General features: G+C 46.6%; 2 protein-coding genes and 1 non-coding gene across 7 annotated transcripts; 1 reads left to right on the forward strand and 2 right to left on the reverse strand.

Moving 5' to 3' along the window:
* Positions 1 to 52: 52 nt before the first annotated feature.
* Positions 53 to 190, reverse strand: LOC114809315. Its single transcript, XR_003757102.1, has one exon. It is a non-coding gene; the product is annotated as a small nucleolar RNA SNORA7 (small nucleolar RNA).
* A 37,854-nt stretch (positions 191 to 38,044) lies between these two features.
* On the forward strand, positions 38,045 to 86,644 carry MORC2 (MORC family CW-type zinc finger 2). Of its 5 annotated transcripts, none has more exons than XM_029054134.2 (26): positions 38,045 to 39,000; positions 44,057 to 44,110; positions 50,512 to 50,546; positions 57,219 to 57,287; positions 58,640 to 58,730; positions 68,721 to 68,829; positions 70,155 to 70,314; positions 70,417 to 70,528; positions 71,713 to 71,838; positions 72,444 to 72,523; positions 73,372 to 73,451; positions 74,979 to 75,064; positions 76,795 to 76,935; positions 78,812 to 78,966; positions 79,411 to 79,539; positions 80,206 to 80,311; positions 80,605 to 80,737; positions 80,959 to 81,033; positions 81,115 to 81,513; positions 82,371 to 82,511; positions 82,821 to 82,875; positions 83,336 to 83,477; positions 83,709 to 83,903; positions 83,998 to 84,091; positions 85,046 to 85,234; positions 85,750 to 86,644. In XM_029054134.2, exons 1-26 carry the CDS (start codon positions 38,933 to 38,935, stop codon positions 85,816 to 85,818), a joined length of 3,093 nt encoding a protein of 1,030 aa, XP_028909967.1. In that variant the 5' UTR covers positions 38,045 to 38,932; the 3' UTR covers positions 85,819 to 86,644. The 5 variants fall into 5 exon arrangements, with proteins under 5 accessions (XP_028909967.1, XP_039766489.1, XP_039766485.1 ...); XM_039910551.1 differs by lacking the exon at positions 38,045 to 39,000 and adding an exon at positions 51,016 to 51,158; XM_039910553.1 differs by lacking the exon at positions 38,045 to 39,000 and adding an exon at positions 51,019 to 51,158.
* Positions 86,645 to 91,806: 5,162 nt separating this feature from the next.
* Positions 91,807 to 93,409, reverse strand: LOC114809086 (apelin receptor-like). The gene is made up of 2 exons (XM_029057975.1): positions 93,078 to 93,409; positions 91,807 to 93,026 (listed from the first exon to the last, which is right to left on the reverse strand). The coding sequence occupies exons 1-2, from the start codon at positions 93,308 to 93,310 to the stop codon at positions 92,105 to 92,107; spliced, it is 1,155 nt and encodes a 384-aa protein (XP_028913808.1). The 5' UTR covers positions 93,311 to 93,409; the 3' UTR covers positions 91,807 to 92,104.
* Between the last annotated feature and the right edge of the window lie 50,038 nt (positions 93,410 to 143,447).

Consider the following 143,447-nt stretch of genomic DNA (forward strand, 5'->3'; position numbering starts at 1 on the left):
TCCGCCCTCGACTTTCCCCCATGCCGCTGCTGCCCAGCACAGGTGAGTTTTGACTTGCAGCAGATTGCCTTCCACTTGCTAGCCTCTGCCCAAGCTAGGAATGGAATAGGTATGCCTCTGCTTGACTCTCGCTCCAATAGCCAAGACTGGTAGAGTACTAGAAATTCTCCAGGTGCGATCCTGAGGGGGTGAAGAGCTTCTGGAAATGTCCAAATGTCTCTTTGCATGGAATTCTAGCCTTCCCTCTCCCGATCGATAGATTCCACATGCTCTTGGCGCCTTAAATTATTTCCCAGGAAATGAAGAATATGACCATTACTGTCAACATTATTAGCAGCAGCAGTATTGACTGATTCCTTATTTTGTGCAGAGCAATGTTCTAGGTAAGTTCTGTGAGTTCTCTGTCCTCCTACATCTCTAAATTTAATGGAAGGGACAGTTCATGCACTTTTAATCTAATTATATGTTCAAGCTTTGGTAAAAGTGCCAGAAACATAAAATCTAAGTCTGACAACCTTTACGTAAAAAAACTAGTAAACTATAATCAGTGATAAATAGGGTGTCAACCCAACCAATTCCCCAGAGGAATAAAGGACTCTTTTTCAAAGAATCCCTAAGTCTCTGCCATGAGGTACTTGGGATATAATTTTGCACCCATTCATCTCCTAAAATATCTTATAATAATAATAATAATAACAACAGTGGCATGTGGTAAGTGCTACTATGAGCCAAGCACCATACTAAACACTGGGATAGGTACAATGGAATCAGATCAGACACAGCCCCTGTCACAAGGGGTTCACGGTCTAATGAGAGGGAGAACAGGTATTTAATCCCCATTTTACAGGTGAAGTAAAGTGATTTGCCCAAGGTCACCCAGCAGGCAAGCAGCAGAGCTAAGATTAAAACTCAGGTCCTCTGATTCTCAGGCTTGTGTTCTTTCCTCTAGGCCATGCTGCTTCCCTTCATTTAGGACACGAAGAAATGGTAATCTGTGAAAAGAAGTGTGTTTAAAGTCAAATTTTCCAGGTGTCCAATCATAGTAGAAAGGTTTTTTTTTGTTTTGTGTTCTGGTTTTTTTTGTTGTTTTTCCAAGAAGTTCACCAGGTCTGTACCACAAAACTCGTGGGTGTAACTTTACCTCAGAGTTTAAGAGACAACCTGTGCTATATGTAAGTCATCAGACACAAACAGCACTACAACTAAATGCAAAGCATATTTATTCCTCCTCCTCAGTTCCAACAGACCGCAGCTCTCCCCACCTTCAACATCCCTCTAAAACCCAGCCTCATCCACCAACCTTTCTTCCCCAGTGAACTCCCAACCCCCGAGGCAGGTCAACCCCTGGCCACCTCCAGCATTCACATAGTTATTTATACCCACCCTCAGCACTAATATTTATATTTATGATAGACTGTTCAATTTATTTTTTGCTGATGACCTGATTTTTCAATATCTTTATGTCTGACTTCCCAATTAGAATGCAAAGCTCCTTGTGGGCAAGGAATTTTGTGTCTCTCCAGTTGCTGTGTGCTCTCCAAAGTGTGCAGTACAGTGTGTTGTGCCCAGTGGACTCTTAATAAATACCTATACTCCTATTATTACTATTAGTTCAACTACTATCAATACTACTATTAATGTCAATCTGTTCACTTTACCTCAATCTTGCCTATCTCGCCACCAAACTCTCGCTCACGTCCTGCCTCTGGCCTGCAACGCCCTCCCTCCTCATATCAAACAGACTATCGTTCTCCCCACTTCTCTTCTAAGAGGTCTTTCCCATCTAGGTCCTCATTTCCACTCCTCCCACTCTCTTCTGTATTACCTTTATACTTGAATTTGCTTCCTTTAAAATTGTATTAAATCCCTTTGGATTTGCTCCCTCAGCCCCACACTACTTATGTACATATCAATACATATATAAATAATATACATAAATATACATACATATATAAATGATATAATTTATTTAATATCTGTTTCCCTCTCTAGACTAAACTCACTCTGGGCAGGGAATGTATCTACCAACTTTATGTTGTACTCTTCCAAGCTTCGAATAGTGCTCTGCACACAATAAGTGCTCAGTAAATACCACTGACTGATTGATTGATCGAGAGTCTGGATCCCTGCTTGACTTTCCCTCGTTGCCTGAGGATGATGTTTGGAAGGACAACATTTCAGGAGTGATGATTTGTCACGGACATCTCAGGAATTGTATATAAGCCAGTGAACTTGGGGATGTGGGTGTGTTATTTATGCTTTTGTGCTTTTTTCTAATCCTATGTTGAGATTTGCTTCAGCCTCCTGTAGGGGCTCTGGACAAAAGTATTAACTTGGTAAATTTTGTGGTGGTGATGATGATGACAAAAGTGCCAGGAAGGATTTCAGTAGTGCCTTGAAGGAAGGGATATGAAAGGGGGAAGGATATTCCTGACAGGAAAATTGGAGTCCTGAAAGACTCAGAGGTGAGAGAATTGTGGGTGGGGAAGTAAGTGAAGATTAGGGGAGAATTGAGGTGGTTTATTTGAGTAGAAGAGAGAACACAAATTTGGTGGCCGGGGAGAGGGGGAAGAGTTAGGTGAGAGGGAACCAGCTGGTGGAGAGTCCAGATGCCCATAGTTAAGAGCTTTAATTTGATCTGAGCTGCAGGTTTTGGATGAGGGACGTGACCAAATTAGGTTGATTCTGCTGGGTGTCGAATAGGCTGAAGTCAAGAAAGACCAGGAAGGAAGCTGTTCCAGCAATCCAGACATGAGGTGATAAGGGCTGTATGAGTCTAAGTCTGTGTCTGTATGAGTCCAGAGGAAAAGGTTGTATATCTGAAATAGTACTGATGAAAAATCAGGAGGGCTTGGTGATAGATTGCATGTGGGCTACAGAAGAGAGAGAGGGGTCAAAGGTGATTATGGCCCAGAGGGAAGTGGTGACAGGAAAGTTTAGGAGGTCGGGGTTTTAGGAGAAAAAATTTCAAGTTTCAGTTTCGACATGTTAAACTTGAGGTACTGGTGGACAGGGTGAAAATGCCCTGGAAAGAGAAAGAAAATTTAGCCTGGAGAGATGCCAGTGCTGGAACGAATATTGATTGACTTTGAATCCCCTTTCCCGGAATCTAGGAATTCCCACCCAGGTTGAGGGCCAGGAGCCTAGGCGCTGCTCTCCTCTCCCCTGAGACTACTGATCAAAGCAATCAGGGGTGGCAGCAGAAAAATATATTGTGGGGGGCACAGAAGGGAATTTCTGGATCAGTGAGTTTTGTCTCTCGTTTCTCTGAATAGGGAATAAATCGTCTATTTCACGTTAACATTACCATCCTAATTTCTAACAGCCTCTAAAGTTAATACTACAGTCACGAGGGACTAGGTTAACAGGAGGGGGAAGGCCAACTACTTGCCTGAAGGGTGGGGTGGGATGAAAAGGGGAAGGAGATCCTTGCTCTCCCTACCTCCCCTTTTCTGTTATTGCCCTTCAGACAGGACCCAGTAGGGATGCTGGCTTCCGAGTTTCAACAGCCTCAGAGAAGAGCAGCTTCTACCCACTGACTCATCCACTTCTGCAGCTGTTGGACTTTCTCCTCCACTGAATCAAGAGATAGTGAGAAAGGGACTTCATTCTCTGCTCATTTAGTACCAAATATGGCCGTCTGGAGCAGGACCCTGTAAAGCAGGAACACGGGTCTCCTCCACCACCGCTTGGAGGAGCTCTGTTCCCGGGCATGGCAGTGGGGGAGGGAGGGACAGAATTCCACTTTTTCTCCCTCTGCTCCGGAAGAAATCGAGCTGGGAGTGGAAGGCACTGATTGCCCCAGGAAGGCAGTGCAATGTAACTGAGAGATCAGGCCCTAGAGATCCTGCACGAATGAACCCCTTAGCTTTGCCAGGTGGTCTAAGGTCAGGTCCTAATTGTGATACCCTAACTTTTGCTGGGCCAACGGGTGAGTCACCAAATATCCTGCACCCCCACCTGGGAGAGGGGGACTTTGCTCATGCTGATCATTGTTTCTGTGTGATAACAGGAGGGAAAACTCCAGCCTCAAAACCCAGTGAAGGAAGTTTTGTTAATCATGGAGGGAAAAGAATCACTGGGACAGTTTCCAGGCCATCCTACTTGGAAATAGGGGAAGAGTCCAGAAGATAATCAAATTTTCTTCTCGTTTAAGGACATTATGAAACCCCAGGAGCAGATCTTAGTCCCCCTAGTCCCATACATTCCTGTCTTTACCTCTAGCAGTCTTGGTTTACTAGTATGCTCCTTGAGTTGTACTGTTCCCCTTCCCTAAATCTCAGCTCCCCCACTCTATTGAAAACTCCTGCTGTCTGGATCAGGTGACAGCCAGATCTCTCTCATGTAATCTTGCTCTCTCTGTGTCTCTCTCCTTTCTCCAGATCCCATTCTTCTTCCAGTACTGTTGCAATTCAAAGAAAGAGTAAAAATTCAGTTTTTTGTGGCCGTAGTCAGATCCACGATACAAGCAAGCCTGGACCTAGTGACACTCACATTTACTCCCTTTAACTAGAATTGACTGGGGAGGTGCCTAGCCATGATCCCCACCACTCTTTACATAGTCTTGCCCTCCCCCCCAACCCACCCCATCCATCTCCCCATAGAGAAGCAGCATGGCTCAGTGGAAAGAGCCCGGGCTTGGGAGTCAGAGGTCATGGGTTCGAATCCCTGCTCTGCCACTTGTCAGCTGTGTGACTGTGGGCAAGTCACTTAACTTCTCTTTGCCTCAGTTACCTCATCTGTAAAATGGGGTTTAACTGTGAGCCTCACGTGGGACAACCTGATTACCCTGTACCTACCCCAGCGCTTAGAACAGTGTTCTGCACATAGTAAGCCCTTAGCAAATACCAACATTATTATTCCTTCTCCATGCTGCATCCATGATATAGCAAAAAGGTGGGGGAGGAAAAGGGGAAAGTTAGACTCAAGTTTACAACCAACTTTCCATTTTGAGCCCTATTTTTGAGCCTTTGGCTTTGCCAAAGAAAACTCCTATGTGCCCGAGAACTGTCATGCTTAGCTTTGGCCCAGAGAGAGATTTTTTTTGGAAAGTTGGAGGGAAATTACCCAAACTGTTTTTGAGTTATAGGGCTGTGAAAAAGTAAGCGTCTACCTTTTTAGGGGAAAGTCAGGACTTTATTTGGCTTTAAAGCATCCCTTGGATTTCATATTGGATTTCAACTTGTCGGGGTTTAGAGTAAAAGGGCGCTTGTAGAAGCAACTGTGACTCAGGCTCCCAGGTCCATGGTGGTCAGCATCTTCTGAAGTCAGGAGAGGGTATTCAACTCCCCTGTCTTATTTTGGAACCCTGGGAAATGAAAACTGGAATCCTGTGCCTGCCTATTCCTTATAACGGCAAACATTTTAGGCCTGTTTCACAGAATGCTTCTTTAATAAGCCTGCCTGAAAAGCCTTTCTAATCAAATGCCAACTTCATCCCCACCAGCTTGGCTGATGAAAGAGTTAATGAAGTGCCAGGGAGTCTAGGTTGTAAGCCAGGGGCTTCAGAGAAACTGGTTGTGTGTCAGTGTCTGTGTAGGAGATGTTGTTTACAACCTTAGTTATTGCATCACTAATTCCAACATGAAATGCAAACATGTTCACATTCTTGATTAATGACAAAATTAGAGTTATGATGACATCATGAAAGTTCAATAAAACTTTTTTTCACCCTCTGCTCTCCCTCAATAAAATCTTGTTTAATTAAAGTCATTAAGTGGTTTTTTAAAAAATTTTCCCTCATAAAAACAACTGCAAGAAAACACTGGAGGCTGGGCTTTCTTTTTTAAAAGGAAACACATGATCATTTGGAACTTTTCCTTTCTGGGTATTTGTGATTATTAACAGGCATCTATTTATATTTATTTAATGTTACCACTGGAAATTAAACTCTGAAATGTTTAGGCTTAATTTGGCTTGGAAAGGGGATTGTAGACACCAACCAATAAATACTGATTGCCACTCTTTCCAGGCTTGAGCACAAAGGCCCCTAGCAGAAGCAGAGGGAGCCTGCAGGGCTTTCCACATCTTCCCAGCCCAGTTTCTGGCCACTGGTGGGCACCCTAGCTTTCATTTTTTGTAGCAGTGTGGCCTAGTAAATAGATCACGGGCCTGGGAGTCAAAAGGACCTGGGTTCTAATCTCATCTCCACTTTCATTCAATCATTCATTCACTGGCTTTTATTAAATGCTTATTTTGTGCAGAGCGCTCTACTGAGCGCTTGAGAGAGTACAATACAACAATAAACAGACACATTCCCTGCCCACAGTGAGCTTAGAGTCTAGAAGTGGGGAGACAGACATTAATAAATTATATACATAAGTGCTGTGGGCCTGGGAGGGGCGATGAACAAAGGGAGAAAGTCAGGACCACACAGAAGGGAGTGGGAGAAGAGGAAAGGGAGGCTTTGTGAGGGAAGGCCTCTTGGAGGAGATGTGCCTTCAATAAGGCTTTGAAGATGGGGAGAGTCATTGTCTGTCAGATTTGAGGAGGGAGGATGTTCCAGGCCAGAGGCAGGACGTGAATGAGCGGTCAGTGGCAAGATAGATGGGATCATGGTACAGTGAGGTTAGCGTTAGATGAGTGAAATGTGTGGGTTGGGTTGTAGTAGGAGAGTAGTGAGTGAGATAGGAGGGGGCCAGGTGATCGAGTGCCTTAAAGCCAATGGTGAGGAGTTTTTGTTTAATGCAGAGGTGAATGGGCAACCACTGGAATTACTTGAGGAGTAGGGAGACATGTTCTGAGTATTTTTGTAGAAAAATGATCCAGGAAGCAGAGTGAAGTATAGACTGAAGTGGGGAGAGACAGGAAGCTGCAAGGTCACCAAGGAGGCCATTGCAGTAATCCAGGAGGGATAGGATGAGTGATTGTATTAATATGGTAGCAGTTTGTATTGTAGCAGTTTGGATGGAGAGGAAAAGGTAGATTTTAGCAATGTTTTGAAGGTAGAACCGTTAGAATTTAATGATGGATTGACTATGTGGGCTAAATGAAAGAGAGGAGTCAAAGATAATGCCATGGTGAAGGACTTGTAGAAGGATGGTAGTGCTGACTGCAGTGATGGAAAAATCAGGGGGAGCACAGGGCTTGGATGGGTCGATAAGGAGCTCCGTTTTGGACATGTTAAACTTGCGGCAATGAGAGGTCACCCAAGCAGAGATATCTTGAAGGCAGGAGGAAATGTGAGACTGCAGAGAAGGAGAGAGATCAGAGTTGGAGATGCAGATTTGGGTATCATCTGCATAGAGGTGGTAGTTGAAGTCATAGCAGCGAATGAGTTCTCCACAGGAGTGGGTATAGATGGAGAGTAGAAGGGGACCCAGAACTAAACCTTGAGGACCCCCACAGTTAGGGGGTGGGAGACAGAGAAGGAGCCCATGAAGGAGACTGGGAAGGGGCAGGGGAGATTTTAGGGAGATCACACCTGATAGTGTCAATTTTCTTAATAAAGTAGGTGGTCAAGTCACTGGGGGCAAGGGATGAGGGAGGCTGAGGGACAGGCGGTTGAGAAGGGAGTTAAATGCCTGGAACAACTGGTGAGGGTGATGGGCATGGATGTCAATAAGGCTGGAGAAGTAATTTTGCCAGGCAGAGGAGAGTGCAGAGTTAAAGCACACAACGATAAACTTGGACAAAGTTGGACTGATATCTAGGTTTTCGCCAGCAGCGCTCTGTCACTCGTACACAAACGCAAAGGAGGTGATCTGTAGAGGTGATCCAGAGCTGTGGGTTAGTGGTATGAGTTCAGTGAAGGGAGAGGGGAGTGAGTGAGTTGAGTTCATTAGAGAGGGTGGTGTTGAGAAAGTCAAATTGGTCATCAAGGGAAGGTAGTTGGGGTATGGAGGCAAAGTGGGGCAAGATGAGTTTAGAAATTTGAATGGGGTCAAAAAAACAGGCATCTCTGTAGGGAAAGAGTGCAGATTTACGGGGAGGAGGTGTGTGTAAGAGAAAGCAGGTGAGGAGGCTGTGGTCAGACAGAGGGATTTCATAGTTGGTGAGGGTAGAGATTGTGCAGTGGCTATTACTATTCCCAAATCCCTATTCAATCGTATTTATTGAGCACGTACTGTGTGCAGTATACTATACTAAGCGCTTGGGAGAGTACAACACAACAATAAACTGACATATTCCCTGCCCATAATGAGTTTACAGTCTAGAGGGAGTGACAGACATTAATATAAATTAATAAATTACAGATGTGTACATAAGTTCTGTGGAGTTGGGGGGTGATGAATAAAGGAAGGAAAAGCATGTGCAGAGACTGCACTAGGTGAGGAGGTGATGCCAGTAAGGAGTGGGAGGAGGAAGGCATAAAAGGTTTCAGGTGTTGCTTTTCGGGGTAGTCAGTAAGAGAGGACACAGCCCGTCCCAAGGAGGTGAGAGGCGGGAATGGGGGACAGGGAGGTGTCCGGTGCGGGGGGCTTCCCCGGGCCGCCAACGGCTCCCGCAGACCCCTGGGAGCGGGTGGGAGGCAGGGCAGCCGGCGGGGTTCAGGAACGCGTCAACCCGTGGAAGGGGCGGCGGTGAGCACGGCCGTCGTCGCCCTAGAAAAGCCCAGGCCGCCATCTTGAGGCCCAGAGCCTGGGACTGTTCTCCTTCGGGGCCCGGGAGGAGCCCCCCGTATGGATCCCAAAAGGACCGCGGGACCTGTCGATGGAGTCTCCTGTCAGCAACGGTCCGAAGGACTGCAGGCGGAGGAAGGGATTGTGGCGTTAGTGGCTTGTGCGGGGCCGCGGCCTTGACGTTCAAGCCGAGGCCCGAGCAAGGAGGTGGGGAGGGGTGCAGGTCCTGCACACTGGGAACTGCGTTGTGCAGTTTTCTAGAGTGACCCCTGGCTCCATACCCCTTTTGAGGCTTCTTGGGTCTGAGGAATGTTCCAGGAAATTAAGTGCCCCGCTGAATAATCATGTAGAAGGTCCAGGGGGCTTATTCATTCAGTCGTATTTATTGAGTGCTTACTATGTGCAGGGCACTGTACTAAGTGCTTGGAATGTACATCTGAATGTAATGTCAGAGGTCGTGGGTTCTAATCCCGGCTCCGCCACTTGTCAGCTGTGTGACTGGGGGCAAGTCGCTTAACTTCTCTGGGCCTCAGTGACCTCATCTGGAAAATGGGGATTAAGACTGTGAGCCTCAGGTGGGACAACCTGATGACCCTGTATCTACCCCAGCACTTAGAACAGTGCTCTGCACATAGTAAGCACTTAACAAATACCAACATTATTACTAGATAGTGGCCACTCTCCAGCCTCTCAGATCTTGCTGCCTCTGTGCCAGGGCTTGGGAGGGGTGGGGAAGCAGTGAGCTGAAAGCACCACAGAACCCCCAACCTACAACTGGAACTGTAATCCAAGCCCTGCACCAGTGACAATGAGGCAAGGAAGTCAGAAGGACCTGGGTTCTAAACCCAGCTCCACCACATGCCTGCTGTGTGACCTTGGGTAAGCCACTTCACTTCTCTGGGCCTCAGTTCCCTCATCTGTAAAATTCATTCATTCATTCAATTGTATTTATTGAATGCTTACTGTGTGCACTATGTGCACTGTGAGCACTGTACTAAGTACCTGAAAAGTACAATTCAGCAGTAGAGACAATCCCTGCCCACAGTGGGCTTACAGTCTAGAGGGGGAAGACAGACAGCAAATAAACAGGCATCAATATAAATAAGTATAATTATAGATATACACATATATACATAAGTGCTGTGGGGCAGGAAGAGGGAGAGAAGAGCAAAATGGAGATTAAGACTGTGAGCCCCATGTGGGAGAGGGACTGTGTCCAAACTGATTTGATTGTATCCACTCCAGCACTCAGTACAGTGACTGGCACATAGTAAGCGCTTAGTAGTGTGACTTAGTGGAAAGAGCACGAGGTTGGGAATCAGAGGACATGGGTTCTAATTTCAGCTCTGCCACTTTTCATCTGTGTGACCTTGGGCAAGTCACTTAACTTCTCTGTGCCTAGGTTACCTCATCTGTAAAATGGGGATTAAAACTGTGAGCCCCACCTGGGACAACCTGATCACCTTGTACCTCCTCCAGTGCTTAGAACAGTGCTTGGCACATAGTAAACGCTTAACAAATACCATTATTATTAACAAAAACCACCACCACCACCAGCCTCAATCCAGGGAGTAGAAAATGCTACAAATGATTACAGCTGTCCGAAAAAAATCTTTGGAAGAAATGTTCTTAAGTACAAAGAATTATTTTCACAGTAAACTTAATTTCAATTGTAAAACTTTAATGTGTTTCCATGGAAATTACTTTCAACAACATATATCATTCCTACGGTCCTTAACAATTGGTTATTTCCAAAACAGTCATTAGGAATACTGCAGCAACAGAAGTTCTAGATTAGTTGCCTTATTTAATCCCTTCAGGGTTTTCATTACAAAACAGTGTACTGGCTGTGGGGCTTCATTCTTCAACAGACATTTCTTTTTTCTTCACAGGCAGGAGGAGAGACATAGGCTATCCAAAATCTTCTTTTATAGAGGAGGTAATTTCTTGTCTGGATACTTTAAATTCCACCTCAAAGTCAGAAACTTTGGACAGTTACGACTGGGCTATCTAAGGGAGCTGACAACAGGCTCCCATACAGACAGCAAGCACCCCCAGGATGGCAAACAGAAAAATGACAATAATGTCACTCTCTCTCTCTCTCACATACACACACACACTTATACCCAATCTCCTCTCTGTTTAGTCTCTGTATGTTGAGGAGTATAAGCACCTGGATAATTTTACCTTGTACCTTTTATTCAGTGTGGATACTCCTGGCTTTTTCTCCTGTAGGTTGGATTCTGATGAGCGCAAATCCCCTAATGCTAATAGTATCATTTTAGCACTTACCATGTACTAAACACAGGGGGTAGGTATGAGGTTATGAGATTGAGAGATCCTCACTGTCCCACATGGAACTCACAATCTACCTTATCCCCGTGTTACAGATCAGGAAACTGAGACCCATAGAGATTAAGTGACTTGTTCAAGGTCCCAAAGTAGGCTAGTGACAGAGCGGGACCTCAAAACCAAATTTTCATGATTCCCTGTCTCGGGTGCTTTCCACCAGACCCAACTACCACCCTAGAATTTGTGCCCTGAATCCCCACTGTAGGTGAGGCTCTTGGTTGTCTTGCAGTCTCTTCCTGAGATGATTTTGTTTTCATTTTCCTAAGGACCTCCTGCTCTTCCTGCTCTTGATAACTTTCTGGATCCCTCCCTGATCACTGGTTTGGCCTCTCCTGAATTTGCTTCTGGTGTCAACAGTGACCTTTCTCAGTCCTCTGTGCTTGGTTTCATGGTCCCTAACTGGCAAAGGTAAAACTCATAAAATTTTATTTCTTTCTCTTCTTTTTAGACAAAAGGCCATCTGTTTCCTCCAACCCCTCCCTCGCCCCCCAGCCCCCTGCTACATACACACACCCACACACATGTACATTCACTCATGTTCACCAGGGCAGCTTAGAGCTTTCCACAAATAAAGCCCTAGGCAATGGAAAGGACCATATCCAGTGATAGACCTATCAACTTTGAAAGGCAAGAGCACAGTAAAAGCTAGGAAGAATAAGGAATAACCCAGACCAGATGATACACCATCTGAGATTTTCAAGCCAGGAGGAATTTGCCTGGTTATCCGCATGAGCTTTTACTTACCTGCTGAAGCACAATGCATTTACATTACCATCTTGAAGAGAAAAGTTGAAAATGCCAACTGTGGTGGTATCTCGACAAGATCCTGACTGGAGTTCACCTGAACCATCTACTGCACAATATTGTCAATTCTGTATTACTTAAATCACAGCATGGTCTTGGGTCATTCCAATGCTGAGTGAATGCAGAGAATATTCTTTCTAGAATATCTTTTACAAGAGAAATTCAAAAAACAGACCACTACATGGTACTCATTATCCTGACAAAAGCATTTGATCCCATCTGGAAACTTCAATTCCAGAAATGACTAAGCAACTCTGACTGTGCAGTGAAGCTCTTACTTCATAACTGATAGGTTAGTCATGTTGTAGTTCCTGGAGTCCTCCTAATCATCAAGAGTGACACAAAATCCAAAACAGGCCAATCAATCACATTTATTGAGTGCTTACTGTGTGCAGAACCCCGTACTAAGCACTTGGCAGAGTACAATGTTCAGTTTTATTTCAGTTTCAAGAGATAAGGACATAATTAGAAATTGAGAAACTGATACTAGATTATTCTTCCAGACTTCTAGGAAACTCATCCAATTCGTTGGGTTAAAAGTGTCATCCAAAATCCTTGAAACTGTCATCCAAGCTGCTCATTATGTAATCTGGAATCACACACACAAGGCAAGTAATTTCATGGTCATTTTATGCCATGAACTTCGATAAACCCAGGGAAGACCAATAAGGGGTGGCAAAGACTAAAGGCCAGGGGAAAGTGGTGCATCCATCAGGAAAGTGGTAGGAAACCCAAAGCCTTGTTTTGCCACTACAGAAAACCCTGGTCCCCTCACACCTGGACCACAGTCTGCATTTTTGGTTGCCACATTTTAGGAAGACCAAAATAGTGCTGGAGAAGGTCCAGAGAAAAGCAACTGAGATGATCAGGGCGACAGAGAGACTGAAAAGATTGGAACTCGCTGCTCTGAAAAGACAAAGCCTTCATGGGAACGCAGTTGATGTGAATAAAATCGGGAAGGGTGTGTTGTACACCAAATCCCACAGTGTCAGGATGAGGAGGTAGTGAATTGAAAATAAACTAAAGGGAACATTTGTTCACGCAGGAAGGGGTAAGCTACTGAACTTACTCCTGCCTAAAGATATGTCAGTAGAAAATATCAGTAAGTTGAGAGTTGGGGAAAGTAGATGGTCCATTTCTTAAATATTAAGGTGAATGTCAAAAAGAACAACCATCTCCCCATTCTTCTGATGTCCCTGCCAGAGTTAAAATCCTGAGCTGGATACTAATAATGGCATTTCTTATGTTTTTATGTTCTCATGATGTAGTATACCAAACTGTATTGGAAAAATCCTATAGGTACCCAAACATCTTCAAAGATAACTAGAGCTGAAACTACTTCCTTGGATTTGCTTGGACACATTTCACTCTTTTCAGGCTCATTTCACATGCCCAGGAAAAATGCTCTCCACCAGCTGCATCTTCTAATCCAAAAGACAATCATGTACAGATGTTTGTTAGAATTTATGATGTTGTTTATCGATCAATGGTATGTGCTTACTGAGTGCAAAGCCCAACAGGTTAAAATTTCTCAGATGATAGCAAATGAAATATCATCCATACAATATTTCAGGCTTTAATGGACTTTTCAATCAATTATATTTATTTAATAAATCATATTTAATGAGCACTTACTACATACAGAGCACTGTACTAAGCTCTTGGGAGAGGACAATACAACAGAATTAGGAGACACATTCCCTGCCCATAATGAGCTTACAGACTAGTGGGGAGACAGACATTATTGTGACTTTTTCCTGCTCTTGTGCTTACCGATCTTTTGAGTCCTTTTCAATATATTTGGGAGCCCTTTTCCTTTACTCTTTCATTCTGACTCTTCCTCTAGCCCTCATCTTCCTGTCTATCCTCACATTTAACTTTTTTTCCTCTCCAACTTTCATTTCCCTTTCCTTGTGACATTTAAGAGCCAGTTAGAACAACTTCATTTTAAGGACATTTATAAATCCAGCTTATATGAAACGCTCATTGCCTAGGACTCTGGGCACATTTTCAACAATGTACATAAAAGAGCCTCAACACCACTCCCTGTATCTAGGGGCTGACAACGGAAAAACATAGAAGGCAACAGAGTAACAACTCCCCTCCCCTCCAAATGGAAAGGCAATCTGCCAGGCTTCAAGCTGCTTTGGAATCAGAAGAGGAGGCGGAGGAGGATTGTACCCATCCAGGCTACCAGATGAACAAACAGAGAAGGGCCCTGGAAAAATGGGAGAAGCATGGAGGAACAGAGGCCACAAGGGTGAAAAGTGGTGTGGCCTAGTGGATAGAGCACAGGTTTGAGAGTCAGAGACTTGGGTTCTAATCCCCGATCTGCCATGTGTCTGCTTTGTGACCTTGGGTCAGTCACTTCACTTCTCTGTGCCTGTTACCTCATCTGCAATATGGGGACTGTGAGTCTCACATGGGACCTGGACTGTGTTCAACCTGATTAGCTTGTATCTACCCCAGTACTTTTTACAGTGCCTTGCACATAATAGGTGCTTAACAATGCCATTAAAAACAAAATAGGGTGAGGGGGCTGGAGAATAATAATAATAATAATGATGATGGTATTTAAGTGCTTACTATGATGATGATGATTGTGATATTTGTTAAGCACTGTAAGTACTATGTGCTATGTGCCAAGCACTCTTCTAAGCCCTGGGGTAGATAACAAGGTAATAAGGTAGACCCATGTAGGGCTCACAGTCTTAATCCCCAATTTACAGATGAGGTAACTGAGGCACTGAGAAGTTAAGTGACTTGCCCAAGGTCACACAGCGGACAAGTGGCGGAGCCGGGATTAGAACCCACGACCTCTGACTCCCAAGCCGTGCTCTTTCCACTAAGCCACAGCTGCTTCAGAAGAGACACTGAGCCCCATAGAGGCATCACAGCATGATGCCAATCTCAGGCAGAAAGAAGGTTTGAAAACTGGATAGGTGGCAAAATTTGTCCCAAGCCCTAAAACTCTCAAATCGGTATTTGTGTGCCCCTTAAAGCAGGAACCAGCAAAGTCCTAGTAGGTCCTCCTTGAAATTTCTGCTTCGAATTTGAACACCATAATTCTGATCATCAGTGAAATAGCTGTGACTTTCTCTCTGATCTCAGAACACTTATTCAGTGGGATGCTTCCAATCCCAACTGATAATTAGGTGTTTAATAGTAATAATAAGTGTAGTATGTGTTAAGCACTTACTAGGTGACAAACACTGTACTAAGCACTGGGGTAGATATAAATTAATCAGGTAAATAATCTGTAAAACGAGAATTAAGATTGTGAGCCCCATGTGGGTCAGAGACTGTGTCCAACCCAATTATCTTGTATCCACCCCAGTGCTTAGTACATTGCCTGGCATATAATGCTTAACAAATACCACAATTATTATCATCATTATTATTATTATTATTAGGACCCATATGGGGCTCACAGTCTAAGTAGGAGGGAGAATGGTTATTGAATCCCCATTTCACAAATGAGGTTACTGAGGCACAGAAAAGTGAAGTGACTTGCCCAAGGTCACTCAGTAGGCAGAGCAGAATTAGAACCCAGGTCCTGCGCCCCCCAAGGCCCATGCTCTTTCCACTAGGCCAAGATGAAGCAGTGTGGCTTAGTGGAAAGAGCATGGGCTTGGGAGTCGGAGGTCATGGGTTCTAATCCTGGCTCCGCCATTTGTCCTCTGTTGACCTTGGGCACATCACTTCACTTCTCTGTGCCTCCGTTCCCTCATTTGTAAAATGGGGATTAAGACTGTGAGCCCCACGTGGGACAACCTGATACCCTTGTATCTACCCCAGCGCTTAGAACAGTGCTTGGCACATAGTAAACACTTCACATATACCAGCAATATTATTATTATTGGCTGATCAATGCTCGTTGTGGGCAGGGAATGAGTCTGTTTATTGTTATATTGTACTCTCCCAAGTGCTCTGCACACAGTAAGCGCTCAATAAATACAATTGAATGAATTGATTACCAGTGATTGGGCTGGAGAAACAGACTACCTGTTGAACCTCAAAGAGGGAGCCAAAAGAGAGGGCTAAAAACCACTCCACTGCTAATCCCAGATGTCCTGCATCACAAAACTGCTCTAAGAATTACCCCTTTGTTCTCTCACATCCACCCAATTCTCCTAGACCAGATAAGCGCACCTCACTGCTAACGTAACTGTCAGCTAGCAAAGGGCATAGAGAAGTTCCCACACTGACTGAAAGAGGATATTTTTTGCTACAGGGTGAGAGGATGCATAAAACACTTCTAGTCTCACTCACAAAAACTTGCTGAGTTTCAAGGCAAAGTTACTAGATGATCCCCATTGGAAAAACAAATGGAAAACAATGTTCAAAGTTGACTCACAAATATTTGAAAATTCTCAGGAAAGTTGGTCTTGAAATATTCACATTCAGTTATATTTAGAAATTCCATACTTGAAAATGTACTCTATAAATTACATCTTTGGGGCTTTCAGAGCATGTATCTTATATTTCCAAAACAGTACAGAACATCTTAGCTTTACAAGGGTACAGATACATTGAAAAATATGACTTAATCCATAAATATTTCCATTAAACACTTAGAAACTTGGGGTTGTACAGCAAGAATTAGATAACTGTTTAAGGATGATTTAGAAATGGAAACAACTTTTACAGTACTATTCAAGTTAACTTTGTGGGGCTTTGTCTTTCTGTTAAAATACACTCAATATAATAATGATCATTAATTGTACTCATGCCTGAAGTCTGAAATTTCAAAATGTGGCTAAACTTTTTATTCTAACTGAGCTGTTGACGCTTACAAGTGGAAAAGACACTCACCCGAGCATATGGTTTCTCAGGTCCCAATTAGCACATCTTCTAAACTAAGTAGTAGACAACTGCTTTGGAGTTAAAAGAGAAGGGTCCCAACTCCTAAATTCGGTGCGACTTGGGAACTGTGAATTGGAGAGTCAGCTCTAGAAAAGACCAGAGCACGGTCAGTTTCCATTGACGGGCGGGAATCTCAGGTCAGAGAAACGGCACCTTAGCTGAAGAGACACAAATGGGTATCCCCAAAGGCCTAAAAAATAGGAGGGTTTTTTTCCCCACAAAGGCTGAGCTCCCCAAAGCCACCCCTCCGCCTCTCCCCTCCCCCCCACCAACCCTCTCCCCTACTTTCCCATCCTTCCCTGCAGTATCCTCAGAGGAGATCTCCTCCCTCCTCGCAAGTGCCACCCCCTCCACCTGCGCCTCGGACCCCATTCCCTCTCACCTTATTAAAACCGTCGCCCCTGCCCTCCTCCCTTCCTTAACTTCTATTTTTAACCACTCAATCTCCAATGGCTCCTTCCCCGCTGCCTTCAAACATGCCCATGTCTCCCCCATCCTAAAAAAACCCGCTCTTGACCCCACTTCCCCCTCCAGTTATTGCCCTATCTCCCTACTACCCTTCCTTTCCAAAATCCTAGAACGAGTCATCTACAATCGATGCTTAGAATTCCTTAACTCCCATTCTCTCCTAGACCCCCTCCGATCTGGCTTCCGTCCCCTCCACTCTACCGAGACTGCTCTCTCTAAGGTAACCCGTGACCTCCTTCTTGCCAAATCCAATGGCTCCTACTCCATTCTGATCCTCCTTGACCTCTCTGCTGCCTTTGACACTGTCGACCATCCCCTCCTCCTCCATACCTTATCTCACCTCGGCTTCACGGACTCCGTCCTCTCCTCTCCCGGTTCTCCTCTTACCTCTCTGGCCGGTCATTCTCGGTCTCCTTCGCTGGCGCCTCCTCCCCCTCCCATCCTTTAACTGTTGGAGTTCCTCAAGGGTCAGTTCTTGGCCCTCTTCTGTTCTCCATTTACACTCACTCCCTCGGTGAACTCATTCGCTCTCACGGCTTTGACTACCATCTCTATGCAGATGACACACAGATCTACATCTCCGCCCCTGTCCTCTCCCCCTCCCTTCAGGCTCGCATCTCCTCCTGCCTCCGGGACGTCTCCACCTGGATGTCGGCCCGCCACCTAAAACTCAACGTGAGTGAGACTGAGCTCCTCATCTTCCCTCCCGAACCCGGTCCTCTCCCAGACTTCTCTATCACCGTGGATGGCACGACCATCCTTCCCGTCTCTCGGGCCCGCGATCTCGGTGTCATCCTTGACTCGTCTCTCTCGTTCACCCCACGCATCCTATCCGTTACCGAGACCTGCCGGTTTCACCTCTACAATATTGCCAAGATCCGCCCTTTCCTCTCCACCCAGACGGCTACCTTACTGCTACGGGCTCTCGTTATATCCCGGCTAGACTACTGTGTTGGCCTTCTCTCTGACCTCCCTTCCTCCTCTCTCGCCCCACTCCAGTCTATTCTTCACTCCGCTGCCCAGCTCATCTTCCTGCAGAAACGATCTGGGCCTGTCACTCCCCTTCTTAAACAACTCCAGTGGTTGCCTATCAACCTCCGCTCCAAACAAAAACTCCTCACTCTAGGCTTCGAGGGTCTCCATCACCTTGCCCCTTCCTACCTCTCCTCCCTTCTCTCTTTCTACCGCCCACCCTGCACGCTCCGCTCCTCTGTCGCCCACCTCCTCGCCATCCCTCGGTCTCGCCTATCCCGCCGTCGACCCCCGGGCCACGTCCTCCCGCGGTCCTGGAACTCCCTCCCTCCTCACCTCCACCAAACTGATTCTCTTCCCCTCTTCAAAACCCTACTTTTCATTCATTCATTCAATAGTATTTATTGAGCGCTTACTATGTGCAGAGCACTGTACTAAGTGCTTGGGATGAACAGGTCGGCAACAGATAGAGACAGTCCCTGCCATTTGACGGGCTTACAGTCTAATCGGGGGAGACGGACAGACAAGAACAATGGCACTAAACAGCGTCAAGGGGAAGAACATCTCGTAAAAACAATGGCAACTAAATAGAATCAAGGCGATGTACAATTCATTAACAAAATAAATAGGGTAACGAAAATATATACAGTTGAAACTCACCTCCTCCAAGAGACCTTCCCAGACTGAGCTCCTCTTCTCCCTCTACTCCCTCTACCACCCTCCCTTCACCTCTCCGCAGCTAAACCCTCTTTTCCCCCTTTCCCTCCGCTCCTCCCCCTCTCCCTCCCCATCCCCTCAGCACTGTACTCGTCCGCTCAACTGTATATATTTCCATTACCCTATTGATTTTGTTAATGAATTGTACATTGCCTTGATTCTATTTAGTTGCCATTGTTTTTACGAGATGTTCTTCCCCTCGACTCTATTTATCGCCATTGTTCTCGTCTGTCCGTCTCCCCCGATTAGACCGTAAGCCCGTCAAACGGCAGGGACTGTCTCTATCTGTTGCCGACTTGTTCATTCCAAGCGCTTAGTACAGTGCTCTGCACATAGTAAGCGCTCAATAAATACTATTGAATGAATGAATGAATGAATATTTGACATTTCAAATGCCCTGTCACCCAAATAAAGCGTGCCTGGTTTCCTTTACACTTTCCATCCAAAAAAGGACTTCTTGTCTGAAACGGCACAGAAGACTTCTGGCCAAGAGAACAGAAAACTTAGAAAGGAGATGAAAAATCAGACTTATGAGAGAAAGCTGGTGAAGAAAAGACCCTCTGGTTCACTGTGCTAGTGAATAAGTATTTAGCTCATTGAAATCCAACACTTTTATGTTGATGGAACCATTTCTTTTATAGCTAAATAAAAGCATCAAATTCTCAAATGGCAACGTATTTTAAAACGCTGCTACTCTGTTGTTTGCATGGCAAAAAAAATGCACTTTGCCTAGTATTTATAAAGTTTGACTTTTTGAGTATTGAAATTTTGACCTCATTAATGCACTCTATTTCAAGGTGCTGGAAGGGCAACTGAGAGTGGAAAATCTAGATTAGTGGGTGTGGCCACAATAAAATAATCAAATTAATCAATGCCCTCACTGAAGATTTCACATTCCACGCAGCATATTATGTTCTTTCTTTGCCTAGTTGCCTTCCACTTAAAGACATTTATCAATATCAGTTTAATTTTTAAAATGAGAGGTCACCAAAATGTTAGGATAGACACAGTTGTGGTCACAGCCAAATTTATTTGAGGATTATTGCTTAGATAGCTCAGTGAAATCCAGAAATATCAAAAGCAGTTAGGCAAGCTGTAGTCAGCTACCGCAGGAGGCAAAACATTTAACCCCTTAAGGGAAAGGAAGAAAGAAATTGGAAACGAATAGACTGACCTCCAGTAAGTCAAGAGAAGATACTCTATTTAGTGAGAGTGTGAATTTAGACTTGGCTTCCTGTAATGGAAACTGCTGGGGATGGAAATATAATGGTCAGGAAATACCAGTTTCTTCTGGGGTGGTTTCGAGGATTTAGCAGACATATTCAGAATCATCATTCCTCTGGCTTGCCTGGGAGGGAAAGACAAAGAGAAAGGAAACTCAAAGAAAAAGGAAACCCTGTACAGCTACCAGAATGAATGAACAGATGATCAACGTAAAGGAGAATTGTTTTAATCCTCTTAAGGGCAATAGTGACACTAGAGGGCAGACATTAGCCTTGCCTGCCCCACTTAGACGTATAAACTCAGAAAAAAATAACAAAAATATCCTGCAAAGCATAGCTTCCTCGGTGTTGCTAAACAAAAACCAACAACTAATATCTGAAGTCTAAGAATGCAGTTGAATTCCCAGACTGTACTAGTGTGTGGGCAGTCAACATCATCTGGACTCATTTCGTGTTGCTACAAGAAAACAAGGTGGGGGGCGGGTGGGCAGAATGAAAGTTTACCATTCTTTCATTCATTCAACCATATTCTTGAGTGCTTTGCTATGTGCAGAGCAATGTACTAAGTGCTTGGGCGAGTCAAATACAACACTAAACAGACACATTTATTGCACACAACTAGCCTATAGTCTAGAGGCAGGGAGACAGACATTGGTATTTATTGAGCAGTTAACTTTCTCCCTCTCAGCAATCCCGCATACCTTCCTGCCTGCAAGACATTGCTACATGGATGTCCCGCTAATACCTTAAACTCAATCTGTCTACAGCTGAACCCCTCATCTTCTCTCCCAAATCCTCTCCTCTACCCACCTTTCCCATCACAGTTGGAAACACCGCTGTCATCCCAATCTCTGAAGCCCCATAACCTCGGCGTGATTCTTAACTCTTTGTTCTCTTTGAACTCCTAAATATTGTTGGTTTTTCTCCCACATCATTTCCTGGCTCTGCATCTGGCCCAGGGGCCATGGGTTCCCTCTCCATGAGAGCAAGGGTAAAGATTACCTTTATAGCTTTTTAAGCTGGAGTCTCAGCCTTCCTAAATCCTGCTCCTGAACAAGGTCTGAGAATTTCCAGTCAGGGTTGAAATGATCCAATATGATGACTTCCTGGTCTGTTCCCAGTTTTGACCTCCGCATCAAACAGAAACTCCTAACTATTGGCTCAATCACCTTGATCTCTCCTATTTTACCTTGCTGGTCTCCTACTACAGCCCAGCATTGGCTAGTCTAATGCCAATCTTCATCCTTTCCAAAAATCTCTCCATTGTCCCATGCCAAGTGAAGACAATTGGTCTGGAGCTATGATGTCATTTTTGGATGAGAAGACAATGGGGACAAGAGCAGAAATAGGGAGAAGAGAGGAACGAAGTGAGGAAATGGGGAGAGATAAAAAGGGGGGAATAGAAAATGGATAAAGAAAATGGGATAAAGTGAAGGGGATAATTTTTCTATATGGGAAGAAGTGATAAGCAGGCTAGGGTTACAAGCAGGGAGCTAATTGGGAAGGGGCAGGAGTTGGGGTAGCTGTTATGGGGTTGGGGATTGTAGAGGATAGTAATAGGGGCAGAAGGATGGTGTGGGGCAATTGCGGACAGCAGCACAGGAGAAAATTAAATTCAAAAAGCAGGATCATCACAATATCAGGGCAATGACTGGCATTAGCAGAGAAGCCAGAGGGAATTATCTCGAAAGACAATTGGACTGTACAAGAATACAATGACCTGGTCATCTCTGAAAAGAAAGGCAATCACAAAGTGACAAGATGAACCCTCCCCATCCTCTGGACAATTAGCTGTAGAGGGGGTTTCCAAGGACAGAGATCATAAAAGAGGTCCACCAAACTGGCACACTCGGCCCAACTAGCACACTTCCCCCCTTCAAAGCCCTATCGAAAGCTCACCTTCTCCAGGAGGCCTTCCCAGACTGAGCCCCCCTTTTCCTCTGCTCCTCCTTCCCTTCCCATCGCCTCTAATAATAATAATAATGTTGGTATTTGTTAAGCGCTTACTATGTGCCGAGCACTGTTCTAAGCGCTGGGGTAAACACAGGGGAATCAGGTTGTCCCACGTGGGGCTCACAGTCTTAATCCCCATTTTACAGATGAGGGAACTGGGGCACAGAGAAGTTAAGTGACTTGCCCACAGTCACACAGCTGACAAGTGGCAGAGCCGGGATTCGAACTCATGAGCCCTGACTCCAAAGCCCGTGCTTTTTCCACTGAGCCACGCTGCTCTACTCCCTCTCTCCGCTCTACTCCCCCCCACCTCCCTGCCCCAGAGCACTTGTGTGTATATATACATATTTACTATTCTATTTATTTTATTAATAATGTGTATATATCTATAATTCTATTTATTTACAATGATGCTATTGATGCCTGTCCACTTGCTTTGTTTTGTTTTGTTGTCTATCTCCCCCCTTCTAGACTGTGAGACCGTTGGGTAGGGATTATCTCTATTTGTTGCCAAATTGCACTTTCCAAGCACTTAGTACAGTGCTCTGCACACAGTAAGTGCTCAATAAATACGATTAATGACTGAATAAACAGCTGAACTGGCTCTAGCTCCACTGTCTCTTGACCAAATGTGTCCCACACCTCAGAAATATCCCAGATTGCCCAAACATGAAGGGTAGAGGATGGGGACTCAAGTGGCCGTGATCTTTGCTCTGCACACTGAACGCCATTGGTCTGTATGCCAGTGTAGACTGAGCCAGTGGAATGCATTTCTTTGAACCTCTTGAGGAATCTTCTCATTTTTGGATTGGTAATTATACTGGGATGGTGGTAGGGGATTTTCCCTTGGAGGTTTCTCTTACAGGAATTCTGATATATTGTCAGTGGAAGGTGGTGGCTGGCAACCTTAAGAATGGCTTGGATGGGAGGGCTGAAAATATGGTGCTGACACCGAAGGGGGTGGGAAAGCAAAGGCAGATGAAGAATTGAAAAGGGGAAGGCAGATAAATAAACTGGTGTTTTCATGGTTTGCTGTAAAACTTTAACTGAAGAAGTTGAAGCTATTTGGAAACAGCTTTGGCAAGAACCTCATTTAATCAATTTAGCTGTCAGTGACTGGGTTTTAGGAAACTGGCTTATCTCCAACTAAGTAGGTATTTTCTCTAACATCCAGTTGCTGCTAGATTATAAGATTCTTAAGGGTGAGAGCCATGTCTACCTATTGTACTCTGCATTGTTTTCTGCATGTACTTTCCCACAACCTCTTCCAACCCTTCTCCCCTATCCTTCTCAAATAAGTTTAACATTTCAATAATTATTTCTGATTTCCTTCTTTTCTCTCAAATCACCTGTCCTGGTTTCTTAATTGCCATTATCACCCTCTCTTCCATCCTCCTGTGGGCATGTTCTACATTACTAGAGGCATGTCTTATGATTTGCCCCGCAGTCCCCCACCCTGCCCCATCCTTTATGTGCTTAGCCATCTTTCTCCTCACACACTTCCCTCATGTATTTCTTGAGGACATTTGTCACCTCCTAATCCTGATTTTCCTTGATGTCCCGAGTTACTCTTTTTTTAAAAACTTGGTGGCTTCATCCCTCCTTCTGCTCACACTCCAAAACTCTTAAAATTTCCTACTACTCTGAAGCCATCTACTCCAGTGCCCAGCACATTAAAAAAAATGCTTAAAAAATTTGACATTTTTACAAGACCCATCACGCTTAATTTTTCCATGATCCTTCTGGTTCTTTTATCTTTTATCTAGCCCATACTGATCCTCCAAGTCACTCTCCCAAACTTGACTGCATTCCCAAAGTTGAGTGAATCATTACCCACTAAGAAGTGCATCTTATATCTTGCAGCCTCTGCCCTTTTCTACAATCAATGGCATTTATGGAGCACTGTGTGCACAGCACTGTACTAAGCACTCGGGAGAGTTCAATACATTGGTAGTCATGATCTTTACCCTCAAAGAGCTTACAATCTATTGCTGGTCTAGCCACCTTCTCAGACTGCTTAGCCAGAATCTTCATCAAGCATCAGCCTTCAATCTTCCTCCCTTCTGGATTGTTTTGTCTATGTTACTGTGAAATTTTCCATTTTCTACTGGAGAAGAAATCTTGGCAAATTTTGATCTGCAAATAATCCTTCCCCTTCACTCTTGAAAACATTCCCAATTCTTTAATGTGATTTGAACCTCACAAAGTGGAAGATCTGAAAAGAAAGACTATTTTTGCAAACTTAAAGACAGTCCGTTAGTAGTAACAATAATTGTGGTACTTGTAAAGCACTTACTTTGTACCAGGCACTGTATTAACCTCTACACATATATTTGGTCAATCTTGCTTGTCTCACCTGACCTCCATATAGGTGTAGCCTTTTATGCAAAAACATCTCTTAAAGTGTCTTTCACTCTAGTTTTCTTACATAGTGCTTGCAGCTGTCTTGCTTTCCATGTGATCCTTCTCACTGATACCTGTCAATGGCCCACCATTAAAATCCTCAACCAAGATAACTCTCTTTATGGTCCAAAAAAAAAATGCTATTGCCTTAAACTGCTCATATCTTATTTTGCCTGTCCACAGCAATATAAACAATTCACTCAAAACTTACCTCCAAAAAAGTTTGTTCAAACATGTCTGCCTAGATCCATTTCCTCCTTCTCATACTTAGTCTTTAAAAAAGAATTCAGATCTCATTAATTCCCTTACCATATGCACCCCATACCTATTCCCTTTTGTCTCTAATCTGGTTTCTCATGCTTACAAGCCTCACATTTTTCTTCCCTCATCATCTCAAAGACCTCATCTCTTGCATTCCTACATCTTATATTTTTCAAATTTGTGGGGCAAACTTTTAGCTTTGATCTATCATTTGAGGACTTAATTTCCCCTCTCCATCTCCTGCTCACTTTTACCTCCATCCTCTTTCCTTTCCTCATCTACCTCTAAATATATCTCTCCTGAACTCTAGTTCCATCTCATGCCCTTCCATCTGGCCTGAACTCATTCTGGAGCAGATGAGAGAAGCAATGCCCCTACATTGTTCTTAACCATCTCCCCCATCTTTTCCTGTCTCAAGAGCTTGGGGTTTTCCCCTTGACTTTCTTCTGTTCACTCTGCTTTTTTCATTTTTCTCAATGAATGCTTACCATGAGGAGAATACTGTAACAAGTATCCACTATATCACAAAGAAACTCCTTTCCATTGACTTTCGAGCACTGAATCTATTTGCTCCCTCCTACCTTACCTCACTGATTTCCTATAATAGCCCAAAGCTTCAGTCTTCTAGTGCCAGCTTGCTTACTATGCCTCGATTTCTTCTATCTCATCACCAATCCCTTTCCCGCATTGTTCCTCTGGCCTGGAATTCCCTTCACTGCCCCACACTCCAGACCATTACTCTCCCCACCTTCAAAACCTTAAGGTCACACCTCCTCCTAACGGCCTTCCCCAATTATACCCTTTACTCCCTTTCCCTTGTATGTTGCCTACGCACTTGGATCTGTACCTTTTGAACACCTGATATTCACCCCACCCTCAGCTGCCAGCTCTTACATACATACTTGTAATTTATTTATACTAATGTTGGTCTCCCCCTCTAGACTGTAAATTATTTGTGGCCAGGGAACTCAACTACTGATTTTGTTGAACTGTACTATCGCAAATGCTTAGTTGAGTGCTCTGTACACAGTAAGCACTAGTGCAATACAGTAGACTTGGTAGACACAATCCCTTTTAGTATAGTTTAGATATTAGATTTAGATATTAAAGTAAATTATGGACAGGGAAGTAGCAAACTATAAGGATATATACGTAAGAACTGTGGGGCTGGAGATAGGTGATCTTAAGTGCATAGGCCTAGTGCATAGGTGTCACAGAAGGGAAAGCAAACAGGGTGGGAAGTTGGGAAAGGTCTTTTGGAGATTTGCTTTTAATAAGGCTTTGAAGATGAGGAAAATGGTGGTCTGTCAGATATGAATGGGGAAGGGGTTAATATATTAACACCTCTAAGTGGTATTTTTTGACATTACAAAAAATATCCATAGAATGGGCTTTGGCAGCTACTACAAAAGTTGACTGCCTGAGAATTTCACCCTGAACCTATCATGGCTAAGTCATATTAGTATTGAAATAAGACCAGCTGACCTAACAGGTTAATTAGTTAATATATTAGCTAAATTAATAGATTATGGCCAGAGGGAGGACATGGGCAAGGGGTCAATGGTGAAACAGACAAGATTGAGAGACTGTGAGTAGGATGGCATGAGTGGAGTGAACTGTGCAGGCTGGTTGTAGTGAGGATAGGAAGAAAAGCTCTGATTGTGTGCCTCAAAGTGGATGGAAAGGAGTTGGCTTGATGCTGAGAGGGATGGACACCACTGGAGGCTTTTGAGGAGATGGAAGATGTAGCCTGAATGTTTTGGGGGGCTTTTTTTTGGAAAAATAATCCAGGCAGCAGAGTGAAGTATGGATTGGAGTGCGGACAGACAGGAGGTAGGGAAGTAAAGCCTGATACAGTAGTCAAAAGGGGAAATAAGTGCTTGGCATCATGGTAGCAGATTGGATGGAGAGGAGCAGATTCTAGAGATGTTGTGTTGTGAAGGTAAAAACTAACAGGATTTGGTGACAGAATGAACATGAGAGCTGAATGAGGAGTTGAGGATATTGCCAAAGTTGAAGGCTTCATTTCTATTCTGATGAGAACTCTCCTCTTGACTCTTCTCTTCGAGATTCTTTTGACCTCTTTTTTCCCTTTCCTCTCCTGCACCTTTTGTAGACAAATATCAGGTCACGTGGGGGAACAAATCAGATGGTCAAACAGCAGGGGGTCAAGACAGGCAACATGCAATTAGAGACTATCAGGAAAGACCTACAATCATCTGATCCAGTGAGCAGAATAAAGACTGCCTCAAAGTGACATACTCTCAGGCCAGTCATTTGATCAATTAATCCATAGTATTTATTGAGTGCAGAGTAGTAAGCATTCATGTGCTGGAAATTAATCTTTGGTGTGGATTTTAGTTCCAGGGCCTTTCCTTGAGGAGCGTATCTTAAGCACGTGACAAATGAGTTATTGGTTTATGTGTTTCTGATGCTGCTCAAAACCTGTTTAGAATACCTATAAGACCAGCGAATTTTAACATCTCCTTTCCATTGAACTCTCAAGAACAGACTTGATTAAATCATCAATTACATTTATTGAGCATTTAATGGGTGCAAGGCACTGTACTAAGTGCTTGGGAGAGTAGAACACAATATGCACACTAATAATAATTTTAAAAATAACAAATAGTGGGCATTAATGACAACAAATCATAGGCTTTTGTTAAGCACTTAAGACATATTTGGCACTGAGGTAGATACAAGATAATCAGGTCCCACATTGGGCTCACAGTCTAAGTAGGAGGGAGAACAGGTACTGAACCCCCATTCTGCAAATGAGGAAGAGGCACAAAGTTAAATGACTTGACCAAGGTCATACAGCAGGTATGTGGCAGGGGTTGGATTAGAACTCAGGTCCTCTGACTCCCAGGCCTGAGCTCTTTCCACTACGCCATGCTACTTCCTTACACAACCCTCTATTACTGTGATTGGAAGGTAGCTGGGCCTGTTTCAATACTAACATGACTAACCATGGTAGTTTCAGAGTAAAATTCTCAGGTGGTCAACTTTTTTAGTAGCTGCCCAAGCCCATTCTATGGACATACTCCTTGTAACGTCAAAAAATACCACTTAGAGGTGTTAATAATTATGCCTATTGTGCCATATTGTGGTCTATATCCATGTTAGGATTCTGAAACGAAATAGATGACATTCCTCAGTCAAGACGTCCACAGGGATTCTGGCTGGGATCCAAACAATCATGGAAAAAGGTCATGATAGCTAGTAATGAGATGCAATTTTCATTTCTACAGTCTTACCATTTTGCTTGCAGAACAATATCAGTCTGGCATATTTGAAATCCTGTAGCATATCATTGGTTGAGGAAGAGTTTACGTAGATATATTAGTAGGTATGGCATCAGATAGGAACGTGTGACTATTTTTCATGGCTCTCAGGGATGATTTCTTCCAAAACTGAAGCCCAAGTCACATTCTCACACATTAGTAGGTTATCAACTCTTCATTCTTGGGGGTGGGAAGCATATTAAGAAGGTTGTTGAAATGCTGTTGCTATCTATACATTATATACATTTATATACATATAACGAAGTCCATCCATCAGAGCATGTAAGAACCCCCGTGATGGCTAAAATGACAAATAGGAGATCCACATTCCTGGCTACAGTGAGCACACTAAAAGGTTGTCCTTTGTGTTGTATTTAATATTTGTAGCACCTGCAACTATTTATTTTGCTTCCTCATCTCTCTTTCCATATGAAGCATGTGCGCAAAAAGAGCTACTCCCTTCTTGATGGCAGTGAGCCTTTATTTTTAGGAAGGTAGAGCAATCTACTCTTCAGTGGTGCCCTAGCTCATAGGCTGATAAAAAAAATCTTTAAGGATGCATACAAGTCCTTGGTTCAATGGTAGTGGAGCAAATTTAGATCTTTTCACCATTGGCATCATACCTCTTTTCATGTATACTTTACTTGATCAGTATGTTACAATTCAGGACTTCACTCAACAGTATTTACTGAGCCCTTACTGGGTGAAAAAGCACTGTACTAAGCACTAGGGGAAAAAGTATATGGGTGAGAATTACATGGTGCCTTGCTCTCAAGGTACTGACGATCTAAGAACAGGAGGGAAAGATTGGTAACAGACACATAAGGAAAAGTGAATCAATGACAGAGCTTCCTGCCAGGAACAATGAATGAGCCTCGCTCTTCAGGTCGGAAAACAATGTGTGGTGAGATTGATTATAGTGGGATCAAACTATAATCTATAGTTTGTGCCATGCCACTCACATGCTTTCAGCCCTAACATGTTCGCACTAGGGCAGGGAGGTCAAAAGGAGGGCAGGCAGACAAGCAGGGGTTCAGCACACTGATGAGCAATCAATCATATCTGAGTGCTTCCTGGGTGCAGAGATTGGTACTAAATGCTTGGGAAAGTACGATATAACAAAGTTGGCAGACATGATCCCTGCCCACAACGAGCTTACAGTCTAAAGGGGGAAGATGGACATTAATATAAATAACAGATCTATACATAAATGCTATGGGGCCGAGGGAGAGGTGAATAAAGGGTGCAATCCAAATACAAGGGTGACGTAAAAGCAAGTGGGAGAAGAGGAAATGAGGGCTTAGGGAATGCCTCTTAGAGAAGATGTGTTTTTAGTAAGACTTTGAAGGTGGGAGAGTGATCATCTGTTGGATATGAAGAGGGAGGGCATTCCAGCACAGAGGCAGGATGTGGGTGAGGGGTCAACACCGAGATAGAAGAGTTTGAGGTACGGTAAGTTGGCAGTAGTAGAGCAAGTGTGCAGACTTAGTTATAGTAGAAAACAAGGGAGATAGGGTAGAAGAGAGGAAGAATGAGTGCTTTTGAGTCTATGGTACAGAGCTTCTGTGTGACTGGCAGGTGAATGGGCAACCATTGGAGGGTCTTGAGGAATAGGGAAATATTGACTGAACTGTTTTGTAAAACAACGATCCAGGCAGCAGAGTGGAATATGGACTGGAGTAGGGGAGCGGCAGAGGCCAGGAAGGTGAGGAAGGATGCGAATGCAGTAATCAAGGTGTAATAGGACAAATGCTTGGATCACCGTAGTAACTACTGAGATGGAGAGGAAAGGGCTAATTTTAGCAATGTTGAGAACTAAAAGGAATTGGTGACACTGAATATATGGGTAGAATGGGAGAGACGAGTTGAGGATAATGTCAAGATTATGGACTTGGGAGACAGAGAGGATGGTGGTGGGGGCTGCAGTGACAGAAAAATCAGGGGAGGACAGGGTTTGGATGGAGATATGAAGAGTTGTTTTGTACATGTTAAGTGTGAGGTGGTGGAACATCCAAATAGAGATGTCCCAAAGGCAGGTGGAAATACAAGATTGCAGAGGAGAGAGATGAGGGCTAGAGATGTAGATTTAACAATCATTCTCATAGAGGTGGTAGTTGAAGCCACTGAGCAAATGCATTCTCTGAAGGAGTGGGTATAGAAGGAGAAAAGAAGGGGATCCAGGACTAAGCCTTGAGGGACTACCACAGTTACGGGAGGGAGGCAGAGAAGCCCACAAAAGAGACTAAGAATGAACAGCCAGAGAGATGGGAGAGCCAGGAGAGAAAAAACCACTGCCACAGCCACTCCACCTCCGAAGTTCTAAACGTACGGGAAGCCTGCTGCCGCTTTGGTCTCCCCCTGCTTGAGGGGCTCCAAAACGAGGAAGAATGATGGCTTCATCATTCCACCCTGCACACCAACATGTGCAGGAGCCACTGCTTCAACCACGTCCTGCCTTGGACTGTGTAACCCTTTTGTCAGGTCTTTAAGATTTAGAAGGTTTTGATACATAAGTCTTCCGAGTTTTTTTTAGCAGAAAGATGCCGATCCTCTTTCTAGCGATGTTCCCCAATACTTAGATTCAGCAGGCAGTTGCAATCGGTGCGGTTCGTTGAGGTTCATTTGCCATGTAACAGGGTGACATGCTTTCGAGAATCACAGATTTCACTGGCAGTGATCCCGCTCCAGACAGCAAGATCCTGGGACTGCAAGCTCTCCTTTCTGGCAGCCCCCTCACAAAATGGCAGCAACCTGTATATACCCCAATCTGCTCTTGGTATGTTCAGCATTCTGATGAATGCAGGCACCCTGATGTTGGTACTTTGTATTTTCATCTGGGCTTTCTCCTCAGGGTTGAGTCCTGTTGAAGTGCTGGCATGTTCACAGCTTGCATCTCAATGTAGATAGTTCTGGACCTTTTTCCAGGGGGTTGAGCGGAGAGGTTCCCGGCCTAATTGCCGGATCTTGCAATGATGATCAAAGCGTCAGTTTTCTAATGACCCCCAGCTTTTCCTCTTTTCTAAACTCTCAGATGAATTCCCACCATCTTTCCCTTTTTTGGTCATTTACAGGAGCTTTTCTTGATACTGTGTGTTTGGTTTCAGTTGTCCTTAACTGGCTGGGGTGGGACTCGTCAAAGGCTCTTCTTTCTTCCTCTTTCAAGATCAAACTCTTGCTTTCCTCAAACGCATGCCTACGCATAGATACATATCTCATCCTCAATAGGGGCAGCCTACTAATGCCAAGTACAAAAAAGGTAATATATTAAATAGGTTTTTGGTTACGCATAATAAGTATAACCTACCACTATGGATCCATTGAATAAGTGGAATATATCATTCAAGAGTGTTGTCTAGTGGAGTCAGCAAAACCAACCATATATTGATTCCTTCATAGGTGGAAGACAATAAAGCATGAAAATGTTAGAAACTGATTAATCTTACATTAGTGATGGATGTGGAACTTCACACCTACCTTGAAATTTTTACCAGATACAATCATTAGTTTTGAAATAATATGTAACTGCTTCAAAATATTGAAATTTTAGGTGTGATGAACTCAGGGCCATGAGATTTTGTTAAAGTAAACCTGCAAGGTATTTTTATGTCCAAATCCAATCCATTTATGATAAGAATTTCTGGATGAATTTACCCTCTCCTATAATTTAAGGGATTCCGTGGGTGCAAAAAAGCCTGAGTTTCACTACAGAATCAACAGGCTCTGAGTTTCTATAAAGATAACCAAGTAAATTCACAGGGTATTAGGGTATTAAGCACTTATGTACCACATATGTACAGAGAATAATAGCATGTTGCAAAAATCAATCAGTGGTATTTACTGAGCACTTACCGTGTGCAGCACACTGTACTAAGCACTTGAGGATAGGCAATACAATAGAGTTGGTAGACATGATCCCGACCCAAAAGGAGTTTACGGTCTACAGCGACAAACATTAGATTACAGAATATTTACTTAAAGTGTTATGGGACTGGGGTGAGTAGCAAGAAAATAGTATTGTTTCTGTTCTAAAACCTCTCAAACTCCCTACCCCCATTATAAAGAACAAATAAACAGAATAAAGGGAAGCAAGGAGCAAGTTCCATGTTTGATGCTTATCCTGTTATGCTCGAGAACAAGAACAGAAAGTCAAGCCAAAAAAACTATCACTCCACAACAAAAGAACTCCAGTAAGAGAAGGCAAAAGTCAGAGAGGATTTGAGAACAGTATGTGATCTGAACTGGAATGCTGAGCTTTAAAAACTGATCCTGGAAGAGATAGCTAGACAAATAAGGGTCGTTCAAGTCAACCTGCAATTCCTCCAACATTAGGAAACTGAAGCATTCAGAGCTGGTGAAGCACCCAAGTCGGAGGCTTACCCGAGAACAAGTTTGTTTATGATTTCTCAATAGAGAAACTTAACTGTGTAACGTCCACTCAAGGAAGCACACTCTTCTATCCAAGCATCTCTGCCGGAGACTAACATGAGAACCATACTAGAATTCTTCAACTGAAATACAACTGAAAAATATATGTTTTAAATGAAGAATGTAGATTAGATAAGAATCAATCATATTTATTGAGCGCTGTTTGCAGAACACCGGATTAAGTGCTTAGGAGAGTGTAATATAACAAGAGAGTAAAATATAACAGAGTTGGTAGAGAGGTGCCCTGCCCACAATGATCTTAAAGTCTAGAGCTGGGGTGGGGGTGGGGCAGACATTAATATAAATTACAATATGTACATAAATGCTGTGGGACAGAGAGTGGTGAATAGAGGGCACAAATCCAAGTGAAAGGGCAACACACAAGGGAATGGGAGAAGAAATGAGGGCTAAAGGAATGACCCTCTGAGAAAAGATTTAGAATCTCCTTCACTGAAGCTCTTTTCCAATAGTAGAGGTCACCATATAGGAGGTCTAGTCCTGGAAGAGGATAAGGGGATGGACTGGATAATTTCTCGAGATGGTTTTGGTCTTTAAGACTAAATACACTGTCCATGTCAGTATTTGCACACCCATAGTGCACTGTGCCATGTCAGAAACCCAATCATTTTTGCCAATGAATAGTTTGGGACTGTAAAAAAAATCCCATTTTCTTCCTACCGTTATTTTTTTGCCATTATGTTTTCAAATGGAGTGAATTTCCGACCATTCTGTAAGTAAACATAGCTAGTTATGACTTTTCTGATTTTTTTATGGTAACTGTCAATCATATTTATTGAGTGCTTACTGTGTGCAGAGCACTGCACTACGCACTTGGGAGAGTACACTATAACAATATAAAACACATTCCCTGCCCACAATGAGCTTACAGTCTAGAGGAGAAGACAGACAATATAAATTACAGCTATGTACATAGGTACTGTGGGGGTGGGGGTGGGGGAGTGAATTAGGGAACAAGGAAGGGAGTGAGAGAAGAGGAAAGGAGGACTCAGGGAAGGTCTCGGAGGAGATGTGATTTTAATAAGGCTTTGAAATGAGAGGGAGTTATTGTAGAATATGAGGAGGGAGGGTGTTCCAACCCAGAGGCAGATTTGTGAAATGCTTACTACGTGCCAGACACTGTTCTAAGCAATGGGGTAGATGAAAGATAACCAGGTTAGACATAGTCCATGTCCCAAATGGGGTTAACAGAAGTAGTCCGACTCAGTGGAAGGAGTCCGGGCTTGGGAGTCAGAGGTCATGGGTTCTACTCCCGACTCCGCTTGTCAGCCGTGTGACTTTGGGAAAGACACAACTTCTCTGTGCCTCAGTTCCCTCATCTGTAAAATGGGGATTAAGACTGTCAGCCCCAGGTGGGACAAACTGATTACCTTGTATCACCCCAGCACTTAGAACAGTGCTTTGCACAAAGTAAGCGCTTAACAAATAGCATCATCATTATCCCCATTTTACAGATGAGGTAACTGAAGCATAGAGCAGTGAAGTGATTTGTCCAAGGTTATATATACAGCAGAAAAGTGGCGGAGACAGGATTAGAACCCAGGTCCTCTGACTCCCAGACCCGTGCTCTTTCCACTAGGCTATGCTGCTTCTCTAGTTTTTCTCTTCTCTACCCTTTCTAAAATGGGATAAATGAGGAAAAAGGAGAATAGCTTGATTGAAACAGTTCCTTTGTGATAATTACAAGAATGAAGAATAAGAAAAATGATGGTGTTACACGGTATCCTGTTACTTCATGGAATTCTTCCAATAAATGCAATTTGATCCTTGTTCCACAGCAGGGCAGGGCATCCACTCCCCATTGTGAAGAGCAGTTTCCTAAGGTGACGTGCCTTCTTTTCTGGGCATCTTCTTAGCTATGCATCCTCAGGTTGGAATATAACATTTTTTCTTCCCCGAATTACCTTTCAACAGCTCAGAGGGTTCAGCTCCTGTGGAAGGCTGCGGTTCATCCAAGTCTGAGTATCAGCTGCAGTTATGTAGTTAAATACTCATTCATTCCTGATATCTTGCCTGTATCCGTTTGGGGTGGGCGTGGGGAAGAAGTGTTATGAATCCTCATTTGAGACTTCTTACCAAAGCCTCCTCTTTTTTTCACAGTAAGAGAAGAGCAAACAGCTTATGAAACTCTAAGTTTAACCAGAGAAGCAGTGTGGCCTAGTGGAAAGAGCATGGGCCTGGGAGTCAGAGGATATGGGTTCTAATCCTGGCTTGCTGAGTGACCCTGGCCAAATCATTTCTTTGTACCTGTTTCCTCAACTGCAAAATGGGGATTAAATACCTGTTCTCCCTTCTACTTAAACTGTGAGCCACATGTAGGACCGGGACTGTGTCCAACCTAATTAACCTGCCCCTACCCCAGAGCTTAGAACCATGTTTGACACATAGTAAGTGCTTAGCAAATACCATTAAAAAAACCCCAAGAAACTGATACTTCAGAGGCCATTTTCTCTGGAAGGCCCATAGTTCTGAGTGGACTTTTCAATCAATCATTTATTGAGAGCTTACTGTGTACAGAGTACTGGACACTAAGCTCTTGGGAGAGTACAGTATAGGAGAGATGGTAGACACGTCCCCTAACCATAAGGAGTTTACAATCTAGAGATCTGATCCGCCATTCTCATTTCCTGGCTCTTGGAGTAAAGTACTGCTGATATCCTGCCTCTGCCACATGGCTCCCTGAAGAGAAGGGAGTTGTGACACACTTAAAACTTTTATAACATGAAAGTTGCTTTTTTGCTGAATGCTCAAATTAAAAAAAAAAAACCCTCACACTGTAGCCCTCATTCCACATCTAATGCCACATGCACATCACTGTTTCCACAGTTGCACGCTGTCAGAATATTCCCTGTGTTACGGCATTCTACCCAAAATGCATAATGAAAACACACGCTTTGGTAGATCTGAACTTACAGTTTAATAACTAATGGAATTTAAACACATTTTCTGTTCATGTAGAAAAAAGTTGTACTAAACACTTCCATAATGATGTCTGTCTAAACACTACTAAAGAAATAGTATATTAAAGAAATGAGTACCACTTAAATTCGAAGCCTTTTAGTGAGCATAGAGTTGGGTTTTGACTTTTTCTAAATATTCAGAAAGAGGTTCAGTACGAGCTCCAGAAGCAGTTTCAATCATCAATTGAGAAGAAAACAAAAAAACACTTATACCACCAGCCTAGCCGTTTAGCCCCTAGTCCAGAGTCCTGTCGAATGTACCAGTCTACACAGGGTGACTCTGTAAAACATGTCTGCTATTCAGTTAAACCTATCCAGAAGCAGCAGCAGGCAAAACAGCTAACAGCAGTGTTAGGAGTCCAGAGATGTGGAGATTGGTTGAAGGGGGCTGGAATCAATCATTTCTTAGGCTCACAATAATAGTCCCTGGGACTCAAGGGATTATTAGCTTCCTGGTGGCAGAATTCACAGCTCTTCTTGTCTTTTGTCATTCTATATTCCCACTTTCAAATGCCTGGTAAAGCTAAAAGCCTGGGTCCTGCTTAGCCAAACTGCAAAAATGACTTTGCAATCAACTGAAATCAATCAATGGTATTTACTGAGCACTTAAGAGTGTGCAGAGCACTGATCTAGGTGCCTGTTTTCCAAGTTGGTGAGTCTGTACACATGCAGTTATTCTTGTGAGCTTTAGGACTTTGTTACATAGTATTTGTTAAACCCTTACTGTGTGTTAGGGGGTTCACAATCTTAATCCCCACTTTATAGATGAGGTAACTGAGGCCCAGAGAAGTGAAGTGACTTGCCCATGGTCTCAGTAGATAAGTGGCAGAACCTAGATTAATAATAATAATGTTGGTATTTGTTAAGCGCTATGTGCAGAGCACTGTTCTAAGTGCTGGGAAGATACAGGGTAATCAGGTTGTCCCACGTGAGGCTCACAGTCTTCATCCCCATTTTGCAGATAAGGTCACTGAGGCCCAGTGAAGTGACTTGCCCACAGTCACACAGCTGCCAAATGGCAGAGCCGGGATTCGAACCCATAACCTCTGACTCCCAGGCCCGGGCTCTTTCTACTGAGTCAGGTCCTTCTGATAATAATAATAATGTTGGCATTTGTTAAGCACTTACTATGTGCAAAGCGTTGTTCTGAGCGCTGGAGGGCTACAAGGTGATCGGGTTGTCCCAAGTGGGGCTCAGTTTTTAAATCCTCATTTTACAGAAGAGGTCACTGAAGCACAGAGAAGTTAAGTGACTTTTCTGACTCCCAGGGCTGTGCTCTATCCACAAGTCCATGCTGCTTCTCTCGTTCTGCTAAACCCCGATTAGACTATGAGCCCGTCAGTGGGCAGGGGTTGTCTCTACCTCTTGCCGAACCATAATAATAATAATGTTGGTATTTGTTAAGCGCTATGTGCTGAGCACTGTTCTAAGCGCTGGGGTAGATACAGGGTCATCAGGTTGTTCCACCTGAGGCTCAGTCTTAATCCCCATTTCCAGATGAGGTCACTGAGGCCCAGAGAAGTTAAGCGACTTGCCCCCAGTCACACAGCTGAAAAGTGGCGGAGCCGGGATTAGAACCCACGACCTGACATTACATTCAGATGTACATTCCAAACGCTTACTACAGTGCCCTGCACATAGTAAGCGCCCAATAAATACGACTGAATGAATAAGCCCCCTGGACCTTCTACACGACTCTTCAGCGGGGCACCTAATTTCCTGGAGCATTCCTCAGACCCAAGAAGCCTCAAAAGGGGTATGGAGCCTGGGCTCAATCTAGAAAACTGCGCAACGCAGTTCCCAGGGTGCAGGACCTGCACCCCTCCCCACCTCCTTGTTCGGGCCTCGGCTTGAACGTCAAGGCCGAGGCCCCGCACAAGCCACTAACGCCACAATCCCTTCCTCCGCCTGCGGTGCTTCGGGCCATGGCTGCCAGGAGACTCCATCGACAGGTCCCGGGGTCCTTTCGGGATCCACACGGGGGGCTCCTCCCGAGCCCCGAAGGAGAACAGTCCCAGGCTCTCAAAATGGCGGCCCGGGCTTTTCTAGGGCGACGACGGCCGCGCTCACCGCCGCCCTTTCCGCGGGCTGAGGACGCGTTCCTAAAGCCCGCCGACTGCCCCGCCTCCCGCCCGTTCCCGGGGGTCCGCGGGAGCCGTTGGCGGCCCGAGGAAGCCCCCTCCCTCACCGGATACCTCCCCTTCCCCCCATTCCCGCCCCTCACCTCCACCCCCGATCGGCGGCCTGACAGGACGACGGCCCCGCGGCACCTCCGCCCACTGCGCCTGCGCGCCCCGCCGAGCCGTTGGAGGCCGGCTCGAGCATGCGCACTGCGCTTTCGGTCGTCAGCGGCGGGGGGGGGCCCCCGTCATTTAATCGGTCGGTCCGCTTTCTCGGCCCCGAGGAGGCGGGCGAGCGAAGGAATTGTGGGATAACGTCCCCAAGCGAGGAACAGGACTGGGCGTATGGGGGAGAGCCCGACCAAACGAGCACCTCATCTCCCCCCTCGGTAGCCCCACTCCCGTGCTGGCCCTTTAAGTGTGAGCGGGGAGGGGGCGGCGACACCCACATGATGGGGGCGAAGGCGAGCCGCACCTCAGAGGCCTTTCGAAATCACATGGGCTCGGCGGCGGCCAATGCCGAGGACGTGCGTGATGGGGGCGATTGGCGCCGCGGCTCGAGGATTGGATAATGGGGCGAGGCCCTGGGGGCGGAGGGGGGGACTGGAACGAGCCCGTGCGCACGAGGCGGCGAGCGCGAGCGCAGACAAAGCGGCGGCGGCGGCGGCGCGAGCCCACGGTCCTCCCTTCCCCCTCATCGCCGGGAGCGAGGCCATCACCGGGCCGGCGCCCCCGGCACATGGTCGTCTGCTGTGGGTGGGAGGGGGAGACCCGAACGGCCGCTCCGTCGGAACAAAAGGCGCCGCCGCGGGCCCCGGAGACTCTTCCACGGCGCTGAGGGGAGCGACGAGGCCCGGCCTGGCGGCGGGCGGAAGGAGGGGCGGTGGGGGCAAGGCCTCAGAGGCCACTTCCGGCGCCGTCGTGGGCGGGCGGGGACCGGCTGGAACCGGCCGGGACCGGCTGGAACCGGTTTGGCCTCAGGCCCGGAAGCCCCGCCCCCTCCTCCTCAGCCCCGCGTCAGTCAGCGGGCCACGCCGCCGCCATTGAAGCCGGGCTCCATGGGGAGGACGTGGGCCGTCGCCCGGCTGACGGAAAAAGGAGCCCCGCCGACCCTCCTGAACCCCGTTGGGAAGCGGGACATGGAGCAGGCCCCGCCGGCGTGAACCCCGCCTCGACTTCGTGGTCCGGGAACCTTGGCGAATTTACCCGCCCAATTCCCAGCGCCTCGACGGGGGAAGGACTTCGCCCAAAACGGCTGGGTCGGAAATGGGCCGGACGAAACCCGTCGTCGTGCCCCTGAAAGGAGTTTAATACCTAGATGATAGCGCGTTAAATACCTGTCTAGTAACCCATCACCGTTTGGACTCTTCGTTTTTAAAACTCGCCTTTCTTAAGAACCAATATTCCTTCTTTTAACCCACCCTTCGTGGGGGAGAGAACCCATCGCGTAGAGCGGTTCAGAGGAACAGTCTACATCTAGCAGTGTGCAGGTGAAGGGAGCGTATTTAAACTTTGATAGAAGACTTAAACCCCGGCGCAATTATGGCTTTTACTAATTACAGCAGTCTGAACAGAGCCCAGCTGACCTTTGAATATCTGCACACAAATTCGTAAGTATGACGCGTGTGCTGCTCAAGTCATCCTTAACCCGTCTTTTGATGTTAACGGTGGAGCCTTCTTTTCCCATCAGGGTTTCTTTTGGGCTCGTTGGCTTTGTCCCAGCAGTTCCTCGATGAGTTGGAGGTAAGGGCGTTCCGTGGAAGAGTCGTGGTCAGTGGAGTGTAGGTCAGTTGGTAGGACGGAAGAACTCCGCATTTTATTTGAATGGATCAAGTTGCCCGTCAAGATGGTCGAAAGAAACTTCTTAGCCGACTTCCATTTCTCTTCTCTGTCAGATACAGTGAAGCATTAGAAAGCGCTGGCTTTTTAAAATCAAAACCCACCAGATGCTAATTTTGCTCCTCCTACGAAGGAAGAAATTCAGTAGGATCAAATCCTATTAACCGCAACGACAGATCAGCAGTTAGGAAAGAAAATCATGGAGAAGCATAATCAAGAGTTTGCAAGAATACTCATTTTTTCTGAAATGGCCTCTATGAAGCACTGAGGTTGTCCTCCTCTTGAAGAGCCACCTGTCGCAACCTAAGAAACACGGGTGTAGGTAATTTCTCTGGGAAGAGGTGGTTTTTGTTTGCCGCAGCCCTCTATTTAGACCTGATGGAAAGAATGTCACCATTCAGCCTTGAGCAACCTGAGGTATTTTAGTGCATTTATGTCGGCATTTCTCATTCCCCACTTTTCCAAATCTGTGAATTGCATTAATGATCGCTCACTTCCATGAGAAAGGTAAGTATTCCCATTTTATGGTTGAAGAGAGTGAACCTTCAGGATGGGCGTCATCCAAACTAGGAAAGCAGAAACCCAACAACCACTTCCTTATATGCTGGTACATGGCAACAGCAGTGGAAGTTTCAATCTTTGGAAGATGGGAGAAGTTACTTAATTCTTTAAGGTTGTCTCTGGGAAGATTTTCCAGAAGAGAAAATGTGGAATCTGCCTGTTCCTCTGAGAGGATTGGAAATACTCTTGATCAGGCACATAAATTACTGAGGTTTGCACCTTGATAAGCTTCTGTGCTTGTGACATCTTTTCTTGTACTGAAGAAGTCAACTCTTGGATTGCTTGATTTTTTTTTTTTTGATTTTTTTTAGAATGGAAATGGAGCTTCCATCTTGTTTTCCAGAAATGTATTTTAAGATGGTGGTTGCATTAACTAGTTGGAATCTTAATCACAGAAAGGAAAGCTGACAGTCATTCAGTTTTTGAAAATTCTGACCTGGTTTATCTTATAGTGGCCATCTTGCCGCCCATTACACCTTCACTAGAAGGCGGTGAGGACCGGATGTTACTAGTTGGGTTTTGAACCCTTTTTTAGTTGCTTGAGTAAGGGACTTAATTGGCAAAGTGATCCGACTGTTGGGCCATTTGAGGATTTCATTATCTAGGTTCCACTTGTTCCCTTTAGCAAGGTGAGAGTTGAGAATTGGGAACTGACCTGGTGCTCTTTGCGCAGCTAAAGCAGTTTTGGGAATTTGGAAACCAAGGCTTTTCCATGCCCATTCACAAGTGGTTGACTTGGTTTTTGTTACTTATTTGAAAATTGTCAGAGCATTGGCAATTAACCATCTTCCCTTTTGACTTCTTAATTCTTGACAAATTTTAAAGGCCTGGGCTGTCTTAAAATCTAGAACATCTGGATGATTTTAAATTAAGAAAAAACTGCCTGCTTTTCCTCTGCACTGTTTGGCTTTGAATACAGAAGGCCATGGTTTGAGTGGTAACCATATCGACTACTGAATTAAATCAGAGAATAAATAAATTAGAGAAGCAGCGTGGCTCAGTGGAAAGAGTACGGGCTTTGGAGTCAGAGTTCATGGGTTTGAATCCCGGCTCGGCCACTTGTCAGCTGTGTGACTTTGGGCAAGTCACTTAACTTCTCTGTGCCTCAGTTACCTCATCTGTAAAATGGGGATTAAGACTGTTAGCCCCACGTGGGACAACCTGATTCCCCTGTGTCTACCCCAGCGCTTAGAACAGTGCTCGGCACATAGTAAGCGCTTAACAAATACCAACATTAAATCAGAGCTCATCAGCCTAGTAACACACCCTAAGCAGCACCCAGCAAAGCGGTAGATATGAACATAAATTAGATATCAAGTTTTATCCAAATATCAAACACTGCCATAAAAAGGCACTGACCCGTGTTTTGTTTGGGATTTTTTTTTTGATAGTCAAGTTTGGAAAAAAAAATTTTAGGTTGGAATTTTTGAAATGGGGCTTCATGGCATTAAGATGAGTGTTTCAAGGACTGGCCTTGATGGATTCTTGCTCCGTTACAGCCATGTCATCTCAGAGGAGGAGTGCACCAAAACCAACCGAGAAGTCCCTCTTAGATTATGTGCCTTGAGGAGAGCCGGGACCTACGTTCATCCTGTAAAATGATAGCCTTCAATACCCCAAGCTCCCTGATATTTAAAATCAAGAAACAATATGTGGCCTGTGAATAAGAACACATCGAACAAGTCCTTATTTGTATTAATACAGTGACCGTCTCCTTTAGCTTTTAAAACTTTTTCTGCCTCAGATCTGTGACTTGAGATTTCAATATTAGGACAAGAGTATTGGTACCTCAAAAGAGGTTGCTCTGCGAAACTGTGGAGAGGCCGAGAAAAGTGGACATGGGATGAGGTGAGCTCTCAGGAATCCTACTGGTCAGGAAGCAGCTACCACTGCCATTTATCAATCTGCTGTACTAGGCCAGGATATGATGGGCAGCCCCACACAGAGCTCCCACCACCCGAGGCTGCAAGTTGGTAGAGAAAAGGAGCTTGGGATCCTGGGGTTGACGCTACTGATCTCAAGAGCAGCCATTCCAAAGGGGAACTTGCACTGCCATCCTAGAATCGGCCACCATGCCAGGCAGAATGTCTTGGATCGTTTTTTGTGTGTGCTGGAGAACACTGATGCCTGTGGTTACGCATGCTAAAATAGTACAGATTCAAGGCTGGCTTTTAACTGAAGCTTTAATGCATAGTAGGGGCGTTATGAGTGTTGGATTTCACTCGAGATCTTGTATAGATGAAGTTGGCCATAATAGCTCCTGGATTTGTACAAAGTGCTTAACGCAGAGTGTCGTATACTATAGCCATTCAATAGACACTTTTGCTCGTGGTGGTGATATAATAATGGTAGAAAGTTTATTTTGGGTACTGAGGACATTTTTCTCCCTCTACTTTCCCCATATTTTGAATGTTATATTTGGTTTGGTATTTAAAACTGGAGGCTCATTGCCTACATTTCTCTTTTGTTTGCCTTTCTTTATAGGGTGCAAAAAATGGGAAACCAGACCTTCAGATAAGGCCAGTAATTGATCAAAAGCCTTACTAATACAAATCCTCATTTCAATTAAGTAGAGGTTATTTCTTCATTACGATCAGGCCCAACAAAAACTGCCACTTGTGTAGATGGAATTCTCAAATTTTTCCCATGTTTCCCAGAATCCAAGGTAGAAGTCTATCTAGAATCTAGATAGGAATGTAATGATAAAATAGGTAGCTCCAAAGGAAAAGAATTGGCAGAATGCTATCAAGATGAGGGAGACAGCTAGCTGGAATGAGACATTTTTAGTGAAAGCTTCCACTTTGAGTAAAGACCAATTCAAAGCTTTTTTTTTTTTTTAAGAGAATTAAAATCTGAACAATTTAATGGTCTTTTAGGATACTATTTGCCCTTTTTCAAAATATGTATTTCCTTATGGAGTGGCAGTTTTCTATTGACTGAATTTTTCCTTGGGAGAATTAGCATTTGAGTTGCAGTAATGTGTTAGTGCTTCTGAGGCACCTTAGAACTCTGCTTTTGAAAAATATCTCTGTAAGGTGTCCACTCCGAACAAAGGAGCGCAGTGAAATTCAAGGAGTAACATTGCAGTTATTGATGGGCTCTAATACTTTTTTTCTTTCCCTCCTTACGACAGATGGCCGTCCAGTGGTTCATCTAGTTAAGGACCAGGGATATGCTCTTCTTTTGCCATATTTGCTAAACTTGACTATGTGAATCAGTTCTTTTTTCAGTTTAAGCAAAGGTCCCTATTCTTAGTGTTGACTTCATTAATTTAAAAATGTATGGATAAAGTATCAAAGGAAAAGGATTTGCATTCCTTTGTGCCTTGTGGCTTTTTGTTTTTAATCAAGTTTTCTTAGACTCCTTGGCTTCAACTAAAATGGAGTTTTGGGAAGAAAATTGAAATTAACTAATATGATATTCTATTTTTGTGTACCCAAATTAAAAATGGATTTCATTATATAGATTAATTCAGCATAAAACTTGTTAGCATAGTTCTATCCTTTTTGTTTAAAAAGCAAATTTTTGAAAGATTTGGGTTACTCTGGACTGAAATGTAGATGACAACTCAAATCTTTTCATTCACTTTAAACAAATGATGAACACAGACATAATATATAATTTACCCTTCTTCCTTCACAATGAGCCCACGCCTTCTTCTTGATGCCCATATGATGTGAAGATGAGAAAATGACTCCCTTTTCCACTTCCACCTCTTCCCTTCTGTTTCCCACTCTTTCCTTCCTTGCCATATATGGAGCTCCCCATTTGTCCTTGACCTGCAAATAATCACTATTTTTTTGTAAAATGTAAGCCATCTACTATGTTCCTGTTTGGGAGCAAAAAAAAAGTAAATTGGCCAATAGCACTAAATTACTTTCCTGCTGAAATTAAGTTGGTGGATTGGGCTCCCATGGTAAGGGGACAGTTGTTCAAGAAAAGGGGGAGAGCACAGGAGAAGGAGATATAGATTTTTAATATTCTCAAAGCAATGGTTAGGGTAGATTTTTGTTGGTATTTCAGCGCAGTGTATCACCTTAGTTTACTAAAATTTACTTAATAGTTGCATTTGGTTAGCTTTAATTTGTTGCAATAAATGAACCAAAAATGAACTGTGTGTACTCTGATGTTCTCTATAGGAATGGCTAAGAACTATGTTGTGACAATAAGATTTTTTTTTGTTTTTTTTCCCCCAATCTTGGCTTTAAATTGTAAGACAGTTCCAGTGTCCTAATATTTTTGCTGATTGTGTATTTGGCATTTCAGAACCACTCATGAGTTCTTGTTTGGTGCACTTGCTGAACTTGTTGATAATGCCAGGTATGTATCTTTTAAGTACTTATGCTGTACTCAGATTGCTAAATGGTGACTTTTTCTGACTTAAACCAGTGACCTGAAGCACATGGCTCTCAGAATTATTTTCTGGAGATATTTTTAGCAACATCTGTCATGAAGTACATATCAAAGTTAGGAAAAGCTTCACTTTGAGAATCCTTTTATCAGGCAGCTCTGCTATGCTGTCTGCTTTGTTTTATTAGCTGTTTTTGAGAAACTGTTCCTGCCCTTTAATTTTCTTTTCACTTATGACAATACATAAAATCCAGGAGTACGGCAGTACTGATTGCTGGCCTACCCCATGATCTGTAAGCCTCAACTGACATTCCGTCCAACCATTACAGAGGAGTCCATTAGTTCTCCCACAGCTTGCAGGCTGAGTTCTTGGATATATCTGGAGCCTATAGTGGAGGCAGCATGGGAAGGGCTGGAGGGAAGTGGCAGAAGTCTAACCCTAATAAGTGTGGTATTTGTTAACCGCTTACTGTGTGCCAGACACTGTACTAAGAGCTGGAGTGGATACAGGCAAATCAGGTTGACATAGTCCCTGTCCCACACGGGGCTCACAGTCTCAACCCCCATTTTACAGATGAGAGAACTGAGGCCCAGAGAAGTAGGTGACTTGCCCAAGGTCACACAGCAGACAAATGGCAGAGCCCAGATTAGAACCCGAAGCAGGAAAAGCTTTGCTCAGCTACCCACCTTCCTCTGCCCCTTTCTGGTTCTTTCCAATCTGTGGCTTTAAATTCAGCGTCCCTGGGGATGGACAGGGCAGCAGAACTGATGGTCAGAGAATGAGAACCATGAGGCAAGGGAGTGGGAGCTGTAGCTCCACAGGGGGTGGATCATCTCTGGCCTTCTCCCGGCTGCCTTTTGGCTTCGACCGGGCTCCTACATCTCAGGCTCTCCTCTGTGGTTGCAAATATCTCTGGAGTGAAGCCATGTCCAGTCTGTATGGAGGTAAGAGTAGACCGGCACCTGGAGCAGGGATAGAGGTGAGGTGCATACAGGGAATGATAGAGCTGAGAGGGCAGCTAGGGGAAATGATTGGATCAAGCTAAGCCATCTTTCTGCTGTTTGGAACGGGAGGCAGAGCCAGGACTGCAAGACTGAGGAATCTGGTCATTAGGGTCCTGGCTGGGCGGGTAATAACATTGTTCTGTCATCCTGCTGCTGCCAGCGGCATTTGGCTGCCAGCAGAGTAGCCTTGTGGAAGGAACATGGGTCTGTGAGGCAGAGGACCTGGGTTCTACTCCTAGCTGTGTGTGACCATGGCCAAGTGACTAAATTTCCACCACTGCAGCTGGAACTAGTAGTCCAGGTCTGGCCCAGTGACAGTGAGGCAAAGGAGTCAGAAGCACCTGGCTTCTGATCCCGGCTCTGCTGCGTTACCTTGGACAGTCACTTCACTTCTCTGTGCATCGGGTACCTCACCTGTAACATGGGGATTAAGACTGTGAGCCCCATGTGGGGCAGGGACAGTGTCCAACCTGACTTACTTGGATCTATAGCAGTGCTTAATACAGTACCTGGCCCATAGTAAGTGCTTAAAAATACCATTATTATTATTATTCTATGCCTCACTTTCCTTATTTGTAAGATGGGCTGTGAGCACCATGTGAGAAGGGGGACCGTGTCTAACCTGATTATCTTGTATTTACCCCTGCACTTAATACATTGCTTGGAACATAGTGCTGAAATGCTGCACTTATTATTGCTACTATTATTAGCTTGAATGGGGGCAGTACGATTGGTTTCCAAAAAAAAAAATATGCATTGGGTATAATGGAGAGGGACATTATTGGAGAGCTGGAGGTCAAGAAAGTCCTTAGGAATAGGGGAAGGAACGGGACAAGGAGGGAAAGTGATGGGAAATGATCTAACCTGTAGTTTTTAGTGCTCCATAATTCTCTGTGATCATACTGGAGCTGATTCTGGAACAGAACCTAATTGCATTTAAGTCAGTGAGAAGAGAAACCCAGTTATAAGACTGTTCACGATGCATCCACGTTTTAGTGGAACATACTACAGATGTATCCTGGGGTGTGGCTGTATAATGAATTCATGATCTTTAACGCCATCTTCCATGGCACATTGAAGGAAGGTAATTTTAGTAAAACAAAGATAATTAGTTTAGAAAAAGAGAAATAGTCTTAAGTTCTGCCAGCACTTTGTAGAGCTAATAGTTCATGCAATGTACCCTTCCCCTTATTTAGAAACAGAAGTCCAAAATTTGTCTAGTGAAGAAAGCTTATGTCAGGTTGTTAACGCTTAGCCAACTTCTCTATGAAAGTGCATCTACATTTTCTAGACACCTTTTATAGATTGTTCTTGTTGAGTTAAAGCTGAGCGTGAGGTAGATGTTAACTATGATGATCTTGGAATACTTATCAATTATATTTTAGTCACTTTTAAAATTGACTGAGCCATAACTGTAGTGATGACTTCCTTACTTTTAATACATTTTTTCATGAATCAGTCTCCTAAGCCTTTGCTCAAATGAGTTCCTAAACTGAGACATTTATTTATGACACCTAAACCTTTGCTTTTGAGCATAATTGTGGTCTTTAAGTACTTACTAGTTTTGGGGGCTTTTTATGGTATTCATTAAGTGCTTGCTACGTGTCAAGAACTGTTCTAAAAGCTGGGGTAGATACAAGATAATCAGGTCTGACACAGTTCCTGGCCCTCCTGGGGCTCATGATGAAATTACATCATTTACTTTACTTGCTTCATGGGTCAAAACAGATTTTTTCCCCAGTTTTTACTAAAGCTTGAAGAATGCTATGGAATTTGCCCTTCCCTGATGCCGCATTAAGGAAGATATTTGGGAATAGCCAACTGAGCTTGACCGTGGAATAGCATGGCTGGGTAACTGACTGAGCACACATACTACCCTGAAGAATTTCTAGCAGTTTTTTTACCTGACCTTCAGCACATTTTGCACTTATTCATATCCACTTTTAAGGCTAACCCATGTCCAGTATTACCCTCACAGTATGGTCTAGTAGAAAGAGCACCAGCCTAGGAGACAGAGGACCTGGGTTCTAATCCCAGCTCCTCCATGTCCCTGCTGTATAAACATGGGCAAGTCACTTCTCTGTGCCTCAGTTCTCCTACAAAATGGGGATTCAGTACCTCTTCTCCCTCATACTTAGACTGTGAGCACCATGTGGAACCCGATTATCTTGATTTTCCCTTCTCCAATGCTTGGCACATAGTGCTTAACAATTGCCACAGTAGTAAGAACATTTTCATTCATTCATTCAATCATATTTATTGAGCGCTTACTGTGTACAGAGCACTGTACTATGCGCTTGCAAAGTACAGTTCGGCGGCAGAGACAATCCCTTCCCAACAATGGGCTCACAGTCTAAACGGGGGAGACAGAGAGCAAAACAAAAAGCAAGTAGTCAGGCATCAATACCATCAAAATAGGTAAATAGAATCATAGATATATACACATCATTAATAAAACAGAGTAATAAGTAATATATGCAAATATACACAAGTGCTGTGAGGAGGGAAGCGGTAGAATGGGGGAGGGGAAGGAGATGGGGGGAGGGGAAGGGGGTAGAGAAGAGGAGTAGGGGGAAGGGGAGGAAGGGCAGAGGGAAAGGGAGGGCTCTGGGAAGGCCTCCTAGAAGGGGTGAGCTCTCACTAGGGCTTTGAAGAGGGGAAGTGAGTTTGGCGGATGTGAGGAGGGAGGGCATTCCAGGGCAGTGGTAGGATGTGGGCCAGAGGTCGATGGCGGGACAGGCGAGAACGAGGCACCATGAGGAGGTTAGCAGCAGAGGAGCGGAGTCTACGGGTTGGACTATAGAAGGAGAAAAGGGAGGTGAGGTTGGGGGGGCCAAAGTGATGGAGGGTTTTGAAGCCAAGAGTGAGGAGTTTCTGCATCATGTGAAGGTTGATAGGTTTTTGAGGAGGGGAGTGACATGCCCAGAGCGTTTCTGTAGAAAGATGATCTGGGCAGTGGAGTGAAGTTTTGACTGGAGCGGGGAGAGGCAAGAGGATTGGAGATCAGAGAGGAGGCTGACACGATAATAGAGTTGGGATATTATGAGAGATTGTGCCAATAAGGTAGCAGTTTGGATGGAGAGGAAAGGGCGAATCTTGGCAATGTTGTGAAAGTGACACCAGCAGGTGTTGGTGACGGATTGGATGTGTGGGGTGAAAGAGCAGGGTCAAGGATGACACCAAGGTTGCGGGCTTATGAGATGGGAGGGATGGTAGTGCCATCCACAGTGATGGCAAAGTCAGGGAGAGGACAGGGTTTGGGAGGGAAGATGAGCTCAGTCTTGGACATGTTGAGTGTTAGGTGGCGGGCGGATGGCGGGTGGACATCCAGGTGGCAATATGAGTCTGGAAGGGGGGAGAGAAGGGGGAGGAGATGTAAATATGTGTGTCATCTGCGTAGAGATGATAGTTGAAGCAGTGGGAGCAAATGAGTTCACCAAAGGAGTGAGTATAGATGGAGAACAGAAGGGGACCAAGAACTGATCCTTGAAGTGCCTCTACAGTTAGAGGATGGGAAGGGGAGAAGGAGACCAAGAATGAACAGCCAGAGAGATGAGGAGAACCAGGAGAGGACAGAGTCTGTGAAGCCAAGGTTGGATAATGTGTTGAGGAGAAGGGGATGGTCGACAGTGTCAAAGGCAGCGGAGAGGTCGAGGAGGATTAAAATAGAGTAGGAGCCATTGGATTTGGCAAGAAGGTCATTAGTAACCTTTGAGAGGGCAGTTTCATTGGAATGGAGGGGAGAGATGCCAGATTGGAGGGGGTCCAGGAGAGAGTTGGAGTTGAGGAATTCAAGGCCGAGTGTGTGGACGACTCATTCTAGGAGTTTGGAAAGGAAGGGTAGGAGGGAGATAGGGCGGTAACTGGAAGGGGCAGTGGGGTCAAGAGAGTCTTTTTAGGATGGGGGAGGCATTTTTAAATGACTATGCTTACAAGTGGGTATAGCATTTCTCTAGTTTTAAGACCACTAATTTGGATTTCAAATTTGATTTGAAAATCTCATGTCAGGCCCTTTGTGGATGGCAGTTTGTAGATATATAAATATATATATATATATATATATATATATATATATATATATATATGCGTGTGTTGTATGACTTCTTTTCATGCTCTAGAGAAAGTTAAATCTGTAGAGTGCCTAACAAGTTCATAGAACAAATTTCCCTATGAAATATCCCAGGTTCACTGATTTCCATCAGGAAAATTTTTGACCTAGTTTCCAAAGCAGCAAGGCTTTATGGAAGATCTCTAACTTTCCCTTTCAAATCTTGGAAGGAAAACTAGGGTGGTTGCTACATTAGTCATTTGCATTGGTTTAAAAAAAAAATCAGAAAGGCACATTCTTGAGTCATTACGTAGTGTAGGAAGCAGATGTTTCCATCATGAAATCAACATATTGAATAAATGTGTCTGGGTTTTATATTGCATATAATTACGTTGTTGCACAATTTAGAGCCGTAAAAGGTTGTGGAGATGTACAGTACAAACTTTTTCAAATGCACCAGGGACATCACTCTAATTTATTTTGGCCTCCCCAAGCCCAGACAAACAACTATTCAGGTTTCCTTTGCCAACCACAGTTGCCCCAACTGGAATTTTCTATCTCCATACTCAATTTTCTGTGGACCATGGGGGCCACCGGGTATTCAATTTTGAGTAACTGTTTTTTTCCTTAGCTACAAGCAGTTTATCCATGGCCACGTATAGGATCACATTGTGCTGCTGATCATTGTGCCAGGTGTTTATTAGCATTACACAGGGAACTTAATATAAATTGTTCACAGTTCACCATTACCAGAAGTTTACTGACAGCAGTGAAGTTTCAACAATTAGTTCTGTGTGTAATTGCTAATGAATTACTAATGCAGAGCCAGAAAGCACAAATCCTCAGGGCTCTCCTCCTGCTTTAAATAGACTTAGAATACCTGGTTTGTTTCCTACAAATCCTTTTGAATTTGCACGATGTGGTAAAGCTGTGCAGTCCCTAATCCTTTATCCCTTAAGCCTTTGCTCTTCCCCATGTCAGTTTCACCAACTACTGAGAAGCATTGTAGCGTAGTAGAAAGAACACAGCTCTGGGTGTCAGGGGACCTGGATTCTAATCTTGGCTCGGCCACTTTCATTCCTTCCATTATTTATTGAACGCTTACCATGTGCAGAGCACTGTATTAAGCACTTGGGACAGTGCAATAACAATAAACGGAAACATTCCCTGCCAAAAACGAGCTTACGGTCTAGAGGAGTTAGAGAGCTGTGAGTGGCAAAAAGGAGTCAGAAGAGACATCAAGGTTGTGAACTTCTGGGACTGAAGGATAGTTTTCTCACTTTGCTACTTTGTATTCATTTTCATTTTGTTTTCATAGAGATGCCGATGCCACCAGAATAGATATTTATGCAGGTAAGTTACGCTTTGAATGTTTTCTTCTGATACTTGCTTCATTTTCTTGCTGTCAGTGGAAAAGGAGACTATAAAAGTGTTATGTTTAACATGAGGCTAAGGAAGGAATACCTTCAAGATATATAAGGCCATACTGCTTCTCCAGAGTTAAAACATACTTTCCCCTTCAGTTATGCACAATAAAGGAAAAGAATATCCCTTCAGAAATTGATAAACTCATCAGAATTGTCTCAACACAGATAAAGTAATTGTGGTTGGTAATTTTTTTCATGTTAGAGTGGTTAGCTATGCAGTCATATAGAAGAAAGCATCAGGCTTGGCAAACTCAACACCACCAGCCTAGTTTTTTGGAGTGACTGTGCCAAACACCATCTTGTGATCGTCCATCACTCTTCCGCCAAACAAAAGAAAACCAGCCTGGGTTCATCCATTATTTGACCCTCATCGACTATATATTATCTTGCACCAGTAGGTCCCTGAGGATCTTTGGATCGCAGCAGTCATGTGGTGTACAGTGTTGGACAGACCATCACCCTAAGCGATCCAAGCTCACGTTGACTCTACCAACATCGTATCAAAACCTAGCCTCCAGACCGCCAAGACTTCTACATGGTAAGCTCCTGAAGAGTGAAACCATTCACCAGGAGCTATGCAGCAATATTACAATTGAGCTGTTGTAACAAACAACTTCAAACACAATCCCCAATATAAAAGAGAAAAAGGGCATTTCTCCACACCACTGCCTACCAGCTAGCTGTTGAGACTTTTGGCCAGAGCCAAATGAAGAATTTACAGCCCAAAGGGAGAGGCAGGAAAATGCAGAACCTATCTCCTAATAATAATCATAATAGTATTAAGTGCATATTTTATGCCAACCTCTGTACTGTGCTGGGGTCATATGTGATAATCATGTTGGACACAGTCCCTGTCCCATGTGGGGCTCACAGTCTGAGGAAGTAGGATTTTATCCCCATTTTACACATGAGGAAACTGAAGCACAGGGAAGTTAAGTGACGTGCCCAAGGTCACACAGCAGACAAGTGGTGGAGCTGGCATAAGAACTCAGGTCATCCCCCAGCCCCATGTTCTTTCTATTAGGCCATGATGTTCTCTCCCTAGTAATATGATTAAGGCTTTAAAAAGAGGTGGAAGTGCCACCTTCAGTAGGTACAAAAGACTGGCTAAAGAAATGGTCATTATTTGCAGAATTTGAGTCATTTGTATCAAATTAGTCTTGGTACCTTTACTTGGATGCAAATGATTGAGATAAGTCTCCTTGCAGCAAAAGCGATTTCTCCAGCAACCACAGCTCATGTCTCAGACAATAGTGAGGCTTACAGGCATCTGCTTTGTGACATGCAGAAGAGCTAAAGACCATATGGGACCAATAACGGGATGCCAAGACGGAAGAGATTCAGAGCTGTACAAACTGCAGCAGAACCAAGAACTTCTTCCCATTAGCCAAGATGTTTATGACTCTACACGTGCCGTCACAACACTTTTGGAGAGAGAAGTAGATCTGACTTTATCACAGATGGAGGGAATCCTGAAGCAATGGCAATAACATTCCAGTATTCTTTGACTATTGAAGATGAGGCCCTTCAAAATTTAGAAAACCACCTTCCAGCATGCAGAGCATGGTGCGTGGCCCAGCTGTTGAGGAAGTCACTGCAATGGCATACCTACTGAGATGAAAATCATAGAGGGATATCCAACTTAATACTCACATGAGCTCTTCCTCAGTTTACAAAACATTAAGCAGATGCTTCAGAGTCATTGCCATTGTATTTGGACACTTACTCTGTGTCAAGCACTGTTGTAAGTGCTGGGATAAATACAAGATAATCAGTTCAGACCCTGACCCTGTCCAAAATGGGATTCCTAGCCTAAGGGGGAGGGAGAACAAGTTTGTAAATCTCCATTTTGTTAAGTCTTATGCTGTCGAGTCATTTTCAACCCGTAGAGACTTCATCTCTCCCAGAACACCCCTCCTCCACCTGCAGCCTTCTGGTAGTGTATCCATAGTTTTCTTGGTAAAAATACAGAAGTGGTCTACCATTACCTTCTTCTGCACAGTAAACTAGAGTCTCTGCCCTCGACACTCTACCATGCCACTGCTGCCCAGCACAGGGGAGTTTTGAATTTTGGCAGATTGCCTTTCATTCAATGCCTTTCATAGCCATTGTCCAAGCTAGGAATGGAATGGGTATGCCTTTGCTTGGCCCTCCCCTAGACAAGATTGGTAGAGTACTGGAAACTCTCCAGTTGCGATGCTGAAAGAGGAATCTCCATTTTACAAATGAGGAAGCAGGCACGGAAGTTAAGTGACTTTCCCATGGTCACACATCATCATCATCAGTGGTATTTATTGAGTGCTGACTCTGTTCAGAGCACTGTACTAAGTTCTTGGAAAGTGAATCAGAGTCTGAACATACATTCCCTGTCCACAGCAAGTTGTCAGTAAGGTGGCAGCACTGGGATTAGAACCCAGATCCCCTTACTCCCAGGCCATGTGTTCTTTCTACCAGGCCATACTGCTGTTCCACCTTCATGGAGAATGGTAGTAATGGTGAAGAACAGCCTTGGCAATTATTGCAGTACCTCATAACTCTCCTTTGCCAGTAATTTCCTAGCCAGAGTACTCCTGGTTTGACTACTGAGGACTTTGTTGACCAAATGCTACTGAAATCCCGAAGCAGCTGGAGGGTCATATTGTGACCCAGCAGATAATATATTTGCTGCACATCTCTGTGGTTCTCATTGACCCTACAAGAAATGTAATGCCATTAGTATATTTGGACTCTGGAAATGATGTAGTAAATTGGACTGCCCTGAAAAGTTCATCAAGGTTCTGAGTCAGTTCTAGGAAGGCTTGATTGGCTATGTCAGAGCTTGGTATGTCCTGTCTGGTCCATTCCCCATCTCCAGGAGGGCAAAGCATGCTAGTTAGGCCCAGTACTGTTCAACTGATTCTTCAGTCACACTGGAAGAAGCAACACAAGATGATGCAGATGTTAGAATATGCCCCCCTTTTTTTCTCTTACGGTATTTAAGTGCCAAGTGCTGTACTACTAATAATAATAATGTTGGTATTTGTTAAGCGCTTACTATGGGCCGAGCACTGTTCTAAGCGCTGGGGTAGACATAGGGGAATCAGGTTGTCCCACGTGGGGCTCACAGTCTTAATCCCCATTTTACAGATGAGGGAACTGAGGCACAGAGAAGTTAAGTGACTTGCCCACAGTCACACAGCTGACAAGTGGCAGAGCTGGGATTTGAACTCATGAGCCCTGACTCCAAAGCCCATGCTCTTTCCACTGAGCCAGGCTGCTCTGGGGCAGATGCGGCTCATCAAGTTGAACACGGTCCATGTCCCAGACGTGGCCATAGGCTTAATCTCCATTTTACAGATGAGGTAACTTAGGTACAGAGGAGTTAAGTGACTTCCCCAAGATCACAGAGCAGACAAATGGCCGATCTGAGATCCCAGGCCAATGCTCTACCCACTAGGTCATACGGTTTTGGAAAAATCATCCGACTCAACAGACTATCCAGAAGACAGTCATTGACAAGCAATTCTAGAGGCACATATCCAAAAAAAAATCTAGATAACTGGAAATCACTTTACTGAATCAGCCAGTTGTTTTTGGACTCAGAAGAAGTCTAAAGAAAGCTAAATTGATATTAGCCTGCCTCGTGAAGCTGTATGCACAACCAAAAATCTATATTACACATTAAAAAGTCCACATTAGCATAAATGAAGTCTTAGAATTTGATTTCTTAAGCAGCACTCTGGCTACTGGTGCAGCGATGGACAAGTCAGAAGCAGCATGGCCGAGTGGAGGGAGCATGGCCTTGGGAATCAGAGGAACTGAGTTCTGATTCTGGCTCTGTCACTAGTCTGATGTGTGACCTTGGGGAAGTCATTTCTCTGTGCCTCCATTACCTCATATGTAAAGTGGTGATCAGGACTGTGAGCCCCACTTGGGATATGGACTTTGGTCGATCTGATTAGTTTGTATTTACCCCAGCGCTTAGTATAGTGCTTGGCACTTAGTGCTTAAAAATACTGTTATAAGAAAAAAAACCTGTCAAAATGTGGCAGAAGTGTGACACGAGGCCACGGACCAAACTAAAGATTGACAGAGCTGCTCTTTGGCTATGCGATCTGGACACCCCAAATGTGCCACATTTGACTCATTGAGTAGTTCGATTAGCATCACCTTTGGTCTAATCTCAGCATCAAATGGCATGACAATTTTGCAAATAAGTCACAGTGAAGTCAGCCTGTTAGCATTGAAGCATTGCTCATTCTATCCAGCTGCTGAGTAGTATATGTGAGAAGACACCTTTTTGTGTGTCGAGCTAAAATTGCAAAACCAGAAACTGAAAGCATTTTAGCTGTTAATGTAAAAGCCTCAGACCATGTAGCAACTCAGCTGAAAATAGTGAATCATCTGCTGCAGGATAAACCAGCATGCTCACTGCAGTTAAGGAAGGAATGGTTTGTTTTGAGTAGAAGTCTGTAAGAAGCAAGAGGAGGAGACAGAAGTGAAAGGACAGCCGGGTGCTGGGAATAATGAGGTGAAAGACGCTGCTGTCATTGTGTGTGTGTGAAGTGTTCTGGACTCTGCCTCCGTTGCTAATCTTTTCAGCCACACGCACACCTAAGGAGAGTTTCCCCCTTAGTGATGTCATGGAGTATGAAGGACAACTGTGTCCAGTTCTTTAATACCTCTCTTCCTCCTACTGCTGAGTTTGCAAGGGGGCAGATTTAGCAACCTGACTCCTCATCTCCTTGCCCCCCAATCCACTTATCACTGAAGAATGTATTTGAGTGAAACTATTACACTGTTCAAGAGTACTAATGCTCCAGCATATCACATTTTTTATGTGGCCCTTTTGTGCTTGGGAAGCTGAGAGGAATATACCAGACCTGATACTGCCTTCGAGGAACTCCATCTTGCTTTGTTTTATGGCTGAGGACTTTGAATTTCAGGGTGGTGGCCTGCTCTAGTATGGAGGGGGGGAGAGAGAGAGAGAAAGGTATCAGTGACTTTCTCACTTGGAGGTAGTGGAGATGCTTCAGTTACACAAAAGGTGCCTGATCACTCCTCATGCTGCCTTATTGATGCTTCTTTCACTGGCTTAATAAAACAAAGGTCCCCCTTTTCAAGAGTAGGGCTGAGGTTATGGAATCATCTCCAAAAGATGGGGTAGGAAAGAGCCTGATGGCAGCTTCTGCTGTGTGTTACTGGCCCATGAATAAGTAATCAGGATGGACATTAATGGCCTTAAAATTTTAATTTGACCTTTACCTCTTTTTAACATGGTAATACTGTCTGCTCAGCGTGGCACTGCTCTCCTCCACTTAGCTGCAGTAGTTGTTGGTGGAGGCATAACAGCATAGGCCCTCTTGACAAAAGAGAATCTACTTCTTCTCACCACTTTTTCCTATCCACTGGAGATGCTTCTAAAACCTAGGTAAGAAATCAGAAATTTTAGTAAGAAACTTTTGCCGGGACAGTAATGCTGTTGAGTGACTCTACACAAATTGTTCCCCTAAGTTATACACTAGACTAACAAAATCCTGTGTGAGTGGAGACTTTTCTCTGCTCTCCTGTCTGACTCTGTTGCATCAACATGGCTGCTCTGCTGGAAGAGGGAAAGTTTGTGGCCCCATACTACTTCTTTCTGCCGGGGATGGAGCTGAACTTCCAGTTGTGGTACCATGTTGAAAATGGCCACGAGGGAGAAGGCAACCATCAACCCTTATCTCCACACCCTCCCCTCATTTTTCGCCGTGAGCTCCTCGGACAGAGGAAGTGAGCTTCAGTGGCTGGCAGGGGGTCTCATTCATGCCATAAAGAAACTGATTAATAAAGAAACAAAAGTGGACAGCTACCTGTGCATTTTCTGGGAATCAAGTGGGTAGAGATGATTCTCATGTGTCTCCTTTGGTGGCTCTCCTTTTCTTCCAAACCTTTTATAAAAGTTGCCGTTAAATGGAAAATATGATTTTTCTCCTTTCCCTATCCACCCTTCCATAGTTAGCAGAAAAAGTTTGGCTACAAAGCCATGACAAGCAGGTTACAGTTGAGTATAAATGAATACTCTGCACACAGTAAGCACTCAGTAAATGCCACTGATTGAGGAAAAAGTCAAGTGCCTCAATGGTGTAGAAACTGGGTGATCAAATTATAGTAATGTCTGTCTATCCCTCTAGATTGTAATCTCATGGGCAGGGAATAATGCGATATTCTGTTGTATTGGAGTCTTCCAAGTACTTAGTATAGTGATCTGCACATAGTAAGCATTCAATAAATACTGTTCACTGATTGTATATATGGTGTATGGTCTGGTTATTTTGCAGGAACTGTTCTCGGGCCTGACCCTTTTTTTTTTTTTTTTAGCTCTGCCTTGTTTAATTTTGTGAGATACATGACATCTTGCTCAGAAAAGCCCTCCCCTTAAAATTCTGAAGTACTTCCCTCCATGCATCCTCAGAGGAGTAGGTGGGGTAGACTGCAGCCAGTGTGCAGAGCAGTTCCCTGTATCACAGTTTTTCAGGCAGTTGTTTTTTTTTTCCAAAGAAACCAGGACTTTGCTTTTCCTTTGACTTGTATTGCCTCCTGCTGGCTGGTAACTGACCTGACCTTTCTTTTCCTCTAGAACAGCGAACGGATCTGCGAGGAGGATTTATGCTGTGCTTTTTGGATGATGGTGCAGGAATGGATTCAAGTAAGTTATTAGATTATGTGATTTAGAGGTTCCTTGGGAGTTACTAGTTTATAAAGTATTTTAGAACCACTTTATGGCTTCGTTTTGTGGTTGCCAGAGTTGGAAAAGAACAGTGCGTCATAGTGGATTAGTCCAAATTTCACTGTGGTGTTGGCAGGTCTTATTCTAATGCTGAAGATTTGGACCAAGAGATGACACAACTTCAGCAAAATTACGTGTGTTGTCCCCACTAAGGCAAGTGTGGCATGGAGGCTGGAGCCTGGGCCTGGCAACCCTGGTTCTCATGCCAGCTCTACCACTAGCCTGCTGAATGACCTTGAGTAAGTCACCTCTTGGGACTTCAGTTTCCTCACCTATAAAATGGGGATAAGATACTTCCTCTCCCTCCCACTTCAATTGTGAGCCTCATTTGGACATTGATTATGTCTCAGCTATTAACAGTCCTGGTACTTAAGAGTCCACTGTATACCTACCCTTTGGGGGAGGGTACAATACGAGTCACAGTCTCTACCCCAAATGGGGCTCACAGTCTAAGAGGAAGAGAAGCTATTCAATCTCCATTTTCAGATGAGGCACCCGAAGTGCAAAGAAATCAAGTGACTTGCCTATGGTCACAGGGCTGGCAAGTGACAGGGCTAAGACTAGAACCCTGGTCTCCTGACTCCCAGTCCTGACTGTTTCCAGGAGGCCACATAACTTCTCTGATGTATCTGATTTACCTTCTATCTGCCCCAGTGCTTTACAGAGCAGTTGGCAGATAGTAAGTGCTTAGTTTTGTTTTAGTCTGTTTTGCTTTGCTGTCTGTCTCTCCGGTTTGGACTGTGAGCTTGTTATTGGGCAGAGAGTCTCTATCTGTTGCCAAATTGTACACTCCAGGAGCTTAGTACAGTACTCTGCACGTAGTGAGCGCTCAATAAATACTATTGAACTAATGAAAGTACTTTCAAAAAATCATAGAAAAATCTTCAGTCAAGTATATGTTGTCTCTTTACCCAAGGATCATGCCTTCTATTTCTTGTGTGTTCCCCAAGAGCCTAGTCTAGTGCTGAACACATAAAAGGGACTCACTAAACAAAGCCTGTTAATAATAACCCAAAACCATTGCAGTGGTATCCTCTTCCCACCTTACTGCCAATATATGATTTAATGGTGCTGATAAAGGAGCTGGACCAAAGTCTTGTCTGTGACTTTTGTAATTTAAGAATGTGTGGCACACTGGACTTTGATTAAAATCATAGTTTGGGGAAATAAGGGCTGAAACCTGCTTGTAACTTAGAAGGGACCTTGAGAGTCTGGAAAGCTGAGAGATGTGTAGAATGGAAGCTGCATCTTGACTCCTGTTGTCATTTCAGGTGATGCTGCCAGTGTGATACAGTTTGGAAAATCGGCCAAGCGAGCACCTGAGTCAACTCAGATCGGGCAGTACGGGAATGGCTTGAAATCGTAGGTATAACATAAGCCAGGCTTGGGGTTTTGGTTTGAAAAGAAGCCAATTGCTGCTACCCCACAACAGATTCATTAATGGCAGATCCTTTCCTTCGTAAAATACACTTCCGGCTCTGGACAACTATTCAGAGAGGACCAGAGTTGGTTTTTGCGAGGTTAAGAGTGTTTATTAGATGTTATATTGAAGGTGTGAAAGTGCAAGGTTAGCTGCCTTTGAGGGGATGGTCTCTGTAACTCTTTAAAATTTTCACAACACAGCCTTGAACCTGCAATTCATATCCCTCCCCCCACTTGAATAATAATCGTGGTGGTATTTGTTTACTCCATGCCAGGCCTTGAATTAAGTACTGGGATAGATTCAAGATCATCAGTTTGGGCATACTCCCTGTACCACATGGGGCTCCCATTCTAAGTAAGAGGGAGAATGGATATTGAATTGAATCCCCATTTTATAGATTAGGAAACTGAAGCACAGCCAAGTGTCCATGGTCACTCTAGAGGCAAGTAAGTGGCAGAGCTGGGATTTAGAACCTGGCTCTTATGACTCCCAGGTGAGAGCTCTTTCCATTAGGCCACGCTGCTTTTCTGAAAATCCTTTTTTATCTCGACAGCCCTTAATTAAGGGTGAGGGACAGTTGAAAAGGTGGAGCAGTTGGAGGTGGCTAATAGGGGCACCTTGCTCCAGCAGGCTAGTTTTCAAAAGACAGTTCTCAGCACCATGTTTTTTCCCAGAATTAGGTTCCAGTTTGTCTAGTATTTGGAATGTTGTGTTCTGGTTGGAGTGAAGTCCCGAGAGAGAGGTTTCTATTTCTGTAATGCTCACTTCCAGCTGCACATACCTACTGGTGAAATATGATTTGATAGAGCTGGAGTCCTTGTGTAAATGGAAATTTGTCACATTTTCAGTCTTGCTACAGAAATGTTTTGTTGTTGTTTTGGAAAAGAGGGTGGTTTTTTTCCTCTTATGTTTTTTTCTTTTGAGTTGCGATGGGGGAGAAGTCATGTGGAGAATTTGAATACAAGTCTTTGGGTTAGATAGAATGTGGAAATGACTCAAGTTTCAGTCAAAGTAGACAGGCTGATAAATTGATAACGTGACTGAATTATGCTGGGGCACATTTGGCCTGGTGTAGCATTGATGTACCCAGACTTTGGGGGGGCCCATTAAAGATGGGGATTGGATTTGAAAGGTCTGTTAATGTAGGAAGTTCAAGGTATAGGGTAAATATACCAGCCCAGCAGAGCACAAGATCATTTTCACCGAGGAGCCACACCTCGATTGTGTGAGTTGGGTTTATTTTGGTTGTATTAGTAAGGGGAGTGGTGTGTGAGTGCCCCCAGAAATCACTGCCCTGAAATGAATACTTGAAAAAGTACAACAGAAGCAGGGATCCAAAGTTGCCCAGATCCCCCGACATGCTGCAACTCCAAACAGATGAGCTTTAATATAGAATGGTCAGTTTCCCCAAGGCACAGATATAGACCCCATTCGATTAGTCACGGGTATTTATTGAGCACTTAGTATTTGTGTAGCACTAGTAAGTGCTTGGAAAAATACAGTGCAGTAGAGTTGGTAAAGGTGATCCCTGCCCACAAGGAGCTTACAGTACTGGGGCAGACAAACATAGAGGAAGTAGAGTATAATGATATATCCTTAGATTCCCCCAATTAAAAGTCCTGAACAGCAACTCACCCACTAGCCCTCCTTTTGTCCCTAGCATTCCTCTTACCTGTTCTCTCCAGTTTGCTCCTCTTTTGAACAATGACCACCCCCCATCCTTCACCAAGAAGGGGCTAAAAAGCACCCCAATCAATCACTGGTACTTTACTAAAGTTCTCTACTAAACACTTGGGTGTGTACAGTACAACAGAATTTATCCATTTAAACCCTATGAGGGCAATGAATCCACTCAAGAGCGTGATTGTGCAGAACTGTCCTCTGCATGGAGTAATTTGCCACTGAATCTCCTGTTAATTTACCCTCAGGCATAAGATGCAGATTGGGAACTCCTGTGATATCTCATCAGTCCCCAGGAGAGTCCCAGTCAAGCCCACTCAAACCCATATCCCTATCATTATAATGGGCTAGTGGACCCAAGATAGTAACATCTTCCTACCCTAGTCTCCACAGGTAGGGACTGGGTAAGACAGCGTCACCTGCTCCGTTTCTCCCCACTTCCACCAGCTTTTTAAGTTTTTCCTTCTTCCCCAGGATCCCAGTGTTTCACCAATCCCTGTGATCAATCAGTCACTCAACCAATCAGTGGTATTTATTAAGGGCTTACTGTGTATAGAGCACTTGGCTAAGATCTTGGGAGAGGACAGGACAATAGGTTAACCCAATCCCTGCCCTCAAGAAGCTTACAATCTAGTGGGAAAGACATAAGTTAAAATAAGTTATTTAGCTATTTATTATTTCGTTATTTATAAATTTTATTTAGGTAGAAGAAAGGTCAGAGTAGAGGAATATGTACGTGAGTGCTGGGATGAGTATCAAAGTGCTCAAAGAGTACAGACCCAAATGCACAGATGATGCCAAAGGGAGGGTAAATTGGTAGGGGAAAAGAGAGGTTAGTCAGGGAAGGCCTCTCAGGGGAGATAAGACATTAGTAGGGCTTTGAAGGTGGGGAGAGTGTGGTCCGTTGAAGTCCGTTGAATATGAAGGGGAAGGGAATTCCTCACCAGAGGGAGAACGTGGGCAAGCGATCAGCAGCAAAAGGCACAAAATTGAGCTACAGTGACTAGGTTGATCATAGAGGAGTGAAGTGTGCGGAATGGATTATAGGAAGAGATTAGCAAGGATAAGTAGGAGGAGGTTTTCCCAGGGGTCCCCTTCCCCCAGCCTGGCAATGAGTTTTTGTTTCTCAACCTGTTTCCTGAATTGAAGAGGAGGTCTTGGAGGAGGCCCATTGCTAACCTCTGTCATGTTTCCCTATTCCGGATCTGCAGCTGTAAGGGGTGATCCCAGGGGCTTCAGCTGAGTAAGGGGCTAATTAGTTTGTTTTGTTTTGGGGGGTTTGAGTTGTATTTTTTTCTTTTTGTTTTTTTAATATAAAAAGTGGTGCCAGTTTTGGGAGAGGTCATGGAGATGGAGACTGGGAGTCGGGAGTTCTTTGGGGCTGAGAGAAGCACATGGGCTAAGTCAATGAGTGCCTACTGTGTGTAGAGCACTGTACTAAGCTCTTGGGAGAGCATAGTAGCATTAGTAGACATGATCCCTACTCTCACGGAATGTACAGTCTGGCTCAAGGAGACAGACACTAAAATAAATTGCAGCTAAGAGGAAGAGGGAAAAGAGGAACATGTACATAAGGTGTTGCTTAAGTGATGGGATATGTAAGGTATGTATATATGGAAGTGCTTCAGGCAGTTGTGAGTTCTCCAGTGCTTAAGTGACAGTTGGGGAGCTATCATCTGAGAAATTTTAGGGATTATTTGGGGAAGTCCTCTTTGAGTGCTTTAAAGGGGAGAAATGTAGTCTGGATAATTTGAGGGAGTGGAGTTTCCAAGCAGAGGGAAGGATATAATCAAGAGAAAGGAAATAAGAGAACAAGGCAGGGAGTAGGTTTTCTTGAGAGGAACAAAGTGTGTAAGGTAGGGTGTAGGGGAAAAGAGCGGACAGGAAGGAGGGAAAGAGCTGATATGGGTGTTTTAAAGGCAAAAATTGGTTTGGAGGGTAATGCGCAACCCTTTGAAGAATGGAGAGAAATTTGCAGGACCCATGAGAAAATTTGTCAGGGCAGCAGAATGAAGGGTGGCTAAAAGAAGGGAGAAATTGGAGGAGTGAAGAGGAGCTGATGCAGTAGTAAGTGAAGATGGAGTTCAGTTTTGGACACAGTGAACTTGAGGAGCTAGCAGGACATTTGTTAGAGATGTCCTGGAGGCAGAAGGTAATGCAAGATTGGCCGAGAAGGGGAAAGGTTGGGGTGGTGAGGCAGATTTGGGGGAGGAGAAAGGAATGAATATAAATTGAGAAGGAAAGGGGACCTAGAACAGAACCTTGCCTACAAGAAGGTGTTTAGTACATGGTCCTGCACACCCTCAATACATTTTGATTGATTGACTTACTGATTGGGTAAAAGCAGAGTAAGACCTGGTGAAATAGACTGAGAAGCCTTGACCAGAGAGATAAAAAGAAGTCCAAGAAAGAGCAGTGTTAGTAAAACCGAGGTGATGTGTTTCCGGGGAAGGAAGAGATCTTTTCGGCAGAGGCAGCCGAGAGGTCAAGAAGGATTGTACTGGAGAAGAGTCTCGTAGATATGGCAAGAGGTAGGACATCCTTGACCTTAGAGAGAAGGATGTCAAAGGAAAACAGATTGTAGAGGGTCAAGAAGGGAGTCAGAAAGGAGGAAGTGGAATCATTAGGTTGTAAACAACTCATTCAGAGGATTTGGACAAAAGTGGGAGGAGGGAGATTGGGTGAAAGTTTTTTCGTTTTGTTATTTAGGCTCAAGTTAATAATGATTTTTATATTATTGGTACAATTAGGGGTAATTTGGCAGGAATGAATGAATAATTGCCATGGGTGGTAGAGGCAGATGACCTGGGTCTCAAAGAAAGAGAAGTTGATGAGGTGTGGGACAGTGCGAAAATGGCATTCGGGGGAAGGAGCAAGCTGACTGAGGCAGGGAAAAACTTTAAAGGCACAGTGATGGGAGTCAGGAAGGAGTTGAAAATTCAAAGAGGGGGTAAGCTGGAGCAGAAGAGGCTGAGGCCAGGGTTTCCCAGCCACCGGCTACAGACTCCTGGGTGAGGGAACGGTACCACTATTTGGTCGGACGAAATAAGCCGACCCCACTGGCCCACCGCTTCCCCACCTTTATTGCTACTTCAGGGAAGGGGGCTTCCTGGCCCTGCTGGGCCTTCTTGGAATGCAACCTCCCATTCCTGCTTCTCCCCACAAGTTTGTCAGAATGACTAAAGAGATGGTAGATAGGGCCTAAGCAGCTGTTAAAATTGTATCTCAGAGTATTCTTTGGGCATTCCAAGTGACAGAAGAAAAGAAGTAAGGCATTGGAATGAAGAAAAGTTGACTTAGACTGACTTTTAAAAGGATGAGGTAAAAATGGTTGGATGTACATTGGTAATCAGATTTTTCTATTACAGTGACAAGGCTATCATGGTTCAATTGAAATAATGACAAATCCATGGTATCTTGTGATTCATTAAAATAAATATCCCTATGACTTGGTCTTGTACCTTCTGGACCACTGAGGGGTAAAATATTTCCCTTCCCTCCTCCCCAGGGTCCCTTTCTAGTGCTGCAGGCAGGGCAGGTGGTGGAGGGAAGGGCAAAGTTCCTTTGGCTCCCTAGTCTTGACGTGGCTTTCAGACTGGGCTTTTGTAACTCTCACCCAATCCAAATTAGATCCCTAACTGGGTTTCTTCTGAAGTACCTTTGTGAATACCTTGGACTACCTGAAAAACAGACAAATGGATTTTGGAGCAAATTAAGCCAAAGTGGTCTTTGGAAGGCCAAATGATTTGACTCAGATTAGGATATTTTGGACACACAATCAGGAGGACTAATTCTCTGGAGAAGACACTAATGCTAGGAAAAGTCCAGGCAAAATGTGGAAGAAGCAGACCAGCAGCTAGATGGGTAGAGACCATACAGTAACAGAAGAACCATTACAAAGGTTACGGATTATGGCAGAAGACAGGACATTCTGGAGAAAATATAACTGTAGAGTCACTATGAATAATTGGAAACGACTCGACAACACGTGATAATAATAGCTCAGTAAGTGAAACTTTTCTCTAGAATATTGTTGTTGAATGGCAATTAAAAATAAAAAAAATGCCTGGAAAAAGCAGTGTTGAAATTGGGGCAATAGCTTGTATGTATTGATGATACACATTTCATGAGGACACCAAAGGGAAATGAATTTTGTAACCATGAGATTTTTGAAGGGACAAGCGGAGGGACAAAGTGGTGGTTTTAAGGCAAGCTGGCTCTGCTACTTCTGCTGTGTGACCTTGGGCAGGCGACTTAACTTCTGTGCTTCAGTTACCTCATCTGTAAAATGGGGATTAAGACTGTGAGTCCCGTGTGGGACAACCTGGTTACCTTGGAGAAGCAGTATGGAGTAGTGGATAGAGTCCGGGCCTGGGAGTCAGAAGGTCATTGGTTCTAATCCCAGCTCCACCACTAGTCTATGTGGCCTTGAGCAATTTACTTCACATCTCTGTGTCTCAGTTACCTCATCTGTAAAATGGGGATTGAGACTGTGAGCACCCATGTGGGACAGGGACTGTATCCGACTCAATTTCCTTGTATCCACCCCAGCATTTAGTATAGTGCCTGACACATAGTAAGTGCTAAAGAAATACCATTATTATTGTTGTTATGAGTATCCAGAAGGCTTGACAAAAAAACAAGGAGAAGAGAGAAATGGGCTACAAGAAGTGATATCGAGTGGAGTTAAAACAGGGAGGTCATTCCTAGCCGTTGACAAAGCAAAAGTTACTGGGAAGAAAGTGAAGTTCAACACTGCAGAGACAGGAAAGTTGCCAGCTTCTTGGGAATGAGGAAGGAATAGAAATTGGTTATGTCTGAGCTCTCTATACAGTGGAGGTGGAAATGGATTGTGCCTCTAATTATGCACATCCAGTGCTCACTAGGTTTAAATGTGTTCATAAATCAAGCTAATGTAACATGCCATCTGTTCCCTGAGGTCTTGTGAGAATTAATAACAAGGCAAATAAAGTTTTTGAAGCACTTAAGAAGAGAGGAGCCAAATAGCATCGTTATTTCTATACCACAAGGGTCTGAAGAACAGCGACCCTGAGAGAAGATGGTTAAAGGCAAAGAACAGAATGGGATTAGCAGTATCCTTGTCAGCAGTGCAAGGAAAATACAGTTGCTCTAGAACACTGCAAAAAAAGACATACCTACAAAGGACTGCAGCAACACCTCATATTTGCCAGGGGGATGTTGTTTTGCCAGCCAGCTCTCCTTTTCCACAAAAAGTTTCCTCTTAACTATTGAGGAGTCGATAGCCTCACCCTTTGGGCAGGCCAAAAAAGCTGAACCTTCTTCACAGTTCTGCTAGTCTTCCCCACCCTTCCGACCAGGCAGAGCTGAGCCTGGTGTCAAAGGTAAGGGGAAGAAGTAGAAATTTAAAGTGACTCAGCCTCAGATGAAAGTGACTACCAGAACCTCACCCACCCTGTGCCTCTCTTCTGGAACTGGCTGTTCTGTGAAAAATTGCCTGGCAAATGTTGGCTCCTCATTTTCCTCCCAGAGTCAGAGTATGTAACAGGGCAGTGTTGTTTCATTGCTTATTAATTTATCTAATTCTGTAGTGTTGCCTTTCTCCTTGTTCTGGCAGTTGAGTTCAAAGCGTTCTTCAAGAATTCCCAATATTTTACATTTTGTCTTTGATGTACAAGACTCAAACAGAAAATATTGGGGGAAATCCAAAATAATATGAATGCTAAAATTCCAAGCTAATCCTACTTCCAACTGTGGATAAACCTGAAAATATATTGTAGGATGGCTGCTCCAATGTATCAATGCAGCCTTGGTCACCAGGAGCAACCAAAAGAAGTTTGGGACTGTTTTTGAATTCTTGTCATTTAAATCAGAATCTGAATTTCCGTTCCAAGACTTCCCTCATGGAGCAGCCCTATTCATTTCTCTTCCAGGGCGTTCCCCTACTGTCCTAGAGCTGATCGTAGATATTAACAATCTATCTCTTCTCAATTGCACATGCTTGCCGAAGAGTAGCACACCAGAACCGTCTACATGGAAACAAGTTTCTGCTGCAAGAGTGCCAAGTGATACCATTTGCTCTGTTGATCTTGGCTTGTGCATGATTTTTACCACCATCTGAACTCAGGGTTCCAGAACTCCATCCCATGCTCCTGCAACTCAGGGGAATCAGTCCTTCCTTGTTCAGGTGGTGTGTGATCCAGAAGTGGTGGGACAAGATGGGTCAAAATGGTATTCACAGTAGAAGTGCAAAAAGAGGGTACTTTCTGAGCCCCTATGAGAAGTTGCACCATGGAGCCAGCACATGTCTTCCCTGCCTTCCCCAAAATCCACTTACTCCCCATCATTGTCATAGCCCAACTTTTCAACCAAGTTGGGAGCCCTTCTCTTTTACTGACAGAAGAGAATTTGGTTTAATGAGTTTGTCAGCTCAGATGAAATTTTGGAACGCATCAATTCCAGTGAGTTCCCCTTTGGGTAGAAATGCATTTTTTTTTCCTCCCTTGGGTGCCACATCTTTTTCTAATGCAACTACCATGGCAGTAACAACTGTTAACTTTGCTGTGACAGAGCTCAGAGTGACATTATAGTTGGAGAAGTGGGAGTGGAACAGTGGCCAGCACAATCAGTCAATGGTATTTATTGAATGCTTACTGTATGCGCAGCTCTGTACTAGGCATTGGAGTAAATGCAACAGAGTTAGTAATAATAATCATCATGGTATTTGTTGAGCACTTACTATGTTTCAGGCATTGCATTTGTCACTGGGGTAGATACAAGTTAATCGGGTTGGACATTGTTCCTGTCCCACACAGGGCTCACATTCTAAGTAGGAGGGAGGACAGATATTGGCTCCCCATTTTGCAGAAGAGGGCACTGACTCACAGAGAAGTGAAGTGCTCGATGTGAGCACAGAATTTATCTGTGATATTGCTATATTTTACTCTCCCAAGCGCAGAGTACATTGCTCTGCACAAAGTAAGCTCTCAATAAATACGACTGATTGATTGACAAGACTTGCCCGAGCTCACAGCACCCAACTGTCAGAGCTGGGATTAGAGCCTAGTTCCTCTGACTCCCAAGCCCGTGCTCTTTCCACTAGGCCATGCTGCTTCTGTAGATATGTTCTTGCCCACAACGAGCTAACAGTCTATAGATAAGCCGAAGGACAGGGAAGACCCTTGCCTGCTGAAAACTCCAAGCAGCTACAACCGATGTGTTGAGAAGCAGCATGGTGTAGTGGATAGACCTCAGGCCTGGGAGTTAGAAGGTCATGGGTTCAAATCCCAGCTCCGCCACTCATATGGTGTGTGACCTTGGGCAAGTCACCTCACTTCTCTGGGCCTCATTTCCCTCATCTGTAAAATGGGCTTAAGATCGTGAGCCCCACATCTGACAGCGACTGTGTCCAACCCAATTTGCTTGTATTAGTATTTAGTACAGTGCCTGGCACATAGTAAGGACTTAAATTCCGTAATTATTATTAACTCCATTGAGATCTGAACCCCATCCATTCTCTGTTGCCGAATGGATGGGTTGAGGACTTTAAAAGGGTAAATCATGTAACAGAAAGGGAAGTGATGTACCAACCCACAACAGGCGGATTAGCCAAATTTCCCCTCCATCCACCCTTGGAACGCTAGGGCAACACCAGAATTAAAATGGCTTTTGATTAGAACCACACAAAAACATCATCCCTGTCACTCTTATAAGATGGTTTTCCTGAAGCTGGCTGTAACTAAAAATGTAACTTCACTTATCCTGCCAACTAAATTCATGAACACTTCTAAATGCTGCTAGGATGTAAGAACCAGAAAGTGATTGATATCAGATGTGGCTATTATGGATGAGGTCCAGTGAAAGTGAATGTGGAGCTTTTTATTCCATGAGCACACTTTGCCTGATGGCAAAGCCCAAGCATGGTGATGATGAAACACAGCGTACTGTTTGAAGAAAGGCATTACTGCCTCTTGGGCAGTGACATTGACAAGGTGGACCTGGAAGAGTAACATATTTGGTATATCACTGATTTGGGTATATGTGGTCAACACTATAAGGACAAATTAAATAAAGAGGATAATAAAGAGGATAATAAACGTGCTTGAAAATGAAAGAGGAGATGTGGGACACAGATAAGTACCTACGGGCTTGGAAATGATTTGCGAGAGATTCCTTGGTCGTTTGTTTGAATTTATTTATTTGTCATCATGAAAAGAGGTATTTTTGAAAATGAATTGCCTGTGAAGCCATCTTTATAATGTCACCTTCAGGGGATCTATGAGGATTGGGAAGGATTTCATTCTCTTTACGAAGAAAGATAACACCATGACCTGTCTCTTCTTGTCTCGTACGTTTCATGAAGAGGAAGGTATTGATGAGGTATGTAATCTGAGACCTGTATTCTTTGGGTTAGTCCAAACCCCTCTTCCTGCTAGATGCAGTACTAAAAAATTTTGGTAGATAGCTTGCAGTGGTCATTTGTGCAAATACAGAAAGGCAGAATACATACAGCATCACTTGGCTTATTTGGTATTTTCATTTCTAGTGTGCATCTTAATTTAAGAGGGCATTTTAAGACAGTCACTTCAAACACGCTATCCCTAGATTGCTTTAGAAAAGGGGGGGCCCAAGTTGTTATTACTACAAAATGGGTTCTGGAGATGGTCAACCGTGTGGGTGGCATGATGACACTGTGGAGAGGGCAACTGTTTTAAGAGCCTCTGGCATCAGGGGTATTTGCTGTCCATTGACAGTGGGGAAAAGGAACCAACTTAAGTGGTCCTCCTTGCTCTTTTTCAGGATGGCCAGGACTCACCGATAAGGGTTCTTCACCCTGGCCTCCTCATTGGCTAACTAATTAGAGAAGATGGGATTCTGTTTTGAACTTTCCTTATTCCTCAGAAATATCTCCTCTCCTCTGAATCACTCTGTAGTGAAGTCATTGTAGTTATGACGTCAGTATTTAGCACCAGGAAGCTGAACCAAGTTACGTTCTTGGCTTCAGTTCTGCTCTGGTTTAACTGTGGTGGAATTTGAACCAGTGGGTTCGCTCTTTAGTCTGAAAGTGAACAATTTAAGTCTCATGGGGAAAATAACACAATTTCAGTGGGAAATGCCTCCGCCATGTTTTCAAAACAGCTTCTACCATCAGGTGTCTTGGAAAGTGCCTGAGGTGTGTAAAGTCAAGCAAGCATTTGGTATATGCAGATTTGAAAGCAGAAGAAAACCATATAAATCCCTGTATTGCTTTTGGATCAAAACCTCAGAGTAAATGGGTAATTTCAAGTTGTTTTTTTTAAAATTGTGTTTTAACTGGAATCAAAATTTAAAATAATGCTTCTGTGCCTATTTCATTTCTTAGGCTAGAGATATCTTTTGGAACTAAGTTTCATTGTAGTGTTGACCAGAGAATAAATTCAAACCTTTAACTATTTGAAAAGAACCACCTTAGATCCCCAAAACAGTTTTTCTGAGCTACATTTACTGATGAAGGCTTCCTTTCTCTTTGGAATGGGCTTCTGAGACCTGATGTAAAAACGGAATGTTCCTCATCCTTTTGCTGTCAATGAAGGCATGATTTTTACCCCATTCTGATGGCCCTGACTGGGACTTAGATGTCCAATTTCCTTTTCCTCTCCCACCCTATGCCTTCACCCTGCTAGTCCAACTGCTAACGGGGGGTGTTGTCTCACTGATCCCTTAAGGTGATCGTCCCACTACCCACCTGGAATGCTCGCAACCGGGAGCCCATCACAGACAACATGGAGAAGTTTGCCATCGAAACTGAGCTCATTTATAAGTATTCTCCCTTCAAATCAGAGTTTGAAGTGATGGAGCAATTTAAGAAGATCCCTGGAGATAAAGGTAAATACAGCCATGGGCCCCGAGCAGAGTTGAGGATGAGGGCAGCAAGGGAGGCATTTGCAGCAAATTGAGGGAATGAATTTCGTTTCTTGCTTTCCACAGGAACACTGGTTATTGTCTTTAACCTCAAGCTGATGGATAATGGGGAACCTGAGTTGGACATCACCTCCGATCCTCGGGACATTCGCATGGCAGAGACTTCCCCAGAGGGCACGTAAGTGGGGATTGCAGAGAAAGGAAAGGATGGGGGTTGTATGATAAGGAAGGGCCCAGATATTGGACTACTTCAAAATGGCAAGGGAGTGGCTACCAAGAGGAAAATCGTAACTCCAGGCTCTTGGAAGAAAGTATAAGAAATAAATCAAGTGGAGGCAGGTGCTTGGGGCTCTTATCTTGACATTAAGGGCAGGGCCTGGGTCTCTTTGGAGAAGAAAGGAAAGCAGGGGAGTGGGGGTGTGTCCTTTCCTTGCTTTGAGTTTTGTTGTTACTAGTCACTGTGAATCCACTCTCCATTTCCTGTTCTTGTCCCAGCATTTCCTGAGTTCCTGGGATTGGGAGAGTAGGAAAGAGGAGGTTATGGTACTGCATGACTGGAGAAAGCCCTGGCCAACATCTTGATTCCGCACCCCCAAGAGCCTGGGAAATGCAGGATCCATGTTAGTTCTTCTCTGGAGCAGAGCAGGAAAAAGGACTGGGGCTGGTCAGCGGGGTGAGGAGTGAGGATGTGGCAAAGGCCTCTGTAATAAAGGAAATAAAGTAAGAGGGAAAAGCATTAAGAAAAAAAATACATTAGCACCAAAAGAAGGCAAGGAGAGGGAGAACAGAAGGGATAGGAGGAGCAGGGAAGTAAACAGGAGGAAGGGGAAAGGATAAATAAGAGAACAAGAAGAAATCCATAGACTAGGACTCCAAGAACAGTCAAAGTGGAGAATAAAGAGAACACTAGAAAAGAAAGGATGAAGAGAGGAAATTAGAGGAGAAGTCAGAAAAGTTTGAGAAGAAGATGGTCTTAATAAAGTGCAAGGGCAGAAGGAGACAGCTTCAGCAGAGATAATGAGAACTAAGTGGGAGGGTGGTTAGGTGGGTTTTCTCGAATTCTAGAATTCAGGAGTCATGTATGTGTTTGTAAGTAAGTAAAATATAAGGAGCTCCATCCAGTGGTCTGTATTAATAAGGAATTCCTGTACTTTTTTCCCGGGAATAAAGCATTTGAGTATAATATTCTACTCTGGTTGCCAGGACTTTCTACTGGTATGATAAAAAAGCATAAAAGGGCTGAAAAGTGAGGAATGAAATTCCTTGGGAGGTAGCAGGACAAGGCAGTTGATCTGTGAGAGTCATCTAATGGATAGAGAGAGAATAGGCGGCTGAACCTTATTTTCCTCAATCTCTTTCTAGAAAACCAGAGCGGCGCTCATTCCGGGCCTATGCTGCTGTTCTTTACATTGACCCTAGAATGAGGATCTTCATTCATGGCCACAAAGTGCAAACCAAGAGGCTTTCCTGCTGCTTGTACAAGCCCAGGTAGGAGTTCAAATTGCAGTGGGGAGATTGCGGAGATGGGTGGAGAGCATATAATGATAATAATAGTATTTGCTAAGAGCTTACTATGTGCCAGGCACTAGTAAATCCTCGAATGGATACAAGTAAATCGGGTTGGGCACAGTCCCTGCCCCACATGGGGCTTACAGTCACAATCATATCCTATCCAGAAATTCAGGGAGATAAGTGACCTTAATTTGTGAGCATTTTAGGTCAGAGTTATGTTTGGGTACCTACTGAAGGGGCAGAGTGTTGTCTGAAGTTTTACTGGTGTGTATTTGGGCTTTGAGATTAATGCCACCCAATGGGTCATTCATCTCTTGCTGTGTGTAAAAACTGACCTGTTGGGAGCAGAACTGAAGTAAAGGAATGAAACAGGAAGAAAACATAAATAAGATGCTGGATTGGCCTTTCATCCTGAGAAAGAGGATTTTCCTAAAAATTAAAAGGAAACGGGTACTGGTCGGTTCTTAAATTTCTCTGGTACGGGTGTGAGGAGCATATTTGAAACTTTCCAGCTGTCTGGTTATCTGCCCTGTGCTCATGCTGCCTAAGAGTCCTGCCCTCAACTTATGTGTTTCCCCTAGGATGTACAAATATACCTCAAACCGCTTCAAAACCCGTGCAGAGCAAGAGGTGAAGAAAGCAGAGCATGTGGCTCGGATAGGTAAGGCCCACTTATCTGGAGAGGGTGGAGTACGGGGGGCCCTGGAGGAGGGCCCACCAGTCACTGATCTGGGACCCAATAGAGCTATTCTCTTCCCCAAATTCTAAGTGTGTCGATGAGCTGATCATGCAGTCATTCAGACTCCAGCTCCATTACCTGGAATCTTGCTCTACAGTCCTTCCCTTCCCTATCACTCTTGAACTTTAAGCCACCCTTTCCAGATGGAATTACAATTCTTTGTCCCTTGAACTCCTTCACTTGGACTTCTTGCCTCTGTCCTTTTCCCTGGAATTGTATCCTTTCCCTCTGGTGTCCACGCAGCTTCTTTCTTTTATCTGCCTCAATGACAAGGGTACGCTTACCTCTTTGCTAGGGTGGCTATCCCTCAGGTTCTGGTTAATGCTAATTCAGAGCTGTTCGACAAGAATTCCGCTGTCTCTAGCTGGTATTTTACTTGAGACAGAATCTTTTCTTTGGCCAGAAGACTATATGTGATTTAGGAATAAATAGCTCCTGTTTGCCTTGTATTCCCCGGGGCTTCACCTCACTTAGCCAGTTTTGTTTGGGTTTTTATCTAAACTCCAGATTTTACTTTTTGACCCTCTCCACCCGCCAACTGGGATGTTTTTCTCTCCAGATGTTAGCCCCAACTCCCAAAACTGTTTTGCTATAGTTTGAGCCCTTCAGTCGGCAGGCTCCCATCCATGAGCAGCGGGGGATTCATGGCAATAGGGCTCCCAGTAAAGTACCTTTTGGCCTTCTGGACCCATGGGTGCCCATTACTCCTCCAAGCCACCTGAGGTTCATATCCTTTCATTGCCCTTATTGTTCTGTTGTCTGCATTATAGCGGAGGAAAAAGCTCGAGAGGCTGAGAGCAAAGCTCGAGCTCTGGAGCTGCGCCTAGGAGATCTCACACGTGACTCCAGGGTGAGACTTCTCTGTCTGGTTGATGTATGTTACTTTTGGGGTGAGGTTGTTCTGCTTCCCAGAGTTACAGTCCACTAGATTGTAATATCCTTGAGAACAGGGATCTCGGCTGCTATCTTTCTTGTACTCTCTCATGTATTTAGTGCAGTACTCAGCACAGAGTATGTGTTCAGTAAATACCATTGGCTGCTTCTCTCCCCTTGGGAGGGGCCGAGGATATCGCGAGTGTCAGTGTATCAGATCCGCGGGCACAGTGGTGGGAGAAGGGTCTAGGTCCTGAGTAAACCATTGCTCTAGTGCTGCACTGTGGAACAGGCGGTGGTTTCTAATGACATTCTAATTAGAATCGGAGCTCTAGGCAAAGAATGTCCTCAGCCTGCTTGATTAGATGTTAATTTCAGTTCTAGACGTCTTCATCACTGAACCTTGTTGAAAGTCCCAGGCAGGCAGTTTTTGAGTTTATCCCCAGTGAGAATTAATGCAGGCACACCCCAAAGATGCACCGCACCATTTGCTTACAGGCCCCTACCCCTAAAGTTATGTCCCAATTCCTGGAGGGAAGTCATTCCCTTTATTCCTGCTCTGTCCCATTTTGAGCAGTTTTTCTGTCCCCTGCAACCTGAACTTTGCCCTTCCCTTCTTTTTCCCTCATCCCCACACTCCAGTATTTTTGTAAGCAGAGATGTGCTCTGTGCCATTAACTGCAACCCACTTCAAGCCGTGGATGCCACAAAAAGTGGCCTGCAAACAGGGCCAGATTGTGCTTTTCCCCACACTCCGATTCCAGTAGTGTAAACTAGCACAGGCCCTCTCTCACTGTGAATGCATCCCATAGAGCACAACCCTGCTGTCCCCACTCCACTTCTTCCTCTTCCCATTTGTCACTGTATCCCCCCTGCCCCAGCAGAGACAGTCTAAAGCAAGATGGAGACAACAGCTGTTAATATATTAGGGGTATCTGTGCAAGCCACCATCCTCACCACCTGTTTCTCCTCTCTCCTTTCTTATTCTGGCTGGGACTGAAGGTGGGAGGGGCAACAGAATAGAGTCAACTGTGCCAGCAGAAGCAGCCATTGGTATAGACAGGGTTGGGGAAGAAAACACTGGAGTGTGGGAGTGGGGAGACGGGGGAGAAGAGGGCTGTATTTGGGGTCCTTGGGGGTAAGAAAACCCCACTAAGCAGGGAAGGGAAGGGGTGGTGGGGAGGGATTTACAGTGTAATTTTTACTTACCTGTAGGGCCCGGGCATCATGTCGGGGCTGGTTCTGGAGCGGAACTTAACAAATTGCATGTAAGTCTGTGGGAAAACCTACCCCACGATACTGCCATTCATAATAATCATCCACAGTGTGGAGAAATACATCATGGCCATGTCGTGGGGTACAGCTGTATTCCAATGGAAAGGGATGTGATGTTTTTATGTGAGTGCAAGTTAAGTCCGCTGGGAAGGAAGACCTTTATATGTGGGTACATTCGCGGTTGAGATGAAGTGCCTCACCTCACCATGAAATTCTTTAAACGTTTTAGGTGACTTTACGGCAAGCCCAGAACTCAGCCATTACTCTACGCAGAGAAGCAGATGTTAAGAAGCGAATTAAGGAAGCCAAACAACGGTGAGTCCATGGACTCTTGGGATATGGTTTGAGTTACTTAAGTGTCGACTGAGGTGTCTTTTTAAGTTGCATCCCTTTTTGAATCACCTCATGGAAGAGAGGAAAGGTAAGTGCAAAAATATTCAAATAGCTCAATAGCAATAAATAGTGGAAGCATTTCCAACCTCATCTTACTCTCTTTCCAAGGAAAGTCAGTTATAAAGATTGTGGACATCAGGAATGTAGTACTGTGTTAAATAATTTAGGTGTTCAGTAAAACTTGTTTATGATTATGCAAGTAATACTTCCTCTTCCCACCCTCTCAAGTACAATTGAGTCAGCAGCAGATGGAGGGAAGGGAAAAGGATAGGGTGGAATGTGCCCCACTGAGCCAGCTGGGTGGTAGAGAGCCAAATCAGGGCCAGAAGTAGACTGGGAGTGGTCATCATATGAGAGGCAAGGCTGGGATGGCAGCTGTGTGAGACCAGAGCCAACAGAAAAAGCAACTGAGAAGACAAACTGGGTCAGGGAGAAGGAGAAAGGCCTACTGAGTAAGGTGAGTGTCAGGCTGGGTCAGAGGCCAGAGTAGCTTGGGATCCTAGGCACCCCCAAGGCCAAATGAGGAAGTGAAGATGTCGAGGGATGTTCAGAAAAGATGAGAAGCTTGGGAATAAGGAAATCCACCTCAAAAGTTATCATTCCTGGGCCTTGGGTAGTTAAATACTTATCCAGTGCCGTCACTATGCACGGTGCTGTGATTCTGCAGTACTCTGGGACCATTCCTTGAATGCCAACATTTTGGCATGCCATCAGACAAGGTTGATTCAGGAAATAAAAAGGCAAGTGTCTTTCTGGAAAGCTGCTCACCTGGATTGCTATACGACCCTCTTTCCCCTCTCTCTTTATATTAATCTTCTCTAAATGAACAAAACTGAATCTCATAGGGCTTAATACACACACACACCTATCAACCATCAGTATTTATTGGGTGCTTACTGTTTGTAGAGTACCGTACAAAGCACTTGGGAAACTACATATATACCAGTGTATACATAGCTGTCTATACTCTAAGAAGATGCCAGTGATGGTGAATTGATCCATCAGTGGTATTTATTAAGCACCTATTGTGGTCTAGGCACTATACTAAGTACTTGGGAAAACCAACAGTAGCAAAAAAAAACACTTTCCCTGCCCCCGAGAAGCTAACAGTTTAACAGGAGAGACAACAAAAATCATTTACAGCTAGTGAAAAGAGGAGATAGAAAAGATAAAGCAGGAAAGAGGATGAACATATCAGATGAATCTGTTGAACAGAAAATGAATATACCAGTAAATATATAAGCAAATGAAAATATACATATACATACGAATGCTGAACTTGGGAGTAAAATACATAAGTGATAAGCTAAGGAATGAGTATCCCAACTTTGTTATATTCTGTTCCGAGTGCTTAGTACAGTGCTGTGCTGGGCTGATGAAACTTTGATGTTGTGAATTAACCTGAGAGGTTTTCTTGGAGATGGTGAGATTTTTTAACAGAGTTTTGAAAATGGGAAAAGTTGGGATCTATGAATTTGGGTTGGTGGGGTGGGTTTTTACCAATTGTTGGTTTTATAGAGTAAACGGAGAGCTGATTAAATTTGGAGAGCTGTTTAAATTCTCTGTAAAACTAACACTTTTTTTTTCCTCCAAGTCCTAGGCATGTGCTAAAGTGGAAAGCTGTTCTAATCCGTTCCCTTCTCTGTTTCCAGGGCCTTGAAGGAGCCCAAAGAATTAAACTTCATCTTTGGGGTGAATATTGAGCAACGGGATTTGGATGGCATGTTTGTTTACAATTGTAGTCGTCTGATTAAAATGTATGAAAAGGTTGGCCCACAGCTGGAAGGAGGCATGTGAGTATCCTTCAGACAGCAGAGTCCTTTGGATCCGGGCACTCTTGCTCAGTATTGATGCTTATCCAAGACGGGTAGGGCACTAGGTGAAGGATTGTCCATAAGATCCAGGCATTCTGTAACCAAGGAAGTTGTCTTTTTTACCCTTGGGTGACTACAAAAGAGACCTGCCTTGTAGTTTGTATATCCTTATTTTTGTGTATTTAGCTAGACCCTGAGTGACACTCTGAATTGTTCCAGGAAAATTGAGTCTTAAATGAATTAATGCTAGGTGAAGCATGATTTTCCCCTAGAAAATAGTATTAAGTGCATTGATGTGCTCCCAATTGACCAAAATAATCCAAGTATGTTTTTTAACTTGATAAAAAAAGATATTAAATAAGGTTAAATGTTCAAGTAACTAATATGTTCAGGAAGTGGGTTTTTGTGCACCTAATTTTCAGTTACCTTTATGTACTATTCAGCAAAATGACAACCTTGTGCTAACAGACCAAGAGAACTGTCATCATCTAATGCAGGGGTCAACAACATGTGGCCCGGCTGCCATAGTTTTCTCTGTTTGGAACTAATTATCAGTCCTGAGCTGGGGGCTGGTGTGGGAGAAATTAGAAAGCCCTGTTCAGGGCCTGAGCACACCGAAAACCCCACAACATGCAGTGTCGCTACTAAACAGGGCACTGCTGCCATAACGGACCTAATAGCCCCAGCAGGTGATGCAGGCCTTCAGACTGTGAACCCCCTGAGGGCAGGAGTTGTATCTACCAACTGCTTTATACTCTCCCAAGAGATTGGTTCAGTGCCTTGCGTCCAGGAAGCCCTCAATAAATACCATCGGTTGCTTGTATTTTTCAAGGGGGTAGGACCAGTGCTCTCTTACACATTGAGTGTTCAGTAAATACCAATGATTGGCTGATTGACCAGAGAGAAAGGGACGTGTTTAATCCAAGGGATATTTAGCAGCATTATCACAAAGTCAGGGAGAGAGCATTGTAAGGATACAATAGTGCTGTTTCAAAAGAGAGCTTAGAGAAGATCGTTATAACTGGGAATTTTAGTGTTATGTGCAGTTAGGAAAGCACATGAGGATGCAGCTTCAAGGAAGAAAAATTCAGCACCTGAAGAGCGTAGCAATGTGAGCTGAATTGTATCCGTGGTACTTGGAGAGAATTGCTTTTTGCAAATAATGTCTCTTTGGAGTTTAAAACAGCGTTCCTAGCATTCATTGGAGTGAGGCTCTGGAAGGAAGTGCCAGGATGAGGCCCAGGCATTGGAAAAGGAATTCTCACTTGCTCTGGACATGCATGCATTGCCTTTTGCACAAGACAGTGTCGTGTTTCTGTCTTTTAAAAAAAAAGAAAAAAAGAAAAAAAAAGGAGCAGTAGAAAAACTACATGAGGCAGATAAGATGTTGTGGGGTTGAGGGTTACCTGAAGAGTAATCAGTCAGTGTAAGTGGGACAGAATAACTCACTGTGGTCAGGGAATGTGTCTGATACATTGTTACATGTACTCTCCCAAGCATTTAGTACAGTACTTGGAACATAGTAAGCGCTCAATAAATATAATTGATTGAGTGGTAGGGGCCCACTCCACTGAGCCATCACCCCTGTGAGCTAGCCACTGTCGGCTCCACTTCTTGCCCCTTGCTAGTAGGACACGGCCCCCACCCCTGTAACTTTCTTTCCATTCCAATTTCTTCCTTTCTTCACCTTTCTCAAAAGTCAAAATGACAACTGAGACCTTTATGTAGCTTCATGAATTTTTCACTTTCAACATGGGGAGAGCATTTGATAGAATCTGGTAGCATAGGTGTGTGTTCCTGACCCATCCATGTTGATGGGTGGGAGGATAACAGGTGTTTGTATTGGTCCTTGCAGGGCTTGTGGTGGAGTCGTAGGAGTGGTGGATGTCCCCTACCTGGTCTTGGAGCCTACACACAATAAGCAGGACTTTGCAGATGCCAAGGAATATCGACACTTGCTGAAGGCAATGGGAGAGCACCTGGCTCAGTACTGGAAGGATGTTGCCATTGGTAAGGCGGCCTCCTCCTTTCCTCCCCATAGATTGACGGTCTCTGAGGCAGTAGGGGTTTTTTTTGGTTTTCTATTTTTATGGTATTTGTTAAACGCTTAACTCGGTGCCTGGCACTGTACTAAGCGCTGGTGCAGATGCAAGCTGATCAGGTTGGTCACAGTCCTTGACCCACATGGGGCTCACAGTATTAATCCCCATTTTACAGACAAGGTAACTGAGACAAAAAGAAGTTAAGCGACTTCAAGGTCACAGAGCAGACAGGTGGCGGAGCCAGGATTAGAACTCAGGTCTTTCTGACACCAAGGCTTGTGCTGTATTCACTGGGCCACACCACTTCTCATTAAAGGATTGGAGGAAGAGAAGTGAAAACCTGCTGTGCATGTGCTAAGTTAAAGGTTCTTTTCTGTGGCTAATAATTGTCTGTTAATTGGCTACTTTTCAGCCCAGCGGGGAATAATCAAGTTTTGGGATGAATTTGGCTACCTCTCTGCAAACTGGAACCAGCCTCCATCTAGTGAGTTGCGTTATAAGCGCAGAAGGGCGATGGAAATTCCCACCACAATTCAGTGTGGTAAGTATGGACTGCCAAAAAGGAGAGTTGGACTGGGCAAAGATGGCTGACTAGAGTGGGTATTGGCAGAGAACCATGGCTTCCTACTCTCCCTCTCTGTAACCTTTGGCCCGTAGGCCTGAATCTCTGTGAGGACCAGGGATCCGGCACCTAAGGAGAAAGAGATTAGTGCAGCACAGTTTCAGTCTGATGAAACCTCAGAGGAGTCAAATGGGCCCTGGCAAAAGTATATGCATATATTAGCTCTCCCATCCTAGGCTTGCCCCTCCCCAAATCCTGGCCCAGCTGCCATAGACTTCAGGGAGGGAGGGGGGCCAGTCAGCTGACACTTTCTCAAGCATTTCTCCGGGATTCACTGGACTCTTGTCAGATCAAAAGCCTTTAGACAATAGTAAGTGGGTGGCTGAGCAAGGGTGCTGCTGGGGGAAATTAGGCATGAACTTTTCCACTAGGCTAGAAGTGAGGCATTTCTGTTTAGCCAAAAACACGCCAAAAAAACAGGGATCCTAAAGGTTTTCCCTGGAGAACAGAGTTTACAAAGCATGCTACCCAAGGATTTTGCTAGAAACAACAAACTTCTTATGTTTCTCTGAACCGTGAGGTGGGCAGTCTGGGCTAGGGGGCTGGGGACTCCAAGCTCTCTGAGGGGTGTGTTCTGTGCGGCAGACCTGTGCTTGAAGTGGCGGACCCTCCCCTTCCAGCTGAGTTCAGTGGAGAAGGACTATCCAGACTCCTGGGTTTGCGCTATGAACCCTGATCCTGAACAGGACAAGTGAGTATTTCAGCTTCCCTGCAGGAGAATGGATTGAAGAATTAGGGTATTGGGAATCCTTCCCAGGATAGACTCTTTCCTTCATGTTCCAAACAGCTACCATCCCATAAGGGAGAATTTCTTACGATAAGTAAAAGGGTGTATCTGAGGGGGGGATGTGTATGTGTGTGTCCATGCATGAGAAATCGGATGTTTGGTTAATGAAGGTTTTGTCGATGAGCAGAGCTAAAGTTGGGAGTGACCCTGGTTGACCCCTAGATTATTGTGGTCTCTCTCCTGTCCTGTTTGCACAGATGTGATGCTTCAGAACAAAAGCAGAAGGTCCCATTAGGAACCTTGAAGAAAGACATGAAGACACAAGAAGAGAAGGAGAAGCTGTTGACTGAGCGGATCCGCCAACAACAGGAGAAACTGGAAGCACTGCAGGTGAGTAGAACCCAATCAGTGGTATTTATTGAGCACCTGCTCCATGCAGAGCATTTTTCAAAGCGCTTAGGAGAGTACACTACAATAGAGTTGATAGACAAATTTCTTGTCCACAAGGAGCTAGGGGTTAGAGCCGTACCTAGGGAGAAGGAACCTTAGAATTCTGAGTTTGGTATTACAGAGACAAAAGATGTCTTCCCTGATTGTTCTTCTCACTGCAGAAGACCACACCCATCCGATCCGTAGCCGACGTGAAGAAATTGCCTCTAGAAGTGAGCACTAAACCTACAGCGGAGGTAAGTCCAAGGGGAATAAGGCTGTCCTCACCCACACTGTGGTGTGAGCTCTCTAACCCTTTCTGTCGTGGTCTCTTGCAGGAGTCCCAGACTCTGCACCGACCCCAACGCCCACGATCACCCCCCTTACCTGCTGTGATTAAAAATGCTCCTAGCAGACCACCCCCAGCACCCCCAGCTCCAAAACCAACTGGCCAGTCAAAGAAGGCTGTGATCTGCCGGCCAGCGTTGAGCTCCCCCAAGCTGAGTGGTGGGGTGCCTCGGGAAGAAGCCAGCACTTCCAAGACACATCAATCGGCAGGACCTCCCAGAAAATCATCTAGTACGGTCACCAAAGCAGCCAATAGAACAGCCTCTGTGGGGCAGTCATCGCCCCCGCCCATGGCGAATTCTAAAAGCTCCCGCGAGGCTCCCAGCCCCAAAACCGTGAAGTCATCTGGGCTAAAGAAGCCAGACCATCCCAGTAAACCTACCCATCAGGTGAGCAGTTCTCCACTATTCCTATCCCTTCCCAGTCTCCCTACTCCCCCCCCAAAAAATAAAATTAATCTGTCAATCCCAAAATAGTAAACCTTCCTTAGCTCTCAGTGATGATAGTAATACTGTTGGTGTTAAAGCGCTTACTATGCGCCAAGCTCTGTTCTAAGCGCTGGGGTACATACAAGGTAATCAGGTTGTCCCACGTGGGGCTCACAGTCTTCATCCCCATTTTCCAGATGAGGTAACTGAGGCACAGAGAAGTTAAGTGGCTTGCCCAAGGTCACACAGCTGACAAGTGGCAGAGCTGGGATTTAGAACCCCCGACCTCTGACTTCCAAGCCCATGCTCTTTCCACTGAGCCAGCTGTTTTCCTATATGTCTTTTGCTCAGTGAGTGGAAAATAGGTAATGTGTGATTGAGTGAGGATATTGAGCAAAAATGAGTATATGTAGGAGTCACAGTCTGACTCTCTTGGCCTTTTTCAGCCTGACTTATTAATGGTATTTATTGAGAGCACTTACTGTGTATGAAGAGCACTGTACTAAGCACTTGGGAGAGTGCAGTACAGCAGAGTTGATAGAAACATTCCTTGCCCGCAATGACTCCTGAATATTTTCCAACTGGAAATCATTCAGTCTCTTTGGAAGTGAGAGTATCTGGTTGGCTTATTGCCTCACTAGGCATGGGGTCATAGTTACCAGTGTCAGAATCTGGTGGCTGAGGCCCCATGTATGTGGCAGGAGGATTCTGATAAACAGTTTCTCTTGGCAACCTGAAAAGTCTCATGCATTTAGCAATTCCACTCTCAAGATCTGTTGCCTGGGACCTATTTTAGAACCATTCTTCTACCTCTATAGACACCTGCCGCCCGAAAGAGAACCATCAACTTGATGGAGGATGGGAATGAAGAGGAAGTGGAGCAGAGGAAAGAGAAGCTGAAACGGGGCAAGTTTGTGGTCAAAGAAGAAAAGAAGGACTCGAGTGAGGTAGTAGTGGAGGTGAGGCCACTTCACATTCTTCCTCTAGCTTCTTCCCTTTCACGCTGCCCAGTTTGGGGCCCCCTCCCCCAAAATGGAGGTCTTGAAGAAGAGTTCACATAAAAATGTTATTTCCTTGTTTAGTCCTTTTGATTAAAAAAGTGGGGAGGGGAATTGAAATGTGTTCTTGGCCATAATGGCCACACACTAGATTGTCCCTTCCATCATCAGCCTCCCCCTGCTTGGGTGCAGCTTTCAAGACTTGGGATCATTGATTTGGAGTCATGCCTGTCTCAGGATAGTGCTGGATGAACTGTATTCTGCTTGTAGCTCACAGATAGTCCTGGAGAAGAGGAACTGGCAGACCAAAAAAGAGCCCAGAAAGGTAAGGAAATGAAGTGAAATTTTGTTTCTGAATCCCATCCCGCAGGAGGCAGGTAGTATGATGGTAATGCTTAACAGAGAGACTGATTACACAAGCTTTGGAGCCAATGCCAGGCCTGCTATCGTTAGGAAGAATGGCATCTAGTTTTATTCCCAATCAAGTTTTGAAGGACATTTGCCCAGAGACTTAATTTTAGCAGCTGCTATTTGGCATGATCTATTGAAAGACACTAGTCCTCATGTCTGAGCTTGTACTGTTCCTGTACTCCTGGGGAAACAGAACAGAGATGGGTAGCCTTGTCCCTGCTTCAATTTTGGGAGTAAAAATGAGATCATAAAGTAGGAACTGTGTACTTAGCATTCCTGAATGACTCCTCCCATGAAAGCCATCTGATGGTGATTGGAGTGAACATTCCTCTCAGTGATGACCCTCTCTCTCCTATCCCCTGGTCAAAATGCAGATAAGGGGCTGCACGTGGAGGTGCGAGTAAACAAAGAGTGGTACACTGGCCGTGTGACTGCAGTGGATGTGGGCAAGCATGCTGTGCGGTGGAAGGTGAAATTTGATTACGTGCCCACAGACACTACGCCAAGAGACCGTTGGTAACGCAGCCTTATTTAAGGCGGGGCTGGGGGAGGGAACAGTATTCTGTCGATGGAAGAATTCCAGGTGAAGGGGGGTGGGGGGGTGGGTAGAATTCTTGCCAAGTCGGATCTGTTGTGGGGGAGGCAGCCTGCGGTTGGGTGGGAGGCGCTCAGTGCACTCCATTAGTTCCCTAAGAGATGGAAAGAGAACTAGCTCTGGGATGCTTTGCTCTGCATTGCCCCTGACAGGGTGGATAAAGGCAGCGAGGATGTGAGATTGATGAAGCCCCCGTCCCCAGAATATCAGAGTCCAGACACACACCAGGAAGAGGAAGAGGTGGTGACAGCAGAACCCTCAACCTCAGACTGTGTTCCCATCGAGCCAGACACCACAGCACCCAACAGCAGCCACGAGACTGTTGACCTGCTCGTCCAGGTGCTTCGGTGGGTGTTTCTGTTTGCTTGTCACTGGATGATGTTGGGCTTTTTCCTTCCATCCAACTCTCCAAGATCTGGTTTTGTCTCTTCTGTCTGGTAGGAATTGTTTGCGGTATTTCCTGCCTCCAAATTTTCCAGTGTCCAAGAAGGAGCTGAGTTCAATGGGTTCAGAAGAGCTGATGGCCTTTCCTCTGGTGAGTCAGATCTGTCATTTCATTTCCCTTTGCCTTCCTGGCATTTGAGTTGATGATCACCAAACCACCAACCCGGCTCCAGGAGAGATTCCTTTTTCTTTTCTTTTCATTCATTCATTCATTCATTCATTCATTCATTCAATAGTATTTATTGAGTGCTTACTATGTGCACAGCACTGTACTAAGCGCTTGGAATGTACAAATCGGCAACAGATAGAGACAGTCCCTGCCCCATGACGGGTTTACAGTCTAATCGGGGGAGACAGACAAAAACAATAGTAATAAAATCCACCCCCAGTTGCTTCTCTTCTTCCCTACTCCTCTTCCTTCACAGTGTTGGTCAGATCATTTGACATACTGGTCTGCAAGAGGAGAGTGAGTTTAAAGCTTTGGACTTGGATGGGGAAAGATGCTTACGGCGTGGCCGTCTTTGTCTTGGCCTGATTGGTAAATACTTGGCAAAGACCTGACCCCACCTGAGAGAACCAGCAGGGTGCCATGGCCCTGGGCACAAGTTCTGACTGGGGTTGCCAACTCATCCATTTTGAATTTTAGATGTACCATATTAGATTTAAGATGCAAGCTGACACATACCAAGCAGCAGGGTGCAGTTAAGGAAGGTGTTGTCCAAAGCATACAGCAAAAAAGACCTTAGAATCTAGAGTTATTGAGAAAAAACAAGAGTTGTTGATTTCTAAAATTTGTCTCATCAGAAATAGTGTGGGAAAAGCTCTGCTTTGAGAACCCGCTTGGTCTAGTGGAAAGAAAGCATGGGCCTAGAATTTGGGCCCCACCACTTGCCCGCTGTGTAATGTTGGGCAGGTCACTTAACTTCTCTGGCCTTCAGTTTCCTCACCTGTGAAAAAACGGGTCAAATAGTAGCAGGTGGCCAATTCCAGTATAGCTACCCTTGGTTTATTTTTTCCTGAGTCACTTGCTTTCCTCCCTGCACAGAAGGAGTATTTCAGGCAGTACGAAGTGGGTCTTCAGAACTTGTGCAATTCCTACCAGACACGTGCTGACGCTCGGGCCAAAGTCTCTGAGGAAAACCTCCGCCTCTCAGAGAAAAAGCTCAAGGAAACAGAGGAGAAACTACAGAAACTGCGGACTAATATTGTGGCCCTGTTGCAGAAAGTTCAGGAGGTGAGGCCCTTGTTGAACTAATCAGGTTTCCATCTTGGTTTCTTATTCAGGCCCTGAGCTTCACAAGCCATGTCCATGAGCCCCAGCATTGGGAAATAGTTTGACTTTTCAGCTTTTTTCTCCCCCGAAAGTCACTGCCCAGTTGGCACACTGTTGCTTGCCGAAGGGGGCTGAGGATGCAAAATGGAGCCTCTTCCCAAATTGAGAGGAATGTTAAGATCCAGGGAGCCAGAGGCGAAGCCCACCCTGTTCAGCCTCAGCCAAATGGGCCGGGAGGAGGTTTTACAGGCCCCAGCGCTGGAAATCTTGAGGGCTCAGGAGAGAGGCCCGTGCCTGGGATAACAAGTGCGAGTGCAGTGAGCACAGTCGGAGAAGAAGAATTGGGCGACCAGCCGGCAAGCAGTGAGTCGAGCTTGGAAGCCCAGCGGGGTTTTAAGGCAAGCCTGAGGGGAGTTAGGCTTTCTCCCCCACCCACCCCTACTGTCTGACCCTGCCTCTTGTACCCTTTATTCCAGGACATAGACATCAATACAGACGATGAACTGGATGCATATATAGAAGACCTGATCACCAAGGGAGACTGAAACGTTCCACCCCGAAGTGATTAAAGTGGAAAGGCATTACACCCTGAGTCCCCCAGCTCCGCCCTCAGCGGCCAAATGGCCCGGCCCCACAGGAGGACGGATATTGGGCTGTGTATTATGTTGGTGTGTTGGTGTACAACTTGGTCTCGTGGTTTTACATGCAAAGACACTTGTGCTATTGGAAGAAGCGTTTTTAAAATTGTAGTTCTTCGAACCTCTTCTTCCCTTTCTTTATAAATATTTATTTTTTAAAAGAAACAAGACACTGTGCCTGCTGTTAGGGGGAGGTTGACTTCTGTGGGGGAAGCGGGAGGTACAGGTAGATAGTGTATGGGTATGTTGGAGCGTCAGACCTCAACTTATTTTCCTAATTCATGCTTCCTCTTGATGGAAACAAATTCAGTGCCCTCTTGCTATCACCACCTAAAGCCAGTGTGGATGAGGCCAGATGGGAAGGGAAGGGGAAATGGCAAGAGGAGGTGATCTGATGCACCAGGAGCCCTCTTCAGCCATGACCTCTCTTTAGCTAAAGGAAAGAAGGGGGCTAAGATAGGACAGCTGCTGGCATATAGGGGAAAGTGGATTGGGGGGTCTAATCTGTAATTGTTCGACCCAAAGGGCTGAGGCTAGGAAACTCTCAGGTGGGGCATAAGAACGCCACCGGCATCCTTGGCTTACACAGGGATGAGAAGGAGCAGAGGGCAGGAGTTGAACAGCAGGGTCGCCGTATCGCCTTACTCCTCCCTTGGCTGATTGCCACGTCTTCCTTGGCAGCAACTCACCTTGACCAGCGAAAAATAAAAGGAGCCTCTTGTTTTAAACTCTGCTCCCCTGGCTCTCTTTCTTGCCTCCCTAGCTGAGGACATTTTCGCCACTTCACCAAATACCACCGCATCCAGCTCACTTCCAAATGGCTTCATCCCATTTTATGCTTCTCTCCTGGGACAGTTGTGATTTTTTTTTTAATTTATTTTTTTAAACAAGTCATCTAGGTGCTTTCTGTTCCCTCATTTAAAGGATTGCCTTTCAGGTCAAAATGAATGCTACAGAAAGAACCCTCAAATCTGTTTCATGTGGAAGAATCACTTCCTTGTGCTCTATACTTCTTGAATGATTTGATTTGCAAGATCTGAATTTATTGCAGGACGCGTAGTACTCCCACTGCTTATCTGAAACTGGCACCTGCATGGAGATTGTCTCCAGTTTACTTCCCAAAAAGGCCATGGGCACAGTTGCCTAAAGACCATCTGAGTTGCAGGCTTAGAAACTACATTATGTCCCCATGTTGCCCTGGGAGCTATTTGGGGGGGGGGTTATTTTTGAGTAAATTTGGCGGGTTTTTTTTGTTTTTGTTTTTTTTTTTGTCCCACCAGAAAATTGGCTGTGCTATCCATCACATCCCACTTCAATTTCTCTAGCCTGGAACAGAAATGATAGTTCTTGCAGAGACCAGATTGGTCCATCTACTTGTTAGAGCTGACTACTGGAAGGAAGGAATCCTAAAGCTCCACTCCTTTTGCAATTCAAAGTTCTGACTTTCGTTATTAATGAGTGATAGCAAAGCTAGGTTCTCAGGTACTTAACTGGACCCATCAATACACCTTGGTGACTAGCATTCTCTGTTAGGGGTCTCCTGGTCACCTCTTAGGCTAGAAAAAAAAGTTCTAATTAGAACAGTCAATGCCAACAACTTTACAAGATCATTAAAGAGGAGAAACACCCACTTCTACAACTACCTCTGGGAAAGATGTCTTCTGGAGAACTGCATCTTAGGGTTGTGGAGGATTTGAAATAGGCAAATTGGTGACCAGTGTTTTTATTCTGAAATGGAATGTGCTTTTCCTTGAACCTGCTTCAACCTGCTTTCCTGTCCATTTAAAACTAGATCCTTTTACTCTGGACAACAGAAGATTGGAACTTTAAAATAAACTCTCGAGCCTTTTTTCTTTGGCATACTGCCAGCGCAATGCAGATCTGCACAAACTTCAGTGGAAGGGAATATCTGGAAATTAATTCATTCAATAGTATTTATTGAGCGCTTACTATTTGAAGAGCTCTGTACTAAGCTCTTGGAATGTGCAAATCGGCAACAGATACAGCCCCTGCCCATTCACGGGCTTACAGTCTAAATCCAGCCCCCCCGAATGGGGTCGTGATGACTTGAGTGCCTCTTCCTGTTTCATCAGCAACGATTTCTCTTTACTGTAGGCCCTCTGACACGCCATTCTTTCTATTTGTGATTTTTTGTTCAATGTTTGGAGACCCCTGGGGCAGTGTAAGGAGGAGAGTATCCGCAAGTGGTCAATGCCAGGACAAAGAATCCAACCTTTCCTATTCATCACGTCTACTGTTGATAAATAGGTGATCTGTGGCCAGCAGGGGGTGCCAGAGACCATTGGAAAGATGGGCTAAAATTCATTCTTTTGGTGCCCTGAAAAGGTAAGGGAAAATACCCCAACATTTAGCCTTGGCATTAGGAGGTGATTTAGCTGGCAATGGATTAATTCCATTACTCTGGCAGGATTGTAGATCTTTACTCTCTAAACCCCAACAGAGCCTCCCAGTTTCCCTCCCCCAGACACACCTTCTGTTGCAGCGAGTCCGCCCAATGTTTGCTCTGAGGGGAAAGGGCGTTATGCCCCCTCCTAAGACTCCACCCCAACTCCTCACTCCTTGAGCCCAGATTCCAGTGACGTATCCGTTGCCGGTCCGTGGCACGAGGAGGTGCTGGAGGGGACCATTCAGCTGGTTGGATTTGGGAAGCAATACCAGTGAAGTGCCTCCTTGTGCCCGGAGACAGAGGCGGCAAGTGTGTGGTCCTCAGCCCACTGAGTGCTGCCAGGCGCTTTGCCCCGTAACCGGGGAAACCTCCCGACAGCCTGAAGCATCTCCGGCCTGGGGCCTGTTACATCCCCGGTGAGTCTCGGGGGTGGGGGAAAGGAGATAAATATCAGCTCATCTCTCCACCCAGCCCTTCCTGCCTCCTAGCCTGCAGCTGCGGGGAAATTCTAACTTCCCCTGCAGTGAAAGGAATCAGCTGGCGTGAGTGGGCACCCTCCGGACCCCTCCCTAAAGAGAGGAGGGTCCGCTGGGATGGTAGGTGCCAGGACTTCCTGTTACATACAGACTGAGCCCTTGTCTGTACTGGCATCGCATCTTGACCTGGGCTTGAGACGCTAAAGGGAGGGGCCAATGCTGGATGGGTGAGGAACTTGCCTTCTTAGGGGAAGAGGGGAGCTCCAGCTGGGGCCTGTGCATTCATGGGGATCCCAAGCATTTGACATCCCCACCCATCTCCCCCTCTCCCATCTTCTGGAGAGTGGAATTTCTTCTCTCCCTTGTGCCCCCCCAGGTATGGATGATTTAGCTAGAGATGGGATGGGAGGGGTTGAAGTAGGGGATAGAGCATGGGCCTTGGTGTCAGAAGGTCATGGGTTCAAATACCGGCTCTGCCACTTGTCTGCTGTGCAACCTTGGGCAAGTCATTTTACTTCTCTGTGCCTCGGTTACCTCATCTGTAAAATGGGGATTGAGACTGTGAGCCCCACTTGGGACAGGGACTGTCTCCAACTGGATTAGTTTGTAGCCACCTCCCCCCACATCGTATAAGTCAGGGCTCATGAGTTCGAATCCCAGCTCTGCCACTTGTCAGCTGTGTGACTGTGGGCAAGTCACTTAACTTCTCTGTGCCTCAGTTCCCTCATCTGTAAAATGGGGATTAAGACTGTGAGCCCCACGTGGGACAAGCTGATTCCCCTCTGTCTATCCCAGCGCTTAGAACAGTGCTCGGCACATAGTAAGCGCTTAACAAATACCAACATTATTTATTTCATGGCACATAGAAAATGCTCAATAAATACCGTTATTATTATTATTTCTCCTAGTGGCTACCAGTGATCAAACGCATCTAATGTTCTCATAATGCTTCAAATCTAATGAGGACCAGTGTACTGTGAGGGCAAGGAAGAGGCAAGCTTTGTTTCTGGAAGGGCAAAGGTCGTGTTGGGAAAGAGGAAGGACTCCCAATAGTAGCCCTCACCCTCCCAGGGGTGGGGTGAGGAGGGGGCAGAACAGGGGAGAAACTTCACTGTGGGAAAAGTGTGAGTTTGAGCTGATCCCCCCCGGGGGAGGAAAGGGAAGGTCTTTTCCCTCCCGCTGCTTCCCTCCCTCCCTCCCTCCCTCCCTCCCTCCCTCCCTTCTCTAAGTGCCTAAGGATTCCCCTTTTGGCTAGGGTGGCGAGGGGGAGGGAGATGAGAGAAAGGGGATGAGGAGGTTTCAGAAATTTCAGTTAATGAGGTTAGAGCCGCGCCCAGTGGGTCTCTTTGTCCTGGGAGCGGTGGGTGGATGTTGAGGGGGCGGGAGGAGGGGGAGAGACATATCCTAGGCCCTCTTGAGGAGGGAGGTGCGAGAGTCCCCTGGCCCACAGCGAGCAGCGAGGGGAAGGACAGGGAAATAGTTTGGGGCTTTTCTGGAGGTCGGAGCGATTCTGGAAGCAGCATGGAGTAGTGGCTAGAGCTCGGGCCTGGGATTCGGAAGATCGTGGCTTCCATTCCCGGATCCGCCACTTGCCTGCTCTGTGACCCTGGGCAAGTCACTTCTCTGGGCCTCAGTTCTCTCATCTGTCCAGTGCTTAGAACAGTGCTTAGCACATAGTAAGCGCTTAACAAACGCCATCGTCATTCTTTGGGGCTTGGAAGGCGCAGCAGCCTCCTCCCCTACTGGGCGGGGAAGAGGAGGGAGAAGGTATAGTGCTTCGCACACAGTAAGTGCACAATAAATACAATTGAATGAATGAATGAATGAATGAATGGATGAATGAATGAATGAATGAAAGGTGGTGAAATCCCCGGACGTCCCGAACCCACGAGGGAGAGGCTGTGGCCTGGGCACTCGCCAGGGCCCAAGACCGTAAGGCAGGACCGGCCTCGCCGTGGGAGCGGGAGTGGACGAGGCCCAGGAAGGGGTGGCGGGTGGCATAGGGCAGCGGGCTGCCTGGAAGGGGTGAGAAGGGAGTCGGTGGGGGCAGATGTACAATGACCCCGCGCCTGGAGTTAGGAGGTCTTGAGTTCTAATCCCGGCTCCACCACTTGCCTGCTGTGGGGGATTAGGACTGTGAGCCCCAAGAGGGACAGGGACTGTTATCCAACCCGATTCGCTCGTAATAATAATAATAATAATAATAATTATAGTATTTGTTAAGTGCTTGTTTATGTGCCAGGCACTGTACTAAGCGCTGAGGTGGTTATAATACCACCATTATAATAATACCACCATTATTATTATAAACAAATCGGGTTGGACACAGTCCCTTGTCCCGCATCGGACTCACAGCCTTAATCCCCATTTTATAGATTCATTCATTCAGTCGTTTTTATGGAGCGCTTACTGTGTGCAGAGCTGTGCACTGAGCGCTTGGAAAGCATAATACAGCAATAAAGAGAGACAATCCCTGCCCTCAGCGGGCTGAGGTAACTGAGGTCCAGAGAAGTGAATTGCCCCAGGCCACAGAGCACACAAGTGGCAGAGCTGGGATTAGAACCCACGATCTCCCCCCTCAGTGGCCCCTGATTTATCCACTACTCCACGCTGTTTCCGTCTCAGCGCTTAGTACATGGCTGGGCACGTAGTAAAGGCCTAACAAATACCATAGTTATTATTATTCCCCTGTTTAGACTGAGAGCCCATTATTGGGCAAGGATTGTCTCTATCTGTTGCCGAATTGTACATTCCAAGCGTTTATCCAGTGCTCTGCGCAGAGGAAGAGCTCAATGAATACGATTGAATGAATGATTTCAACACCTCCGGGCTCACGGGTGGCTTTAAGTGGCTTTAAGTGGGCTCGGACTCCGGTGGGGGGACGATGGGGGGGCGGTTGTCCAGGTGGGGGGCGGTTGTCCAGGTTGGGGCCCGCCGTCCCGCCCCCCACCTCCACCCCTCGGGGCGACCCCGTCCCCCGGTCACCTGGGAGGGACGTCCGGAAGCACACGGTTTCCCGAAAGAGGTTTTATTGGGTCCCACGCGGCGGGAGGGGGGCGAGGCCTGCTCCGAGGGTCCCAAGTCCGAAGGGGTTGGGTGCGGGTCCAGCCCCGCGGAGGGGGACGGGGTGGGGGCGGGCGGCCCCCTTCCCCCCTTCCTCCGGCCAACCTCCCACCCAGGCCTCCCGCATCCCGAGTCCAGCTCAGCCGCGGGGTGGGGAGAGAGGTCCAGTCCTGGGAGGAGGAGGAGGAGGAGGAGGAGGAGGAGGAGCTGGAGGAGGGCGCCTCGCCGGGGCCTCCCCGTCGGCCGGTCACACCTTGGTGGCCAGCGAGGGCAGCTCGGACTTCTGCGTCTGGGCGCTGGCGGTGGAGGACAGCGAGGCGGAGGGGCGGCGGGGGCGAGGGCGGCGGAGGCCCAGCAGACGGAGGCACCGGGCGCGGAAGCGCAGGTCCAGGAAGGCGTAGAGGAAGGGGTTGAGGCAGCTGTTGACATAGGCCAAGCACGTGGCGTAGGGGTGGAGGCGCACGATGAGGTCCTGGGCGGCGCAGGGCAGGTCCAGCAGGCCCAGCCAGCCCAGCACGTAGAGGCCCTTGAGCAGGTGGAAGGGCAGCCAGCAGAGCGCGAAGACGGCCACCAGCGCCGCGATGATGCGCAGCAGCCGCCGCCGCTTCTGCTCCTCCTTCTTGAGGTGCTGGAAGTGGCGGGTCACCGCGCCCCCGAGGCAGCAGTAGAAGACGGTCATGAGCAGCAGCGGCAGGACGAAGCCCAGCGCCGTGGTGCCCAGGCTCAGGGCGCCCAGCCAGTAGCGCTCCTGCTCGGGGCTGGCCACCCGGCTGTAGTCCATGTCGCACACGGTGGCGTTGAGCGGCGGACGCCTCTGCGTGTCGCGCAGTAGCAGCGCCGGCAGCGCTAAGAGACCCGCCAGCAGCCAGAGCGCTCCCAGGGACAGCAGGGTGGCGGCCCGGCGGGAGCGCAGGAGCCGGGCTCGGCTGAGGGAGTGGACGACGGCCAAGTAGCGCTCGAAGCTGAGGCAGCTGAGGCAGAAGGCGCTGGCGAACATGTTGAGCAGCACCAGGTAGCTGCTGAGCTTGCACAGGACCGACCCGAAGGGCCAGTGGAAGCGCAGGGCCGTGTAGGCCGCCCACAGGGGCAGGGTCACCACGAAGGCCAGGTCGGCCAGGGCCAGGTTGCCGATGTAGGTGTCGGCCGAGCGCCAACCGCCCCCGCCGGTCCCCCCGGCTCCCCCGGCCCCTCCGGCCCCTCCGGTCCCCCCGGCCCCGCCGCCGCCCCCCGCCCCGCCCGGGGCCCGCCACACGGTGAAGATGACGATGCCGTTGCCGGACAGGCCGAGGACGAAGACCAGCATGTAGAGCACGGGCAGCAGCGAGTAGGACAGCTCCCAGTCCGCTTCGCCCTCCTCCTCGCCCGGGCACAGCCCCCCGCCGCCGCTGCCGTTGTAGTAGTCGTAGTAGTCGTCGAGGGGCAGGGCCTGGGGGTCCGCCGTCCAGGGCTCCATGGCGGCGGGGCTGTGCCGGGGGCCCGCGGGGGTGTGCGAGGCTGCTCCTCCTGCTTCTCCCCCACGTCCTCGGGAAGGACCGACCCCCCCTCCCCAGGCCCCGGCCCCGACCCCCCGAACCCGACAGTGCCCGCGGCCCGAGGGCCCGGCCGCCTATAAAAACGCCTCCCGCTTCGGCCCCTCCCCTCGGGGACGAGCCCGGGGGGAGACCACCCACCCGGCAGCCGGCCAAGGCCCCCGCCTGCCCCGCCCTCCGGCCCCCACCTCTCCAAAACACACACATACGCACACCCCTAACTCCTCCTTCCCCCTCCCTCCCCGGACTTTAGGACCAGCCCGGCCCCTTGAAATCCCTTGGGGATAGCAGCCTGGCTTAGTGGAAATCACCATCATAATGTGGGTCTGTCTTAAGCGCTTACAATGTGCCAAGCGCCGTTCTAAGCGCCGGGGTAAACGCAAGGTGATCAGATTGTCCCAGGTGGGGCCCACAGTCTTCATCCCCATTGGACGGATGAGGTCACTGAGGCACCGAGAGTAATGATAATAATAACGATGGTATTTGCTGAGCGCTACTAGGTGCCAAGCACTCTTCTAAGCGCCGGGGTAGACGCAAGGTGATCAGGTTTTCCCAGGTGGGGCTCACAGTCTTCATCCCCGTTGGACGGATGTGGTCACTGAGGCACAGAGAATAATAATAATAACGATGGTATTTGTTAAGCGCTTACTATGTGCCAAGCACTATTCTAAGCGCTGGGGTAGACCCAAGGGACCTCTGACTCCCAAACCCGTGTTCTTTCCACTAAACCACGCTGCTTCAAGAGCACGAGCTTGGAAGTCGGAGGCTGTAGGCTCTAATCCTGGCTCCACCACTTATCTGCTGTATGACCTTAGGCAAATCACTTCACTTCTCTGTGCCTCAGATACCTCATCTGGAAAATGGGGTTTGAGACCGTGAGCCCCACGTGGGACAAGGACTGTGTCCAAATCGATTTTCCTGGATCCACCCCAGGCCTTACTACAGTGCCTGGCACATAGTAAAGCCCTTAACAAATACCATAATAATGATTCTCTGTGCCTCGGTTACGTCATCTGGAAAAGGGGGATTAAGACTGTGAGCCCCACGATTAGAACAGTGCTTGGAACATAGCACTTAACAAGTAGGGACTCCCCTCTCCCTTCGGGGCTCTGCTCCCCCGACTCACCTGATGCTTCTCCTCGCGCCCCCCCCCCCCCCCGTGAGCCACCTGTGTCAACGGCTGCGAGGGCCAGAAGCCGGGTGGGACGGGAGCTCTCAGACTCCAAGAGCCTGACAACACAATTATTTTCCCCTTTCACCGTTGGCACATTAACTCTCCTTCATCTTCACGTTCATCTCTTCTCTCAATTCCCCTTCTCGCACCGCTCCTCTGGCCCCAAGCACACCCTCCACCACCACCACCCCCACCCTCTCACCCTCGTTCTTATCAATTCATCTTTAGGCGCACTCCGACGTGAACTCTTTTGTGCAAACGCCTTTTATATTTTCTCCTACCAGATTTAATCTCAAACTCGTTGCGGGCAGGGATTATCTCTCTTTATTACTGTATTGTACTTTCCCAAGCTATTAGTACAGTATTCTGCACACAGTAAGCGCTCAGTAAATACGATTGAATGAATGAATGAAAAGGTACAATGCTCCAAAATACAGATACATTCAGACCGACATTCTCTCCTCTCTCCCTCCCCAGCCCCTTTCTCTCCACGCTCCCTCCATCCACCTCTCCCAGGGCTTCTTGCTTTCCTCTTTGTCTTTTTGCCTCTCTGCCTCTCCCTTTATGCCATTTTTTTTCTTTCTCTCCGACTCTCCTACCCTCACGTACTCTCTCCCCTGTTCCTTTCATGAACCATTTGTCTCCCAAGTCCCGGGCAGGATTGAAGGCTTCTGGCCCCTCCTCCCATCCAGGGGAATAAGAGATCTTGTCAGTGTTTTCTCAGAGTCAGGAGAAATGTTTTTCTTCTTCCTGAGGTGATGTTTTGCTGTGAGATTCATAGTCGATAGCGGCAGACTTCCCATTCCTCTGGGGAGAGGGGGATTGGGGTGATAAGAGACGATCCCAGGTTCAGAATAAAACCAGCTTTTCGGGGATGTTTATTCAACCAGGAGAGAGAGAAAATCAGCAGAAGTCTCTCCTCCCAGCTGGTGGGGATTCGAGGGGGGCTGCCCAGATCTAGTATGGGCAGAGAGGGAAGTGGCTTAACCCAGTCACTCTCCATCACCACCCCCTCCTTCATAAACTATCCCAGGAAGAGACGATGAGAAATTTCCACAGACCTTCAGAACACGAACCCCAAACTGAAAAATAAAATCCACCCCCCGCTCATCTGAGCACGAACTGCAAGTGAACTGATTCAGATCCGAACCCTGATGTGCTATTAAGTTAAACCACAGTGCTCTGCACATAGTAAGCACTCAGTAAATACGATTGATTGAATGAATGAATGAAGGGTCTCTCATTGCCTTTGCCCACCTTCTCTAACTTCTCTTTGCCTCTGTTACCTCATCTGTAAAATGGGGGTTAAAACTGTGAGCCTTGCGTGGAACATGGACTGAGTCCAACCTAATTAGCTTGTATTTCCCCCAGAGCTTGATACAGTGTCTGGAACATAGTAAATGCTTAACAAGTACCATTAAAAAAAAGAAAACAACCCCTCAAGGAGATGACAGTCTGATTGGATGGGGTGGAAGAGGAAGACAGGATTAACAGAGATATGAGCCCACCTAACAACATAAATGGAAAGGAAAGATCACAAAGAACAGAAATGGGTTAGTTAGAAAGCATACATAACATAAGCTAATCAAAGCCATGCATAAGTGACAGGGAGCTACTGAAGTGATTAAAGTGACTGGAGGTACGTCCTTGGGACCAACGCTTTGATCTGGGCGCATACAAAGTGAGCCCTTTTTCCTATCCTGCTATTCTCCTGACTCTGCACTTTATCCACTGTCAAAGATTCACCTCTGAATCTTCCCCCACCAGCGTGGACCTTTATTTCCTCTCGAGGGCTGCTCTGACTTGGTCGCAGTTGTGAATCAACTCTCTGGATTTTCTTGGGGTTTTGAGTAACTTCCTAGGCAGGAAACCCATCCTAAATCACAAACCAAATCCTGCAAAGCAAAAGTGTGAATCTGGGTGCCTTTCAAAGGGTGTCTGCAGCTCATCTCCCCGCAGTTTGGTTTAGAGAGCAAAGGGAGAAATGACTGACCTGTGAAGGAGCCAAATTAGCAGCTCCCTCCGAAGCTGCCTGTGAAGGGGCAAGAGCAAATACAACAGGAGGTGGGGAGGAAGGGAGAGAGAGAGAGAGAGAGAGAGGAGGGCAGGGAGGACCATGGGGGGCAGCCCTGAACTCAAGCCCACGTGTCCCTTCAACCAGCCAGCATCGCAGAGCGGCAGACCACTGCTGCCTCCCTTTCTCCCTGCTCTCTGGAGCTTGGCTAATGCTCTGTAAACAACTTCACTTCAGTGACCTAACCAGGCGGGAGGCCCTGGCCTGCCTAATGCCGGAGCTCCTGAGTTCTGAAGAGACTTCAGGAAATCTGTCTTCCACCACCGCCCCCCACCCCGTCTCCGTCCCCTCAGCAGGTATTTTGAGGTCCGGCTCTCCCAGCCCAAACAGCCGGGGAGGAGGAAGCCCCAACTTAAAGATGCTTCCCTTCGCCAGTCCCAAGGTGACCCTTTGATCTGACTCAGCCCAGGTCCAAGAAAGAAAGCAGCAGGGGCAGGGGCAGGGGAGAGTTCGCAGCAGGATGTCGGAAAGCCAACTTGAGCTTTTCTCTTCTTTCATCGCTGGCGGTTTGGCTCCTCTTCCCTTTGTTTATTTCTCATTTTACTCCTTGCCGAAGTTTGGAGGAAGCCCTGCTGCAGCTGCTCCTGGGGCTGGACTTTCCCAGCCCCAGCCTTTGGGGCAGGAAAGAAAAGCTGTGGCCCCAGATCAACCAGCTTCCATTCCCTCAGGACGGAGCCCAGAAGCTAGATTGCCTTCCGCTCATCTCCCTCCAGAACACGACCAACTCAAGAAGCAGAAAAAAATGTGCCTAGGGCACAGTGCCCCTACCCAGTTTTCAGCCCAGGAGTGCTTTGGCATCTGGCACGCGATGAGTTTGCTGACAGTTCCTCACCCTGTGCCCCACAATTAAGATGTTGGCTCTTACCATTTTCCCAGACTCCTGCTCTCTTCCCTGATTTTCCCCAACAAACCCTGCTCCTCTGCTCTTTCCCCACAAATGGGCCTCTGATTCCTTACTATACACCATGTTTACTCTGCCACAGCATCTGGTTTTAGCATCTTCTGAGGAGCTCCAAGCACTTACTGGACATGATCTCATCCATCCTTCTTGTTCCCTAGAGAGACATGGAAGTGACAAGTACTATTATCCCTATTTCCAGCTCCACTAGTCTTGGTTCTGTGCCTGCCCAATATACTTCCATTACATCTGGGAGAGGGTAGGTATCTGAGCTGCCTGGAGGCAGGGCGTTTTATTCCCTAGAGAGACATGGAAGTGACAAGTACTATTATGCCTATTTCCAGCTCCACTAGACTTGGTTCTGTGCCTGCCCAATATACTTCCATTACATCTGGGAGAGGGTAGGTACCTGAGCTGCCTGGAGGCAGGGGGTTGTATTTGATGAACCTTCCCTTGTAATTTGAAATCCTGTATTTCTCTCATCCATCCATCTATCCATCCATCCTTCTATCCATCCTTCATCCATCCATCCATCCATCCATCCATCCATCCATCCATCCATTCATCCATTCATCCATCTATCTGCTCTCTCAGGGCTTCCCAACTGTGGTACTAGGTCAGACCCATAGGCCACAGGAGCCTGGAGTTAAACTTGAGGAGGAAGGCAGAGGGGGCGGGAAAGTATCTAGTGTTCAGGAAGAGCCTGCTGAGTATCATGAGTCTGGACAATAGCCATAAAGTATGAGGTCTAGCACGGAAGGAGCTTGGTTCCCAGGCAAACCATTCATCCCAAGACCACATCTCAACAGTGATTCCAGCCCACACCCATCCTGCCCAGCCCTTCCCAGAATGAACCTGAATCAGCTGGCCAGGCTGGCTATGGTGGATTCCCACAGAGCTGGGCCCCATAGAAGCCTTTCTCTATTGGCCCGCACACAGGCCTCTGTGTGCCATACCCTCCCCCTTCTCCCCTCCCCACCCCCGGCCTTTTCTCTTCTGGGTCCCCTCTCTTCTGGCAGCAGGGAAGAGCAATCAGGCACACCCATACCCCTCTCCCGTTTACCCCACACACTCCCCTCCTTCCTCGCCAGGCTTCATTTCCATCAGGGCATTTTTCCTTTCCTCCTGGAATCTCTGCATGTGGAGTGGGAGGGGAATGGATCTCTAAGCATATGCCCCATTGCTCCCAAGTTTGTACAAAAGAAGCTTGTTGTGGGCAGGAAATGTGTCAGTTTATTGTTGTATTGTACTCTGCCAAGCACTTAGTTTAGTGCTCTGTATATGGTAAACTCTCAATAAATTTGATTGAATGAATTCAGGAGCAAATGAAGGATTCGGATCCCATTACAACTGCCAAGGGCCCAGTTTCCAGTTAGAAAGGTTCCCTCCCTACAGGTCTTGTCCTGAAATAGTAGTAGTAGTAGTAGTAGTAGTAGTAGTAGTAGTAGTATATGTGTTAAGCTCATACTATGTGTCAAGCCCTATACTAAGCACTGGGGTAGATATAATAAGGTTGGATACAGTCCCTTTCCCACATAGGCCTCACAGTTTACATAGGAGTAAGTAGAATAGCAGTGTGGCAGAGTGGATAGAGCAAGGGCCTGGGGGTCCAAAGGTCATGGATTTGAATCCCAGCTCCACCATTTGTCTGCTGTGTGACTTTGGGCAAATCACTTCTCTGTGCTTCAGTTACCTCATCTATAAAATGGGGATTGAGACAGTGAGCCCCATGTGGGATAGGGACTGTGTCTAACTGGATTTGCTCATAACCTCACTGTTTAGTACAGTGCCTGGCATACTTAACAAGTATGTTAAGTGCTAACAAGTATGTTAAGCGGTAATAAGTGCTTAACAAATGCCACAATTATTATTATTATTTAATACCCATTTTACAGAAGAGGAAATTGAGGTGCAGAGAAGTGAAGTGACTTGTCCAAGATCACACAGCATAGAAGTGACAAAGACAGGATTAGAACCCTGGCCTTCTGACTCCCAGGCCCCTGCTCTTTCTACTGGGCCATGCTACTTTCCTGGAGTCCCTTCTTTTCCCCATGCTTTACTGTGGATGCAGGCTCAGCAAGAGGAGTTGAAGGGCCAGAGTTCAGAAGAGGAATTCAGGGGAAGCAGTATGGCCTAGTGGAAAGAATACAGGCCTGGATGTCAGAAGGAGCTGAGTTCTAATTCCAGTTCTTCCTCTTGTCTGCTGTGTGACCTTGGGCAAGTCACTTCACTTTTCTGCCTCAATCACCTCATCTGTAAAATGGGTATTAAATTCTACTTAATCCTATGTAGACTGTGAGCCCTTCGTGGGACAGGGACTGTGTCCAACCTGATTATTTTATATCTACCCCAGTGCTTAGTAAGGGGCTTGGCACATAGTAAGCGCAAAACATATCTACTGCATTAGAGAAGTAGCATGACAGTGGAAAAAGCCTGGGCTTGGGAGGCAAAGGTCATGGGTTCTAATCCCTGATCTGTCGCTTGCCAGCTGTGTGGTTTGGGGCAAGTCACTTAACTTCTCTGTGCCTCAGTTACCTCATCTGTAAAATGGGGATTAAAACTGTAAGCCCCTCGTGGGACAACCTGATCACCTTGTATCCCCCCAGCTCTTAGAACAGTGCTTTGCACATAGTAAGCGCTTAACAATTACCATCATTATTATTATTATCTACTACTACTACTTGACTGACCGACTGATTGAGCTACTCCTTAAGGCTGTGATTAAGGCTGTGAGCCCCATGTGGGACATGGGCTGTTTCCAATCTAATTAGCCTACCCCACCGTTTAGTACAATGCCTGGCACATTGTAAGCACTTAACAAGGATCGTTAAGGAAAAAAGAAGGGCATAACTCAGGGTCCTCTCAATGCTAGGAGGAAGGTGTCCAAGGTGGGCTGGGGGTGGTATCTCACCTTCCATTCTGGCCAGGAGACTGTGGTCCTCTGCCCTTACTGAAGGCATATCACAGACTTAAACCCTTTTCCTCATCTTCCTCTCCCTTCTGACTCTCCCTGACTTGCTCCCTTTGCTCTTCCCCCCTCCCCACCCCACAGCACTTATATATAGAGAGAGGGAGAGAGAGAGAGATCTGATTTTTTTAAATTTAGATTATTGTCTGTTCATTTGTATTGATGTCTGTCTCCTCCCTTCTAGATAGTGAGCTCGTTGTGGGCAGGGATTGTCTCTCTTTATTGCTGTACTGTACTTTCCCAGTGCTCTGCACACAGTAAGCACTCAATAAATACGATTGAATGAGTGAATGAATGAATGGTCCCGAGGGAAGCTGTGAAGGAGGCAGGGGGGCGAGGGAGGAGGGGTGGGAGAAAGGGACAGGAGAGGGGAATGAGCCAATCCCAAACCTGTCAGGGCAGGTCATTTCAGGGCCAGGGATGTTGTGGGGAAGACCCTGCTGGGAGGGGCAGAGAGGATTAAAAGATAACGGGAGTCGCTTGGAGCCTCTGCTAAAGGGCTAAGGGTAGGCGGGAGTCTAATGCCTTCCATCCGGATCAGTCAAACCGCCCGGGGCGGGGCAGTGGGTTTAGGTTTCCTCGCAATGGAGTCTCTGCAGGGAAATTCTCGGCTGTGCCAAGCCAGCGCAGAGGTGGAGGAAATAGGGACACCAGTGGGAGGGGGAGCAGGAGGAGGCCTGTTGCCCTGCCCTTCTTCCCTGCCTCCCCCTGAGTCGGGGGAGGGGAGTGGAGGGAGGCTAAGCAGATCTCTGCCCAGTAGTAGCTCCCCTGACCCCAGCAGAACAATAGCCGGAAGCCCCGACTGCAGCCGGGATGTTTTCCCCAAGTTCAGTTGAAGTGTTTTCAGCCTCTAATCGACTTGTCTCCATCTCTAGGGTTTAATAAGCTCCTCTCTTGACGCTCAGTGTTTTGTCTTTTCCATTGTCACAGGCAAATGGTAAAACCATCAGCATGGGCTCCTCCAGCCCATGAGTGGGAACGGCCTTTAGGATCTGTTCGCACTGGCCTGGGGCCTGGTCCGGGACTCCTGACCCAGGGCTCCTGGTCCAGCTCCAGGAAGGACCTAAAGGTCTCTGAGGGCCACACCTCCAGGGTCTAGGTCTCTAAGGATGTTGGAGAGTACAATATAACAGAGATGGTTGACGGCTACAGGCATTATATATTGTTACATTGCACTGATAATGATGTTGTATGAACCCCCATCTGAACCTCACTTCAAAGGGGACCCCTTGCCCCCAGACCTTGTTCCAGGGCCACTGCGTTCCTGTCCAACATCCCTATTCACACTGATGCTGCTTCCGAACCCTGAATCTTGCAGCTAGCTACATTCAAACTCTAAACCTTGAGGCAGCTGCATAGCCTAGTGGCAAGAGCACAGGCTTAGGAGACAGAAGCCAAGAGTTCTAATCCCGGTTCTGCCACTTGTCTGCTGTGTCACTTTGGGCAAGTTACTTAACATCTCTGTGCCTCAGTTACCTCATCTGTAAAATGGGGATTGAGACTGTGAGCCCCACTTGGGACAATCTGATTACCTTGTGTTTACCCCAGTGCTTAGAACAGTGCTTGGCCCATAGTAAGTGCGTAACAAAAACCATAATTATTATTATTACTGGTTTATGATGTGAAGTTGGCCATAGAAGGAACAGTTAAAAGAGTCATGTGGTGATTGCATATGATTTGCATACAATTTGAGAAACAGTGTGGTCTAGTAGAAGAACTTGGGCCTGAGAGTCAGAGCACCTGGATTCTAATCACAGCTCTGCCACTTTCATTCTGTATAAGCTTGGGCAAGTCACTCAGCTTCTCTGTGCCTCAGTTTCCTCAACTGTAAATTAGGGAGTCAATATGCATTCTCCCTCCTGCTTAGGCTGTGAGCTCCATATGGGACAGGGACTGTGTCTGACCTAATTATCTTATATCTACCCCAGCACTTAGTACAGTGCTTGGCAGAGTAAGTACTTAAACACCACAGTTATTTCCTTTTGCCTGCAAGGACTATACAACAATTTATCTTCAGATAATTTCAACTTAAAATGTGCACTCTATTAGACACCTGGGAGAGTCCCTGCCCTTGAAGAGCTTCTATTTTTGTGGGAAAATTGGATATGTATCCAAAAGGCTGCACAAATGAAACTCTGAACTAAGGAACAACCCAAAAACTACCCCAGACACATCAGCTAAAGTCATTCTTTTCACACTTTTCTCTCATGCTTTTTTGTTGCTCCAGACCTATCATTCATTCAGTAGTATTTATTGAGCGCTTACTATGTGCAGAGCACTGTACTAAGCACTTGGAATGCACAATTCGGCAACAGATAGAGACAATCCCTGCCCATTGATGGGCTCACAGTCTACTCGGGGGAGACAGACAGCAGAGCAAAACAGAAAACAAAAACAAGACAATACTATCACGATAAATAGAATCAAGGGGATGTACACCTCATTAACAAAATAAATAGGGTAATAATATATACAAATGAGCAGTGCTGAGGGGAGGAGCAATTGGTGGGGTGGGAAGGGGATGGGGAAAGGGGGCTCAGCTGAGGGGAGGGGAAAGGGGAAGGGGAAGAAGCAGAGGGTGGAGGGGGAGCAGCGGGAAAAAGGGGGAGCTCAGTCTGGGAAGGCCTCTTGAAAGAGGTGAGCTCTCAGTAGGGCTTTGAAGAGGAGAAAAGAGTTAGCTTGGCGGACGTGAGGAGGGAGGGCAATCCAGGACAGTGGTAGGACGTGGGCCAGGAGTCGACAGCAGGATAGGCATGAATGGAGGACTGTGAGGAGGTGAGTGGCGGGAGAACGGAGTGTACGGGGTGGGCAGTAGAAAGAGAGAAGGGAGATGAGGTAGGAGGGGGCAAGGTGATGGAGAGCTTTGAAGCCAAGAGTGTGGAGTTTTTGTTTCGTGTGGAGGTTGATAGACAACCACTGGAGGTTTTTAAGGAGGGGAGTGACATGCCCAGAGCATTCAGACTCCCCTACATTAGATATGCGTTCAGCAAAGGGAACAGAAGGGGCAGCAGGGACCCAAGGCATCCTGTGAGATTAATGGCCCCCAGTTTGGAAAGCACTGATCCAGTGGGAGAGGAAGAGCTTTCCTTGAGGAAGGGTGTTTACTGACTGAGATTCAGTGAAGGAAGAAGAAGAAAGAAAGAGAGGAGAGGAGAGAGGAGGAGAGGAGGGGGAAGAGAAAGGAGACATGTCTGGGCCTGTGATCTTCCTTGGGAAGAAGCTTCCTGGGCCCAGCTAGCACAGTGCTGGGGGAAAGTTGCATTTGGCATTTCCCGATGTTTCTGCCATGCCACGTGGGGGTGGCTATAAATTGCAGAGGGTAGTTGGGATCAGTCCAGGAATGTGCTCTATAGGGAATCAGAGCTGGGACTGACAGCGGAGGGGCTGTCTCAGCTTTGTGGAGCCTGGGATGCTGAGTGAGGAGCCAAGGAGCTGGAGAGAGTGGAGCCTCCCACCACAGTGCAGGCTGACCTGGCTGGGATCATTGTGGACTCTGGCTGTTCTCTCATTGAGGATGCTCCTGCCAACACTTAGCCCCCATCATTTCTCCCGGCTTCTTGTTTGGTGTCTCCAGTCAGTCAGTCAATGATATTTATTAAATGCTTACTGTGTGTAGAGCACTGTACTGAAGGCTTGGGAGAGTACAATACAGCAAGAGTTGGTAGAAACGTTCCGTACCCATAGGAGCTTACAGTCTAGAGGGGGAGATAGACATTAAAATATATTATGAATATCTTATATAAGTATATATTTATATATAAATATATGTTTTATATAAGTGCCATGGGACTGAGGGTGGGGTAAATATCAAGTGCTTCGAAGGTACAGATTCAAGTTCATAGGTGACACAGAAAGGAGAGGAGAAATGAGGGTTTTGTTAGGAAAGGCCTCTTGGAGGAGATGTGATTTTAATAGGGCTGTGAAGGTGGGAAGAGTGGTGGTCTATCATATATGAAGGGGGAGGGAGTTCCAGGCCAGAAGAAGAACATTGGCAAGGGGTCAGTGGTGAGATAAACAAAAATGAGGTGCAGTGAATAGACTGATGTTAGAGGAGAAAAGTGTTGGGTGAGTTGAAGAAGGAAATCAGTCAGGCAAGATAGGAGGGGGCAAGGTAATTTAGTGCCTTAAAACCAATAGTGATGAGTTACTGATGCAGAGTTGGATGAGCAGCCACTGAAGGTTCTTGAGAAGTGGGTAAACATGGACTGAATGCTTTTTAAGAAAAATTATGTGGGCAGCAGAGTGAAGTAAGGACTAGAGTAGGGAGTTAGAGGAGGCAGGAAGTTCAGCAATGCAGTATTTAAGATGGGATATAAGTGCTTGGATCAGTATAGTAGCTGTTGGGATGGAGAAGGAAGGTAGGATTTTAGGGATGTTGTGAAGTTAGAATTGATAAGCTTTACTGATAATATAGGGGCTAAATAAGAGAGATGAGTCATGGATATTTATCCTGAGAGGACAGGGAGTCAGAATACCGGGTTCTAATTCCAGCTCTGTCAATGGACAGCAGTGTGAGCTTGGTCAAGTTACTTAACCTCCCTCTGCCTCAGTTTCCTCAGTTGTAAAATGAAGCCAGACTAGACTGTGAGTCCCATTTGGGACAAGGGCTCTGTCTGTTCTAAGTCTTTGTCTCTTCCCCAGAACTTAGCACAAAGTGAGCACTTAATACATACAACACTAATACTACTAATACTAATGAACCCAATTTCTAAGACAGTACTCTGTTCCCTGAGGGCTCTCAATAAAGAACATTGCCTGACAGACCAAAGGAGGGAAATTCGGAACTGCTAAATCACAAGGTTCAACAAAGTGAGTCTGGAAATTACCAGCCACTGAGCCGGACATCAGCTGAAGAACACAATGGAGCAAATATCATGAGATTAAGATCTCCGTCCACCCTGAAGACAATGGAATCCGTGAGTGGAGAGAGGGGGCTACTTTGCTAAATGAACTGGATGGGCTCATTCAAAATAGAACATTAAACTGGGGAGTCCAGCTGGTGAACTATATTTGGACTTCGCTTACTGAATTAGAGCTCCAAAGGGCTTGGATGAGAACCAGGTCCATAATGTGGACACCTGAGAGTCCAGAAAAGTGCCCGTCGTCCAGCTGGGGAAGGGTACAGCAGTGGGCGGCCATCTAGTTGCAGGAGAGAGCAGCAGTAGGTCGGGGTACAGCTTGGGGAGAGTGCAGCAGTGGGTAAGGGTTAGTCAGAGGGGCAAAACTATTTTAGCTGGGGCTGCTGGACTGAAGGCTGGAATGGGACTCTTGGCCAAGGAGGAAGTTTTCAGTTAGTCTCCTCTGTAAGGACTGAGGATACTTGGAGAGGGAGACCAGAGTAGTGGCCATAACCCAGGGCTGGGAATGGGGGCAGGGCAATTGGACAAGGCTTATGTTATCAAGTCATCTCCAACCCATAGCAACACTATGGACACATCTCTCCCAGAATGCCCCACCTCCATCTACAATTGTTCTGGTAGTGTATCCACAGAGTTTTCTTGGTAAAAATACAGATGTGGTTTACCATTGCCTCCTTCCACACAGTAAACCCGAGTCTCCGCCCTCTACTCTCTCCCATGCCGCTGCTGCCCAGCACAGAGGAGTCTTGATTTGTAGCAGAATGCCTTCCACTGGCTAGCCACTGGCCAAGGTAGGAATGGAATGGGTGTGCCTCTGCTTGACTCTCCCTCCCGTAGTTGAGACTGGTAAAGTACTAGAAGGTCTCCAGATGCGACCCTGAGAGGGTAGTGCCTCAATTACCTCACCTGTAAATGGGGATTAAGAAATGTGTGACAGGGACTGTGTCCAACCCAATTTCACCCACTCCCTCCCTCTGCTCTTCCCCCTTCCTCTCCCCACAGCACTTGTGCATATTTGTATACATTATTTATTACTCTATTTATTTTGTTAATGATGTGTATATATCTATGACTCTATTTATCTTGATGATATTGACACCAGACTACTTGTTTTATTCTGTTGTCTGTCTCCCCTGTTTAGAGTGTGAGCCCACTGTTGGGCAGAGAATGTCTGTAGATATTTGGTAGAGTTGAGATTACTGTTTGCTGAATACTGTACTAAATGCTTGGGAGAGTAGAATATAACAATAAACAGACACATTCCCTGCTCACATAGAGTTTAGGGATACTCACAGCTGGAGAGGTAGGGGAGAAAGAAGCAATGTGACCTTAGTGGAAAGAGCACAGGACTGTAAATCAGAGGACCTGGGTTCTCATTTGAGCTCCGCCATTTCTCTGCTATGTGACCTTTGGCAAGTGACTTCACTTCTCTGTGCCTCAATTACCTCATCTGTAAAATAGGGATTAATAGTGCGAGCCCTTTGAGGGACAGGGACTGTATCCAACCTGATTAACTTTTATCTACCCCAGCACTTAATTCAGTGCCTGGAAAATAGTAAGTACTTAACAAATGCCACCAAAAAAAAGTGGTTTTCACTGCAGGAAACTGAATGCAGAATAGGGAGATCCTGGGAGCCCTGGTTCAAAAGGTTGGTGGGGAGTAGGGAAAGAGTCTGTTTACTGTTACATTGTAATAATAATAATAATAATGGTAATTGTTATGCACTTACTATGGCCAAGCACTGTTCTAAGCTACAAGTTAGTTAGGTTGGACACAGTCCCTGTCCCACATAGGTCTCACAGTCCTAATCTCCATTTTACAAATGAGATAACTGAGGCCCAGAGAAGTTAAGTGATTTACCCAAAGTCACACAGCAGATATTTGATAGAGTTGAGATCAGAACCCAGGTTCTTCTGACTCCCAGGCTTGTGCTCTATCCACTAAACCATCCTGCTTCTTTACTGTATTCTCAGTAATCTCCCAAGTGCTTAGTACAGAGCTCTGCATTAAGCTAGTACTCAATTAATATGACAATGAATGGAGGGGTCCCCTCCCACCTATCTTTGGGCTGGGATGTTTGTCTCCCTAGAGTCAAGGGAGTCATGGCTGTTTGGGAGAAGATTTCAAAGTGCCCAGCTTCTCCCGGTGCAGAGCTGAAGGAGTGGAGATGTGCAGCTGGACTTTCTGTAAGGGGCCCCCGCCAGCCCCTGCCATGGGAAGAGCCCCAGGTGGAGTTTGTGGAGAACTGTGAACATATGGCAACTTCCTGATGAGTAGAGGGTCCTGAAAAGGGTGGGGTGAGCCCCTGCTCTCTCCCCTCCCCCACCAGCATACACGCTTTTATGACTCAACCCTGGAAATGGAGGCCACCTCTGGCACAGCCCCCTCTCCCCCTCTTTCCCCCGCCCCCTCCCCCTGGGATCCCAACAGTGAGTCAAATGGAGTTAAATCCCATCTCCTCACCAGGAACCGGTGGAGGTTGGAATGAAGGGTGGCAGAAAGGAACGGGGTGGGGGGTGGGATGAGCCTCCACCACAGCCTCCAGCCCACCTGGAGCAAGTTGTGAGGGCTGAGTGGGCAGCTGACCCTAGGGTGATGGTGGCACCAGCCTTTAGAGTCCCACTCAGAGGGGGATTCTGGCCTGCCAGCCTGCACCCAGCTGGTTTGCCCCCTCATTCCCTTGGACACAGTGGTGGGTTCCTGGCCCACCAACTGCCTGAAGCATCAAGAGTCCTGAGTTCAGGGCTGACTTCCACAGCACATTTTCAATTTACTCAAATTCTTAATGATCTGGATGCTAAGGGGCAGGGCTCAGGCCAGATGGCTAAAGGTCAGAATATTACAGTATCTGTGTGTGTGCAAATGTATTTGTGTATGTATAGGGAAGCAGCATGGCTTAGTGGATAGAGCATGGGCCTGGGAGTCAGAAGGTTAAGGGTTCTAATTCCAGTTCTGCCACTTGTCTTCAGTGTGACCTGGGGGCAAGTCACTTCACGTCTATGCGCCTCAGTTACTTCATCTATAAAAATGGGATTGAGACTGTGAGCCCCACATGGGACAGAGACTGTGTCAAACCCAATTTGCTCATATCCACCCCAGCACTTAAAACAGTGCCTGGCACATAGTAAACACTTAGATACCGTAATTATTATTATTATGTTTTTACATTTGAATATACACATATACACACACCCACACATTCCTTTGGCTAATCCAGCTTTAGTTTAACAAGACCTTCTCCATGACAGAAGTCAGCCCCATGGCCGGCTGTTTGTTTGGTTAAGGTCTCTGCAGACCAACATGACCTCTCGGGAGCAAAATGAGTCAGACAAGGGAGACTCCTGACCTCAGGGCATTTTCTATTCCCTTAAACTTGCCTCTAACCTCCTACAGGGCCAAGAGGCCAAGTGAGCTGGAACAGGTCTTGCCCTTGGCCAAGGCTGGGGAGAGCCAGGCCCTCTCACCCCAGACTGAGATTGGAACAAGCCAAAACTGCTATGTAGGTTGAGGGGGAAGGCGTGCTGACTCTGATTCTATTGCCTTTCACTCAAATAGCTCTCCCCACTTCCACCTCCACTTCGCTGATCTCCTACTTGAGAAGCAGCATGGCATAGTGGATAGAGCATGAGCCTGGGTATCAGAGGGTCATGGGTTTTAATCCCATCTCTGCCACGTATCTGCTGAATGGCCTTGGTCAAGTCACTTAATTTCTCTGGGCCTCAGTTACCTCACCTGTAAAATGGGGATTGAGATTCTGAGCCCCATATGGGACAGGGACTGTGTCCAACTCGATTTGCTTGTATCCACTCCCATGCTTAGTATGGTGCCTGGCACACAGTAAACTCTTAACAAATACCATCATTATTGTTATTATTTCTACCATCCAGCCCGCAAATTTAGCTCCTCTAATGCCAATGTACTCACTGTATCTCCATTTTAACTCTCTCACTGCCAACCCCTTGCCCATGTCCTCCCTTTGTTCTGTAACTCCCTCCGCATTCATAACTGACAGACCACCACTCTCCCCACTTTCAAAGCGCTGCTAAAATCACATCTCTGCCAAGAAGCCTTCCCTGACTAAGATCTCATTTCCCCTATTGGTCTTCCCTTCTGTGTTGGCTGTGCATTCGGATCTGAAGCAGAATAAGTAGTGGATAGGGCATAGGCCTGGGAGTCAGAAAGTCATGGATTTTAATCTTAGCTCCTCCACTTGTCTGCTGTGTGACCTTGGGCAAGTAACTTCACTTCTCTGTGTCTCAGTTACCTCATCTGTAAAATGGGGATTGAGACTGTGAGCCCCAGGTGGGAGAGAGACTGTGCCCAACCTGATTTGCTTGCATCCACCCTAGCGCTTAGTACAGTGCCTAGTGCACACAGAAAGCACATAATACCATTACCCTTTAAGCACTTGATATTACCCCCAGCCCATATCCTTATCCCCACCCATTTCCCTTATCTGTAATTTATTTAAATGTCCATCTCCACTTCTAGACTATGAGTTCCTTGTGGGCAGAGATTGTGTCTATTATACTGTACTCTCCCAAATGCTTAGTACAGTGCTCTGCACACAATAAGCTCTGATCTCTGATCTCTGATCTCCCTTCCCCCTCTCTCGCCCCGCTCCAGTCTATTCTTCACTCCGCTGCCCGGCTCATCTTCCTACAGAAACGCTCTGGGCATGTCACTCCCCTTCTTAAACACCTCCAGTGGTTGCCTATCAACCTCCGCTCCAAACAAAAACTCCTCACTCTAGGCTTCAAGGATCTACATCACCTTGCCCCTTGCTACCTCTCCTCCCTTCTCTCTTTCTACCACCCACCCCACACGCTCCACTCCTCTGCCGCCCACCTCCTCACCGTCCCTCGGTCTCGCCTATCCCGCCGTCGACCCCCGGGCCAAGTCCTCCCGCGGTCCCGGAACGCCCTCCCTCCTCACCTCCGCCAAACTGATTCTCTTTCCCTCTTCAAAACCCTACTTAAAAATCACCTCCTCCAAGAGGCATTCCCAGACTGAGCTCCCCTTCTCCCTCTACTCCCTCTACCGCCCCCCCTTCACCTCTCCGCAGCTTAACCCTCTTTTCCCCCATTTCCCTCTGCTCCTCCCCCTCTCCCTTCCCATCCCCTCAGCAATGTACTCGTCCGCTCAACTGTATATATTTTCATTACCCTATATATTTTGTTAATGAAATGTACATCGCCTCGATTCTATTTAGTTGCCATTGTTTTTACGAGATGTTCTTCCCCTTGACTCTATTTATTGCCATCGTTCTTGTCTGTCTGTCTCCCCCAATTAGACTGTAGGCCTGTCAAAGGGTAGGGACTCTATCTGTTGCTGACTTGTTCATTCCAAGTGCTTAGTACAGTGCTCTGCATATAGTAAGCGCTCAATAAATACTATTGAATGAATGAATGAATGAATGAATAAGCCCTCAGTAAATATTATTGATTGGTTGAGTAACCACTGGCCTACCTCTGATTTCATTCACCTGGACAAGCATTTAATGAATAGTATTCAGTGAGTGCTTACTGTGTCAGACCACTGTGCTGATGCTTGGGAGAGTACAGTAGAATTAGACTGGAAGTAAAACGCCTCACCATGAACTCTATGGCTCTCGACCAACTTGGATTGCACTTGCAACTTGCACTCCTAACTTGGATTGCGTTACTAACTCGCACTTTGATTTGCACTCTTTAATCACCTCTCCCTCAGTCTCACAGCCCTTTATTGCTGAAGTGTACATTCCAAGTGTTTAGTACAGTGCTCTGCACACAGTAAGCACTCAATAAATACGATTGAATGAATGAATGTACATGTCTGTAAAGTATTTATTTATATTAATATCTCTCTCCCCCTCTAGACTGTAAGCTCACTGTGGGCAGGGAAATGACTACCAACTCTGTTATATTGTACTCTCCCAAGCATTTAGTGTAGTGTAGTGCTCTGCACTCATAAAATATGAATAATTGGTTGACTGTCTCTCTAGCTCCTCTGCTCAGTCTCCACTTGAGCTAAGCAAACTTCACTGCTCTGACCCACAGCTTGCCTTCCTCCATACTAATAATTATGATAATAATTGGGATATTTGTTAACTGCTTACTCCATGCCAAGCACTGGGGTAGATGCAAGATAATCAGGTCAGACACAGTACCTGTCTCACATGGGGGTCCCAGCCAAAGAAGAGGTAGAACAGGTATTGAATGCTATTGATGCCTGTTTACTTGTTTTGATGTCTGTTTCCCCCCTTCTAGACTGTGAACCAGTTATTGGGTAGGGATTGTCTCTATTTGTTGCTGAATTGTACTCTCCAAGCACTTAGTCCAGTGTTCTGCACAGTAAGCATTCAATAAATACGATTAAATGAATGAATGAATCCCCATTTTACAGATGAGAAAGCTTAGGGACAGAGGAGGTAAGTCACTTGCCCTACATTACACATCAGGTAAGTGGCAGAGCAGGGATTAGAACCCAGATCTTCTGACTCCTGTGTCTGTGCTCTTTCCACTAGGCTGCTCCAGCTCCAGCTTCCGGGATTTGCCCTGAGCATGATCTGCGACCCAAGGCTGGGCTGGGCCCCTCCGAGGAATCGCTGATGCCGTGGGATCCGGGGATGATCAGTTGGAGAGAGCACACTCCCCTTAGGCCAGACGGACCCAGTCAAACAGAAGCAGAAGGTCCTGACACTGAAACAATAGAAAATGGAGGGAGGACTCCCAGACCTAGCAGGGAGAGGCCCGAGTGAGGTAGGCGGGGTGACAGAGGTTTAATTAGAAACCCAAATAAAAGGAAACCAAACCCACTGTCGGGATCAGGGGCGCTGAGAGCTGCCAGGAGTTGAGGGTGGGACTGGCCTTGCCGTCTTCCCTTGCCAGCAGTAGGGAGGCTCTGAAGCCGACCCCATCTCTCCAGGCCAGAGGATCTGCCAGGAGTCAAAGGAAATGGGCCCGGGAAATGTGCCAGCAGCCTGAGCTCAGAGGCACCTTCCCCAGGTCAGAGAGGCCTGGGGAAGGGAGGCTCCCAGATCTCTTCCGCCTTGGTCTGAATGTCTCCTCTTTTGGGGGCTAGGAGGTTAATGGAAGGATAGGTCCAGGAGGCTCCAGAGGATCGCTCTGCCCCCGTATTTGACCCTGCAGTTTGCAGTTTGCAGCTGCGGAGATGGTAAGGGGTGTGAGGAGAGAAGGGAGAGGAAGATTTTAGCCTGTCATGGGCAGGGAATGTGTCTATTGTTATACTGTACTCTACCAAGTTTAGTACAGTGCTCTCACACAGAAAGCACTCAATAAATACAGTCGAATGAATGAATGAATGAAAGGCCCAGCCTGTTCCAACATTACTGTTTCCCAGGTGGACAAGGTCATCCAGACCTCAGCCTAAATTCACTGGAGCTCAGCAAGGTGTCCAGGGTGGTGACTGTAGATGAAAGCCACCAGCATATCCCACCAGCCTGGGCTGAGCCAACCTGCACTAACCCAACCTGCGCCTTCTCTCTGTGCTTCTGCCCAGGCAGCGAGGGTGGCCCCCAGGTCTAAACTGCTCACAGGGTAGCCATTGATCCTGTTGAATACCGGACACTCTGGTTTTCAGCTGATCCTCTGCTTGGGACCTTGGGTGGGGCAGAGGGGTCGACAAAGGGGTGTCTGGGATTCTTGAGTGTTTCACGCTCAAGGGCCAGCACTGTGAATGAGAAGAGGGAGGGGCTAGACTATGTGCAAGGTTTATTCTGGGTTCTTCACTGACTGCATTTTAAAAAGCCACAATCTCGAGGACTAAGGGGCCTGGTAAATTCTGAGGTAGTGGGTGGGCCCAGGAGTCCTTGAATGTGCAGGCCCAGACCGGCCCTCTCTGCCAATGGACCTGCGTTCATTCACCCTTCCTCCACAGCCCCCCACCCTCCCCGATCTGCTACAAGCTGACAAGAGCCCCCACCTGGAGCCATCACATGCCCTGTCAACCAGTGCTGTCTCGACTTTTTCTCTGCAGCCGCCGCAGCAGGCTTGGCACCAGGTGATTAATCTGTCTGTAAGTCACGGCACTGACCAGTCCTGGGTGGAAGGATTTATATGGGAGGGTTTGAACTCCCAGACTTTGGAAAATATTCCCCGTTTGCTCTGCTCAGAGCCAGCAGCTGTGAAAACCCTCTGTGTTTGCGCTGAACCCTCCAGCCCCTCAAGCTGAGCTGGGGGAGGGGGGAGGCCAATCCCTATCCCTCAGTGGCAGCGGGGAACTCTCTCTCTGCTTTCATTCCTCCTAGTTTACTGAAGTTTGGGCCTTGTGGCTGAACAATGCTCATTTCCTCTGTGGTCCTCTTGAGCGTGCTTGAGGAGAGGCTGGGCCCAGTGGGGCATGGTGGAGGAAAGGAGAATAGTAGAACCAGGCCAAGCCTAGCAGAAATGAAAGGGAAACTCTGGTTGGGACTCCCAGCTCTGGGGAAACTCACACCTCCAAATCAGCCCTCCTTCTCCATGGGCCTGAGCTAGTTGAGCGATAAGGAGCAGGCAGGAGATGAGCCTAGGTCTCCTTTTAAGGATTTGCAGCTGGCTGAGGTTTAGATCCAGCTCTTTTTCTCCCAGAAGAGAGGGGCTTGGCAGGAGACAGCCACTTGTTTTCTTTCCTTCACACTTGGGGATCCAATTTCAAATAGCCCATTGGCAGGACCTCCCAGGGCTGCTTGGCATCCCTGCTTGCCTCTCCAGCCCCCTGCCCCTGCCCCCTCTTTCCCTGAGTTTCCCAGGTTCTCTCTGATAAGGAGCAGCCGCTGGGGCTTGGTTATGTGTGTCTCAGCCCTAGGGGCTGATGGGGGTGGACGCCAGCCTTCTTGCTTTCTGTCCAGGCTCTGTGGGGAATCTCAGGCATGTGAGGTAGAAGGGGGCTGGGGTCAGGGTGGGGCAGGGATGGGGTAGAGGGAGTTGCTGGTTGGAGATCCTGGTGATGGTTTGAGCAGAACCTATGAGCAGTAGAATGGGCAAAAATAATAACTGTAGTATTTCATTCAATAATATTTATTGAGCACTTACTATGTGCAGAGCATTGTACTTGTTAAGCACTTACTATGTTCCAGGCATCATACTTAGCACTGGGGTGGATACAAGCAAATCGGGTTGAACACAATCCCTGCCCCATGTGGCTCATAGTCTCGATCACCATTTTACAGATGAGGTAACTGAAGCCCAGAGAAGTGAACTGACTTGCCCAAGGTCACAGCAAATAAGTGTGACATTTAGAATGATTCTTGGGGGATGGGAGTAATGTGCTCATTTTAGGACTCTTAGGTTCAGGCCAGAGGAATGGCAGTGGTGCAGCCTGGAGAAAAGAGAGACAACAGGGTGAATCAGCAGCCTTCAAGAGTAGGAAGGGTCTTGAAGAGGACTCTCACCAGTTGTCCTCCAAGAGTCTTGAGAAGTGAGCAAAAGGAAATGGATATAAATGATAACAACAAAGTTATAAGAACTTCTTGCTAGTAGGATGATGATGCATTAGGCAAGCTAAGAGTTTTTAAGAAAATGGATAACTGTCTACCCAAGGTAATTTAGTCATTCACTCATCATCCTCCTTCCCAAATCCTCTCCTTTGCCTAATTTTCCCATCACAGTTGACACCACCACCCACCTCCTTACCTCTGAAACCTGTCACCTTGGCATCCTCCCTCTCTTTCAGTCCTCATATACTGTCTGTTACCAAATCCTCATTGGTTTCTCTGCCTACAGTCTTTCTCCTCTCCACTACATACTGCACTCTGCTGCCTGGATCATTTTTCTAAAATCTTGTTTGACACAACTTCTTCCCCCTTCTTCAGAAAACCTCCAATAGTTAACCTGCATTCCCCCTGAATTAGGCATAAAATCCTGACCATCAGCTCTAAGCCCCTCTTAGGATCGCATCTGGAGAGTTTCTAGTACTCTACCAGCCTCAGCTGCAGCAGGGAGAGTCAAGCAGAGACAGCATGACGTAGTGGATAGTCAGAAGGTCATGGGTTCTAATGCCAGCTCTGCTACTTATCTACTGTGTGACCCTTGGCAAGTCACTTTACTTCTCTGGGCCTCAGTTACCTCATCTGTAAAATAGAGATTGAGACTGTGAGCCCCATGTGGAATAGGGACTGTGTCCAACCTGATTTGTTTGTATCCATCCCAATGCTTAGTTCAGTGCCTTGCAAATAGTAAGCACTTAACAAATACTGTAATTATTATTTCCATTCCTAGCTTGGGCAATGGCTAGTGAGTGGAAGGCAATCTGCTACAAATCAAAATTCACCTGTGATGGGCAACAGTAGCATGGGAGCGAGTCAAGGGCGGAGATTCAAGTTTACTGTTTGGAAGGAAACAATGGTAAACCACTTCCTTATTTTTACCAAGAAAGCTCTTATGGACTCACTATCAGAATGATTGCAGATGGAAGTGGGGTGTTCTGGGAGACATGTGTTCATGGAGTCTCTATGAGCCGGAGACAACTCGACAGCATAAGACAAGACAAGATTGGCTCTAAGACACTCAATCAGAACTTTTCCATCTCTGTATCCTTCGCTCTTTTACATCACCATACCCCAGGATACAGGCTCATTCCTCTCAAGCCAACCTCCTTACTGTGCCCCATATTTTTCTCTGCTGCTGCCAAGCTTTTGCTCACACTTCTTCTTTCTGCAATCACATCTCCAGGAGGTCTTCCATGATTAATCTCTCATCTCCCCTGCCTTATATCCTCTCTACTGCCACTTGAGCACTTCATTGTCATCTAAGTGCTTGAGTACTCACACCCCATCATAGTTCTTGTGTAAATATCATTATATTACTTCCTTCTGTACGTAATAATTTCAGGGTAAGCTTCTTGAGGCCAAAGATCATGTCTACTAACTCTACTGTATTCACCCAAGAGCTTAGTACAGTGTTCTATGCTCTAGAGTATGTACTCAATAAAACTGATCACTCGATTGACTGGTGAAAAGACTTCTGCGGTTCTTATTCCACTCCTTCACTTTCTACTATTGCTTCATTATCTATCACTATTTGAGTGTGATTTCCACTTTGATTAAGGCACTGGGTGACAATGAGAACAGTTGTTCCTCAGAAAGCCTGGTGTTCCAGAGAGCATATGGCCTGACTAATTGTGGGGTTGATACTCCTGCCCTGGATGAGGCCATGCAGCTGGTCAAAGCATAGCTAAAGGGGAGGTGGGGGCTAGGGTGGTGACTTTTGGAGTGAGGGGTGGTTTTGCCATCAGTTTCTAACATGAGGCCTTTCAACTCTTCTCAGTAGTTGTGTAGTGATGCTAAACTGTCCCCGAATCATCTGTTCTGCTCTGATGCTCTTGGCATTTTCTGGCTCCAGTTTGTTTAGTTGTGTGGAGGGCAGTTGTATATTTCTGTTGATAATAATACTAAAAGTGGCATTTGTTAAGCACCAACTATGTGGTGAGCAGTGTACTAAGTTGTTCCCTGTCCCACATGAGGCTCCCAGTCTAAGTAGGAGAGAGAATTAGTATTTTATCCCAATGAAATACCATGCTGTTATTCTTTGTTTTGTTTTTCATTTTTTTGTTTTTTGCATTTTCCTTGGTTTTCATAAGAAAGTCAGAAATCTCCCCTTAGCCCCCTTTCAACCCTTACTAAGTCACTCTGAGGTTTAGAGTTAACAATTGCTTAGAAAATGGCTGAGAGCCTGCAGAATCTGCTGATTAGTTCTCAGGGAAATTCTGGGCCACAACAATGTTTCCTGATTCCACCTCTTCCTCTCCACCCTCATGGCCACCAGCCTGGTCAAGTCCCCCTCAACACATCTCATCACTTCTTAGCTGAATTCCCACAACAGTTTCCTCACTTGGCTCCCTGTCTCCAACTGCTCAGCCTATACTACCCTCAGCCACCTGGATCATCTTCCTAAAACTCGGTTTGGAATCCTCCCTTCCTCTCCTCAACAGCCTCCACTGCCTGCTCTTTTATCTCCACAGAAAACAGAAACTCCTCACCCTGGGATTTAAGGCTGTCCACCAATGATTTTTCCTCTCTCACCTTTCCAGTCTCTTCTCTTGCTATCTACCAACTCTTTGCTCCTCTTAGCTGTAACTTACTCAATGTTCCTATCTAACCAAGCCTTTGCCCACATTCTTCCACCTGCCTGGAACTCCCTCCTGCACTCAAATCTGCCAATCTGCATCCTTCCTTACCTTCAAAGCCTGCCTAAAAAGCCCTCTCCTTTAGGAAGCTTCTCTAATTCCCACCTCCCTTGTCACATCATGTCCTCCCCACCCCACTTCTTAACTGATGTTTATCTAACTGTTGACTTACCTACATTGGTTATAATCATTTGAATCTATGCTCTTACTCCTGTTCCTATTTTAGGTTTGTGGTTTGTGACTTCCTGCCTCCCCCATTATTTTGTAAACTCCTTGAAGAGATTAAAGTCTTGGATACCCATTAAAAGTTTCCAAATGGCTGGTTGACGGTCATCTCTTTGTGGGCAGGGGTGATGTCTACCAACTCTATTTTATTGTACTCTCTCAAGTGCTTAGTAGAGTGCTCTGGGCACAGTAAGTCATCAGTAAATACCATTAATTGATACTGAATTCTGCAACCACAGGCACTAGAGAAATGCAACAGCTGCAGTAGCTGTAAGCCTACCCCTCTAGATTGTAAACTCGGTGTGGGCAGTTAATGTGTCTGTTACATTGTTATGTTGTACTCTCTCAAGTGCCTAGTATGGTTCTTTGTACACAGTAAGCACTCAATAAATACAATCGAATGCTGGAATTTTTCATTTTGAACAAGTATGTTTTTTGTTGCCTGAGGTGGGGCCTCCTAGTTATACATTACTGGTAATTTGGCTGGTCCTTCTGGTTCTGTAGCTGGATCCCACAATGGCCTTTCAGGTCAAGAAAGCTGCTTTACTGACAACGGTGGAGCTGCAGACTTCAAGAAAGCAGGCTGTCTTTGAATCAGGCTTGTGGTCCTGGGAGGGAATCCAGGAGAGGGATGAGGGTAGTTTCTCCTGGGTGAGTCTGGGGCATCTAATAGGCTGCCAGTACATCTGGGAAAGGGACCTTCAGGGGGCCCAAGGAGGAGAGGGTATAACCGCCACTCCTCATCTCAGTGAGGAGATGCAGGCAGGCAAAGAGGAATAGACTTTGCTCAGTCTAGAGTGATTCCCAGAAGCTCAGTTTTTAACTGAGGAGCAGCTGCTGTGTTTCACTGGTGAGGGGGCTCAGGGGAGAGGAGCGGCAGATCAAAGCTTTGGAGCAGGCTGGGGTTGGGGCTGGGGCTGGAACTGGGGCAGGGCCTGCTGAGTTGGTGCTGAGTGGTCTCAGCCAGGTGGTGGCTGAGGGAATGAGAACTGCCAAACTCTCCCAACATCCCGGAGAACTTGAATAATTATTATATGAGATAAATGTCTGCCTCCTCTGCTCCATGAAAGCAGCGATCATGTCTACTAATTCTATTGGACTCTATCAACACTTACTACAATGCTCTACACCCAGAAAGTACACAGAGCCATTTGTTTTTTGATTGATTGACTTAAATGTCTTAGGGAAATCCAGATAGTGCCAGGGCTCTACTGCAGAGCCTTGAGGGTAGAGGAGGAGAGGAAAGGGGAGAGAAGAGAAGGGCAAAGGAGATGGACAGGAAGAGGAAAGGAGAAAGAGATTGGGTTCTTGCTAAGGAGCCGGCTCTGGTCCAAGGACCAGAGGATGGATGGATTTTCACCTGCACAGGAGACCCAAGGTGAAACGAGACAGATTTGAGAGTGGAATGAGAAACAGCATGTCCTAATGAGAAGCAGGTTACTCTAGTGAGAGGCAACGTGCCCTAGAGGAGAGAGCATGGGCCTGGGAGTCAGAGGACCTGGGTTCTCAGTTCAGATCTGCCAAATTCTTGCTTTGTGACCCTTGGCAAGTCACTTAACTTCTCTGGGTCTCAGTTTCCTCAACTATAAAGTGAAGATACCTGTTCTCCTCCCTATGGAATACTGTTTTACTGATTGTGAACTTCGTGAGGGACTGGGACTGTGTCCAACCTTAACTAAAACTTGTATCTACTCCAGCACTTAGAATAGTGTTTGACACATAGTAAGCACTTAACAAATACCAGTTAAAAAAAGATTAACTGACAGGTTCAAACTGTTGGGAAAATGTCATTTTAAGTGCCAGCTCCAGGCCCTAAGGGCAGAATGGCAGGCTCATTTAAGGAATGAAGCACACAGAGATTGTTTTCCCCAGAGCAGGCTAGGCCTCTGAAACCCAGACATCCACCTTGTCTGGCAGGCGACCTGCCTTCAATTGGTCAAAGGGCAGATTGAACCTTGACTAGGGCAATCCCATTGTACCAGGGGCCCTATCTGCTTCACCGGTAACTCTGGCTGGTAATACATACAGGACCTCCATCCCAACCTACCTGACTCCATCTCTGTGGGAAGGGCAGAAGCAGTGGCTGCAGCAAGGCCACCTCCACAAAATGCAGAATGTCGGGCAGGCTGCCGCTGTGGTCTTAACCGTGGCCGTGGCTTTTAGACTGAGCCGTGAGAAGCTCTTCTAGCCACAACTCTTTTAGCCCAATGCCTTCTATTTTATTTCATTTCTCTGTTTATTCCCATCCTTGTCTTTAATGTTATGTTCTTATTGTTTTATTTTTCCCTCAGCGTGTCACCAGTCTCCTTTCCCCCTTTTCTTCAGACAGTGAGCCCCTTGAGGGTCAGGGACCATTTCTAATTCTTAGCCATTTAATCTTTCCCAGGGCTTAGTAGACAGTGATTTGACTATGACTATACTATGACTACTACAATGCTCAGCTCCGGGCCCCATCCCCAGAGCTGCTCTTGGCCACAGGGCAAGAAGGAAGGTTGCCCTGAATGGCTCCCTAGCTAGCCGTTGCTTACCTTCCTCTCCTTGTCTGCTGGGAGACCCTGAGCTCTGTCCCGTTCAGACCATGGTGTCCCTCACTCCAATCAATCAGGGCCCAAACAACTGCTGCCCTGGCACTGCCGCCAGACCAACAGCCAAGTGGGAGCAGCTTCCAGCCTTAGGCCTCTGTGGCTCCTGGCTTCCAACACTATGGAGCAGCCTCAGGGCATCCGCCTTTGAGGCTGAGGCCCCGAACAGCTGCTCTCCTTTCACCGTCCCTCCACCCCCACCCCAGACACTCCCGCCACCTCCCCTGCCTCCCCAACCACTCCTGGGACCCCAGAGGGGATATTAAGTGGCTTTATTTTCCTGATCTTTGTTGTTTGTGGAGGAAACCGAGGCTGGGCGGTGGGGAGGGCTTTTCCTTGGGAGGAGCGGTCATCTCTCTCCCTGATTGCTCCTTTACCAGGGTCTTCCTGAAGACGAGCAGTAGCGGAAGGCTGGGTCCTGCAGGCTGGTTCCTGTTGTGGTCTGTAGCGGCCCGGGGTCGTGACCCCAAAGGTGCTCTCAGCCAGGGCGGCCTGGGCTGTCGCCTCCATGGACTCATTGGCTGCTTCAGTGGCTGCCCCGACTGCAAAAACAGCTCCTGTTTAACTGGCCCTGTGCCGAGGACTCCCGCCTCATGGCCTCAGGGTCTTTCTGGGCCCCAGACTGAAAGCTTGGCCACAAATTCTCCTTGTTTAGAAAACTCTGGACCAAATTATCCTCCTTCCTTTAACATCTGCAAAGTTGAACTCCTGCTGTCAGGGGTTTAAGGAGAAGGAAGACCCATCCAGAGCATTCAAAGCAGCATAGTCTAGTGGAAATAGCACAGATCTGGGAGCCAGAGAACCTCCATTCTAATCTTAGCTCCACTGCTTGTCTGCTGTGCGACCATGAGGAAATCACTTAATTTTTCTGTTCCTCAGTTTCCCAACTACAAATTAAGGATATAATACCTGTTCTCTCTCCTACTTAGACTGTGGGCCCTATATGAGACAGGTACTCTGTCCTATTTGATTGACTCCTATCTACCTCAAAGCTTAGGACAGTACCTGACACATAGTAAGGAGCTTAACAAATACCATTAAAAAAAAAGAAAAAAGTGGCAAACAAAAACCCTCACTGGCCCTGAGAGGACTGAGCCAGCTTCAGTCTGGGTTTTGAAGAAAATTACCTTGTTTGGGCTAGGTAGCTGGCAAAGTTAGTGCCAGGTGTGCAGGTGGTTCTGCCCTTGGGTAGCAACCCCAGGCCTGACCAGCATTGCCAGGCTACACCAAGTAGTAGTAGTCAGGGCCCATGGTGAAGGGAACAACAAGAGACAGGGAGGAGCTGTCAGAATGGCTGAGGGGGATTTCCTGCTAATAATAATAATAATAATTCATTCAATTCAACCAAATTTATTGAGCACTTACTGTAAGCAAAGCATTGTACTGGGCACTTGATAATAATAATAATAATAATTGTGGTATTAATTTGGTGCTCACTAGGTGCCAAGCCCTGAACTAAACGCTGGGGTAGTCACTAGATAGTCATTTTGGATGCAGTCCCTGTCCCTCATGGAATCTAAGGGGGAGGAAGAACAGATTTCTTAATTTCCATTTTTACAGGCAAAGAAATGGATGAATAAAGAAGTTAAGTGACTTGCCCAAGGTCACATAGCAGGGAAGAGATAGAGCTGGGGGTTAGAACCCTGGTCTCCTGGCTCCCGGGCCTGTGTTCTTTCCACTAGGCCATGCTGCTTCTCTGCTTTTGCTGGTGTTAGTGGCCCCCCCAAGAGTGATGGACCTGAGATACTCAAGCTTTCCCTAATGGCTAAAGCCCTAGTTAGGCTTGTGGGGAGGAAATAGCAAGGCAGAGTCAGGGAGGGATCATCCACCTACATCTATGCCCCCATTGGTCAGCCCACCATGGGGGGTCAGTCAATCCTGGATGGGATTGTAGTCCAATTCAAAAGCCCGGCTTGGGCAAGATGCAGACCCATATTTATTTATTGGTCAAGTGCTTACTAAATGCCAGCCAGTGTACTAAACACTGGGGTAGATACAAGCTAATCAGGTTAGACATGTCCCTCATGGGGCTTACATTATTAACCCCCCATTTTACAGATGAGGTAACTGAGGCACCGAAAAATGAAGTGATTTGCCCAAAGTCACATGGCAGAAAAATGGCAGATGAGGATTAGAACCTAGGTTCTTGTGACACCCAGGTCCGTGCTCTATCCATTAGGCCATGTTGCTTCTCACATAGAGAAGCTCTTAGTACAGTACTGTGTACCCTGTACACATTAAGCACTTAATAAATTCCACTCAGTAAATGGAAGCACTTCCCAAATACCATCCAGCACACAGAATTCAGTGTGTCCAGGAAAAGGGCTTCCAGAATCATAGATCACAGGCCTGGGATTCAGAAGGACCTGGATTCTAATCCCGGTTTCTCCACTTGTTTGCTGTGTGACCTTGGGCAAATCGCTTCACTTCTCTGGGCCTCACTTACCTCATCTATAAAATGGGGATGAAGACTGTGAGCCCTATGTGGGACTGGCACTGTGTCCAAACTGATTAACTTGTATCTACCCCAGAGCTTACTCTGTGCCTGGCACAGAGTGCTTAACAAATATGACAATTATTATTATCATTAATATTTTTAATAATGACACCACCTTGCCCAGGCTTTCTGTATTTAATTTCAGTGTCTGTCTCCCAAGCCAGATTGAAAGCTCTTTGTAGGCAGAGATCATATTTACTAACAGTACAGCATTCTCCCAAGTGATTTACTACAGGGCTCTGCACAGAGTAAATGTTCATTAACTACCAGTGATCGACTGATTGATCTGAAATAGATCTGGGCTGAACCCTCCTGTTAGTTCCCTAACCAGGTTTGACCTTGATACCTCAGCTGCCAATCAACCCGGAGCTGCCTATGTGGTGGGGTAGGGGGCGGACCCACCCCCGTCCCAGTTTTCCTGAGCCAATGCAGCAGTTTTTGGGAGACTGGAGAGCACACTGCACTGTGTTGGGGGTGACAATGAGGATGGAGGGGCTCAGGACTCAAAATCCTGCTCTCCTGAGGCTGGGTAAGTTTTCTAGGCAGTCTGTCCTACTGGGTTCTTGCTTTCTGCCTCCTCTCAGCTACCCTCAACTCTTGGCCTCCCAACGGGCCAAATGCCCAGATGATGGATGAACCAGCTTCCTCCCCTTGTGGCCACCTGTGTACCACCCCACCACATCCCCTCCTCGAGCAGGAAACTGCTCCTAACCCCTGAGGAGATGCAGCTGCCCCCTACCCCCAATCTGGATTAGCCTCCTCCAGGCCCCTCTCCCCTCCCTCCCTTTTAATTAAATCCCAGAGCCTAGGGAAACTGCAGGTATTTAGGAGAGATTACCCACATCAAAGAGAGGACTGGCTGCTTGGCTAGTTGTGAACAGCCCATTTCAAAGGCCTTTCACACCTGTAGATCCCAGCCTGGGGAGATGGCTATCACAGAGCTTTATTAACTCTCAAAGGTCCTGGGGGTAGGGCGGCAGGACTGTGTCTGGGGAGTACATGCTAGGCACAGCTGGTCTGAGCGAGGGAAGCTTGGGCTCGGTACCAGCTGATGTGAGTGGCATGAGAACTTTTAGCTTTTGTTCAAACAGCTGGGAGCAGCAGGTGTAGGGAAAGGGATTGCCTGGGCCTGGGGTCACAACAGGGGCTCGGCTGAGCCAGCTGGGTCTGCATCTCTGGGCTCCATCCTTCGGCTTTGCCTCACCCAATCAGGATCTGTCAACAGGAGAGCTGGACTGGATGTGATTCCCGAGGGGCATCAAAACAATCACTGCTGTGGTAGGTGTAATGCCAAAAAAGGCAGGAAAGTGCCTGGAGTTATAAATCAATCAATGATATTTACTGAGCACCTACTATGGGCAGAACACTGTATTAAGTGCTTAGGAGTGTACTGTGCAACAGAATTAGCAGATGTGTCCCCTGCCCATGATGTACTATGTGTTGAAGGGGGCTAAAACAGGAATCTGGGAAGGGGCTCAGCCTGGCCAATAGCCCTGCTCCAGAGTGGGGGAGAATCCGAGGGCAGCCACTCCTTCCACATGAGGGCAAGGACATGGGTTTTCACTGCAACATGAAGAGAGCCTCAGGAGGCAATAAACTGGAGAGAGAAGGGTGTGGAAGGAGAGAGCCAAGCCATGGGGCAGGTCACTAGGCTCAGAGCCCAGGCACCTCTTCCTCTGGCTTAGGGGAAGCCCCATGCCAGCCCTTCCCCTTTCCCTAACAGGCCTGGCTCTCATACAAGCCCAGAAAAAGGCTTTATCTGGGTCAAGATGCAGAGCCTCTGTTACCTTTCTGACCCCTGGGCTGAGAAGGGATGGGGGACACTACTAGGTGGGGGTAGAACAACGTCTGGCAGCTCTGCAGAGCAGGGACCTTTGGAAGCCCCGAACAACCAATCTCACACCAGTTTCTTGGCTCTGGACCCAGGGACTCCTCACTCTTTTTCCCATTTCCTTTGCCCTAACTTGGTTTTAGTGCTGACAGGAAAATGCAGGCAATTTGGCAAGCTAAGTTCTGCCCCCACCGAGGTCAGGGCTAGGTCTCTCCAGTGTCCATTGCAGACTGACCTTTGGAGACAAAAATCTCCATTTTGCTCCAGCTCCCCTCACCCCACCCCTCACATTATCTCTAGGTCCCCAAGATAGCTTTCTCTTCTCCAAAGCTGCTGCTGGCGGAGGCCCAGGCTGGAGCCCAGCAGGAGACTGGGAAAGCAGGGGTGAGAGGTTACGTTAATCTTATAGATTTGGTTATTCTCAGCGGTCAGAGCCACTTTGTCCAAGCATTCCCAGGAGTGGGCATGGCCCTGCCTGCCCCTGCTCTGGCTTTCCCAGGAGTCTCTGTCTCCCTAACAGCTTAAAGCATCTTCCTCAAAGCTCAGCCTGGCCCCATCCACTAGTTCTGCAGCCCAAGTTTCTCTGGAAGAGCCTTCCTAACCCAGACATTATAAAAAAAGGAACGACTGAGATTTGACTGGGTATTTGACTCTTCCTCTGGATGGTACTAAGAAAGATGAGCAGCATGACCTGGTGGATAGGGCATAGGTCTTGGAGTCAGAAGGCCCTAGGTTTTAATCCTGGCTCTGCCACTTGTCTGCTGTGTGACCTTGGGCAAGTCACTTCACCTCTCCATGCCTCAGTTACCTCGTTGGTAAAACGGAGATTAAGACTGAGCCCAGTGTGGGACAGAGATTTGCTTGTATCCACTCTAGTGCTTAGTACAGTGTCTGGCACATAGTAAGCACTTAACAAATTCCATTATTATTATTAGGATGAGGGCGTTGAGTCTATCAAACAGCTTAGGCTATCTAGAAGTATTTAGTATCTTTTAAAAATACCACAATTTAGAAGTGCTATAAATGTGGTACTTGTTAAATGCTTACTATGTGTCAAGCACTGGAGTAGATATAAGACAATCAGGTCCCACATGGGGCTCACAATCTAAACAGGAGGGAGAACAGGAACTGAATCCCCATTTTGCAGATGAGGGAACTAAGCACAGAAAAGTTAAGTGACTTGCCTAAGGTCACATAGAAGGCATATGGTAGAAGGATGAACCCAAATCCTCTTTCAGACTCATGCTCTTTCCACTAGGCCACACTGCTTCTCTGTTATGCTAGGCTACCTCAGTTCCAACATCTGTAAAATGGGGACACATGTCCCAATTTCCCAGGCTTCGTTACCCTTCCACCCACAAAACTCTTGACTGTGGATGGCAAACCTCAAAGTGCCTAAGAGCCACTGAACTGCTCTCCCACCCTGAGGGGCTGAATAAGGGTGAGGGTTTGTCCCTCCTCCTCAGTGTCTCCGGCTCTGCCCGAAGCACTTTCCAAGCTCTTAGTAGAGCGCTTTGCACCCAGAAAGCGCTCAATAAATACCATCGAATGAGTGAATGAATGCATGAACAAGGGTCGGGCTCGGGATGGGAGGGGGCTGGGGAAATGGGGGCCGGTGGTTTGCTACTAAACAAGAGGGGTTAAGGCTTCGTCCTGGCGGGGGGGCGGGGCCACTGTGGTCTCAGGGGAAACAATGCCCGGATGGGAATGTTTATTTCCCCGGGATAAACACCCAGAGCCGGGGATTCGTGCGGCTTCTCTGCAGTCAGCGGGGGGCGGGGGTGATGCCCCAGATCCTCCCCCCCGGGAGGAGCCCTGCCACCCCAGGGGAGGCTCGGACCAAGAGGCCAGCCTGGCCCTGCGTTGCCCATCCGTGGCCACGGGAAGCCCCCAGGCCCGCCGGCAACACAACAGAGGGGTCTCATTCATTCAATAGTATTTATTGAGCGCTTACTATGTGCAGAGCACTGTACTAAGCGCTTGGAATGTACAAATCGGTAATAGATAGAGACAGTCCCTGCCCTTTGACGGGCTTACGGTCTAATCGGGGGAGCCGGACAAACAAGAACAATGGCAATAAATAGAATCGAGGGGATGAACATCTCATTAAAACAATAGCAAATAAATAGAATCAAGGTGATGTACATCTCATTAACAAAATAAATAGGGTAATGAAAATATATACAGTTGAGCGAAGGAGCACAGTGCTGAGGGGAGGGGAAGGGAGAGGGGGAGGAGCAGAGGGAAAGGGGGGAAAGGAGGGCTTAGCTGAGGAGAGGTGGGGGGGGGGGTAGAGGAGGAACAGAGGGAAAACTGCTGGAAAACTGAGGGCTTAGACTGAAAGCCCGTCAAACGGCAGGGACTGTCTATCTGTTGCCGATTTGTTCATTCCAAGCGCTTAGTACAGTGCTCTGCACATAGTAAGCGCTCAATAAATACTATTGAATGAATGGAAAAAGGTGAGCTCAGTCTGGGAAGGCCTCTTGGAGGAGGTGAGCTTTAAGTAGTTTTTTGAAGAGGGGAAGAGAATTAGTTTGGCGGAGGTGAGGAGGGAGGGCATTCCGGGACCGCGGGAGGATGTGGCCCAGGGGTCGACGGCGGGATAGACGAGAACGGGGGACGGCGAGGAGGTGGGCGGCAGAGGAGCGGAGCGTGCGGGGTGGGCAGTGGAAAGAGAGAAGGGAGGAGAGGTAGGAGGGGGCAAGGTGATGGAGACCCTCGAAGCCTAGAGTGAGAAGTTTTTGTTTCTTGCGGAGGTCGATAGGCAACCACTGGAGGTTTTTAAGAAGGGGAGTGACATGCCCAGAGCGTTTCTGTAGGAAGATGAGCCGGACAGCGGGGTGAAGAACAGACTGGAGCGGGGAGAGAGAGAAGGAAGGGAGATCAGAGAGCAGGCTGACACAGTAATCTAGCCGGGATATTACGAGAGCCTATAACAGTAAGATAGCCGTCTCGAGAGCCTCGACCCTCTGCAGAGTCACAGCGTGGGCTTCTCAATCACCTCTCCCTCCTCCAGCCTGGCTGGGCCCGGGGAGCGCAGTCTGGGTCGCCGCTAGGGGGCGCAGTTCGGGATCCCGCTAGGGGGTACAGCCCGGGACGCCGCTGGGTGGCGCTGTTCGGGACCCCAGTGGGGGCGGGTTCAGTTGGGGTCCCCGCCAGGGGGCGCCGTTGGGAGGCCCGTGGGCGCTAATGGCGGTCCTGGACGGAGCCAGCCCTCTTGCGCGGCTGAGTTGGCGGTGGCCTTTGTCACCCCGGGGCTGCGGGAAATTACAACACAGCACTAAATAATAAGAATGATGATGGTATTTGTTAAGCGTTTACTATGTGCCAAGCAATGTTCTAAGGTCTGAGTTAGATACAAGATAATCAGGTTGTCCCACGTGGGGCTCTCAGTCTTAATCTCCATTTTACAGATGAGGGAACTGAGGCACAGAGAAGTTAAGTACCCAAAATCACACAGCTGACAAGTGGTGGAGCTGGGATTAGAACCCATGGCCACCGACTCCCAAGTCTGTGCTCCTTGCACTAAGCCATTCTGCTTCTCTAAATAAAGAGTGACAATCCCTGCCCAAAATGAGATCTTGGTCTAGACGGGGGGAATCTGACAGTAGTACAAATAAACAGACATCAATAGAAATAAATAAAATGACAGATATATACATAAATGCTGTGGGGCTGGGAGAGGGAGAAGAGCAAAGGGAGCAAGTCAGGGTGATGCAGAAGGGAGTGGGAGATGAGGAAAAGTGGGCTTAGTCTGGGAAGGCTTCTTCTAGGAGATGTGCCTTCACTAAGTCTTTGAAGGGGGGAGGGTATTTGTCGGATTTGAGGAGGGAGGGCGTTCCAGGCCAGACGAGGGTGTGGGCCAGGCCCCGACCCTGGGCCCGCCATCATGACCACCACCACCAACAACAACCGGCCACCTCAGACTCCGGCCCAACCTTGTCGCCCTCATCTTTGTAGGGAGGCGTTTTCTGTTTTCCCCAGAGAAACACAGGCCCAAGAGCAGCTGGCGGCAGCGGCGACCTCTCCCCCGACCCAAAGCCCCAGAGATCCCTCTGCCCCTGGCAGGAAGGGAAAGAGACTGAGACCCCCACCGACCCCCACTGGCCCATACGCCTAACCCCTGCCGACTCCTGGGGATTGTTTTCTCCCAATTGTTTCTCTTCCAGGTTAAATCTTGGGCTCTATTTACCCTCCTGTCACTTCTCAAGCCATCTCCTGGCCAACCCCTTGAGCCAATTTAAGGATCCTGGGGATAGCTAAAAGGATATGAGGAAGAGGGTCTTCCCAAACTTTTCCAGGTCCTGTGAGGGCCCTCTCTGGGCTGTAAAAACTTCCAAACAAGGTTATTCAATCATCTCTCTGCTCACAGTTCCAGTGTCTAATAATAATTATTATTAATAATAATTATGGTATTTGTTAAGCACTTACTATGTGCCAGGCACTGTACTAAGCACTGGGGTAGATACAAGTAAATCGGGTTGGACACGGTCCACACAGGGCTCACAGTCTTCATCCCCATTTTACAGATGAGGTATCTGAGGCACAGAAGTGAAGTGTCATACCCAAGGTCACAAAACAGATAAGTGGTGGAGCCGGGATTAGGACCCAGGTTCTTCTGACTCCCAGGCCCTGTGCTATATCCCCTATGCCATGCTGCTCCTCTAATGACCCTTCTTGTCAACCTTGCTTTTTTCATGGACTGCCTTCCTCTGTTCTGTCCCTGCTCCTAGAGAGCAGGGAATGCTGGCCTCCATATTAGCTCCTTCTGTACATTTCTCACACTATTTGCCCTCCCTCCATGCTTCCCCTCTGCCCTTGGGTCTGTGCCCTTTAATCACTTTGACATTCAACTCCCCCTCCCCTAAGCCTGACCGCACTTACGTATATATCCTTATACTCTGCCATTTCTGCTATCTGTAATTTACTTTAATGTCTGACTCTCTCTCTAGATTGTAAACTCCCCATGGGCAGGAATCCCATCTCTCAAGTGCTTAGTACAGTGCTCTGCACACAAGCACTCAATAAATGCAATTGATTGATTTTAATAATACTTCATAATTATGTCACTCCTTAATAATCCTTGCACTGTGTCAAGCACTAGGGTAGGTATAAGATAATCAGATCAGATGCTGTCCCAGTCTCCTTAGACTGAGCCACAAGTGGGACAGGGACTGTGACTGATCCGATTATCTTCTACTCTTCAAGCACTTCATACAGTGTTTAGCACATAGTATGCACTTAACAATTATTATTCTCACAGTGTATTATTCTCATAGTTGAAGTATTATTCTCCCAGTGTATTATTCTCCCAGTGTATTCTCACATGCTGCTTGAGAAGCAGCATGGTGGACACAGCCCGGGCCTGGAGTCAGAAGGTCATGGGTTCTAATCCTGCCGCTGCCAACTGTCTGCTGTGTGACCTTGGGCAAGTCATTTTACTCCTCTGGGCTTCAGTTACCTGAGCTGTAAAATGGGGACCGAGACTGTGAGCCCCATGTGGGACAAGGACTGGGTACAACCTGATTTGCTTGTATCCACCATGGCTCTCAATACAGTGCCTGGCACATAGCATCTTACAAATATTATTATTATTATTACTATTTCTATTTCCCCTTGAATATCATAAACTGTTTTAGCTGCTTCTTCTCCAAGAAAACCCAATATAGCCAGAGCCTGAGTTTCCAGCTTTACCTTCAAGAGCCCAGGCCTGGGGCTTTAGAATTTGGTCCTCGAGGGGGATTAGGAGATACTGGAGGCAGTGAAGTCATTGTAGTATGTCTTCATTTCAGGTGTCCTCCTCATGACTGACAGACTGCACCCACTCCATGATGAACCCCTGAGCCACTTGTCAGGCTGGCTACTCTGCCAGCAGCGTAGCCTAGTGGAAAGAGCACACACCTGGGAGTCAGAAGACCTGGTTTCTTAACCCGGTTTCACCACTTGACTGGTCTACTGTGTGTCTTGTGCAAGTCATTAACTTCTCTGTGCCTCAGTTCCCTCATTTGCAAAATGGGGATCCAATACCTGTTCTCCCTTCTAATTTGTGAGCCTCCTGTGAGCCGTGATCATCCTGTATCTACCCAGCGTGTAATATGGTGCTTGGCATATAGTAAATGCTTAGCAAATGCCATTATTATTATTATTTATTCATTCAATTGTATTTATTGAGTACTTACTGTGTGCAGAGCACTGTACTAAGCACTTGGGGGAGTATATAACAACAATAAACAGTCATATTCCCTGCTCACAATGAGCCCACAGTCTAGAGGTGGGGAGACAGACATTAATACAAATAAATAAAATAAAATGACAGATATGTACATAAGTGCTGTGGGCCTGGGAGACGGGAAGAGCAAAGGGAGCAAGTCAGGGCGATGCAATAAGAAGCAGCATGGCCTACTGAAAGCAGTGTGGTCTAGTGGAAAGAACATGAGCCTAAGAGTCAGAGGACCTAGATTCTAATCCCACCTCTTCTACTTGTTTGGTGCATGACCTTGGGCAAATCACTTAACTCCTCTGTGCCTCATCTATAAAATGGGCATTAAATCCTACTCCCTGTTATCTAGACTCTGAGTCCCATATGGGACAGGGATTGTGTCCAAAATGATAACCTTGTATCTACCCAGCTTTTAGAACAGTGCTTGGCACACACTGTTTATTATTAATAATCATCATCATCACAGTCCTGAACAGGTTGTGGGGAGCAGAATCCATTATCACCCCTGCCTAGGACCAAGGTCAAGGAGATACCCTTGTGAGTGTCTCAAAAACTCAGGAGGTTTAGATCCCAAGACCATAACCTTCTCACCTGCCTCATCTCTCACACTCCCTCCCCCTGCAAATCTTCGCTACTGCCCCACAGAGACCTCCGCTCTCTCGATCCCATCCGTCTTTCCAATAGCATCTCGCCTCACCTTGCCGCCCTGTCCTCTCTTCCCACTCTCGACGAGCGGGTCTCCGCTCTCAACTCCACCCTCTCTACTCATCTCGACTCTCTCGCCCCCCTTTCCCTCCGCCGCTCTCGCTCCACTAACCCACAGCCCTGGATCACCTCCTCCGTCCGCCTCCTACGCTCCTATGCTCGAGCTGCTGAGCGCTGCTGGCGAAAGTCCAAGCACCAAGCCGACCTCACACACTTCAAATTTATCCTTTCCTGCCTTAACTCTGCCCTCTCCTCCGCCAGGCAAAACTTCTTCTCCTCCCTCATCGACACCCATGCCCGTCACCCCCGCCGATTGTTCCGGACCTTTAACTCTCTCCTTAGGCCCCCTGTTCCTCCCCCTCCCCCATCTCTCACCCCCAATGATCTGGCCACCTATTTCCTCACGAAAATCAACACGATCAGGTCTGAGCTCCCCAAAGTCACCCCTCCGCCTCTCCCCTCCCCCCCAACAACCCCCTCTCCTACTTTCCCATCCTTCCCTGCAGTATCCTCAGAGGAGATCTCCTCCCTCCTCGCAAGTGCCACCCCCTCCACCTGCGCCTCGGACCCCATTCCCTCTCACCTTCTTAAAACCATCGCCCCTGCCCTCCTCCCTTCCTTAACTTCTATTTTTAACCACTCAATCTCCAAGGGCTCCTTCCCCTCTGCCTTCAAACATGCCCACGTCTCCCCCATCCTAAAAAAACCCGCTCTTGACCCCACTTCCCCCTCCAGTTATCGTCCTATCTCCCTACTACCCTTCCTTTCCAAAATCTTAGAACGAGTCGTCTACAATCGATGCCTAGAATTCCTTAACTCCCATTCTCTCCTAGACCCCCTCCAATCTGGCTTCCGTCCCCTCCACTCTACCGAGACTGCTCTCTCTAAGGTCACCCATGACCTCCTTCTTGCCAAATCCAATGGCTCCTACTCCATTCTGATCCTCCTTGACCTCTCTGCTGCCTTTGACACTGTCGACCATCCCCTCCTCCTCCATACCTTATCTCACCTTGGCTTCACGGACTCTGTCCTCTCCTGGTTCTCCTCTTACCTCTCTGGCCGATCATTCTCGGTCTCCTACGCTGGCGCCTCCTCCCCCTCCCATCCTTTAACTGTTGGAGTTCCTCAAGGGTCAGTTCTTGGCCCTCTTCTGTTCTCCATTTACACTCACTCCCTCGGTGAACTCATTCGCTCTCACAGCTTTGACTACCATCTCTACGCAGATGACACGCAGATCTACATCTCCGCCCCTGTCCTCTCCCCTTCCCTTCAGGCTCGCATCCCCTCCCGCCTCCGGGACATCTCCACCTGGATGTCGGCCCGCCACCTAAAACTCAACATGAGCAAGACTGAGCTCCTCATCTTCCCTCCCAAACCCGGTCCGCTCCCAGACTTCTCTATCACCGTGGATGGCACGACCATCCTTCCCGTCCCGCAGGCCCGCAATCTCGGTGTCATCCTTGACTCGTCCCTCTCGTTCACCCCACACATCCTATCCGTTACCAAGACCTGCCGGTTTCACCTCTACAATATCGCCAAGATCCGCCCTTTCCTCTCCACCCAAACGGCTACCTTACTATTACGGGCTCTCGTTATATCCCGGCTAGACTACTGTGTCAGCCTTCTCTCTGACCTCCCTTCCTCCTCTCTCGCCCCGATCCGGTCTATTCTTCACTCCGCTGCCCAGCTCATCTTCCTGCAGAAACGATCTGGGCATGTCACTCCCCTTCTTAAACAACTCCAGTGGTTGCCTATCGACCTCCGCTCCAAACAAAAACTCCTCACTCTAGGCTTCGAGGCTCTCCATCACCTTGCCCCTTCCTACCTCTCCTCCCTTCTCTCTTTCTACCGGCCACCCCGCACGCTCCGCTCCTCTGCCGCCCACCTCCTCGCCGTCCCTCGGTCTCGCCTATCCCGCCGTCGACCCCTGGGTCACGTCCTCCCGCGGTCCCGGAACACCCTCCCTCCTCACCTCCGCCAAACTGATTCTCTTTCCCTCTTCAAAACCTTACTTAAAAATCACCTCCTCCAAGAGGCGTTCCCAGACTGAGCTCCTCTTCCCCCTCTACTCCCTCTGCCATCCCCCCTTTACCTCTCCGCAGCTAAAGCCTCATTTTCCCCTTTTCCCTCTGCTCCTCCACCTCTCCCTTCCCATCCCCACAGCACTGTACTCGTCCGCTCAACTGTATATATTTTCGTTACCCTATTTATTTTGTTAATGAATTGTACATCGCCTCGATTCTATTTAGTTGCCATCGGTTTTTACGAGATGTTCTTCCCCTTGACGCTGTTTAGTGCCATTGTTCTTGTCTGTCCGCCTCCCCCGATTAGACCGTAAGCCCGTCAAACGGCAGGGACTGTCTCTATCTGTTGCCGACTTGTTCATCCCAAGCGCTTAGTACAGTGCTCTGCACATAGTAAGCGCTCAATAAATACTATTGAATGAATGAATGAACCCAGGAAGAGTAGCCTCTGCCTTCTCAGTAGCTTCTCTTTCACTCCCGGGGAGGTGAGCCAAATAGGTGAGACTTAGACCGTGCTGATTTCTTTCATTCCTTTTGCCTCCGGCTGCTCTCCAAAGAGAGGGGTGCACTAGGAAAATATCGTGGGCAGATCGTTAACTACAAGAGTGGGTCAGAAACTGGCCCCCCTCAAATCCTCCAATTTGTTAAGCGGCTTTACTGGCCATCGACAGATCTCTCCATTCGGCAAGAACTGAAGGAGGGAGGAGGTGTGAACATTTGCACGGGGTCGACGGAGTATCCCCGAAACTCCGGTAGGCGAGGAGGGGGCATCCACTCGTTGCCCCTCCCAAACTTTTCAAGTGCTGCTAATGGAGGTTTCACCTCCGCGCCCTACACCAGCCTCCCCTGTTTCAGAGGTGTTAATGAGCAGTGAAGTGGCCAAAAGGTAGGTAGGTGGGGGGAAGAGAAGCAAAGAACTCTGGAAAACAAGGTGGGGGGAAGAGAAGCAAGGAATTCTGAAAAACAAGGAGAAAACACACACACTCTCTCTCTCTCATCCCCCCCAGCAGATGACCCACCAATAAGCCGCTGTGAGACCGAACCAATTAGGAGCCTGTTCTGGGCAGGTTATGTCACTGTTTATTGATGATGGTGGTATTTGCTAAGCGCTTACTATGTGCCACGCACTGTTCTAAGCGCTGGGGTAGATGCAAGGTGATCAGGTTGTCCCATGTGGGGCTGACAGTCTTAATCCCCATTTTACAGATGAGAGAATTGAGGTACAGAGAAGTTAAGTAACTTGCCCAAGGTCACCCAGCAATCAGGTGGTGGAACTCTGACTTCCAAACCCGTGCTCTTTCCACTAAGCCACGCTGCTTGTTGTCTTGTGCTTTCCCAAGCGCCTAGCACAGTTCTCTGCACCTAGTAAGCGCTCAATAAATACGATTGAATGAATGAATTAGGAGGCAAAACTGGTCTGAGGGTCGAAGAGGAGGGGAGGGGGCCGTGGGGGCGTCTCCAAGTTGGCTTTTGTTGGCGCTGCTGTTCCGTCCGGGTGGGGTGTCCCCGCCCCACGTCCAGGGGCAGAAGGCCCTGGCCTGTCCTTCCCCCCCGCCCCCTCCGGGCTTAGTGGTCTCGATAACATCTCCAGCTTCATAAACAAGCCCGAGGCCAGGGGCCGCAGCCCTGATTAGCACATTGTCATTAAGCCCTACTGATAGACCCTGCAGACCTGCTCCACAGCCAAGAACCTGCCAGGCACGGAAGGGAAAGTGATTTATAAAGCTGAAAACCCATAAATTCCCTGTCCGGGACACCCCCAACTGCCAGAACCCATCCATCAGGACCCGGGGAGCGGAGGGGCATAACCCGAGGGGAAGGTGGTCCCATCCCCGCCTCCCTCCACCCACCCTCACTCCAGGCTCACCGGGAAGGGGCCTGTCACCCCCTGTTCTGAGATCCAGGTCGGAAAGAGATTTTATATTATATTTATAGAATTTGTATCTCTGTGTGTGTGTGAGAGAGAGAGATATTCCCTTTCATTCGTTCAGTAGTATTTATTGAGCGCTTACTGTGTGCAGAGCACTGCACTAAGCACTTAAGAAAGTACACTTCAACAATATACGGTGACATTCCCTGCCCTCAAGGAATTTACAGTCTGGAGCAGGAGAGACAGACATCAGTACAGATTAATACAAATAAATACATTTAGGTTTGTAAGTGCTGTGGGACTCTTGGGAAGCAGCATGGCATAGTGGGGAGAGCATGGCCCTGGGAGTCAGAAGGTAGTGAGTTCATTCATTCATTCATTCAATAGTATTTATTGAGCGCTTACTATGTGCAGAGCACTGTACTAAGCGCTTGGGATGAACAAGTCGGCAACAGATAGAGACAGTCCCTGCCGTTTGACGGGCTTACAGTCTAATCGGGGGAGACGGACAGACAAGAACAATGGCAATAAATAGAGTCAAGGGGAAGAACATCTCGTAAAAACAATGGCAACTAAATAGAATCAAGAGTTCTAATCCCTACTCTGCTGCTTGTCTGCTGTGTTACCTTGAGCAAGTCACTTCACTTCTCTTGGTCTCAATTACCTGTAAAATCGGGATTAAGACTGTGAGCCCCATGTGGGACAGGGACTATAACATGAAATCCTTGCTTCAACCCCTGTGCCTAGTAATAATAATAATGTTGGTATTTGTTAAGCGCTTACTATGTGCCGAGCACTGTTCTAAGCGCTGGGGTAGACATAGGGGAATCAGGTTGTCCCACGTGGGGCTCACAGTCTTAATCCCCATTTTACAGATGAGGGAACTGAGGCACAGAGAAGTTGTGACTTGCCCACAGTCACACAGCTGACAAGTGGCAGAGCTGGGATTCGAACTCATGAGCCCTGACTCCAAAGCCCGTGCTCTTTCCACTGAGCCACGCTGCTTCTCCAGTGCCTGGCACATAGTAAGTGCTTAACAAATGCCATTAAAAAAATCCAGTGTGAACACAAAGACACTTTCCGACTATAATATAAGGTAGCCAGGAGTCTTGGCAAATCTAGCACTTATTAGAGAAACAGTGAGGCCTAGTGAAAAGAGTCTGAGGACCTGAGCTCTAAACCCAACTCTGCCACTTGTCTGTTGTGTGACCTTGGGCAAATCACTTAACTTCTCTCTGCCTAAATTTCCTCATCTTTAAAATGGGGATCAAGTCCTACTAACTCCTACCTGTGAGCCTCATGGGGTATAGGGGTTTGGGTCCAGTCTAATTATCTTGTATCTACCCTAGCACTCAGTACAGTGATTGGCACATAGTGAGCATGTAACAGATCACATTATTATTATTATTATTGTTACAGGGATCTGCACACAGTATTCAGTTCATGGTTTTCATAAGCATTGAAAAAAAAATTGATTAATGAATTGCACTGGTCAGGGGAACCCCACTTGCCCAGAGATCCCCCATTTCTGAGTCAAACCAGTGGATGCCTGCAGGGATTGTCTCTATCTGTTGCCGAATTGTATAATCCAAGTGCTTAGTACAGTGCTCTGCACATTGTAAGCACTCAATAAATTTTATTGAATGAATGAATACTTGTTTTGTTGCCTGTCTCCCCCTTCTAGACTGTGAGCCCGTTGTGGGCAGGGAGTGTCTCAATTTCTTGCTGAATTGTACTTTCAAGCGTGGCTCAGTGGAAAGAGCACGGGCTTTGGAGTCAGGGCTCATGAGTTCGAATCCCAGCTCTGCTACTTGTCGGCTGTGTGACTGTGGGCAAGTCACTTAACTTCTCCGTGCCTCAGTTCCCTCATCTGTAAAATGGGGATGAAGACTGTGAGCCCCACGTGGGACAACCTGATTCCCCTATGTCTACCCCAGCGCTTAGAACAGTGCTCGGCACATAGTAAGCGCTTAACAAATACCAACATTATTATTATTATTATTAGTACAGTGCTCTGCACACAGTAAGCGCTCAGTAAGTACGATTCAATGAATGAATGAAAGACAATGGAAGCTGAAGAAGTCTGGAACATTGAGGGAGTTGGCTTACTCTGCTGCCTCTTATTGGTCATATTTGGGCAATGGCCACCGATGTCTGGAACCTGGCACTGAGTTCATTAGCTCCTATAGTTGTCCCCTGACACTCCTACTTCCTGCTACATCCCTGATCTTAATAGTTTTTTTAAATGGTAATTGTTAAGTATTTACTATGTGCCATGCACTGTACTAAGCATTGAGGTGATAATAATAATCACGTTGGTATTTGTTAGGCGCTTACTATATGCCAAGAACCGTTCTAAGCACACTGGGATAGATATAAGGTAATGAGGTTGTCCCATGTAGGGCTCACAGTCTTCATCCCCATTTTACAGATGAGGTCACTGAGGCCCCGAGAAGTTAAAAGTGATTTGCCCAAGGTCACACAGCTGACAAGCAGCGGAGCTGGAACTAGAATCCATGACCTCTGACTCCCATTCCACTAAGTCACGCTAGTAGATACAAGCTAGTCAGGCTGGAGCTCACAATCTTAGTTTTGTGGGCAGGAAATGACTATTAACTCTGTTATATTGTATTCTCCCAAGCGCTCAGTACAGTGCTCTGCACACAGCAAGCCTCAGTAAATGCAATTGATTGATTGATCCCCATTTTACAGATGAGGTAACTGAGGCACAGATAAGGTAAGTGACTTGTCCAAGGCCACGCAGTAGGCAAGTGGATGAGCTGGCATTAGTGTTCCCACTATTTTAAAAATCTATTTTGTCTGTCTACCCCATTTGATTATGAACTTGTGAAGGATAGTGATTATGTATCTTGTTTCTATTGTACTCTCCCAAGAATTTATGCAGTACTCAGTAGGAGCTCAGTAAATGCTGACAATGGTGATGAATTCATCAGTGGTCTTGATTGAGCACTTACTCTGTGCAGAGCACTGTATCAAGCACTTGAGAGAGTAAAATAAAGTTGGTAGGCCCAAATCCGTTCCCCAAGAAGTTTATCATCCAGTGGGGCAGATAGACAGTCGATCGATGGTATCTACTGTGCTCACTATATGCAGAGACATTAAAATTAATTACAGATAGGATAGAGAAGCAGCGTGGCTCAGTGGAAAGAGCTCGGGCTTGGGAGTCAGAGGTCATGGGTTCGAATCCCAGATCTGTCACTTCTCAGCTGTTTGACTGTGGGCAAGTCACTTAACTTCTCTGTGCCTCAGTTATCTCCTCTGTAAAATGGGGATTAACTGTGAGCCTCATGTGGGACAACCTGTTTACCCTTTATCTACCCCAGTGCTTAGAACAGTGCTCTGCATATAGTAAGCGCTTAACAAATACTAACATTATTATTATTATATGGACATAAGTTCTGTGGGGCGGGGAGGGGTGAGTATTGACGTACTTAGGGGATATGGAGTCAAGTGCACAGGTGACACAGAAGAGAGGGAGAAGATGGAAGTCTTCCTGGGAGAGATTCATTCATTCATTTGTACAATCATGTTTATTGAGCGCTTACTGTGTGCAGAGCACAGCACTAAGCGCTTGGGAGAGTACAATACAACAATAAACAGACACATTCCCAGCCCACAACGACCTTTCAGTCTAGAGGTGGAGAGAGATGTGATTCTAGTAGGGCTTTGAAGATAGGTAGAGTGGTGGTCTGTTCGATGTGAAGGGAGGGATGATGGCAAAGTTCACTTTTGGTGTGAAAAGTCCAGTGTAGACCCCAAATCATTCAATCAATGGTATTTATTGAGCAGTTACTGGGTACAGAGGCCCAGACGAGGCACTTGAGCAAATACAGTACAATAGAGTTGGTAATAATAATATTAACTGTTGCATTTGTTAAACACTTACTATGTGCCAAGCACTGTTCTAAGCACTGAGGTAGATTCAAGGTAATCAGGTTGGACATAGTCCATGTCCCTCATGGGGCACACAATCTTGATTCCCATTTTACAGATGAGGTAACTGAGGCCCAGAGAGGTTAAGTGACTTGCCCAAATTCACACAGCAGACATATGGCAGAGCAGGGATAGAGTAGACACGCTCCTTGCCAACAGGGACTTTACAGTCTAATCCTGACTGTGCTGTGTTCCCTTGAACCTGTCCACCCTTGTGTTGGTTGTAGGGCCTGATTTCAATTTTGATTCCTAGGCCTCAGTGGGTGTGGCTACATTGAAAAGCAGGGTTACCTAATGGAGAGAGCAGGACCTGGGAGTCAGAAGGACCTGGGTTCTAATTCTGACTCCACCACTTGTCTGCTGCTGTGTGACCTTGGGTATGTCACTTCACTTCTCTGTGCCTCAGTTACCTCATCCGTAAAGTGGGGATTAAGACTGTGAACTCGTTGTGGGCAGGAAATGCGTCTGTAATATTGTTGTAGTGTGTTCTCCCAAGTGCTTGGTACAGTGCTTTGCACACAGTAAGTACTCAATAAATAGGATTGATTGATTGTAACCTTATGTGGGACATGGACTGTGTCCAACCTGATTAATTTGTATCTATCCTGGGGCTTAGTACACTGCCTGGCACGTAGTAAGTGCTTAATGAATACAAAAAAAATTAGAGAGAATTTATTTTTTGGTGACACTTTTTAAAAGAAAGCCCTCTTCAAACAGAATGCGCCAGTGCAGGAATGCAGTCTGGCCCTGCTTTACTTTGGCTCTCCTGGTCAGAGAGGCAGCGGCGTGGCTCAATGGAAAGAACATGGGTTTAGGAGTCAGGGGTCATGGGTTCTAATCCCGGATCTGCCACCTGTCAGCTGTGTGACTTTGGGCAAGTCACTTAACTTCCCCGTCCCTCAGTTCCCTCATCTGTAACAAGGGGAGCCACATGTGGTTGTCACCTGATTACCCTGTATCTATCCCAGCGCTTAGAACAGTGCTTGGCACATAGTAAGCGCTTAACAAATACCAACATTATTATAATTATTATTATTACTGCCTCCAAATTTCCCACAGTTCCAATTTCCTTCATTCGTTCTTTGGGTTTTCAGAGGGAAGTAATGGGTCTGCCTGGTTTAGCCTTTAGCGCCCCCTTCTGGTCATATGAGAAAAAGACCTAAGAATAAAGGTCCCTCTTGGTTTTTGAAAAAGAACAAGTAATTTAAAAGAGAAAAGCCCACCGAGGAAAACACTGATGTGTGGTTTTTAAATGACCCGCCACCGTCCTCCCCTCACCGCCACCTCCCCCCCACACTCACCCACTTTCCTCACTGGCGTCAGGGCTTGAAGAACACTGGCAGGTGGGCTGGGCCTGCAGCCTTCCTCCCACCTTCCAAACCCCAACACCTGTCATGGCTGAGGACACGACCATCCTTCCACTCCCAGAAGCCGCTGGGTGTTATCCTTTGACTCCTTTCAATCAATCGATCCGTCAATCCGTGGTAGTTATTGAGAGTTTACTGTGTGCGGAGGACTATACTTGGCCTCCCGCGGTCCTGGAATGCCCTCCCTCCTCACCTCCTCCAAACTAATTCTCTTCCCCTCTTCAAAACCCTACTTAGAGCTCACCTCCTCCAAGAGGCCTTCCCAGACTGAGCTCCCCTTTTTCCCTCTGCTCCCTCTGCTCCCCCTTTACCCCCCCCACCTCCTCTCAGCTAAGCCCTCTTTTCCCCCGCTTTCCCTCTGCTCCTCCCCCTCTCCCTTCCCCTCCCCTCAGCACTGTACTCTCCCGCTCAACTATATATAGTTTCATTACCCTATTTATTTTGTTAATGAGATGAACATCACCTTGATTCTATTTATTTGCTACTGTTTTAATGAGATGTTCATCCCCTCGATTCTATTTATTGCCATTGTTCTTATCTGTCCGTCTCCCCCGATTAATAATAATAATAATGTTGGTATTTGTTAAGCGCTTACTATGTGCCGAGCACTGTTCTAAGCGCTGGGGTAGACACAGGGGAATCAGGATGTCCCACGTGGGGCTCACAGTCTTAATCCCCATTTTACAGATGAGGGAACTGAGGCACAGAGAAGTTAAGTGACTCGCCCACAGTCACACAGCTGACAAGTGGCAGAGCTGGGATTCAAACTCATGACCTCCGACTCCAAAGCCCGTTCTCTTTCCACTGTGCCACACTGCTTCTCTGACTCTGATTAGATTGTAAGCCCGTCAAAAGGCAGGGACTGTATCTATCTGTTACCGATTTGTACATCCCAAGCGCTTAGTACAGTGCTCTGCACATAGTAAGCGCTCAATAAATACTACTGAATGAAATATTAATGAATAGACAGGATCCCTGCCCTCCAGCATGGCCTAACAGAGTACGGGACTGGGAGTCAGAAGGACCTGGATTCTAGTTCAGGCTCCACCTCCTGTCTGCTTTGTGATCTTGAGCAAGTCACGTAACTTCTCTCTGCCTCAGTTACCTCATCTTTAAAATGGGGTTTAAGATTAATAATGTTGGTATTTGTTAAGCACTTACTATGCGCAGAGCACTCTTCTAAGTGCTGGGGTAGATAGAGGGCAATCAGGTTGTCCCACATGAGACTCACAGTTAATCCCCATTTTACAGATGAGGTAACTGAGGCACAGAGAAGTTAAGTGACTTGCCCACAGTCACACAGCTGACAAGTGGCAGAGCCGGGATTCAAACCCACGACCTCTGACTCCCAAGCCCAGGCTCTTTCCACTGAGCCACGCTGTTTCTCTTTGGACAAGATTGTGAACCCCATGTGGGACAGAGACTGTGGGACAATATGATTAACTTGTATCTACCCCAGTGCTTAGTACAGTTCCTGGTACACAGTAAGCACTTAAATGACATTTGGAAAAATCTAGTTGGGGGACAGACATTTAAAAAAATTACAGATAAGGGAAGCATCAGAATATGAGTGTTGGGGCCAAGTGGATAGAGCTGGGGCCTAGAAGTCAGAAGGTCATGGGTTCTAATCCTGGCTCCTCCACTTGTCTGCTGTATGACCCTGGGTAAATCACTTAACTTCTCTGTGCCTCAATTCCCTCATCTATAAAGTGGGGATTAATACTGTGAGTCCTATGTGGGACAGGGACTGTGTCCAACTTGAATATCTTGTATCTACCCCATCGATATAACTAATTCTGTTATGTCATACTCTCCCCAGAGCTTAGTACAGTGTTCTGCACACAGTAAGTGCTCAATAAATAAAATTGATTGATTGAGGGAGAATGGGGTGGAGAGATGATATTTGCCTTCCACATACAACCTGCCCCTAAATCCTGAATAATATTTCATAGATCCACATCTTCCTCTTCTCCCTAGCCCAAGTTCTGATCACCTCCCAACTGAACGAATCAATCAGTGCTTTTATTAAGCATTTACTGTGTGCAGAATACCTTACTACGCTCTTGAGAGTACAACAGAGTTGGTAGACATGTTCCCTGCCTACAATAAGATTACAGGTTAGAACCTCTGGAAGCATCATCTCACAGGCTTCTCTTTATTTTTTTTAAATGGTATTTGTTAAGTGCTTACTTTGTTCCAGGCACTGTACTAAGCTCTGGGGTGAATACAAGCAAATCGGGTTGGACACAGTCCCTGTCCCAGATTAGGCTCACAGGCTGGAAGCGTCCAGAATACAGTTCTAACTGGGAAAATAATGAGGGCCGGCCTGGCAGCTCTGGTCCAGACCACTTCCCAGCAGATTTGCCTTTTCCTTCTTCTGGGGCTGCGACTCCCCGCTCTGAGGGGGCCTGGGGGCTGGGGAGGGTATTTCTGGACAAGAGTCTGTCTCCACAGGAGGCCAGTGGAAGGACCTTAGGTTAAGGGAAGCCTCCGCAACAATAAAACGGGAGACGGGCGTGACTAACCAGACTTCCTTCCCTGTCCTTCCGCGCGGAGGGAAGCAGGACGGCTGCTTTGGCAGAGGATCCAGTTGCCCAACCCTTCCTCGGTTTCAAACCCTCTGTGGTTTTTCCCTCAGGCAGGGGGTGAGGTCAAGTCATTGGGCTCCTTATTCCCTGTTGAAAAACTCTTTTGGGCCACTGCCAACCAC

The sequence above is a fragment of the Ornithorhynchus anatinus genome, chromosome 2 (genome assembly GCF_004115215.2).
Source record: "Ornithorhynchus anatinus isolate Pmale09 chromosome 2, mOrnAna1.pri.v4, whole genome shotgun sequence".
Lineage (NCBI taxonomy): Eukaryota > Metazoa > Chordata > Mammalia > Monotremata > Ornithorhynchidae > Ornithorhynchus > Ornithorhynchus anatinus.

What these genes read in the sequence shown, in the direction of transcription:
- MORC2 (XM_029054134.2), top strand. Translation starts at nt 38,933, where the DNA reads ATGGCTTTTACTAATTACAGCAGTCTGAACAGAGCCCAGCTGACCTTT. An exon ending in TGGTGCAGGAATGGATTCAA is followed by an intron (nt 57,288 to 58,639) that starts GTAAGTTATTAG and finishes TTGTCATTTCAG; the next exon opens with GTGATGCTGCCAGTGTGATA. An exon ending in AGAGCATGTGGCTCGGATAG is followed by an intron (nt 72,524 to 73,371) that starts GTAAGGCCCACT and finishes TCTGCATTATAG; the next exon opens with CGGAGGAAAAAGCTCGAGAG.
- LOC114809086 (XM_029057975.1), bottom strand. Translation starts at nt 93,310, where the DNA reads ATGGAGCCCTGGACGGCGGACCCCCAGGCCCTGCCCCTCGACGACTAC. An exon ending in CCGGGCGGGGCGGGGGGCGG is followed by an intron (nt 93,027 to 93,077) that starts CGGCGGGGCCGG and finishes GGGAGCCGGGGG; the next exon opens with GACCGGCGGGGGCGGTTGGC.